The sequence below is a fragment of the Telmatherina bonti genome (assembly GCF_933228915.1).
Source record: "Telmatherina bonti genome assembly, chromosome: 20".
NCBI classification, from domain to species: Eukaryota; Metazoa; Chordata; class Actinopteri; order Atheriniformes; family Telmatherinidae; genus Telmatherina; species Telmatherina bonti.
In genome coordinates, this window is record NC_136618.1 from 26,138,325 (window position 1) to 26,245,139 (window position 106,815).

The following is a 106,815-nucleotide window of genomic DNA, read 5'->3' on the forward strand; positions in this document are numbered from 1 at the left end:
CATGCAAAATAAATAAAAAAAGACAGGATTATTTGGAAAAAGTCAGCTTCAGAGCAGGTTAAGACAAAAGATAGATTCAAATTAAAGCTCTGTAATGAGAGACGACAGCACATCTATCCTGTGATTAGCATGACAGCCTCTGTTGCTTCATTCTCCACATGGAAGAAGAAGAACAGCCTGGTCTTATGAAATGGTGTATTCAGAACACACTGGGTCTGCTTTGTGTCTGCTGAGCCAACAAATGAGGCCTTCTGTGTGCTGGAAATGTGATTACAGATATGAGTTTGGTTAGCAGGATAATGTGGCTTGTTTTTTTTAAAAATCAAATTAACTTGGTTCTAAATTTGTAATATTAAAAACTCTGCGCTAAAGATTAATGTTTTTTCTACAGCTATGCTCATGTGTTGCACTTGGGGTGGCATTGACGAAAAGAAAAAGCTGAGACCAAAGTCAACTCTACTGAGTAGAAGAGGTTCTCTCACCTTTCTATTTACCCTTCATCATTTTTCTACTTCTATCTCTGGAGTTCACGTGTATGAAAGTGATGCTCATCGTTGATGTCTTGATCAGATTTCCATCAGGTGATCTATACATATACAGAACCAAAGTCTGATTAAAAGTTGTCATGTTACCATTTTTCACTGTTAAGTGTGACATCATTACACTTTGGAATAATGTTCATCCAACATGTTTTCTAGTGAGACAGTACTGTGTCATGTTGCAGGCAAGTTGTCACAAGTGCAAACCCTGTCTTCAGCTTTTCACTCTGAGCTGAAATATTACATGAAGATGTGATGAATATATGAAGCAAAGACTGACTTCTTTCATTTGTGTGACATTAATGAGGTCGCATAAATGAAAATGCATTTTGTACTCAGTGGGAGGAAAAAAAGACATTCATTCACTGAGCCATCATCCAGCTTTTTATGCTGAATGAACAAAAGATGCAGCAACCAACCCAGTTAGTGATCCCTCCCGGTTATGCATGTACTCATCCAACTTTCAGTGCTCCTAGGTGGGAGGCAGATATCTTTTTCTAGCTATATGACCTCTGCAAAGAGTCTGAACAATACTCATATTCCCATCTTCCATTCATGAGAGTGTCAGAGAGCAGCATGGATAAAAAATACAGCTCATTATCACCCATAGACCCCCAACGACAAAGATTAATTCTGGAGTAGAAAGAAACAAAGCTATTTCTTACAGAGGGAGAATCTTGAGGAGAATCTTAAGAAATTCAGAAAAAACATAAGTTTCACTTACAGGAAGTACATGACAAAAGTATCATACATATATATATATATATATATATATATATATATATATATATATATATATATATATATATATATATATATATATATATATAGATAGATAGATAGATAGATAGATAGATAGATAGCACAAATGTCCACCAAGAAAAATGATTAAGAATCCTTAGCTTCACATTTCCAACAAATCCTGAAAAGCTCATGAAAATCCATCCATAACCTGTTACCTTGAACACAAACGAACAGATAAACGCCAGTAAAAAAAAAAAAAAAAAAAAAAAAAAAAAACCTCCTTAGCGGAGGGAATTGGTCATACAACCTCTTCCACTCGTGCGTCTGAAAAAAATCAGGCTAGTTCACTATTTTTGATAGCACTGTGGATATTAACCCAAGTTTTCCATCTGTTTTAAGACACCTTTTTATAAACTTTTTTAAAAAGCAACTAGAAAAGCAAATGAAGAGCGCAAACCTCCACCAGGGCCTTTAAAAATATCCTGGATCCAAGCTGTGATCCGGATCACCAACAAAATTAAATCAGATCTTCCTTTTCACATTTCCAACAACTCCTGAAAAGTTTATGAAATCCATCCATAACTTTTTGAGTTATCTTGAATGCAAACAAACAAACAGATAATCGCTGGTAAACACATAACCTCCTTGGCGGAGGTAATCAAGTCATTCTTATCATTTGTTCACAAGTTGTGCTGTCCATTCCAGACCCTGTAACGATGGGTAGATTGTATTTTAAATATAAACACTTGTTGGGTGCACCCAGGTCTTCCCAGTGTAGGTCAGTGCCAAGCTGAGCTGGATTTAATTTTTGTTAGCAGCACACAGTTAAACAGAGACAGCCTCCAGCTGTCACATAAGTGGGGATACTGGATCTTTGTTTTTTTTTATGAATTATTGCTCTCTGTTTAAATCCTTTGTTAGTTTTTACTCAGTAAATTTGTGTTAAAAGACAAAGAAAGCTATGCATACTCAAGCAGCCCCTGCAGGACCTTTGTTGAAACGTACACCTGGGTATTGTGTTCCTGGGCGCGCCAGCTTGAGCTGATAAATAACAGCATCTACTACACTCATTCGATTCAGGATTGAATACTAATGTGACACTTTTACAGGGTATTCAAGAGCCAGGTGTCTCATAAGTGCGATAGTTTCCAGGAGACAGCTCCCCAGTGACCCCAGCTTCCAGTACGCCTCTTTTCTAAGAATTCTTAATGATTAAAAGGGTGAAAAAAATTGTTTTATTTGTTTTATATAAATAAAATAAGGTGAATTTGATTAAAAATGAAAGCAAGAAAAGTAAACCATTGCACTGACGTATACCAAAGTAATTCCACTATGACGTATATTATGACCCAGTAGACCTGTGTAGTGCTGTATTTCTCGTCCCTTTTTTGTATGTACCTTGTTTTTTTTTTATTCTGATGTGCTAACACTGTTTTGGACTGCAACCATTTGGCAGTGTGAAAGTGTGAGGGCTTGAAAGACTGAAGGAACAGTCCAGATTATCATCTCTTTTCTTCTTCTTCTCTGTGCACTGCACACATTCAGCCTCCATCTGTAGGACCGCGCTTTAAATTCAAACTGAGAAAAAGACGTATGTAAAATGAATTTGTGCTGCACAAGAAAACAGCAGACCTGCAATGGACTGGTGCCCTGTCCAGGATTTACCCTGCCTCTGGTCTGCTAGCTGCTGGGATAGGCCCCAGCTTCCCAGTGACCCTGAATTAGATTAAGCTGTCTTCAGATGTCAGAAGAGAAGGTTTGCAAACTTGCATACAATGTTTAAGTTAACCATAACATCATTAAAAAAACATGTTTCTTTATTCTGATTTTATTTGTCCAGCATCAAAGTAGAAATACTCAAGTCAGACAGAAGATCGGCTCACGTCATTTCAGCTGAAACTGTGCAACTTGATATGGCAAACGGAGAGCAGTAGGTAAACAAAGTGATCTTAAGCAAGTTGTAGAAGTGGAACATGTGGTGTTTCCTCTGTGAGCTCATCCAGGCTGTTTAAAAAAAAAAAAAAAATCATTCACATGCTACAAAGCACTACCAACAAGCAGGTAACCATGGATACCCTGCATTGAAGACCTTTCTCTCTCTCTCCGTATTTCTTCCCTTGCTGTCTTTCACCTGTTTGAATCTGTTTTCTCATCTATCTTCCCTGTGTTACACATCCCATTTCTTCCAGTCTTTAAGTTTCAGCAATCTCCTTAGCAGAACACTCAACAGCTGATTGGACCATAGTCACCATAGCAACGCAAGGACAAAAAAGAAAACATCACATGCTCAAACTGTGGTGATCTGGTCGACCACCCTAGTGCTGTCATTCATTTCAACGCACTCCACCTCTTGTCTCTGGCCCTCTCCTCCGGGCCGGTGGCCCCGGCTTTTGGAAGGGGGCAGGAAGGTGAGGAGGGTGGGCAGGAAGGCAAGCGTGTGCAGGGCCGAGCATCCGGCTGTAAGGGTGAGGCAGCGAAACATTGTGCGAGTGAGGTTTGAGCGTACTGAGCCAACAGGCACCAAGGCAGCGCCATAGCAGATGAGCGTCTGTAGAGAGGGAACACCGTGTCTCTCCAGTGCCACTCTTACCCAACGAGTCCTGCTCTCACCCCGACCTGAGGCAAAGCCGCAGAGGAGGGGGCCACTGCAGTCCGCCGAATGTCCCAAAGCTGAGATCAGACACAACACAGACATACAGTCCAGCTCCACACCCCATAAAGTCATGAAGCCCAGCACTCCGAACTGGACAGAGAGCAGGGTGAGACCCAGCCATACAGAGACCAGCGGCTCAACGACAGCCAGAGAGGACAGACCCAACAGGAAAAGCACCGCCAGCAGTGAGTGCCTGAGGGGTGAGCTGACCGCTGCAGCGTAGCGGTCCAAGTAGATGAAGGAGGGGTTAAAAATCAGAAAGCGAACACGGGAGGTGAGTGACAGACGGCGCAGTGTGTCCAGCAGCACTGACATCTCCTCACGCTTGTTCTCTGTTGTCTTGGCAATCAAAAAGATACGTGAAGCCGCCACATCGGGCTCCTCGCCTTGGCCGCGCTCTGCAAATATAATGTCGTCGGCAAAGTGGGCAAACTGTGGCTTGCGAAGGAAGGAGTGGCGCAGCGTGTGGGTGAAGTTCTCCCGCGGCTGGCTGGTGGACTGGTTGCAGTCTGCCAAGTAGTTCAGGTAAGCTTCCAGCCAGCTGATTCGCTGGAAGCCTTTGGCATATTCCAGCAGGTCCTGCTGCACAGAGTCGTTCCAGTAGGGGGCACTTTCGTAGATGTAGAATCCAATCACAGGTGAGTATGAGCTAAAGTAACGCTGCTGTGCACGTGTATATAATACTGTTGCTGTATCCATGGCGACCAGCGTGCTGGGGTCAGAACCCTGGGTTACCTGTTAGCAACACAAACATGTTACACTGTAAACAAAGCTCATGTATCTTTTATAGTATGAATTCAAACAAATTATTTTGTAGGGGTGTGTCCCACCTGTAGGAAGCCCATCAATCCAAAAGAGATGTAAACCAGGTACAGCAGAACCACAAATGGTTTGACATAAGTGTTAGTGATCCAGTCTCCATAGCAACGCTGCATACATCCCAGCAAAAGGTGTGAGTCCTGTGGGTGTGAGTCCATACTTGTTGTAGAATGAGTGTGAGGGTGTGAGTGCACATGGGTGGAGTTAGCGATGTGTCCATGCACGCCAGGGTTGTTCAATGTGTGAGTGTGAGTTAAGTTAGGATTCTGTGTGTGAGCGTGTCCGACTACATGAGGCGGATTGGTCATTTGAGTCTCATCCTGGTAGCGAGTGTACATCAAACAGCGGTACCAAGCCGGTTTAGAGTCCAGCCGATCCTGTTTTGGAACTCGCCGGCAGAAGCAACCGTGTCTGTACCCGGTCTCCAGGTAACCTGTAAACACTAGGCAGGAACTGTAAAAAGACAACATGTAAATATAGCTGATGGTGACAGCGAGGGCAGCAGTTCGGCAGAAGAGTCGGACTGCCTCCATGTTGGTGAGCGGCGAGGCTGCCAGGCCTAGCGTCATCAGGTGAAGCATGGTGGAGCCGGAGAAACGTAGCATGACATCCTCGAACACACTGGCCACACGCTCCTTCACATGCTGGTCTTCACGGGTTCGCCTCCATGACGACAGTATCTCAAAGGAGCCGAAGAGTCCGTGACCTGAATTAAATATTACATATGACACAAAAGATAAAAACAAAAAGCAATGGCTTAGTTTGAGGGCATTTTATTCTAAAAGTGAGAGATTTCTGATATTATTGGCATATCGATATTATCGGTAAATCAATTTTATAAGTCGACATCGACAGTAATGCAATATCAGAAATTATTGGTATCAGTTTTTTACACAATATGCACATGTTATATATCAAACGCCTCAGCAAAGACTCTGCTAACTCAAAATGACAAAATATCATAGATGTCATGTGCAGTTTTTCAGATACTTTTGTTTGTTTGGGACAACTTGCTCCAAAGACATTGGTATCAGAAATTAAAAGCTGGACAAAATCGGTATATCTGTAATAAAGCCAGTATTGATCATCCCTACTTAGGATGCCTTTAAAAGAATAATAGTTGTTTTTTTCTTTTATATATGTCCAAGGAGGAGAGTGAAGCAATTATTATCTATAACGACACAGTTATTACATGAAATGTGATCATGTAGAACTACTAAAAATGCTGTAGCATATAGGCCAGGCCTGCAAATGGTACTGTAACATTGTCCAAACAAAAAACAACAAAAACAGAGAACTACCCCTCAGTTCCTTCAAAAGTGAAAGAGCCATGAGCGGTTGTGCCGCAAATGGTCTCAGCAACTCCAGTCAGTGGTACTGGTTGCACCTGAAACACTGCAGTGAGATTCTAAAAAATCCTTGAAGTGTTAACGCTCATGGCTGTTCAATTTTTTCTACTTGTTGCTAGGAACTCTTGTTAAGCTAGAGCAGAGCGGGTTCGTTCAAAAGCATAGTGGACTTGGTAAATTTTAGACATCACATTTTACTCTAAAACATCAACATTTCCTCATTAGCAAGATTAGCAAGAGCCTCACCTAATACTTCACACGTTAGACAATGGTACATTTAGCCTTTTGTATTGTTTTGTCAACACACACCCTATTAGTATAAAGAAATAAAGAGCAGGTACTTGAGACATGGGTTGGACTAGCCAAATAGCTTCTTTGCTGGTTTGTTGTTCACTTTAAAGATGCATTACGTAACTTTTTACCTTAAAACTCTGCGTCCCGTACTTGCTCAATGACTCAGTGACGTCTATCATGTGCATTTCTAGAGCCGCTGCTACCCAGCAGCGTCCGAAGGCTAAGAAACCAGAATCCAGAATGATGGACATGCCGCTTCTAAATGCTCGTGGCAGAATGAGGTACCAGGTGGAAAGCTCAGTGGAGCCACTCCACAGCTTTTCCATGAGCTTCCGAGGCATGCAGTGTTCCTACAGTGTATTGTACCTACCTTGCACTATTGCTTTACAATTCCACATATCCTATCCTCTTGCTAGGACATGTAATGACTACTAACATTTCTAAGGAGAATCCAGAAAATGAAGACCTCCTTCTGTCAATGTCTCCAGTTTGGTACATTTGAGCTTCCTGGTGAAATATGTAAAAGGACAAATACAAGTTGATAAGACTAAAACCATGAGTGGGTGAGATCTTGAAGGCTGAGGTGGGAATCAATCCAACTTTGGAGCTGAAGGAGAAGAACAAACAAGGCAGAAAAATGCATTTTATTTGATTCCTACCCACTTCTGAGGTGGAAAACCAATTAGACCAATAATATAATAGATTCAGTTTTACATCTAAAGAGTTTATGGTCTACATAAAGGTCTTCACAGATCTAATAGGGGAAGAATGACCAGATCAGTGGAACACGCTGAAACTTAAAATATACTGTTAGAAATGCTTAACAGCTGGTTGCTAGCTTATTTCATAGGTGGTTCAACCATTTGGTTAAGATAAAACAAATTTTGGATCATTTGTAGTACCAGCATGGATTTTTTTGGATTATTGTGTGAATTCATTCACACCTTGATGTGTAAACCAAACCAAGGTGGCTCATAAAGTGGGTGTTGATCCAGAATTAATCAAACTTGTCTCTGGTGTAAACTAACTTCAAACTCTTAGCAGGAGACATGATTTGAATCCCAAAAGCTAAACTACTGTCTTACTCATATGCCTGCCTATGGTCTGGACCAAACAGGTAATATTACAGGTATAAGTCATGAAGAGTCTTATTTCATACATCTGTTATCTTTCTGTGGCCATGAATTTGCCCAACTTATTTGATAGTGACCATTTCCTTTTCGTAAACCTTAACCATTTTAGTTAGTTTAACTTTTTAAATATGTTTGTTAACAGCACATTCACATCGACAAAAACTTGGGGAAATAAAATCCATTCCATGGATTTGTATAAAAAGAAAGTTTATTGTCCTCCCCCTATGAAATTAACCTCAGTTTGAAGCCTACAGCAGTTTAACAGGTTGATAAGGTCACGTTTGCTGCAACAAAATCAAGTTTTCACCATAAAGGCTATAAACACCAATTATTCATTGCTTGCTCAGCACCATGCAGCAGACAGAAATAACATTTTAGTGAATAGTTTATGAGCAAAGTAGAACCCTTAACTGCTGAAAAAGTCCAATCCAGTCTCAAATGGAAGCTAAATAAGCAACTATTTCTCAACAAATTTGCTGCATTCCAACTTTATGCCGGAAATGGCAGGAAAGTAAGGTAATGCATCAGTTACTACAATTAATAAGTCACATGACATAACCATGGCCCCTGTCACCTTCCAGCGGAGAATTTGGATTTCATTCGTGTTGCAACAAGTTATTGTTTTTGAGGAATGGCAATGCTGCACTATTGCGTGTGTAACATTAAACTTGAACTGAATCCTTCCGAATTATGTCCAACCTCAATCCATCGGAATCAGAGACACGTGAAAATTGACGTAATACACCATGAAATGAAATTTTTCTGACATTTTAAAAGCCAAATCTAATAAAGTGGAGCATGAGAAAACTGCCTTTGTCCAGTTTAATAGCAAAATTGTAAAGAAAAATTCCTTATGAATTCTTCAAAAAGAAAAAAATATAGAGTTCCAATAAATATTGACGGCTTAAAAATTGAATCAGAAATGCCATGCCAGGTATGAACTTTCAGTATGAAGTCAATTCATGCATGAACTCAAACATGTCCAGTCCCATGCGCATGCATGTACAGGTTTATATGTGTGCAGCAGATGGTTTTTAATGGTTTTCTCCCCATTTGCCGTTGCTATGGTGCCCGTGAGTCACCAGTGGCACTCATATACCCTCCCCCTCCGGTGACCTCAGCACGGCAAAACGCTTAACACCTCAGCTTAGGTTCATCGTGTGAAGATCTTATTGTGCTTATGTGTGAGAGCGACGTAGAACTAGGTAGAAGGTCGATGTTGAAGAGAAGATCAGCGCATGAGAGGAAGCTGAAGATGGCACTTGGAGAAGAATTTGATATCCAAATGTCTGATTGATGCACAAACAACAACTTAGGCACTGAAATGCAAGGAAACTAATGTGTAGCATGCTGAGGTTTCAATCGGTGGTTATGGATCTGTGATGCTGAGAGTGCTTGGTTTGGTTTGTGTATTGTAAACAAACAAACATGCAGATATCCAAACATTGCTTCTTCATACTGAAGAAAATAACACAATTTTGTGATCAGAAAACATTAACTTTATACCAATCTTTGTTTGATTTACAATTAACATGCATATGTGTGGAAATATAATGTGGCATTTGTAAATCCAGTTGAAATAAGCATTATATCACATTTTTCTAGCAAGACAACCACACTTCTAGGGCTGAAAATATACATACGTGAGCTTTAACTTGTTTTTTGTCTAGACAACTGGCTTCAATATGAGCGTAATTATACATATATACCTGCTTGCATGTGTACTACACTTATTACGAAGATTCTACCATGTGGTATATTGCAAAAATTCAGACTGGAGAAAGTTCCCAAATTTGATAGGGTGTAAACAAAAAAAAACAATAAACACTGCGACAATAAAAACTTATTATTTGATGCATTTAGCACTTTACACTGCAGAAAAAGCAACAACAGTGTTGTCATGGATACCATGCCATGTCTTCTCTTTGAAGGTTTTCCATAATTTTAGCAGCTTTATGCTAGGACTCGGCGATTAATTGGAATTTAATCTCAATTACGATCTGGGTTTTCAACAATCATAAAAATAAAAAGGTGTGAATATTTTTCTCTTTGCAGTTTCCTCTCCTGCTGTCTTCAGTTGCTAATCGAGCGTCTCTGGCATTGCAGCGCTGTGCTGTAAACTCCTCTGAATGAAATCGCTTTGGTTTCATTCAGACACTGTTGCCAACTTGGTGACTTTTTTTGTTGAAAGCACCTTGCGACAAATCTAGCAACTTTTACTGGAGTTATTAGAGACTTTTTTTTGGTGTTTTGGCGACTGACTTGAAGGTACATATTGTTCTGCAGTTACTGTAAGGAAGGAGCAGCGGGAGCCTCTCCCGTCCTAAAGCACTCCCAGGCGGCCAGTCTCAGTTGGCTCCGGCTGTAGGTCAATGTAGAATAACTGCAGCAGGTTGTGGAAGTTCACCTAAACATAGTTCATACCATTGTCAGTGAGAACTGGCTGCATTATTTTTGTATACATAGTTCGGCGAGTTAAACTCTGTGATATCGCTAACCCACTTCAATAAGACTGTTCCGTGCTTCTTCCTTGTGTCTTAGATAACACCACAAATGTTACCAATGTTATTAATCTCCTCTCAACCGTCGAGAACACCACAACGCGCAGCATTGTTTAAAAATACTGGATAATTGTGATAAATAATCAAGATCTCAGTTTCAGTCTCAATGATCGGGATGATAATTTTTGTCATAATCGAGCAGCCCTACTTTATGCTAAACTAAACTGCAGCTGGTTACTCATATATTGCAGCCATAAAGCCCCTATTAGAGTAATAATATATTGCCTCACTTCTTTAGTCAAATCAACATAAAATACGAATGACAAAAGTTTTATAGCACTCCCATAGTATTACTTTTTTGTTTTTTGTTTTTTGTTTTGGAAAATTAAAGCAATTGCCAAAGAGCTGCTAACTAAAACCTTTTTATGTGTCAGTTGACACATACTATTGATTTAAAGTATGTTATAGTATGTATAGTATCGTAGTTCTTTTGATTTATAGAATTTTTCTGTCATTGAACTTTTGTTACACACTGCACCTTTCAGAAAGGGAAACAGAGAACTGGATGACCTACGTCAAACAATACAAGAAAGGGACAGAAATCAGTGGCATCAGGTCTTACAGAGTAATGAATCCTCACCATGTTAAAGAGTAAAGGTGCATATGCCAATTCCTGACTTTAAGGTTAATTTGAAATTTTCCAAACTCTAATGTTCCTAGAACCAAACTTGGGCACCCATGTTGTGGACAAAAAACCACATAGCTCAAGACGTTAGCACTAATGTGTCTTTGAATCTAGCCAGTTACCCAAAATTCAAAGATGCATGTTGACTCTTAACCAAAAGGACAATCGAATAAACCAATTTAGCCTCATTAGTACACAATCACACCCGATGAGTAAATGGAACAGGCTAATTTGTGCCACCCTGTGCCTGTTGTGTGACTTTTGCAATTACAGCTCTGTTAGAATCAGCTTCTGTGTCTGATTTTGAGAGAGTTGTCACTAACTCATCTCTTCTCGTCATAATCCAGTATTTCTCAGCAGCAAATTCACATCCTTAAATTGTCTGACATTTCCTCTCATCTTTCTACATGCCCACTAACATCTTCCTCCTCCCTGCTGACCCACCTTCCTTCTAACTATACTTTAACTTTATTTTCTGCTGAGAGCATCTTTATCTCAGCCTACATTTGGAGTCATATTTCACAGAGACCCCCCACTCCAACCAACTCCATTCCCATGTTTCTGTTCACTCTACAGTTATTCTAAGCCTGACAACAGTTCCTCCTCCTCCACTTTTTCTGTATTCTCTTCTGTCGCTCTCTTAATCTTTTCTCTGTCCAAATAAATAAAACCAATTTACCAAGTTAATTTAGGGAAGGATGAAACCCAAATCAAAGCACGGTGACACAACTTCATTGTAGTTGTTACACTTGCTGTATAAGTAGGACGGCACAGGCAATCAAACCTAACAGCTTCAGCAGAGGAAGGTTTGTTGCTTTGCAGACAAATTTTTTTTTTTTTTTTTTACTTTGAGAAAAGCACAGGTAAAAAAAAACCTTAAAGAAAAAAAAGAAAGCCAATGTCGTAAAGCAGCTATCCACTAATGTGATGCTGAATTTTCACATCACTTTGAAAATACCAGCTAATTCCCCACAAAAGCAAATACAATACATACATAAATACATTTTCTCTTTCAGGTCTTCTTATGATGAAATTTGGTTTATATTCTTTATTTAACAAAGCATCATCAATAAAATGCTCTTTATTCTCAACAAAGGTATTCAACAAAAGATTGTGGAATTTCAATATTTGCCCTTAAAACTTATTAAACTTCAGTCGTGCAGCACTGCTACTCAACCACTACAAATTAGTATTTTTATCGAATTTGGATTTGTTGCAAGAAAGTCGCAAGAAAAAATGCTAATGTTTCTGTGCATTAAAAATCAGTGTTTTTTTGTTTTTTTTTAACAAATATTTCATAGTCACATGACAGTCATGAGTGAAATGGCCAAACTTAGAAACAGTAATGGGATCAAAAACACTTTGGCAAACCAAGCAGTTATGTTGTTTACGGCAGGATTACTTTTATTGATTCATTATTTCATTATCCTAACTGCTTGGTCAAATGAAGGGTTGCAGGGAAGCTGGAGCCTATCCCAGCAGTCTTCATGCAAAAGGCAGGGTACACCCTGGACAGCTCACCAGTCCATCGCAGGGCCACACAGAGACAAACAACCACTCACGCTCACAGGATTACTTATATCTTTAAATTAAATTAATTAAAGTTACTGAAAAAATGTTTCTATCAATGTGTGGAACAGGCTGTTAAAGCTTTAAGGAAACAAACTCTGAAAGTCTACAAATGAGCAGAATTTCAGACACATGGATTCACTGCTGGTGGACAATGTGAAGCAGACTAAGGCTCCACAGAGGGCTGTTATCTGAAATTTCAGCTAGTAAAACATCTGCACAAGACCTTTACATTTAAATTGTTATAATTCAGTCGTGTTTTTCCTCTGCTTGTGAAGTTTCATGGTGTCGTTGTAATTATATCTCTAAATGCTTGATGTGAATTGCTGACCAATGTCAGTCGTCCATGTGCAAAGCTAAACAATTTGGCACTTCAGTTCTGCCGTCTTATAAACTACTGGATCATTTTCTGTAGAAGCTTAAAGACCATCATCCCTGTGGAGGAATACTGGATGAACCAAATATAACCCTTCTCTTTATTCAATTTAATATCAGACATTTGGCACTAGTTCTGCTGCAACAATTCATATAAATAACTAAAACATAAACATATTCTTAAATGTAAACAAGCTAAAAGACAGTCAGTGCTTTTATATGGCTGTGATCTGTAGCACATATTGAACCTGATTCATTTCACACATATCTATAGCAACATGTTGTCATATCACTGAATCACTATGGTTTCTGCTCTAATTGTGTCCCAGACTCCAATGAAAAGGAGCTGCAACAAAAACTTTGTATTTCAGAAACTTTAGATTTTTGCCTGCAGTCAGAAAATGTGTCATTTCTGCCGTCATCCTCCCCCTCAGTAAGTTCATGCCCTAGTGCTTGTCAGTCATTTTGATGAACTGTCTATTTTGAAATGGCATTTAGCCTGAGGCATGCATCTTCAAAATCCGTCACAAGAATTGAAAAAGCAGATGCGATTAGAGGCAGAGTACGATGTAAAAGCAAAGGCAGTGTTGATCGTTGCTCCACCTCCCACGCATTAGCATCACTTTTCTTTGATTTCTCCTTGCTTTTATGTGCTGTTGTTGTTCCTAAGACTCTTCTGTGCTCGAAAAGGTGAATATCCATAAAAGGCCCTGAACATTTAGGTAAGGTGAGCTTCAGACAAGTAAATGAATGTTTTCAACATGAAAAATATCAACTTTGAACCTACCAAGCATGACAAAAGGGATGCCCAGGTATGTGGAGTTGTAGGTGGCTCCAGTGAGGTTAAGTATTCCAGCTGCGGTGAGGCCAGATAGTGTGACGGACAACAGAGCCAACAGCCCCAACCAGGGTTTGGATCTCACACAGTCCCTCATAGAGCAGCAGAGGACTGCCAGCACCCCACACACTCCCAAGCTAGCCAAGAGGGGGTGACGTGCCATTATAGAGGAGAATTGAAAGTCTGTCCTCAGAGAAGAAGAAGTGGAAGGGTAGAGCCCCAACTTTGGATGCAATGCTGCAAAATTCTGTAATTCAGTACAGAAGGATTTTTCCCACTGGCTGGCCACCCGGTCCATCAGGCCGCTTCTGGCTTGGAGGTAGTAGGTGAGCTGCAGCGCCCTGGCAGAACGGACACCCTCGCCCCTGGCTCCAGTCCCCTGAGCTCGTACTGCTCCACCAGGCCCCCAGCCCTGCACGCCGCCCAGCTGATGGCCAATGTATGCTTGCCGCCCATCCCCCAACTGCGTGATTGGGTACTGCAGGACCGGGATGGAGCGGTTGGAAGCTCGAGCAGACTGGATCTCCTCCATGGCACGGATGATGTCATCGATAATGCAGGCATTTTTGTCATCAGGCAGGCAGAGGTAGGAGAAGGAGTAGTTGAAGCTGTTGAACCCTGTGGCCGGGACCGTCACCTGCATCTGGTAGATTCGCCTGTGGAGCTACAACGGACACAAAAAGAGACAAAGAAGCATATTCACTAAGCTGCAAGGTGACTAAAAAGGTTAAAAGTTTCAAGTGTGACTAGCTCATTTGGTCCCTTTGTGTTTTACTTTAAGTTCATGGGAATAATAAAGAAGATGTGTGGGGGAGTGTGTGTGTCTTAGCAGGATAACAATAGTTGTCTCAGTGTCCTCCCCCATTTCCAAAGCATAAGGACAACAGTGCCAACATCCACTGGTTGTGGTTACTAAGCAACAGGCCTGATGCCAGTCTCTGCCACAGAGAACGTGGACAGATCTGACTCCCACCTCAGAGTGCTGCATTGACTTGAAAGAGGGAATGTGAGTCTGCAGAAAAGTCTTTTGAAAAAGCTCATGGTGTAACATTTAAAGACTCAATTTTGCTGTAAAACAGTACAGATATTCACCTCGAAATCTGTCATTAATCCTGTTTGCACTATTTAAAAATACACAACACAAGGGTCTCAGATAAAATAAATTTTGAAGCCCCAAATTAAAATATTTCATCGCAAGGCCAACTTGAACCATTTTGATGCCCTTGGTGAGAAATTGGTTTCTTCATATGGGTCATGTGGGTGCGGAAAACTCTGGTATTTAATAAAGGTTGAGAACTAGCTGCTACAAAGATCTGTAAGTAACAAACTCAACTTTCAGTGCAATATTTTGTGCCCCATGGGACCATATAAGGCAGGCATGCCACAAGGCGACTGTGTTTGTTCATATCACCTGAAAATGAGCTAGCATATGAAGCTAAATGTATATGTTATACCCTGTGCCGCTGTGTTAATATAATGAAACATCCATAAGTGTATTCCAAGTTTTCTTTCACAAAGGAAACACAAAAATAGCAGAAGTGAGCAACATGCTAAATGAACCATGCTAACACTTCGGTTGGGAGGTTTTTAAGCTGAACTTGTCATTTTGATTAGCTCTGTGTCTCTATTATTAAAGTCCTAAGTATTACCACAGTAATTTTGACAAGATAGCAGTGTCTTAATCATTTAAAACCCCGATTGTTGCAGTTCAATGTGCTTCTAAGAACTTATCGTGTCTCTGACTACACATTAATCTACAGACAAGAATGCAACTCCCAAAATCCACTGCTGTTATTGGAAGATTTTTATACTGGAGGTGTCAAAAGATGCTTATTCATCTCCAGAAGAGAGAATATTGCTTGGTAATTCCTCTGCTTCTGCTACATCACCATGTGTTGTCCATTAGGGCAGAGAAGTGTGCAAGGATTTATAACTATATACAGGGGGTACTCATTATGCGCTGCATGTCACCATTCCTGTCAGCATGAATGTGCTTATGCACTCAAAATATCAAGTGTAGAACAAAAGTGTTTGATTTGACACACAGCATAAGTTCAGCATTTTAACATACTGATGTAAAGCACTCCGATCATGAAAGTGGTGTTAGAGTGAAGACAAGAGCGTATTGTAAGAGATTTTCTCTAATTGTTGAACTTTGTGCAAACATGTGTGCCAATATATCTGACAGACATCAATATTCTTTACTGAGCACAAGAAAACTGAGCTAGTGATAGTATGTAAAGCAGCACACTCTCACACTTTTTACTTTTCATGTGATGGGTTTGCACTTTACTTTTTTTTATTGCTTGTACTTTGTTGTTATGTGTCCTATTGTGAACTGCCAACGGAGGATCAGATACAAATAAGCAGTTAGGCTAACTCTGTAGCACTTCAGCTGTCTCATCCAGTTAACTTGGAAGGCCATAGATCATTTGTCCCTGGATCTCATTTGAAGATACCAACTTGTTGTTTAGCAGTATCTTCCCCCCACTGAAATGGATTTTCCTTTAACCCAGGAGCGGGCAGCTCTGGTGCAACACACTCAAATCAATGGCTAATTAGCAGACTTGTACAGAGTTTGATGCCAAGCTCTGTACAAGTCTGCTAATTACATCTGATGTGTGTCAGGTGTGCAGCAGCAGGGAAACTCCCAACACTTGCAGTACTACGGCCCCTCAGGACCAGAGTTTCCAACCCCCAGCTTTAAATGATGCTTCACAGGGTCTCGGTGGCTAATTTCTGGGGGTAATGGTGACCAAACCACAAGTTTTTATCACTTTATACCCAAAGAGTCAATGGTGATATTTTGCAGCATGAGATATAGTGTACAACCGAAAGCACAGTTATCCTGGGCAGGAAATGCTCAGTTACAAAGTGCATATTTCTTGCAGAGATCATTTTGACATTCTCAGGCACTCTAAATAAACCTATTATCTATTCCCCTCATTATTACAGCCCCAAACACCACTCCACCGCCACCTTGCTGATGTTGCAATCTTGTTGGGACATGGTGGCGATCCACCAACTATCCAGACCTACATCTGTCCAAACCATCCAGTGTAGCACAGCAATTATAAATAATTAAAACTGTTTGCAAATGAGTCTTCATGTATTTTTATTCCCACTGCAAACACTTGTTGTTATGAGCAATGATAAAAGACACACTACAGAACTTTTGCCACTTTCCCCATCACACACCCCCTATCAACGGCTAATTCGGCATCCATCTTGCATCCTACCTGACCAGTTAGCTCTCTCCAGCCAGGAAAAGATGATCTTACAGTGACTCTTGTTTTGTCCCTTTCTCTCTTTTAATCTTCTTGCATTTCTTTGCTGAATAAGCAATGTTGCATGTTCAAAACAGCCAGTGCCTTTTCTAGCGTGAAGTGAAACTCGGCCACAACATCATGTAGCGTCCCGAATGTAAAAGTTGTATAGTGCGGATCCTCAGCCTCGGGACGCTGCTGGGTGGCAGCGGCTCCAGAAATACACATGATAGATGTCACTATGTCATCGAACAAATCTGGAACATTGAGTTTTATGGTCAGAATGTTACATAATGCGTCTTTAAGGGTGGCCAAGATAGAGGTTTTGTGTCCAACTGCAGCCTCTGGAATATCCTGTACGGAGTGGTTCTTGTAATTTACTACCTGCTCCAAATACCTGCTTGTTGCTTGTCAGTGACTTAATATGCTTATATCAGGACAAACCTACTTGTTTTCTAAATCACAGACTATTTATTATTATCTTGACTAAGTTTTCTTGAAACGTTCAATATTTCATTCCTTTCACGAGAAGTTGGCTAATTCCACAAAAAGTCCTTTTTTTCCACAGACCGCATGGAAGCTGTGATTGGCTTAATAATGTGGGACAGCCTACTTGTTTCCTTTTAATTAAGCTCACTCGGTAAATCAATTATCAAACCTCTCTGAGACTGCTAACAGTGATCTAAACAAGCAAGACAAACTACACAAACTAAATCTTCCAAAGACAAACTACAATCCAAATGTTTCATGAGCTAAAATCCAACATGCAGAAAAAGTTTTTTTTTCTTTTTTTCAAACCCGGAGGATCATAAACATGTTTTCTCAGATTTTTACATTCATCACACAGTTATTTCTGGACCACAATATTGACAAAAAAAACTTTGAAATCCACAAAAGAGCATCAATTTTTCATCTCATAGTGGATTTTTTTAAGCCTTTCTTCTGGATATGTGGATGCATCATCATCGCATCAGTACAGTAAAACCTCGGCTGTATTGCAGCTATGGTGGGGAGTCTTCCCAGCAGAAACACTAAAGTAAAGGTCAGATTGTTTTTACTAACTCTAAATCAAAGAACGAGAATTTATGTGGCTATTAACTGCTGACACCAGAGATTTTCTAACAAAGAAAGAGCTAAACTTCTAGGAACATCCAAGAATTTAATAGCCAGATACAATGGCTGTGACTCACAACTCTCGCTGTAAGTGGATATTCTGTTTAGTTCTTTTTATCCCTATCACTGACATCTCCCTCTCTGCTGACACAGATAACTGCATTCAACAAGTTCAAGCTTTGCTGGGCTGCATAAAGGCTTGTGGGGAAATGTGAAGTCAGTTAAGAGCAGGCACAGGCGCAAAAAAAGAGAACAATTACAGAATAGTCAACCTCAGACATTATCAGATTATGTAAGTGTGGATTCATTCTTTTATTGCACTCTCTTTTATACACTAACCAGCCTGTCTGCTGGCAATCCTCTACGTGCTCTCATCATGCTTTGTCTGGAGAATGTGCCAATGAAATATACGTTTAGAAAACTCCTTCCACACAAGAGAGCTTGTTGTCTGAAGATCATTAGTCAGCAAGTCATTGCTCCTGACATTGTGATTAAGATATCTTTCTCACTTAGGGAAAGAAAAAAGAAAATCTGCATTTGTGCATTGACTTCTGCTGTCCGCCGCCTCTTTGTGGGTTTATGAATCAAGGTTTGAACTAGTTGGCTGCACTGCATTGTTTTCTCATAGGCTGTGATTAAAAGGGCAAGAAGCTAAACTGACACATTATGACCCTGTCAGATTGTGTCTGTAGTTGGAATTTACTCTTTGGACCTAAACCAAGGTCTTATATATTATTGATTGCAAGTTTATGTGGCATATCTCAAAGTTTTCACACAAACTGACAGATCAGCTTTTTTAAAGGGACATTTTTCATCTACCTTCTTGAGATTAAACCCCTTTTATTGAGTCATTACTTTCAGAAGTTTAAATTAGTTTTATTTAGGGCTGTGTTGATATGCTTATGCTCCGATTCGATTCAAATCTGATTTTTTTGGGTGCCTATTTGATTCAAATTGCGATTCTCACAATTCTTTGATATTGCTATTTTTGTAGATTAAAACCAAAGAAAAATGTATAAAACTTTGCTTTTGCTTGTCATTATTTTTTTTCTATTTCAATAAGGAAAAACAACACGGCAGCCAGACCATAATTCTGCTGCTATAATTCCCAAGAAGAAAAGTAAAAAGATCCATTTAAAAACAATGAAAATGAAAGAAATGATAGTGTATAAGCAAGTATTTTTATTCATTTAAAAAAAGAACGATTTTTTAATTTCTAAAAAATCAGTTTTAAAATTGTGAAGTAAAAAATCTTGATATTCGATTTTTCAATTTGAATTTTCCACCCCTAGTTTTATCATATCTATTTGCTTATTTTTTGCAATAAATAAATAAATAAATCACTCAAATTTTCATGTGTTTTCATTAGCCTACATTTAGAAGATGTGGTGCATGCATGCATACCATGAGGATGGTGTCCAGGTGAACCGGGTCCAGCACGCTCCCTTTGCGGGTGGTGACTATCACGCGCCCAAAGCGGCCCGCAGTCTGCAGGTCGGAGTAGAGCGCGTGCCTGGAGCGGTTCACGGGGAACAGGCTGTCCACCAAGTTGCCCTCTATCTTGGCCAGGCTGTGCTTGGGCGCAAGCAGGCTCTCCACGTCCTCTTCCACGCGGTACCGGCTGAAGCTGGCCCCGAGCAGGATGGACAGCAGCACGGGCGCCGACGCAAAGAACACCGGGTGGCTGGCCACGAACCGACCAAGCGAGTGGAAAGAGGTCCTCAGGCCCGCGTGCAACACCTGGCGAAGCATCCTAGCGCGCGGGCGCGGTTCGAGCCTCTCCCACCGACCGGAAAGCCCCGGAGCAGCGCCGCGCATCAGGTGCTGCCGGACGCATCAGTTAACCCCGCTGCTCTCATCCTAGTGTCGGGGTGGTGACGCCGGGTGGAGGGGGGTGGGGGGGGGGGATTTATCCACCAGCCGGGGAGGTTTCAGCCCTCCTCACACAGAGGCACCCTGTCCTCTGGGGTCTTCTCATCCGCTACTGACTGAAAGCTCCTAGATGCTCCTGCGTGCATCTACCAGCTCTGCGGTTACAAAGAAAAACCTGACAGCTTAGTTTAGATTTCTCCAGCTATGTTTGGTGTCTTGTGCAAGCCGCGTGGCTCCGTGCGCAACAGAAAAACCGCACAGCAGAAGTATTCTCATGGTCGGACTCTCAAAAACTAACAATCCCAGTTAGTTGTTTTTTTTTTGTCCTGCGCTTGGTCAAAGGTGCAGGCTTCATTCCTGCGGCAGAGATCATCTAAAAGCATCTTCCAGAACAAGATGTTTGTCCTTCTCTGCATCACCAAGTCATCACACAGCATGGGTGGGCGAGGTGAGAAGAGGTTGCGTGGAGGGGAAGGTGGGAGTCACCGGATGAGTGACGCGGTGTGGACGCACTGGGGATGCCAGTGGAGCAGCTTGTGAAATCAGCCTGATCTGGGTTTCCTCTGCGGCAGAAAGCTTTCTGGCGTCCCCCCCCCTCCACCTCTCTCCTCCCCTCATCGCCCCGGTGGTTTGCATCTGCAAATAATTACCGGCTTTCAAACCGTTTCTCTCTGCCTCTCTTTCTGCTCCAGCCCCCCCACCACCCCTCCCCCTGCCCCGCCTATCGCTGCCCGATGCAGAGAAAAGCAACACTCAGAGCGAGTGTGTGCTGGACAAATCACCTCTCAGAAATATACGACTCAGAATATTAGATGACATTGATGTTCACTCATTTCTGTAAAATCTCTGGAAATTTGTGCGCTTTTTTTTCTCCCCCATTTGGCGCACAGAGTTATGTTTCAGTCTTTGCTGCAGATCCTTCTCTTGTGCTTGTGTCGGACGTTGCCAGGGATACCAGTCAAATTACTCCTTTTTTATTTTTTCTTCCTCTTCTTCTTCTTCTTCTTCTTTTTTTTTCTTAACAAGTCCTCGTTTCTATGGCAATGATGATGCCACACATCCTCCTAAAAACACAAAAGGGCACTCACAGAGCATACACACACACACACACACACACACACACACACACACACAAACACACCTGCTGACTCCCAATCTGCTTATGGTGTGGAGGTGCCTGATACCAGACATTTAAAAAAAAGAAAAGAGACAGAGACCAAAGAGAGGAGATGTGGAGACGATAATGAGTTTCTGACAAACTGAGATAACACTCCCTTTGTCTGTGTGATTGTTCGCCTGTCTGCGTTTGTGTTTATACCTCATGGGGCGCTGATGGTTCCCTCGTTGCTCAGATATCCTAAATCGAAGCTGTGTCAGATTAAAAACACATAAAAACTTCCAGAATTCTCTGCATATGACAAAAAAAAATAAAAAAAAATCGTAAAATAACATGTTTCAGAGGGGAGTGCAGTTCCGAGACCGTACAGAGCCGTATCGTGATTTTACATCCCATAATTTGGCCACTTTCACACCTCTTGAATCCAAATTATCCATTTTTATGACTGCTTTTCTAAGTCATACTCAATAAACGCACAGTGGAGAAAACTCACTTCAGCATCATGTGTCAGCAACAGTGTCACCAGAAAAACATAAGAATAGGTTTGTTCACATTTCCAGTGTTTTGCTGTTACTGGCCGTGGTGGTAAGTGGTGAGGTGGCAATGGCGGCTCTACCAGTAAAGGTATAAATGATGACACATGAATAGTAATTATGTAAACTGCAGACTTGTTCATTATATGAACGGCCAGCAGCCAGTTTATTAGGTACACAGGTTGTTTACACAAACAACTTATCTGTAAGTCACTTGGAAGCAAGTTAATAGATTTACACATGTAGACATAGTCTCAACAATATAATGAAGTTCAAATTGACCACCAGCATGAGGAAGAAAGGGGATTTCACTGACTTTGAGGATGCTTTTTGGAAGCAGACAAAGTGGCTTGAATATCACAGAAACCGATGATCTTCTGAGATTTTCACACACACACACACCATTTCTAGGGTTTACAGAGAACTTTTTTCTTTTTTTACTGAAGTGCCTCGATTATACCAGGAGAATAAGCATACTAGTTTAAATGTTAAAAAGGAAACCGGGACTTAAATAACCATTGGTTCCAATCAAGATATGCAGGATACCGTCTCTGAACACACCACACATGCAAACTGAAAGCCTCAAACAGCAGCAGAAGACCAAACAGGGTACAATCCTGTCAGCTAAGATCAGGAAAGGGAGTCAAACCTTTGCACAGGGTCAACTAAATCAGATGGTAGAAGATGGGAAAGTGTCTGATCTGATGCGTCTCCATTTCAGGTCCCACAAGAAGGTAGTGATGGGAACAACATGGATCTATCCTGTCCGTTCAGGCTGCAACCAAGTCACTCACCAGATGGTCAGAGTTAAACTGTAGTGTAATCCTCTGAATAGCATAGTGTAGATTGTTCCACAAAATTACAAACATACAGGCTAGCAATAACATGCAAGATGTTCGGACATCTGTTTAAACTCCTCATCCTTACTGTGTGAGAGCACATAGTGTTCATTTTCTCTGCTTCCCCTATTGCGGTCAGATAAACACTACTGAAGCTCAGAGACTCAGATGCATAGGAAGATGTATAATGAAGATGTCAATTAGCTGGAAAATCTGAACTTTGTATCAGTAATAGTACAATTTTTTAGCTTTGCCAACAATAACTTATTAATAATACAATTCCCAAAGTAGAATGCCGTTTATCTATATTGTCTTCATGTTGGATAACAATGTAACATAGTTTGCTATCTCATTTAAATGATCAATAAATTGTAAATATATTTGTAGAGTAGTGGAAAAAAAGCAGCATATCTGACAAATTATTGATTTCACATCAACGTTTGCAAAGGAGAAAGAGTTTGGTAGGAAATGGACTGAACTTTTACTATATATATATATATATATATATATATATATATATATATATATATATATATATATATATATATATATATATATATATATACATAATTTAAAAATATAATTATAATATATATGATTAAAATTTAAAAGGAAAAGTCTCTGTTTTGCGTTCCAGATTGCGGCGTGTACACTTTCAGAACTGAAGATATTTCAGCAATGACGAGGGGTTATGTTTTCACTCATGTATCTAAAAGTGCAACCCTCTTCTGTTCTGTCCTGTTTGACCAGGAAGCAGGGCATCCGGACCTTGCTAATTTCCTTGTCTAGCTTGGGCAGAAAATCTGGTTATCTGCCTGTCAGAACAGATGCATCTTTCAGATACACAGATAATCAGTTCTTGCATGGTTAATTGATTTATTCAAAATTATGTGATTAACCTGAGAAGTATCAGAAAGTAAACGTTCTGTCCTTCTACCAGCTCTGCAAAAAAGTTTTGGTTTCTGAATTATATGTTCATTTTGAGCTTTTTTTTTTTTCTTTAATGTTTTTGTTCATTTTTCTAATCCACCTGGAATGAAGTCAGCCCCAGAACATGAGGCCAGACCTCACTTCTGGTTACTGTCATCAGGTAAGAAGCAATATAACTAAAGTGTATCATGATACTGTTTGTGACTTTATAGAATAAAGACATGCATACACAACTTTATCCTTCCAATAGATGTTTTAAATAGATGTTTTAAACATATATTCAAAGAATGTTCATCAATTGTCATCAAAGTTGCATAAAACAAACAAAATAACAAAAAAATTACTCATAGGTTTGACCACGTTTGCATGCATCAGCAAGGAATCTAACATTTCCTAAAAGAAAAGTTCAATTAAAAACTGAAAAACACAGGAAAACAGCATCTGTGTGCATGTTTCTAATCCATTACTCAATTAAGCCTCAATTAGCCTTTAATCCCCATTAGCAGCCCAGCGAGACATAAGCAGTGAAGGAATGACTGAGTAAGTGTCTCCTGGGGAGGAAGGAAGAGCAGAGGAGAAAATGAAATACTGGAGACATGGAAAAAGGGCTAGGGGCAGTTTCTGATGACAAAAGTACTAATTAGCGTCACAAAAAATGATTCATAGAAATCCAAAAGGTGTGTGTGTGTGGCTGGAAAAAGGGAGGTGAAGAAAACCAATGCAGTGCTTTCAAATGGGGCCATTTTTTGTTTCCTTGCAGGCTATTTTAGGGAAGTAGGGAGAGTACTCCAGGGGTTGGACACTGCTACCAAATAAACACACTTAAAGTAACACACACACACACACACACAGAAGATGGACAGATAAGTACAGGGAGTAAAAACAAGAGCAGCTTTTAAGATTTTACTGTCGACAGGCTGTCATTCCATGTGCGTCCATATGTGGCTGGCAGATTTGTTTGACCTAATGTTTGTCCATTATTAAAGCGAGCTATATGGACAAGAGCAGATATCTATGAGGCTTCTCCGAACCATCCCATCTTCCTTCTCTTCCCCCTCTCCCATCCCCCAACCCATCTGTTTTGGTTGAGCCATCCATTAATAAAGAGCCAGTCTTTTCATTTTCTATTTCCCCCTTCTGTATTATTTATTTACCCATCTATCACCATGTTGGAGGCAAGACGGGGATAAAGTAGATCCACCTACTACTGATAACTGAGAAAAACTTTTTTTTTTTTTTTTTTTATGAGGAACTTACTTTGAACTTACACTTTTACAGCAGGAAAGAGAAATGTAATTTGGTACAGCTTATAACTGAATATATCCAATCTTTTTTAACTGCCACAATAACATAAATTATCTTAATTTGCTGATAGTGGTTTTAGGCAAATTTAGGGGCATGTCCTTTTGATTGACATATATCCAACCTCCCGCTTCAAGTAAGAAGAACGTAGAACAACCACGGTTTTTAGCCGGTTAACAACATGACTTAGCTTTAGCCCACTTACCTCCGTTAGCTGGTTAGTTCCTGCTATCTCCGGGTTAGCTCGGTTAGCTCTTAGCTACAGAAAGCTCGGAGTTTGCTCGATGTCAATCATCCACCATGACGCTCACAGCCCCCCTCTCAGCTCCACCTCTTTGCCCAAATATGTATTTTTCCGGGTGAAACGACACGCTGCCAAGGTGGCGATGAAAGGAACCGCCCACCGAGCTTCAATTCAGCTCTTCAGAAACCTACGGCTGATGTCACAGAGGCTACGTCCATCTCTTTATATACAATCTATGAGCATACCAAACATAGTCTGTTCTAGTAAGCTGGATGGCAACGGTGGAAAGAATTAAGTGACGTTCACCAAACTTTACTGCAGCTTTGTTGTTGGAAATAAAATCCAATGTTTCCTCTACTAAGGGAGCATATTCCATTTCATCTTCCATTTCATTTTTATTTATTTCATTCAAAACAACATAAAGATAAATGATAAAGATAAAAGATAAGACTGCCATATAATTTCTCTTCTGCTCTCTGGGTGAAATGGAATGAGTCAAATGAAAAGTACTTTACTTAACACACAATGAAATGTAAGTATTTTTTCAGTAAACAATAATAATAACTTGAACTTCCAGAGAACGATTGCTGCTGGCACGAATAATCTCCCGTACCTTTATGTCTTGCATTGGACTTTACAAAGCCTCGAACTGAACACACGCTGTTGTTTCTTTACTGTGTTGTGTAGAGTAGAGGTTCCCGACATATTTTCTTTGAGGACCCCTTCTTACAAGCATTTTAAAAAAATCATAGAGTCCCTGCTACATCCTGTGCGAAAAACCATGTTTTATTTCATTAATGAGATTCTCCCAATCTGACTGACCTGTGATAAAGCCAAAATTAAACTAATAACATATAGGCTCACTTTTTTTTCTGCTGTGTGGTGTTTCTCAGACACATTTTATTTAACAAATGTTGCAGGAAAAATTCAGGATTCCAATAAAGATGAGGATCTCCACTGGAGCTCCACCTGTTCACTGATGTCCTTAAACCCCAGTAGCCCAAATGGTATTGGATGTACAAGCCTGATAAGTCCTTTTACTTTTTTATGGTGACTAAGAATATATTCATATATATATATATATATATAACTTAGAACAAAGTTATCCAGTCATGTAATTATGTCATTAATCTTGATGGCATTAATCTGGCCTCCAGTACCACTGTGAGAAGTCTTGGAGTCATTTTTGACCAGGACTTGTCTTTTAGCTCACATTTAAAACAGGTTTTTAGAACCGCCTTCTTCCACCTGCGTCATATTGCAAAAATTAGGAGCATCTTGTCTAAGAAGGATGCAGAGAAATTATTCCATGCCTTTATTACTTCCAGACTGGATTATTGCAATTCCTTATTAATGGGTTGTCCCAAATATGCCCTGAAAAGTCTCCAGCTGATCCAAAATGCTTCAGCGAGGGTTCTGATGAGGACTAGCAGGAGAGATCATATTTCACCAGTTTTAGCCTCTCTACACTGGTTCCCTGTTAAATCCAGGATAAATTTTAAAATTCTTCTCCTCACATATAAAGCTCTGCATGACCAAGCTCCATTGCACATAAATGATCTTATAGTTCCATATATTGCAAATAGAGCACTGCGTCCTCAGACTGCAGGTTTACTGGTGGTTCCCAGAGTCTCAAAGAGTACCATGGGAGGAAGAGCCTTTAGCTATCAGGCTCCTCTCTTATGGAACCAGCTCCCACCATGGGTTCAGGAGGCAGACTCCCTCCACACCTTTAAGCAGAAAACCGTCCTTTTTTCCATGATTCTTATAGTTAGAATATGAGCATTTCCTGAATTGGAGCCTGCATATACTGGACCCAACTGTCCAGGTTATACTCTTTGCTCTTATAGTTATGGGTAGTCTAGCCAACCTTTACTTATGTAGCAATGGGGATGTTACCTGATGCACTGAGAAGTACCTCGCTCTATTACTCTAATATATTAATGTATAAATATATGCCAATATTGCCGTCTCTAACTTATTTCTCTTTGTTTACGCAGGTCTTCCTGATCAAGTCCAGTTGTACATGTTGATCTGTCTTTTCTGTCCTCTCCACCCCAACCAGTCGAGGCAGATGGCTGCCCTCCCTGAGCCGCGTTCTGGTGGAGGTTAAAGGGGAGTTTTTTCCTTCCCACTGTCGCCGCATGCATGCTCAAGATGGGGGATTGGATCGAAGTCATGACTCGATGCAATTAGTTGGTTTCAATTACAGGCTATGTATGAATTGGATTGAAATGATGTGTATGTTGATTCGTGTATGTAAAGTGCCCTGTGACAACATTGTTGTGAAGTGGCGCTATACAAGTAAAGTTGAACTGAATTGAATTGAATGTATTCAGTCAAAGCATTATCTACTTAATCAGCATTTATATTTTTTTATATTTTAGCTTATAGGGCAGACAAGATGCTGTGATCAAGCATGATGGAAGATGGAGGTCATCGGGGGGCCTGCAAATAGAAATATTGTATTGTCATCTTCAAGGCCTTTCAGAGACTGTATGATTCAATTACAGTAACAGACCAGAAACAGGGAAGACAGATGCAGACGGATGTAGATAAAAAGCTGCTCGACCCAGCTTGCCTTTACAATATCAATGGAAGGAGCCAGAAACAGATCAAACTGCGGCAGCTGGGTGACACAAGTCTGATAAAAAATACAGGGAGAGGCCCGGTGACTTCAGCAGTGCCTTGGGGGAAACCTGATTAGCTGAAAGGTCAGGGAATGATATCTGAGGAGAGCTATTTTCACCTCTCAGAAAGCTAAATTTAACCTAGACAGCACCTCAACAAAGAGCCTTAGGAATACCTCATTCATCATTTTGTTCATACAAAAACAGGAACTGAATCAGTTGAAATATCCCCGCTTTACACAGCACGGTAAACACTAGTTGGTATTTATCCGATTTTATTTGTACATCTTCCATTACCTGCTCGTAAGAGTTTGGAGCACACCAGTCGAGTCTTTTCTTTTCTTGTCAAACCAAACCATAATTATTCATTTGGCATTGCAGTGACAGTTTGCAAAGCTTGTGGTTAAAACTGCTGGTAAAAGGTTTTGTTCAGTGTTTTAACCTGCCAAAAAGAAATCAAACCAACGTCTCACAGAATATATATTTATATATATATATATATATATATATATATATATATATATATATATATGTATATATATATGTATATGTATACATACACACACACACACACACATATAAATGTTTATCATTCTTTTGGCTTTAAAAGCACACACATTTCCTCTCGGTTTTATTTTTCGTCAATTCTTGGACTTCGTGACCTGATTTACTCAAGCTGTGTTTTCTTTTTTTTTGTATAAGTTACGGATTCAAGCAGCAAATCAGCAGTTTAATCACCTTACAGGTCATTTTTACAGCGGCCATTAAAGTAGATTTACCACAATTCAATGACGTAATGGCACAAAGTCAGGCACTAGCACTTTATTCATGGTCTTGCAAGCACAGCTCACTGACAGATTTTCACAGTAATATAAGACTAGTGGGATGTCTCCATAGTCATTGGTTTACATTTTCTATCATTATAGGCTTATTGACGTAATGTAATCAATCTTATGTCCTTTACTGCACTTTCAATGAAAAAGAAGCTTTTACTATTTTCAAAACTGGTAATATTTTTTATTTTTAATTTTTAATTTTCAATATTTTTAACTTCTTCATCCACCCTATTATGTACTATGAAAAATAGTTATGTTATATAAGACAACAGGCAACATTACTTCTATCAGTAAATCTGTTGCTGTTTTGTTGCCCCCTTATGTTTATATTTAATTTGCCAGGGACCACGCTTAAGGAAACATTTATCTCAGAGGAGAAAACGTGTTTTGTACCAGATTTATCCACCAACTAATTTCTATTTGTGGTCTTAAGGCAGGTAAATACATGAAGTTAAATTACACTAGTACAAATACAGTTAAACAAGCAACATTGTAAACTTTACAACACTTTGAACACAGCAAGAAGCAATTGTTGGCTGTAACACAGCAGAGCTAAAACAGTTGTTTCCAGCTGTCACTGAGCGCTGCTCAGTCCAAAACTCGTTGCTTCAACTCTTAGACATGAGGTACATCCTTCATGTTTGCATTGGTACATGATGCACCAGCTGCATCAAATGGCAAAAGAGAAACAGAATTTCTAAGTGAACAACTTTCGAGTCCAATCTCAACATTATTTGTGTTCACTTCCTCTTCTTTTTTGTCTTTATTGTGACAGCCTTCATTATACAAAAAACAAATGAAAAAAGACCTGATTTGCATGTATTTCTTAGAGTTAGGGTTAGGGTTACCTCCACTGAAAGATATTAAGATTAAATCAGAGAAGTTAAGAACTTAAAATAATATTTTTCTGACAGCAGTCTCTGTTATGCACATTCCTACACTCTACACTTCCCTGGAATACAAAGATTCCACATTTCACAGCTTTGGTTTCCAACCCAGCATGACAACGCTATGCTTTATGGTAGGTTTCACATCATATATGTAACAAAGCAGCTGCCCTTTACCTAAAATGTTTTAAAGTAATAAAGGAAAAAGTTATACAAACAGTAAACAATTGTATGGAACATTTGGGCTTTTTCTGTTTCAGCACATTTGCAGTGCTATTTACGTTTTGTACAATAAATATTTCCAGAATCACATCAATGTTTGTTGGCATTTACTGATATACCTGACTTCTGTCTCTCAGATACCTGTGAAAGAAAAGGATTGATGATGTTTAAATGGCAGATATTATGTGTAAAGTTGCAGAATGTGGTTAATGGTATTTAACTCACCTGGGTGTTCAGGCAAATGTTTCTCCAGGGGTCTGAACACCCTATGAAGGTAGGAGATGCCGTAGGACAGATGGGTAGGGTTTAGGGTCATGGCACTTGGGTTTTAGGTTGGAGAAATGGTTTTAGGTTCAGTTGTGTGTATTTGTATTATCTTTGGGTGGGTAGTTTTTATATTTCTAAAATCTATTTAGGTAGGGTTTTTTTTTTCTTTTTTTTTTTTTAGAATGTATTAGAAAGTAGTGTCTTTATGTTATGGGAAACATTTCTGTTAGGTGGAAAATGGTTTCGCCCAGTCAGCAGCAGAGTACATAAAATGGGGCCAGTTGGCTCATTAGGAGTAGCTGCTGGTGGAGGCAAAGCTCTCCACAACAGGCTGGGGTTATCCCCCTAGTCTGTTACTTACCCCTGAACAAATAAAGACTTTTCTATTGGAAACTTTTGAGTGGGTGCACTGTTTCCAGACACTCACACGGGCTAGCATTCTTCACAATACAGCAGTTCAATAACAAACCTAGACATTCATTATAAATAAAGAAAAGAAGAAAAAAAGTTTCCATTACAAACTATGTTTTATGTTTCTGTGCATATGTGTGTGTGTGTGTATATGCAAGCGAACACAGGGCAACAATAAAGAGACTGGATTTTAGTGATGAACACTTAAAGAAATACAGGATGACAGACAGATTCAAAGGATTATAATGGTCAGAACAATATGATTTGAGTCATTTCTACTGCAGCTCTACATATGTTGTAAATTATGGTGGAGCGAAGATGGGGCTGATTCCTAAACTTACTTGTGTTGATGTTCCAGACATTTACTATAGTTACTATACTATCCCAATCTAACAGGGATAATGTTACAGTTGATTAGAGGTTAAAGCCCCAGTGTGTGACAGTTATTCCCACATAGTAGTTCGCTAGTAGAAAGCAAACAACTGAGTAGTGGTCTCTGGCACCATTTAAGCTCATTATTACCACTACCGGAGCTGCGAAGAGTCACAAATGTGAAAATGTCAACATCTTGCACAAATTTGAAATTCCTGTCTGGTGATGAGGTACAGATACATAAACCAACATACCCTTCATGACTTTGGTACCACGCTACAGCTAATAGCTAAGGTCATCATGTTAAATCAACCAAAGACACCAACCACCGCTTCCCTTAACAAATTAGCTAAAATGAAAATAAACATGAAGAAAAAGTCTTGGAACATATGTCTGAAAGAAGCACATGGTCGCCTGCTAGTGTGACATTTGGTGAAGAGTAACAGCAACTGAAAACTGTTGACTAACTGACAAATTAGCCAACTCTGCCTTTTTATATAGCAAGTAACAGTAACTTAGCAGACCTAAACGTGAGGCTAAGGTAGTTGCTGGACTGCCCTGTTTCTAACATAACACTAACATAAACTTCACTGTTAGATTGAATTAACTTATCTGTAGCAGAAAGCTGCAACCTCCGTATCAGTTTTACAGTCCATCATAAATTGTCTAGATTCTTGTTTTCTTGTGGTTATTGTTTCTTTTTCTTGTCTCAGCTATTTTTTCCTCCTTCTCACGTGGTGAAGAGTATGGATGGTCCTCTATTTCAGTGGAAAATGGCAAGTTAAATGAGCCATGGTCCTCTTTGCTTGTTTCTCCTCCTCCCCCAACGACACACTGGGATATGCTGCTAAAGTGAGGCTAGCAAGTTTATTTGCTTTCAGCAAATGTATTCAAAGATGATAATGCGACATGGCAGTCTTCAGCTTTGTGCACTGGAACCTATGTATTTATTAATAACTCATTCTAAGCTACCAGGATGCTTTTATTTGGATATAATTGTGATTAGACTTTGGTAAAATATGTATTTATGAAGGCAATTCTTGACTAGCCAAATAAGCTAAAGATTGTACCTTTAGGGTTTAGCATTAAGATTATTTGGTTAAGGTTAGATACTAAATATACTTCAGTAAGATTATGAAGCACTATGGTCAAACAAAAAATAAGCTTACAAGACTGTACATTTAATAATGGAAAATTTCCAAAACATTTTCAGCAGTGCTATGGCAACACTTCCCATGACAAGCAAATTACGAGCTCAGTAAGCCTGACAAGTCATAAATGACACTTTGGGGGTACCCGTGAGCTGAAAACTGTAGCAGACTCTGGACCAAGCACCAGCAGGAAATGACATTCATATTTCTAATGGTTCTCCCAGCTCGTGTTTTACCTGACCCAAGTCCTTTGATGCTTGGCAGGTTCACTTTATGTAAGGACCTGCGTGCAACCAGACGGTCCACTAACACCTTCCTATGACGTCCTCTACTGTTTGATTTTGTGTTTGTGTTGTTCTCACTCATATGTAAGTTGCTTTGCATAAAAGCATCTGCTAAATGAATGTAGAATAGAATACAAAAATTTTAGAGCAGTATTCTGCCATGTGCACGTGCATTCAAGCCTCCTTCTCTGTCAAAACCCATGTAGATCGCAGTTTCTTCCTGCAGCATCCACTTGGCTTCTCTTCTTCAAAGCCACGACTGAGTAGTTGTTTTTTTTTGTCCTGTATGTTGGGTTTATTTACCAAGTTGCTATTAATATCCAATTTGTCAAACAAACAATACTAGAAATCATTTCATCCATCATATAATTGCAAGCTGCAGTTTGTGGTGGAGAGATTAGGGTGTCGAGTGACACGAGGAAAAAAAAAAACTGAGCAACAGTTGTTCATCCATTTTGTTATCAGCAATCGAAACTGCCACTGTTGATTAATGTAAAAGCCTATGAATGGTTGCCACAGGCCTGATGCTGCTCACATATCAAGTAAATCGCATCTCTTCTCATTATCATCCATCTCCTTCCCTCCACCTCTTAATCAACCCCACATCCCACCAATGCACAATTGCACCATCATAACAGTACAGGCATGGGACTGTTTTTCTAATTGGTATAAATTGATGAGACTGCCGCTGGTGTTGCCACAGATACAAGTCATTAATGTTACCCCCTGCTGGATACTGTACGACCAACTGAGAGCCACACATACAGTATAAACATGCACGCACACACAACATCCAGTTCAAGAGGCTCCTATAACAGAGAGTGTTGCCATGGGAACTGCTGATATAAATGAATGAGATGTGATGTGTGGTGCTGTCTGAGTGTAATAGCAGGTCCAGAGGAAAATCGATAAATGGACATGCCGGCGTTGGCCATCCATCAGCTATCTCTATACACCATCTGCCACTTTGATCTGCCTCGCACACACTTTTCAGCTCATCGTATCAACGACAGGAAACTTAGCAGATATGCAGAATGTCTTAGAGTTTTAATAAAACACTGATAAGAGAGAACCGTGATCATGCATACAAATGTACATCACTGAAAAGCAAAACTCTTCAGCATATTACAAAACTATTATTTTTTAAAGAAGGTAGATATGAAAGGCTTTAAACAAGCACAATAGAGCTGCTGATGTTAAAATTCAGAAACGGACTAATTTTATATGGTTTTGATTTTTTTGCCAAACAATAATGCAATGAAGCAGTTAAAAAAAACAACTAAACTTTTAACAAAACCTCAAGCGCATCTTGGCTTCTGGAAGACCTTCCATGATGCATTAAGCCCCTCTGTCTGGCCTGCTCTCGTTACTCTCCATGCCTGTACAGTACATGCCATAGTTGTTGTCACTAATTATATATTTTGCTTTAACTCCTTTTGTACAGCAGTTACCCACAGCCCAGTTGTGTTTGTTTTTTTTGTTTTTTTTCTTTGTCCTGTCTTCTCATCCTCGGTCTTTGACGAAGGATGGACATCCTTCCTGAGTTTGGTTTTGTTGTTGGTGAATTCTGACCTGTTCCGTCACCCTCCACCTCATGAACACTCAGGGAGGATTGAATTGATGGAAAACTTTGACATAACTCATTCTTTAGCTCACCAAATTGCAATGAATTTGGTTTGATATGAACTGGATCACACATGATTAGATCAAACTTTATTTCTTACAAGATAGTCACAGCTTTAAAGTTCCAGAGTGTAACATTTAGCATAATCCGCTGGCACAAATGCAAAACACTGCACTAATAAAAGTGTCTGAATGGTATGGATCACTTGCTTTGCCCTGATGCATTGACTTGCGTATACAGTATCTCAGCAGGTAAAAGGAAAATACGGGATATGCAGCAATGAACATGTTTTTTTGTTTTTTTTCTCACAATGAACATTTTAAAGTAGATTGAGAGCATTCAGCCAGTTGCAATGTGTGCTGATAAATATGCCAATATACTACACAATGGACTTTAATCTGCTCCAAAAATAACACTTCATAAATGTAAATAGATTGATGATATTAGTTAACGACATAGTTTAGAAGGTTATTGCTAGTCAATGACTTGGACTTAATCTATTACAACAAAGGAAGCTGCTTGAGCACTAATTTACCTGATGAAAGTCATTCTTTTGGGACAGACATTTCTGCTCAAAGGTAAAGGAGATGTATCAGGTATACACATTTCTGTGTTATAAAATCGATTGAATCAAGTCTTACATGAAGACAAATAAGTTATAGTCAGTTTAATGCAAAGTAAAAATATGATAAATGGGTTTGTATATGGAATGTAAAGGAATAAAAAGCTATCTGATGACATCGATTAATATCAGTATGTACTTTATGGGCTTTGGTGGGCAAGTTCTTGGATTCAACAAGTTTAATCTGATGTTTAATGAAGTTTTTATTTCCAACATGTTCAAAAGGTGTCTCAGAATTTCCCTGCTACAGAATAAAAATCAAATATTACCTTAGAACAGAAATAAAGTCAGAGCTGTGATCCTTTGAAGGAGATTTTGAGCCCAAAATAAATAAAATGATGAACATCATCTGGAAAATTAGCATCTGTATATAAATCCAGCATGTGGTGAAGTTATATGATACTTAGAAAAAACTTCTAGATGTTAGTTTGCTGTTTCAGTTTTGTTTTTAAGAATCACTAAAGAGATACTAAAAAGATCAAATATAGGTTTATACTCAAACATTAACTGATTGATGGTTTATGAATAAAGCTTTATCTGATATATCTTCTTAAACCAATAACTCATTACTCTTCTGGGCTAATTGATAAAACACATCTGGAACTTTAATGAGTAGAAATCTATAGATTTAAATATTTACAGTGATGTATAAAGTCTAATAAAAAAACTCAAATCTTTAACTGATGAATACCTGACCTTGTTTTAAACTATGGTCTTTCCCCATGTATTCAGGTATAATTTATGCACTAACTGCAGAAAATGAAGTAAAAACAGGCCTATACATGGTTTTAAATAGCTGGAATTTTTTTTAGCCAATAAAAAATGGCTTCAGTCTGAAAACACTCCTTTCCATTCAATCCTCAAGCATGTTGAATCTAAAGATGTGTTTGAGTATTTTACAAGAGGAACAATTCAGTTTAGCATCGCTCCCTCATCATGTAAACTGTGTTGGCAACGTCCAGCATTATCAGGCTTTTCAGCAGACGCCCTGCTGACGGCACATCCAGTTCAGTGTAAAGTGACGATCACCACACCCGGCAGGACCGCGCTCCTCGGTTCATAACTGACGAATCAGGACAGTTGAACGCTTTCTGGAACTCCTCGTAGTTACTCATCGCTCCGATAACTCTGCAGGGATACAGCCAAGATAAAGGTCAGCTTGGAAATGTGGGGCGTGTATGTGCGCCTTTGTGTGTGTCCTCACCTGTACTTTGGTGGACTGTGGGCGCCATTCTGGATCTGCTCCCTGGCTGCTTCTGGTCTGTATGAGTTACATCGCACCTTCACGGAACAAACATGTAGTATTTAATACTTTGCTTGAAAATAAATTACTATGAATACCCCCGAACTGATAGTATACCGTTGCAAAGGACATCCATCGTTTTAAATACCAAAGTATTAGGTTTTAAAGCATTTAAAGTCTTTCAGCAGCAGTTTTCTACTTTCTTTGTTTCCTTGCACAGCTATGGACTCAAAGCAAAATTCATGAACTTAAAAGGTTTTTGTTACAGAATATGCTACCAACCTGGAGATTTTCCATTAACATTGTTCTACTGAGCATGATAGTTTATAACGGGGTTAGGCAACCCCGGTCCTCGAGTGTTACAGTCCTGCAAACACACCTGGCACACATCAGACCTATTTAGCAGGCTTGTGCAGAGCATGACATCAAAATCTGCACTTCTCTGCTAAAGAGCCATTGATTTGAATCAGGTGTGTTGCAATAGGGAGACATTTGCAGGATTGTGGCACTCGTGGACCAGAGTTGCCTGCCCCTGGTTTATAACATTCAGGTATCAAAAATAAAAGAATATGAATGTCATTCTTGTTCTTGAAAAAGTAAAATAAAACTTTAACCAGTTGCTCCGAGTACACAAAAACTATACTTAAACATCCCTGAAAAAGAAGGGAGTCCTACAAATCATCACCCTCCAAAATAATGGCCAAAGTGCATTTTTAAAAGTTTAAAATAAACACACACACACACACACACACACACACACACACACACACACACACACACACACACACACACACACACACACACACAAAAGAAGTGTGTAATCAGAAAAAAAAACTCTTCTACAGTTTTTTTTTTCTGATTTTAGAAAACGAAAAAAATTCTTTGTGCCATTATTGTAAGAGGGTGATGAAATGATACTTGTATTCGGAAAATTCTTTCAGCAATATATCTGCAATGTCCAATGAATTTTTCCACCCTGTTCAGCACTTTTATTATGCCTAACAATTCTGTGTCAAGTCTTCCATGCAGCTATCAACATAACTACTATATGCAATATATCTGACCTGTGCAATATATTATTGTCTATGCGATACTTGTCACTTTTAACCTGTGCAACATTTGTTTACTTATCCATTAGTCTTCTTATCTTTATTGTATATACAGGGTAAACTTACAGTGTCCCAAATTGTTTCCCATGTATTTTTTATCTTGTATATACTTGTACTTATTTATATTTTATGAGTGATAACTACCCATTTTGGTCTGGACGGGAGATTTTCTCCAAAAACAAATTTGAGTTGCCCTACATCATTGTTTAAAATGAATGATCAGAACATATTATTTTCCAGCAATGTGCAAAGAGCTAAAGGATATTAGCCCCGTAGAATTTTAATGGTATTAGTAATGTGTACCTGCAGGCAGAACAAATCACCCTGCATTATGTCATTTAGGCATATGAGTCCATTTACACCAGCCTGTTGCATGTATAAAGATGCTATTCTGCTGAGTGTCTCCATTATACCATACTATTATCTATGACAGTTAAAGATGGCACCACAGGCCTGCAATGCCTCACATGCATGAAGCAGAAACCCCACCAGTGTCCAAGTTTCATTAAGACCTACTAAATAAGTTAAGATAAAAGTCGGCACGATCAGTTGCACCACTGTGACATAATTCTCAGTCTTCAGTATACAATATATATTTACCTGAATTGTTCTAAGCTTCTAATGAACCTTTTGCATTTGCAGCTTACAACAGACTGTATACAACTTTTACCAAAAATAACCTCAGCTCAGCTCAGCAGCAAATAGCTACACAGCTAAAAATGCCAGTGTCCTCGGGAATACTCATCTAGGTACAAGAATACTAATGACAGCATCTTGGAACAAAACAAACAAAAACAGTAGTATGTGTATGTGCATGCTCACATGTGCATAGCTCAGGAAGAAGAGTTGATTGTTGTTTAGTTCAACTCCTGGCAACAGAGGCTCCTCCACACCTCCTCTGCTCTCATCCACCCACCGCCTGTACGCCTACGTGCAAACAGAAAAAAGAAACATTTTTCCTTGCTTGCCTTCTTAATGGCATTAGCTAAGATTCATTGAAATGAGTTTTTGCAAACATGCGAGATTAAAATGTCTTCCCTCTAAAATTTATTTATGTTTATAAATATATAAATATATAAATATATATATATATATATATATATATATATATATATATATATATATATATATATATATATATATAATATAATGTAGAGTTACTAGGTAGATTGTTTACAAGTGGTGCATTAAAAATACTTGTTTTTCCAGAAACAATGAATAATCATGATTAATAATCATGATTACAATATTGCTCAAAATAATTGTGATTATTATTTTGGTCATAATCATGCAGTTTGACAGTAATTTTTCTCGAAGCACAAATCCTACCCTGAATGCTTCTCGTATACCCCCGTTGTCGGCAATGTTTTCCGCCAGAGTCCTCTTACCGCGCACCTACAGAACAATACACACACACACACACATCATACATCCTCACTTCATTTCTCCACCATTACAAAAGACAAGAGCCAGTTTCTGCTGGAAGCCAGTCACAGGTTTCCAATTATTTGTGACACTATAATTTTTTATACAGTCATTATGCTATGTTAAAAACTTTTTTAAACTGACCAACACCATAAAGAGTTTTCTTACATTAAGGCCTGCCTCGTCCCAGTGGTAGTCATTATACTGGTCAATCATACACTGAGTCTTGTCATTGAAGGCATTTACAGACGAGTTGCTCCACCACTGGTCCAGATTTCCATTCTTGTCATATTTGCGACCTATTTAAGAAAAGAAAAGAAAGCACCCCCATTGCCCCAACAAACACAGTCAAAGAACAGACAAAGAAAACAAAAAACAAAAAGTCAAAAGTGTGTTGTTATTTTTTGACCAGTAAACATTGTTTTTGCATTGAAGTCCTTATTGTATATCTGTTTTTACCGTTATTGTCAAAGCCGTGTGTTAATTCATGTCCAACTATCACGCCAATGGCACCGTAGCTTAAAGATCTGAAAACCAAAAGGATGAAAAAGGTTAACCACAGTTAAGTCACCAGGATCCTGTGGGTGTAATTTGTGCACAAAGTCCTGCATCAGGTCTCATCAGGATTTTTCCAATAGATGCCACTTTTAGATGCTGTTCATTTGCTACTTGTCCAGTTTCCTCCAGTGAGCTTTTAAAGATTCGCAGTATGCTCATGTTGGACTGGTGACCTGTCCACTGTGTGCTGTGCCTCTCACCCCATGACTGCTGGGATAGGTTCCAGTTTCCCTGTGATTCTTAACTGGACAAAGTGGAATTAAACGAATAAATGCCCAAATTTTTTTCCCAATGACTTGTAGCTTCAATACCCCCAACTTTGAAAGACCAACACTCCTTAAACCTGGAGAAATTTACTTGAGACCACTTCAAAAGAGTATTTGGCTCCTTTAAAGCAAATTACAAAGAACTTAAGAGTGACAGGACTTTTTCACAGTATGTATTAATGTGTTGATTTTCATAAAATATTGATTTAAATATACTTTATACATTTCAAAAGGAGCATAATCCTAAAAAGTTGAAAAAAAAAAAAAGTTGGTAAAAAGAATGCAGTGGTGGAAACTTGACTCATCTGTTGCCGGTACACTTTAAATTTTTCTCACATATTTTGCTTTCAGGTTCTGCGGAGCACAAAGCATGAAATTCTGCTCCCTGGACAAGTCGTGTTTTTCTATTAGAAGGCTCATGCCAGAAAAATCCTGCAATTACTGCCACTGAATAAAGCAAGAAGAGGCAGTTCTTTGGTCCGCTGGCCGAGCATGTCAAATTAATTTAACCTCACCTTGGATACTCTTTTCCCCAGAAGAAAGGTTTTTGAAGCTCCCCTGCAGGGAATCCTGCAAACAAAATGGCAATTTTATTAACATTTAGGTGTCTGTTGATCTATGTAAATAAAATAATCACTGCGAAAAGTCAAAATAGATTTGAAAAGCATTAAATATAAACAAGGTTGCAGGTTGCTTTGGCTATTTACAAGGCTCTTTAACTTTCTCAATTATTCCAAAAAATAATGTCATTATTTTCAATAGTAATATTAAAATATTCTTAATATTAATAATACATCTGCAGTAATGACCATGTATCTCAGAGAATAATCCTGAATCTTACTGATTTGGTTTGTTGATGAACTGTAAAATGCATTCACAGTTGTGGGATTTGTAAACCACCTTGGAAAAAAAACACACAAACATGTAAGCATGTCAGCAAGGATGTAAAACACAATAAATGAACACAGCTAGAAAACACTCACTCTGTGCGAGGGACGCTCTTCCGAAGCCAAGCGATATCCGACTGGGCAATGAACGTCAGTGTCTGCATCACATTACCATAGTAATCCTTCTCATTGAACTGCAACTAAAACAGGCACAAATGCAAAGAAAAATGTTTCATTTTCTGAAAAGGTATATATTTAATAAGGGTGGGAAAATCGAATAGAAAAATCTGAAATCGGGATTTTTTTTCTTCACAATTTTCAAATCAATTTTTTTAACAAAAAAATCTTTTTTTTTCCAAATAAATAAAATGAATGCACTATAAAAATTTTTGTCATTTTTATTGTTTTTAATTGATCTTTATACTTGTCTTCTTAGGCATTATAGCAGCAGAATGATGATTTGGCGACTATGTTGTTTTTTTCCTCATTGAAATGAAGAAAAATGTGGAGCAAAAAAAGTTTAATACATTTTTTTTTTGTTTTTATTCTACAAAAATCAGCAATATCAGAGAACAGTGAGAATCGCAATTTAAATCGAATCGGCACCCAAAAAATCGGAATAGAATCGAATCGTGACAAAAACATATTGTCACACCCCTAATATTTAATAACACCCATCTTGAAAGAAATTAAACTCCCTATTTAAAGTATTACCTTAAGGATCCATGAGGTTGTTGTGACAGCAGCTTACTCGCAGTTATAAGGTGGAACTGTATCTGAAATCTTCTGGCTCATAGGAGTCAAACCCCGGCCCGTGGGCCAATTTTGACCCGCAGTGTGATTAAAATTGGCCATATTTGCACATATGCAGTTAGTATAACAAACCACAGAATGCTCAAATGGTGGGTTAGTGCAACAATCAGGACAGGACCTTCTCCTCAGTTGACAGTAACCATGGCAACTTGAAGCTACGGCAGCAGAGATGGCACAAAGAGTCCAGCCGTTTAACGAGGAAGTGTTTGTGAAAAAGTTCATGATGAAAGTGTGTGAGCTTGTGTGCCCAGAGAAAAAAAACATCTTTAAATGAATGCCTGAACAGAAACACAGTATAGCTGAACCCTAATGTAATTTTCCCACCAATCTATGAGGTTCGTTGTCATATCTGGAAGATGTGTTTCAATAAATATCAATTTTGATCTGCAAGTTTGTCCATTTTTTAATTTTGGCCTACTCTATATTCTTTTCATTTCAACATTTTTTATTCTCTTTTCTTTTCCATGATATATTGGCAAATCCAAGAAACAACAGAAAATATATGCCAGAGTTACAACTACTACACAACCATTGTAGTACATTTCATGTAAAAAAAAAAAAAAGAAAGAAATTGGAGTAGGAAGAAGAATTGTTCTTATAAACCCTACACCATCGTCATTTCAAAGTAAACCAACACACATAGAGGTACCAGCTTGAACCTAAAAAGGTACAAATGCTTGTCGCTGGGGGTGTACTCTTTTGAGAGACATTTCTGTACCCTTCAGTTCTGGTCTATTTTTGTACCTTATCAAGTTCAACCTCACCTTATCAAGTTTTGTTTTTTATGTTTTTCACAGCATTAGGCCTGGTCCATGCCACTTAGCAATATTATCTTAGCTTTAATCTAGAAAAAATCTTCAAAAACTCAAAATACTGACATTGTGGGCTACAGCATGTGTTGTGCGTCTAAACCGGTCTTAACAATACAGTTCTTTTGAGGCGACTTTTTAAAATTTTTTAAAAATAAAATCATCAAATATCAGTTGTAATATGTGGTGAAGTCGTAGGGGGGGGTATACTGATTGCTGAAGAAAAGCTGGTAAAAGTCCCAGTATGCACTATACGCTGTAAAAAAAAAAAGTCCTGGTACACAAAAGGGTAGAATTTAAAAGTGCCGGTACTGCGTACTGTTGCTAACAATAGTTTTTTTCACGACAAACATTTTTCAATGCCTTATGGTTAAAATGGTACAAATTTGTACTTTATGTCACTTTGAACCCTTTTTCGTACTCTGAAGGTGTACTTCTGGTCTCTTAAAGACCAGTATTTTACTTTTGAGAGAACATTTCTTTAAAATGTACCTATAGGTACAGAATCTTGTACCTCTATTTTTGAGAGTGAATAGGATGGCCTCATCTATGGCAAATAGTAAGAACGAAACACAGATATGAAATACTTTTTTTTTAACAATTATGTTCATACATTTTTAGTATATACTCTATATTTAAATTGAAATTGAAAAGGATTTGAACAACTTTTAAAATCGCTTTTATGTGCGTTCCATTGTTTGACACCAACCACTGAAACAATCATTTGTTTGAGTTTGACACCCCTGTTCTAGCTCATAACAAAATGTACAAGCCAGGTTAGCAAATAAAGAGACATATTGGAAATAATAATTAATAATAATAATTACCACTAATGAACTATGTTTGGTTAATTCTGTACAAACCTGTTGTAAATCTTCATTAAGGTAGGTGTCATTCAAAATGAACTCAGGGTACCCAACCTTAGCCCGGACTGCATGAGCCTTCAAAGAGACACAAAGGTTTAAATATATCTGCATAATCACAACAAAATGCATCAGACCGAGTGGCTGAGTGAGAATAATGACTGAATTTTACAAGCAATCGGGAAAGGAGGGGAATCATGAAGAGCAGCTTGAGAACTTTTTCTATCTAGGAAACTATTTCAATATAAGATCCTTCAGGCTGTATATCTGAGTGGAAAGCATGTGTCTCAGCAGTCAGGATGAGGGAATGGATGTGTTGCAGCATTCTGTTTTCACCTTTTCAATGGCTCTTTTCTTAGTTGGTTGATCCATCCAGTCATTCTCATTCTCCAGCATGTCGATGAACGCCCATCGAATGCCCTTTATCAACTCCTCCATCTATGTACGGCACGACAAGATTATTTAAAAAAAATGCCCACAGTGTATCTCCATGCAGTCTCTGAGTGACAGACACTTGTTCTACATTTACACATAAATTAACAGCTGAATAAGGATTGGGGACACAGTGCCATATTAGCAACACACACACACACACACCATGTGTTTCTTGTCCTCCTGGAAGTGTGTGTCGACAAAGAGGCGCCCTGTGGCATAAACAAGGGAGTTCTCAACGTAGTTGACGCATTTATCCCAGCGTGGGGTCAGAGAAGTGGTTCCTGTGGTTACCTGGTTTGGATGCAAGAATCAGAGAAATAAGATGATATTTGTCCAGACCGTCCAAAAAAAAAATCCCCAAATCCCTCCTGCATTATCTTATTAGTGTTCACTTGTTATGAAATCCAAGCGCTGCCAGGTGTGAGCCAGTGACATATGTATGGCAGGTACCTGACTGATGGACAGGATGAGAATGTGGAGTGAGAATTGATCCCATATTTCCAGAATCTGTCACTTAACTTCATCCTCCCACAAATCCATGACTTTTCCACAACATTCATCTAACTTATTCCATAAGTTGCTTTTATCCAAAGCGACTTACATGTGAGAAGCGATCAATTAACCAAACACTTAATGCTGACGTGCATGTCTTGTGGGTGGGAGGAAGTCAGAGTAAAACCCAGGCATACACAGGAGAACACAAACTCCACACAGAACAGCTACTTCACCCCCCCGGGTGAAGTAGCTAATCACCCCCCCGGTGGCGTAGTGGTAACCACTACGCCACCGTGCAGCCCATCATGATCTGAACCCAAGCTGGATTTCGAGCATCCAAAGTCGAAAAAAAGGAACATAAAAAGCCATATAAGCTTTATTAGCTTTATCATTGTCAGGTAATGTGATACCTAAATGTTTTCCTTTGCCAGGGAAAAACAACTGAGGAAAATATTGATTTTTTTTTTTTTATTTATTTGTTCATTTAAACTAAATCATTTTAATGTAATTAGCCAAAATACTCCTTCTTATAATTACTTCATAGACTGAAATGTAGATGGAAATGCATGCACATTGCTAGACCAAAAGTACAACACATCGCATTACTGAATATTGTGTATTTAGCAGTTTTGGGAAACCACTTATGTGTACATGATCTGTTAAATAGAGCCATCTGTTGGTGTTGTCTATAGATGCATTTAGAAAACTGATGAAGATTTAGTCATATTTTGGTTTATAACATTCTAAAAAAAATATTATGGAACAAATCTGGAACAAAAAAAGAAATGGATGTAAAACAAAACAAAACTTTAAAAAAAAAAAAAAGCTTAATTTATTAGGTCTAAATGAAGCTTTGAGTATTCAATCTAAATTTGTTCTTCATAACACAGTTCCTACCTGCACCGAACGATCAAATACCAGTGTTAGCTGCTGTCTTTAACTGGTTTGCTGAAATTATTGGGGAGAGCTGAATCTGTCTTGTGGTTGTGAACTGACCACATATCTCCACGGGGAAGTGCCATGCCTACCCGAGCATAGTCGAGATATCTGTAGAGGAAACGGCGGCTCAGAGTGGTGATCCTGGAAAAGACAGTTCTCCACTGGACGTAGTTAGCGACCGTCCTGGAGAAAGAAAGAGACATTAATTAAAATGTGATTTCGTCATACATGGTAAAATACATGTAATGAGAAAGCAGAGCCCTCCAGCTTAATGTAGACTGCAGTGTGTGTGTGTGTGTGTGTGTGGGGAAGGGGGGGGGGGGACTTGCACAATCGCTGTTGTCAGGATCAGTTCTAAAGATTTTTTTATTTTTTTCTTTTTTTTTTTTTTAAACAAGACCTTGCTTAATACCACACAAACTAATAGATAATGATTATTTTTTAAACATGAAGGTTATAATCTGAAACTAGAGGTTTTGGAGTGTTTCTACAACACAGAATATTTAAAGGTCAAGTCACAAACCATTTCACTGATGGGATTCACATGGGCCTTTTTTTTTAAGGTTACTGTCCTTCATAGCGACCATCAACATCTCTGGAGCCTGCGAGTCCTGAAACAGCTCAATTAACCCAAAGCAGAGAGGATGGTTTAAAACTGCATTTATAAACATAAAACTTTCTATTTTTTGTAAATGTCCACTAAAATCTTTGTTCTCTGAGGAATCTGAGGAAAACTGTGTTTAAAATGTACTTTAAAAAAAATGATTATTAAAGATGATCATTTGAATAATGTGGCTGGAGAATAGGCTGCATCGGGTTTGGACCACCTAAAGACATCAGTGTCATTACCTCGGATCTGTGGAGCTGATGAGTTTCATGAGGTCTCTGAAGTACTGCGGCGCTCTGACGATGACAGGCTCGGATGAGGAGATGAGGCGAGACGGATCGTCTTTTGTCTCAACAACGGCTTTTACGAAATCAAGCCAGTTAAACTGCAAACACACACACACACACACTAACAGGCTAAATATAACACCATGAAATAGACTAAAGTATTTTCATTTCAATTTTTTTTATTTGTTGCTTTTATGGTTTGCACTGACTGTAAATTGCTGAATTTGCTCAATGTGGTCATTTTAATTAAAAAGCTAAAAGAAGTGCACACACTGAGTCTTTTGGGGATTTTATTTTATTCCCACTTCATTGGATTTTATTCTTAGTCGGTCACTAAAAATAGAGGCAGTGAGGAAACGGTGATGAATGGAAATGACTTCCAGGCTGTTAACTCCTGGTGCTGAGTCTTGAGAATTTGTTTCCACTTGGTAAATTAATCTTATAAAAATCTATCTTATCAACACAAATTTCCATATTCACTGGTTACTTATGAATGTTTGGCTGAGTAAAGTAAATTAATGTTTAATGATAAAACACATTTCAAGATGTGAATCACAAAAAATCACAAAATTCTCCACAATGCAAAACAAAACAACACGGAGAACATAAAAACACATCAAATTAAGCAAAAGCAAGTAGTAAAAAAATGTGTTTTTTAGCTTTTTTTTTTTGGAAGTAATGACTGAGTCTGCAGATCTCAGGCTGAGAAGAAGTGAGTTAAAGAGAGATGGAGCTCCTGCTGCAGAACCCAGCAGACATGGCCACGTGATGTTCGAGACCTGCTGGGAAAATAGGGCTGCAGAAGGTCACTAATATGGTAAAACCAGGATTTTTAAATGCACTCTGATACTATGTACCCAGTGCAGCTGGACCAGTTTCGGAGTGACATGAGATCATATGGAGGATTTTGTTTTCGGCCTTGCAGCAGCGTTCTGAACAACCTGGAACCATTACTGGAAACGTGTGAAAAGAAAATGACTAAAATCAAGTATTTGAAGGCATGAACCATCATCTCCATCTCAAATGGTGACACTGGTGATGAGATGATAAAAATAAGAGCAAACTAGCTCTTTTACATGAGCGTCCAAAGGGTTCAGAAGTACCCCAAGATTCCTAACCGAGCGCGTAATGAATGATGCAAATGGGCCAAGACTCGTAAACTATCTCAGGATAAAATCTTTCGGGGAAACAAGGACTTCAGGTTTCGATCATTCAGTTGGAGAAAGTTGTCATTTATCCAACTCCTGACAGCATCCAAGTCAGATCTGAGTCGTCAAAACATCCTGAGGTTTTAAAAAAAAAACAACATATGGCTGAATATCATCAGCATAACAATGATAAGAAATGTCTTTAAAGAGCCTATAATGTGCTGCAAATGCAGCAGATAGAAAATAAACAACAGAAAAGGTCCCTGTGGAACACCATCAGCAAGAGATAAAGAAGACGACTCAAAGTTGGCAGCAGCCACAGAAAATGGTCTTCCAGATAGATATGAGCAGATTCTGATACTCCAGCCAGTCTTTCAGCCTGTCAGTCATGCTGTGATGATCGACAGTGTCAAATGCAGCAACAGTAACACAGAGCGATGACCTGCATGGCTCTGCTTCGGGATCTCGGAGACCTTGAGGAGGGCGGTTTCAGTGGAGTCCTGCGAAAGCCAGACTAAAAAACATCCAGTGTAATGTGTGTGTCCACATCAGCTGTAAGCTGCTTAGCAACTATTGTTTTTCTCTAATCTTAGAGAGTAGCTTCTCCTCCTCGGCCAGATGTCCAACGCTGACCACAGGAAGAGTAAGCAGCTGTGCAGAGGTTCATGACAAAGGAGTATTCCACGGTACGCTGCGAGGTTTTAAATAAACAGGAAATCAAGGAGTTTAGAAATGAACAAAGAATAAACAATTAAGTTGTCTTAGATGCAGATCGAGCATTAAAGAGTGCCGTGCTCAGAGGTGCAGAGGTCTGAATTCTACCAGAGACGGGCAAGTCTAGGGCTGCAAAGCTGAGGAAATGGAGACCGAGCAAGCAAAGAGTTTAGATGATCCACTAGAAAGGTAAGATGGCTTCAAGAATCCAGATCCTGCACATCCAGACAGTTGTGGGAAAGAAGCGCTTCCACCCATGGGACCACGCTTCCAGAGCAGCCTGATCATCACCTCCACACCGGCTCTGTTCCTTCTCCTCCTCAATGTCTACAGTTGTGCTTATATGTATTCATCCCCTTTCATTAAAAAAAAGGCTGAATTTACAACAGTCACTCAAATAACTGGAGAATTAAAAAAGGAACAATAACTAAAAATTTGCAAAAATATGATTTAGTAATATAAGACACTGTTTTTTCATTTAATTGAGTTGAAGAAAGAGAGAAAAAAAACCAAATGGACAAATTAGAGCAGTTTTCTGTTGAACAGTGGGACAAAATACCTGTCAACAGGTGCAGAAGTCTGACTGAGAGGAACAGAAAACACCTGACTGGAGCGGAAACATTTAAGGATTGTTCAACTAAATATTAATTTATTACATATTACATCACTCATAAACTATCTTATTTGTTTCCTTTTTAAAAAAAAATATTTCTATTGAACCAGAATTAGAAAAATAATGTAATGATTTTTATAAAAATTTTTATTATTACTTTAGTCAATTTCAGCTTATTTACAGGCAGCTGGGTTTTTTTTTTTTCTTCTTTAACAAAAGGGTATGAATAAATATGAGCACAACTGTATGTGGCCCAAAAGGGCAATGCTTGAGACACCAGAGATGACACACCAGCTTGCGGGGAATGAGAATGGAGAACGCCAGCAAAGAGAGATGAGGTATCTTTTTCGAAGATCCAACAGACAAGACGGTCAGGTGGACAGAAGCAGTAGCAGCAAAAACATCACTGGAACCAAGCAGAAACAGTAAGACAAAGAAAAGTAGCAGATTTACAGGACAGACTGCAGCTGTCAGCGGCAGAGCCAGACTCTAACCCCACCATCAAACCGATTCCAGTGCTTTGTAAGAGAGGAAGTTACTAGTTTTTGTTGTCTAAATTTGAGGTAATGTAAACAAAAAATAGTCAATTTCAATACAGTCGTCATCCCCTTCATGGTTCCACTTGGTTTGTCCTCCCTCTCCAGCCACAGCTGAATCAAAACGCTTGTCCACAATCACCACCACCTCCCCTTATAACCAGCTCATTTCTCCACAGCAGGCACCAGTTTCCCGTTCCTATTGTTTGTTAGATAAACCTTTGGATATAATTCTTTCTTCAGCGTGAAGAAAAAACTTTCACTTGGGAGAAAAAAGACAAAATGGTTGCATCTGTCTACTCCCAAAAAGAAAAAAGCCAACATGTTAAAACAGAAAATGAAAAAAAAAATTGAAAGTTAAACGTGAAAGGGAATATTTTATATTTCATATTTATTTTATTTTACCAAACATTTAAGGAGCAGATGGAAACTGATAAAACATCATGGCTTAGTGACTGTAAGAAATGAGGAGAACGGTCTAATTTACTATTTCTAAATTTAACAGATTTGATTTCTAATACTTTGTCTGTGTATCTGTATGTATTTTTTTTTTTTATCATTTATTTATAATTAATTAAAGACAAATAAAATGATCTAAATAGAAAAGTGCATGAAGAGAAAGAAAAAATTAAAAATACAGCAGTAAAGCATAAGACACAACCTTTCTTTCTTGCGTATTAAATAATGACAATAAGAAGAAATGTGCCTGTATATAAAGTACCTGTGGTATGGAGCGCTGCAGACGAGAAAGTGTGTATTTGTTATACATGTTCTCACTGGTGCGGTTTTCGTAGGGAATCAGGATCTGCAAACACAAACAGCAGCGTGTCAGCGAGTCATTTTCCTCCACGCTGCTGGCAGAAGGCACGACTCATCATATTTCACTGCTAGTACGGCCATTTTAATTAGCTCAAGAGCCTCAGAAAGCCAGTCAATCATTTTCTATACATTAACAGGGATTATATTGATCCTAACTGATGTTCTTACATGAGCGACTTTGGTCTCGAAGGCCAACACTTTTTCCATCTGGGCCTGAGCTGCTTTCTGTGGGGCACCCAGCATGACGGCAACGTCCACCATCAGACTGAGCAAAGCTGCGCGGTACTGGACAGTCATACAGAGAGGAACGATTAGGTAATACAAAAGACAAAAAGACATCTATTCTTACAACCTGTAGGCCCATAGACATCAATCAGGTCAGATAAACTCATGCAGCTGCACTGCGGTGCAGTAAAAAGAATCAGTTTAGCAGCATTTAAATTAATTTCTTCCCTTTTTTTTTTTTTTTTATAAAAGAAGTGATTAATACAAATCCTAAACCACACATAATGTTGACAGGAAAAGACTTTTTCTTTACTTTAGTATTTTTGAACACACTAAGTTTGATTATAACCCCCCCCCCCCCCAGATCTTAACTGGTAATATGTCCTGTGACAAAGGAAGGATGCAACTGCTGCAGGGGGAGAGATGTGATATCTCATGTAAGATGAGTGAACGACAAGCCAGAAACTCACCGCCTGAGCAGAGGAGGTGTTGGTTGTGTAGTCCTCCCTGGAGGGTAGAGACAACGAGGCCTGATCGAGCTACACAAAGACAGATGGCACAATTAAGTGTCTTCTGCTTTTACACATCACTATATTGCCACTTTAACTACAGCAATAAACATTTGCAAAGCTGTAAACGTGTCTTAATATGTCAGTGTTTGTTTCTTTTCAGCAAAATGTAACGCAGGGTGCATGTAGAGAAGCATTTTCTCACTTTCCAGGTTGATTCTGTTCCTGCTAATCTAAGACATGTTTATGGTTTAAGTGAAATGAAATGTAAAACGACCTCTTTCAGAATTTTAGCGTTAGCGTTTGACCTTGATGATGTAGTGTGAGGAGTTTTTGTCGTCAGGGGAGACATAGAGGCGGATCAGGACACTCTTGCTGTGCTGGTTCCTCATCTCAGCCAGCGTCTTCAGGAGATTCCACTGACTCTGAGACCACTGATAATCTCCACCAAGCCCATCCCCCACTACAGGCCACCGAAACTCCGGCTGTTTGAGGGTTTTCAGCATCGGTTTGGCGTCTGCTTCCTCCAATGCAGCTTAAACACACACAGACGTAGTGATTTTTCAGAAATCTCATTTTGCTGTTGCCAGCTTTTATAATGAGCGCTACTTAGCTTTCTAACACCTCGTGCATCCTGTTGCCTCTGCCAAATGGATCAATAGCTAATCCTAACTTTTTTCACAGTATCTTTATGTTGGATTATTTTGTAAATAGATGATATAACCAGTCGACTGAACAAAGCTGTTGACAGTACTTACATTCGTTCAGACAGGAGCGGTAGAGGATCTTAGCTTTGGTTACAGCCTGCAGTTCATCAGCACTGGAAGGAGCCTCGAGTAACTCTGACAAAGAAAAAGAAACAAAACATTTGTCTATGATTACAATCACCAACAGCGAACAGATCATGAGTTTGTTCCTGTGTAGGGTAAAAAAAATTATGCTTGATTATGATGCTACAAACTTTTTTTTTCACACTTTGGATTCACCTGCATTGATTAAAAACCTTTTTTCTAAACTTGTGCTGTGCAGAATTAATAGACTTTAGTCTTTAACTCCAGATATTTAATAGAAGAGAATGTCAGGACGGGAAAGTACTGTACACACCTTTAAGTCTGATGTCAACATGTTGTCTCAACCAAGGGTAGATGCCGTATGAGGAGGAATCCTCAGGAATCGGGTTCTCCTTTAACCAACCTCCACAGGAGTAAGTGTAGAAGTCCTGACAAGGGTTTACAGACTGATCCAGTTTACTGAGAATAGACCCTGCTGCAGAGATGAGAGAAGAGTTTCAACAAACTTTCATAACCCATTATTGAACCAAGCAAAGTTTATTCATTCAGTCCTTCTTACCTGCTTCGATGCATTCGGGGGTCAGGCAGAACTGCCCCTGACTGGATTTTTGAGAGACTGAAACAGAAGAAAGCAAATGGTGATGAGGTTTAAACAAAACACTTCCACAGTTTCAATCTGTTGTCAACAAACCAACTGCATTACTGGAGAAGTGGATAAAGGTGTTTATGAACATAATAGCGCTCATGAAAACCCAACAAACTCAGCTTATGAAGATTTAAAGATGATGTTACCTAACTTGGCTTTTTTTAAATGCTCAATATATTCAAAATAATATAATGATATAGTAAAATAATATTATAATAAAATAAATAAACATATAATATAATATAATATAATATAATATAATATAATATAATATAATATAATATAATATAATATAATATAATATAATATAAGTCTTTAAATTAAAGCAGTATGAAAAGTGCTTGTCATTTTTTTATTTATAACGGTGATAAAGGATGACAAAATCATAAGATGTGATCAGAAATTCAGAGTCACATTAGAGGTTTGAAGGACTTTACATCACAGGAAAACCACCTCTGCTGACTCTGATCATATCTTTTTTCAGAAGGTTTTTTTTTTCCGCAGTGTAATGAAGTAAATCTAGAAGATCATCGTAAGTCGAGCATATGCTCTGAGTCTCAGAGTGTCTGTATAAACACACAGACTGCCAACAAGTTCAATAAGGCGTCTGACATGCATGATGTAAATATTTTCAACAAACTACAGAAACACAGTCCAGAACAGCTGATTACTGCACAAACAGACATTGTGTCATGATTCTGCTCTGTCTGCAACCTTTATTGCATGTATTAAAAATAAATAGTTTAATCTACTGAAACTGTAACAGATGCACTTCACCTTCTAAAACCTGAGTCCCCTCAAGTGGGGAAGAGTGGGAACAAATGGTGCCAACTTGGGCCAAAATGGTCGTTTTTGAGGCCTAACCTTGGCTGTCTGAACAAACACTTCAAATTTGTTCAGCTTGACTTTGTCAGAGGTGCACTTTGTAGAAATATGGTCCATATATGCTCCATTGCATACATAACTGATACGTCCATTTCATTGTTGTGACGCAGCGCCGCTCTTCATACTTCCATGCATCTTTTTTGTTACCATGGAAATTAAGCCAAATAATCCACTAATGAGCAGTGATGAGTTAATATTTTACTCCACGTTCTGACGTCAGTTCTGCCACCGCCAGTTTCAGTGGCAGTAATGCGCCACTATGAAGTTGTTCACAATTGCACAACACACTCAGACATTATTCAAAAGCTCTCACATTCTCTACACTTGCTGTACTCGTCATCCTCTTCTTCTTCCTCTTGATTTAAGAGTTTCTCTTCTTCTCTGGTTTTTTCCTAATTCTGGTGCCGGGTTCCAGTAGTATTGCTCTGTTGGCTGTCTCAGCAACAAGCAACAGATCTGCAATGCCTTTAAAAAACGCACAAATTGCACGTATAAACGACACAGGAGATGGAGTAAAGTGTCCTTCTATCTTCATTTCCGTCTACTGCGTTGAGAATAAATGGACCTTTAATGTTCACATGTTGTACCATGATCTCATAGATGTTCAGAGCCACAGCTGCGTCACTCTAAAGAGATATTCAGTCATCCTGAAACTCTTTTTCAAGTCCAAAACATTTTTATTTGTGCTCTGTGCCATCTTCATTCGTTCTTCACCAGCTACCATATTTGATATCGACACATCAGAGCACAGGACTTTATTTTACTACGACTCCCGACCCCACGCACAGACACAAACTTTCACAGTGAAAACAATACCAGCAGCACAATCACTGCTTTTTTTTTTTTTTTTAATGTCTTTGCGCAGAAAAATACATGTATCCAGATAAATATATGACATCCACACACCAGAAAAATCTGAATTAAGAAATTATATGAGGAAAAAAACTCCCCAGTTACTTAGTATTTAAATGAAAATGACTCCTACGCCGCATGCATGAAAAGGTTGCGACACGGGCAATTTGCCATCCATTTTTAACCACAGTAATGGAAAGGTAAGTGTGCTGTGACAACTCTTGCTTTGCTTCCTGATACGTAGGTGATACGTAGGTGTAATGGAAGAGTTTTTGCTTCTTTTCCTTTAGTCCATGAAAATGTCAGCGACAAGGCTGTGGCACAGTTGGTAAGAAGTGTTTTTCCTTATCTAATTGCACCAAGAAACCAGTCATTCAGCCAAAGTATACACTTCCTCTCTCATCTGGGTTCAGCCTTGGCTTTTTCCCTTTGTGTTTATTTTTGTGTTCTGACCAACACGCTGGAACAACAGTCACATACCAGAATATGTAACAACTACATTGATCCACAGTGCAAAATATAGCAATTTGACAGCTAAAGCTTAAAAATAGTTCTGACTAAACTGTCATACCCTTATGTTTTCCATGATTTTCACAGAGTCCAATTAGACTCAGGGGTGAAACTACAGTAAAACCTCTACTGCAAGCAGAGGCGGTCGTAGCTTGTTTACATGCTGAGTGAACACCCTGGTTTCTCTGATGTAATCCGTGAGCATCTAACGCTTTTGCAATAATATGCTTTATGTTTTACATGTTGCAAAGACAAAAACCTGAAGAGTCCAATGAGTTTATTTAAAAATAAGAGCAGCCTAAGTATAGGTATATAAAACCAAAACTGTATTGAAATACTGTTTATTAGGCAGCTCTCCACCTCGTGCTTTATTCAGCTGCTGATGAGGGTGAAGCAACTTACTCACCAGCGACAGTTGAGATGTGTCCCACCACAGAAAAGGGGGTGCAAATCCCCATAATTTGACATGGAAATAGGTGGAAATAAACATTTTCTGCATACACACTGCTGCCCCTCAGCAATTGCAACCCTGGGCAGCTGCCCATGTTGCCCATACCATGTCGCTCAGGTCACATCTCACCTGCAGTGGTGGAAAGATGACATGGCTACGCTTGGATGTAAGTAAAGATAAAAATGTATTTCTGTTTTTGGACAAATACACTATAAATAGAAACAGATGACAGTTTTCCAGGCTCTGGTGCAAACAGACGTTAAGTTCCTAACAGTTGAAAAAATATATTTTTAACATAAGTTGATTAGCACTAGTTTATAATTTTTTACAGCGTGTAAAGTTTATTAGCACTAGTTTATCATTTTTTTACAGTGTGTAAAGTGGATTAGCACTAGTTTATCATTTTTACAGTGTATAAAGTTCATTGGCACTAGTTTATCATTTTTTACAGAGCGTAAAGTTGATTAGCACTAGTTTATAATTTTTTAGTGGGTAAAGTGGATTAGAACTACTTTATAATATTTTACTGTGTGTAAAGTGGATTAGCACTAGTTTATCATTTTTTTACAGTGTGTAAAGTGGATTAGCACTAGTTTATCATTTTTTACAGTGTGTAAAGTGGATTAGCACTAGTTTATCATTTTTTACAGTGTGTAAAGTGGATTAGCACTACTTTATCATTTTTTTTACAGTGCGTAAAAATAATTAGCACTAGTTTATCATTTTTTAGTGCGTAAAAATGATTAGCACTAGTTTATCATTTTTTTACAGTGTGTAAAGTGGATTAGCACTAGTTTATCATTTTTTTACAGTGTGTAAAGTGGATTAGCACTAGTTTATCATTTTTTACAGTGTGTAAAGTGGATTAGCACTAGTTTATCATTTTTTTACAGTGTGTAAAGTGGATTAGCACTAGTTTATCATTTTTTACAGTGTGTAAAGTGGATTAGCACTACTTTATCATTTTTTTTACAGTGCGTAAAAATAATTAGCACTAGTTTATCATTTTTTAGTGCGTAAAAATGATTAGCACTAGTTTATCATTTTTTTACAGTGTGTAAAGTGGATTAGCACTAGTTTATCATTTTTTTACAGTGTGTAAAGTGGATTAGCACTAGTTTATCATTTTTTACAGTGTGTAAAGTGGATTAGCACTAGTTTATCATTTTTTACAGTGTGTAAAGTGGATTAGCACTAGTTTATCATTTTTTACAGTGTGTAAAGTGGATTAGCACTACTTTATCATTTTTTTACAGTGCGTAACAATGATTAGCACTAGTTTATCATTTTTTAGTGCGTAAAAATGATTAGCACTAGTTTATCATTGTTTTTACAGTGTGTAAAGTGGATTAGCACTAGTTTATCATTTTTTTACAGTGTGTAAAGTGGATTAGCACTAGTTTATCATTTTTACAGTGTATAAAGTTTATTGGCACTAGTTTATCATTTTTTACAGAGCGTAAAGTTGATTAGCACTAGTTTATCATTTTTTAGTGTGTAAAGTGGATTAGCACTACTTTATCATTTTTTACAGTGCGTAAAAATGATTAGCACTACTTTATCATTTTTTACAGTGTGTAAAGTGTCAGCGCTTTCAAGGAACCTCTCTCCTTTTCTCCCTGAACTGGGCTGCAAGCAGAGCACAGAAAAACAATGAACCACCCATTGTTTACATAATTTGAAACACAACCACAGGTTTATCTGTTGATTTCCCTTCCTAGAAGGTAAGCCTGTCCAACCCCGCGTCAGAAACCACTTCTGTGTGATGTGGCTCTGTGCCAGACAGAGACTGCACCAAGCCATGAAGTGAGTGGACAGATTTAGAAAACCAAATCCCATTGAGAACGGATGAGTGGAGCGTTACCGAGCTGCGCCGTGATGTCTGACCTCTGAGGTCTGCTGCTCTTGTTGCCTGACTGAAGCTGCCTGTGAGAGTTGCTGGATGTTGTGGTCACTTTAAGTACAAATGTGCAAGCTCATAACTTTAACCCTGTGTGACCTACGTGACCCGGAAGAAACTTATTCTCCCTCTGTCATGTGTTACTCCATCTCATCCGATCCCCATATACACACAAATGTCTGCTGATTCAGCGTCAATGCTAAAGTTCATAACTAAGCAAGCAAAAGCAAAGCAAAGCAAAGCAAGCTGCTAACACAAACATGGAAGCAGACACATTAAAGAGTTGCACTTTGATCATTAGGAAAAGAAAACATATCAAAGCTTCCACTTCTCATTCCTGTGTCTGGTCTATTGCATGACCGGAAACTTGAGGAGGGTTTCTATTAGAGTGGGTGTGTGGGGCTGCATCCACAGCCGCATAGCATAATTACACTTCAGTGCCACCACAAGAATGCTGACTTCCCTCAATAACAAAAAAAAACCAAAAAAAAAACAATACTTCCCCCACCCCAGACCAGCACATGAGCCCCTCCCAGCTACAACCATTCTGACAACCACACCATCAGAACTAAATTGTTTCCATGAACTCTAAAAGAAACAGTTTAACATATTGAGAAATGCAACTACAACCAATAAGAAGAGATAATTTAGTTCAGCCTCAAGACTTAAAAAGGAAGAAACAGCTGTCCTAACTCTTTCTAAAGAGCTCTAAAAAAAAAACTAAAAAAAAACAACTCCCTTTTATATGTTTCTGACATTTAATGAAAGTGGAAAGAAAATCAACCTTCTAATTCATGAGGTTTGTAGAGGTCGCTGACACTTAGTCACAATCAGAAACACTAATGCTCAAATTTTCCATATTCAGCTTCGCTGTCTCATGACTGTCGACTCATGTTTAATGTTTACCGTCGCAGGACACATATGACTGCACACTTTTAATTTCCCCTGCTTATCTGAGACTTCTTTGAAATGATCATATCAAAACCTAAACACAGGTTGGAAAAGAAATTAAAAAGATTTTGTTCTTGTGTCAGATGTCAGATAACAGCATGCTGGTTTTAACACGCACATCTGTATCTACACACTATGTATTTCTCAGCTCAGACTCCAAATTGCAACCACCGCTTTTGGCGACCAACTGATTACCCTCCACCTACCTCCATACTTAATCTCACAGAATTTCCTTTAACTATCACAACATGCAATCATTGTTTTGGTTGCTGGGACAAGATAGTCCTTCCCTTTTGCACCCCCATTCTGCAAAACAGAGCCATGTTTGCCTGACTTTTACTCTGCACTTTTTATTTTTTTTAGCAGTTTTGGTGTTCAAGGCTCTTCCTCTTATCACAGGGTTATTACTTTTGATCTCCAGATGATGTCCAGATGATAGGATGGTAAATTCACCTTGGCCCTGTGATCACCAGGAACACTTCACTGTGTTACAACATGCATCCTCTTTAGGATGTGAAAAAGTCAGCTTTTCTTCTCATAAATGTGAATAGTGGGCCTTTTTCTCAGGCCCTGACTAGTCTTGTTTACCACAGATAGGAGTGTATCATAACCAGGCTTATCTGAAATGGTTAGAGTCAGTCAGATTTGAACACCGATGTACAATTTCTTGTAAGATCCTATGTGGTCCATGTTTCCTGGGTTGCTAGTTTACTTTCATTTCCTTTACCGGCTGCTACACGTGGACCAGTTGCTGTGATAAAGCTAAAGCGGTGCTTACAGATGATGATAGCCACTGTATTATTGCAGGGTTTAAAGCTAAATCAATTATTCTTTTTTGGTTGTGTCTTTCCCCAATGCCATATTATTCTCTGCATTAATCATAGTTTAACCCAACTGCATATTACATGCTTATTACATACCACTATCATGAGTGACAGAACAAGTTAGCAAATGAAGAGAAGGATCAGAATAGAGAGCATGTTGAGTCACTAAAAGAACTGTTTTAAAGTATTATATGAGTATGTGCAGCATGATGCAGGAAAATTTAATGAATCATCTTAACAATATAAAACAATGTATAATGTTTGACACATACAGTTCCTGAGAAATTTCCCATCACTTTATGACAGGAACTTTGCTGAAAACCCTGTATAATACTGGTCTCATGCCCCTGGCGAATACCAGAGAGCAGAAGATAAAAATTTTTAACATGTATGTGTATATATATATATTTATTTGATTAGTGTACTAAAGAAAAAAAAAAAAAAATATATATATATATATATATATATATATATATATATATATATATATATATATATATATATATATTTATTTATTTATTTATTTTTTTTTTTTGGGTTTTTTTTTTTTTTGTTTTGTTTTGGTTTTTTTTAGTATACTAATTGTATAAATAGTATGCCAGCTGTTCTTGGATCACTTTAAAGGGATAACAGATCCAATGAATGTGTAAATCGAGATGACTTTTCTTTATTATTACTTATTGCGCCGCCCTACTGGATGTGATATGTGTTACTGACAGTTAGGGGGGCAAGGCACTAACAGACCAACAGTGAAGGCATTGTTGAAACAAAGAGAAGCTGTGATGAAGAAACAATCTGACTCAACTGAATCAGAAAATAAACCACTGATCTAGAACATTATGGCTGAAATGCGCTGACTTGTCATAATGAAACATCTGGAAAATACACATACTGTCGTATTTTTGTGAAATGTGAAAGGCTGCGTTATATTTGTAATTTTTTAGGTGGAAAGAACTCTTTGTTTTATGTTATCTACAATATGTGCTTAAAGAGCCACCACTAATCAAAACTCATTGCTTCCTGTGAATACACAAACACCCGGCACAGCACTCTGCCACACTGATCCCTGCTGATAAGTTGATATAATGCAGTAAAAACATTAAAACACACACATTTATTCACCTTTTCCAGAGAACAGTTTGACTCCTGCTGTGCCTAACAGACAGCATGTCCTTCTGCATCTGAATGGGGGCGTGTATGAAACCTTATGTGCCCCAAAAATAGTTTGACACATGTTCCCCGCGAGCCCTCCACCAGGCTCCCACCAGTGTGCAGTGTTATGACAGTCTGCATGTGCTATAATCTGAGGACACAAAGTGTACTGTACCATATGCTGAATTCCTTACAAATTATAATGTAGGATAAAGGGGAAATGTGTATTTGTGTAAGCGTGTGTGTATTTGTGGACTTACCCACTATGAGAGCAAGCAGCAGAGCAAAGCAGAGACACACACACATGGCCAGAGCTATCTTGTAGCAGCGACGGATGCCCTTCTCATGTTTGTCCGCACCAGCTAGATGCTCCCGCTCCATGGTTTACTGTGTCACACTCTCACACACACACACACACAATATAAAAAAAATAAAATAAAATAAAATACAAAACTATAAACCAGTCAAGTGAGAATGCAAGGAGCAAATAAACACACAAAAAGAAAAAAAACAAAGAAAAAATTAGACTAATTATAAACAAAATTAAATCCCAAAAAAAATTTGATAAAAATCTTTAAGGCTAAAAAAACTTTTTTTTTTTTCCTCTTTTGGCTCAGTTTTTTTTTTTTTGTTTTTTTTTTTGTTTTAAATCTGACTTGCTCTGTGAGCTGTGAGCAGCTCCTCTAACTTCACCCCTGGCTCTTCAAACTGTTCCTCCCATCTATACCCAAACACTCCTCCTCTCCCCCAGCACGCCTCCCTCCCTCCTTATGTGCCTTCAGGAAACAAGTAACAGTCCTCCCAATGAGAAAAGCAAGAGGCCAATTATTAAATGTCATAGCTACAACCAGAAGCCTTGTCTGCTTGTTTATCTGTGGACGGTTAGCAGCTGCAGCTCCTGGAAATGGCTGAAACATGGATGCAAAATGTGTCTAATGTGCTGCACAAATGCTTGAAACGTTCATCAGATCAGACAGTCACTGGACTGGAACAAATTTAGATTCACGCACCAGACACTGATTACAATAGATTAATCTGATGATGATGATGCCTGTAAAAACACATCAGTGGTCTTTCTTTGAATGCCCAGAGGTGGTGATGGTGGTGACATCACTGCCTCTGATTGGCCTTGAACCACCTCATTCACCGCAGAAACAGTTCTCTCTGCACGTGCTGATTAGGGTTTGGGGTGTTGGCCACAAAGTCCATATATGGTCAGACTTCCTGTGCTGCTTTTAAAAAAAAAAACAAAAAAACACAACACCCATTTATCAAGTAAAAACACAGACCACAATGCTATTGTTCACCACTGTGACTCAAAGTCATTTGTGTCCCGTTTATAGCTTAGTGTGTTAAATCTCAGGAGTTTTGATTGTCTCTGCTCAGCTTTTAGGCTGTAAATCTTGACTGCATCAACTTTCCAGAATCTATTGTATGCATATGCATGGACTATACTCGGTTTCAGAATAAATAACCAAAATGTAAAAGTTTTCATTTAAATTTCTTGTCAAGTTCTGTCTGATATCTGTTGAAGGCTAGAACAGGTCATTTACTCTGAAAGCTGATGCTCTCTCTTCGCTGAATCAGCACCAGGTAGGAGGAAGGTTGATGGCTGACCACATGGCTCCTTGAAGCCTCTTTTTCTCTGGTTTGTCAAGCAAAGCAATTTCCGTTCACTTGAAACGTTCTATATTGCCACCATTTTATTTACTTTCTTAATTCTTTTTTCAAGATTTCCAATAAAAGAAAAATATAAAATTTCAGTATCATTGTTTTATCTAATTCATCATCATGGGGATGACATTTATGCTCTATAATGATGACAAAAGGCCAAATTAAGGCTCATTTTTACGCCTGAGAGGTTTTTGTTTTATTTTCTTTTAATGGACAGATTATTATAAAAGTTGCTACAGTCATTTGTGATACTTTCAGCTGGCACCTGTTAAATTCCCCAAACTAAAATAAATAAATAAATAAAATTTAAAAAAAAATAAAACACTGTTTGGTATGCAACACATTTTGTTAGATATTCATCATTTGTGACTTTAGCTAAAGCTGGAACAGTCGTTCACAGTTCACTGTGGATGAAGCTGAAAGATTTCTCCAAACTACATTGGTTTAATTTGTATTTATTCTAAATTATAACAGGAACTAATGAACTGATTCTTGTTGAATTTGGTACGGTTGTGATCCTAAATGAATAAAGGATGCTGAGTTTGATTTTCATACTAATTTTATTGTAAATATATCTATATTATATATATATATATATATATATATATATATATATATATATATATATATATATATATATATATATATATATATATATATAATGACATTCCAAACAATCATTACATGCAGGCACATGTATTTAATGCTTAACTAACATTGGTTGTCACGACAACAGAGAAGATTATTAAATCTGGAACGTATTGTAAAATCAGACAATACTTTGCAGAGGTGAATCTGGGGTCTATTTCTCAACATGAATCTGTCAGCCAGAGCATGCTTTTTTTTCCTTTTTTTTTTTAACCTCTCCCTCCTCTTCATCATTCTCCGTGTCTGTTTTATTTAAACATCCCTCCAGGCTGTCATTAGCACAAGATAAGCAACTGGAACACACATATGAGGACACATGAACAATCTGTTTGCACAGACTAGACAAAAAGAAGCATATCTTAATACAAGCACACTTCCAGAAGACACCCAGTCACGCACGCTGCATGTCTCAGTCTTCTCACACTCTGAACTCATTATTGTACAATGATTAAGCTTTGCAACCACAGAACCTGCTGACAGAAGTGTCTGCGCTTCTCTAAACACACCTCAGCTACTGAGCAGAAGGCTCAGTATTTACGTCTTTGGGAAACACCCTTCAAAATTACAATGTGTCTTCTTTCTCGCTCACTCCTACTTAAGAAGCGTAAACACTTCTTGACTCCTTCATAATACCAGAACAACTCTGCGGTTTCGAGTGTTACCAGTGGAGCACGTGTCCTTTGTTGCACTGTGAGGAAGACAATGTGCTGGAGGTGTGTGTGGGGGGTATAAAATTAGAAAGTTGCTTGAGAAACTCCTGAGCGAAGCATCAGGCTCCCTGCATGTAACTAGTTTTAACAAACACTATCCTGACAAACCGCAGCAGCAACACATACAGAGTCCCGAATTATTCTGCAAAACACTTTCAAAACTGTGTGAAGGTTGCAAAGAACTTAAAAGAGGTACATGTTTAGTATCTATTGCACTTTTTGGATTACAGAGACAATGTTTCTATGAGCAAAAACCATGTTTTTTTGTCCAGATCCATGGTAACAGCCCTTCTTAGATTGTGTCTTAACTCTCCCATTCATTGAACTTGGATGTCCACAGAAAAAGCGGTTCTGAAAGTTGCTGTTTGAATCCTAATAGGTGTTCCTTTTACAGATACACCATAGGTACAATAAATATCGTTGTGGTCAGGGATGATGGTGACCTCAAGCTAAAGGTTTGATGGTATTTTTGTAGCATGGGAGTGTGTTGTCTGTACTACAGAAGGTGGGAAAAAGGAATCAAAAGATCAAAAATCGGGATTATTCTGCTTCACAATTTTAAAAGCTTTTTTTTTTTTTTAAATCTTTTTTTTTTCAAACAAATAAAATAATCCAATAGAAAAATTTTGTCATTTTAATTGTTTTTTTTTTTTTAAATCTTTTTACTTTTCTTGGGCATTATAGCAGCAGAATGATAATCTGGCTACTGTGTTGTTTTTTTCCTAATTGAAATTAGGAAAAAAAATGATGAGCTAAAAAAAAAAAAAAGTTTTATACATTTATTTTGTTTTTAATCTACAAAAATCAGCAATATCGAAGAATTGTGAGAATCGCAATATAAATCGAATAGACACCCAAAAAACTTAGAATCGAATCGGGACAAACGCATATCATCACACCCTTAACAGAAGGCACCTTTTTTTTTTTTTTTTTTATGTCATGACAGAAGACAGTGTGTTAGAAAGTACATACGTTTTGTAGATGTTATTTTGATGCAATGCAGGTTGTCTGAAGGTGTGTACCATTATTCCAGCCAGAAATCTGACTCCACCATACCCTTGCTGATGGAACAGCCTTGTTGGGACATGGTGGTCTCCACCAGCCATCCAAACTCCATCAGGACCATCCAGTGTAGAACGGCATTCATCTGTGAATGAAACTGTTTGAAAATGAGTCTTTTTGTATGTCTAAGCTTAACGCAGATATTTTTCTCTGCAAGCATTGATTAAGGGTGACTGAAACGCAGCTTTATGTACAACTGCAGCCTCTGGAGTATACATGAGGAGGTTTTTGGGATTCCTGACACACCAGCAGCTTCAAATACCAGTTTGCTGGTCATTAGTTAAAACATTTTTCTCTTTTAATACAATGAATTTCCCTGATGGAGACTCTCCTTAGTGTGTTTTTATCTGAACCAAGCCATTTGCTGAACAGTGCGATGATCTCTGCTACATTTTAATGCCTGTCAGAAGACATTGAACTATTTCAGCCTTTTCATCCGCAGACAAATCCTACATTCAGAATACTTTGAACACAGTTTAGTGCTTCAACATTTATTATCGCAGTACTTCTCCCATGAATTCCACATGATCTGTCCGTGTTTCTCTCCTGGATATGTGCATGTTGTGCAGTTAGTACTGATACAAGCAAACATGCCACAAATATAAAATGTACTTAACTTTCAAGAAAAAAATATAAGAAGTAGCATTTGTATTTTTATTGTAGCTTGGAAGCACGTTGTAAACATAGTCTATGGTTCACAGATGTTTTACTGTTAATAATTTTATATTTTCTCTTCTTTTGAACCTTCTTCTTCTTTCACCGTGTCTTTCAAGTGTACAGTAATAAAGTAGAAATACGTTAAAACAACGGGACCAGCCCGCCAGTCATACAAAGATGGACACACCTCTCATTAACAGGATAACAGGAAAAGAAGAGTAAACTGCCAGCTTCAGAGTTCTTAAATAAAAAACAGTCCTTTATTTCACAATTATGACAAATCAGCTTTTACAACCAGATATAGAATTAATAAAATCCTGGTTTGATTTAAATCTGCAGATTTTACACCTATAAACATGTTGAGATGAACAGAGATCCCTTCACTAAATACATCATGATGAACATCAGGTAGTGCAGTTTTCCAAACAGTGACATGGTGTTGAATAATAAGACAATGCCATGCATTCAGGGATAAAAACAAAGGCTTTTTTTTTTTTTTTTTTTTAAAGTTCTTTTCCCAAACACGTACATGAAATTCATTTTATTTAAAGAAACCCCTCCATCGCGGCAGCAGCACAACTTTTTTTTTGGAATCAAACTCATAAAAAGGTTTTCAGTCAAACTTTAAGCCCAGATTTGAAAGGATTTCATAGCTTTTATTTTGTAAACAGCCACATGGGACAGTGCTTCACAGAAAGGGCATCATGTACTTTTCATATGTGCTTTTTTTATTCTATATGATGGCAGCAAGGTGACAGAAAGTTGTTCTGCAGCGCGGTTCAGTGATGGCTTAAAGGCAGAGCAACATTCTGCTCAACAGTCTGAAGAGAGAAGCAGCACTGCTGGCTGATGCAACCTGTCCTCTCCGTTCACAGTTTAATGGTCCCAACGTCTCAAGCGCGCCCTCATATGTCAAACTTTTCTTTTTTTTTTATTTTTACTACCATCATGTCGGAGCAGCCAACTGCCGCCGCCGCTACCGTGCTGTGACCATCCACAGGCCCAACGCCACGTTGGCTGCCAGCAGGGCGCTTCCTGCCAGCAACAGGAAGAAACCAATTAGCTCCCGTTTCTGACGGTCCGTTACCACAGTAACCAGTGTGGCCTCCAGCAGGGCGTTCAGCATCCACTGACCGTCCAGAGCGAAGCAGGGCACGGAGTTTACTACTGCTAGTGCGCCGGAGAGGGACACCACATATCTGAGATGCGGGGCAGCTCAGGAAAATGCAACAACTGCAGAAATACTTCCTCCCTCTGACTGAGACAGCAGCTCGATGTTTTCTGATGGCATCTGAGGAGGGAACGTTGCTGCTGGGTGAAGCTCCCAGCTTTTTCCAAAACAATGAAAAAATAAAACATATTGCTGCTGCATAGCTGCCTCCTCCGATCCTCATTTAGGTACTCTAGCGGACTCTTCCATTGCATCATTTTAATCGTGCATGTTGCTTTGTTTCACTAACAAAGCCTGAAAGTAGACTGAAACCCAGAAGGTGTCAAAAAACATGTTAATTGATTAAATCAATAATGCATGAAAATAAATGAGTATGACTTGAGCCCACATAGGCAGCAGAAAACGGATAAATACACTAAGAAAATTCAACAGAGTGATAAAGTACTTTAAATGTTTGACTAATAGGACAACTCGCTGTTTTAAATACAAAGTCCTCCCAGAACACGGAGTTCTACTTAAAGCCACATTACTTCTATGTTAAGGAGACAGAAACAATCTAGATGTGATTAAAACTGCACCTAAACGGATTTCAAAGTGCTGACTCATTATGAAAAGTTAAAGTCAGCTTTAGCGCAGAGCCTTAAAACTGCCAGAAATGGAGCTGTTATCCAGAAAGAGCTGACATTTAGCGAAAGCATTCAGTTCAATCCAACCAGGACCAAACATGGACAACTGTTGTTCATGCTTCAAAGTACAAGTCAGCTGAGGATTTATTTCACCCTTCACTGCATTTAGACAGCCACACAGAAGCAGCGTTCTGCTCTTTGAAAGCCACTTTTTGCCACATTTATCACCTTGTAAAAACTGCAGGCCAGATATAAAAGGATACTTGCAAAAGGTCTCCAAGAACACAGGCAGGTCCAGGTGGAGGAAGCCGAAGCGGGGGATGAAGTTGGTCAAACTTACTGGTAAAGACAAAACAGGAAACACAGAGGTGATCATTTCCTGAATCAAATGTAAATATGCTCACACAAGACATCAAGTCTCTTCCTGCTCATTAGAGATCCAGCTCAACACCTACAGCATCCAGTCAACAGTAATTTTGTGGATATTACTGTTTACAGTTGCTGTGGGTGGTGCAAGCTTCCTGAAAGAGAAAAACTTTGAAAATAATCTCAGAAGAAAGATTTTACACAAAAAAAATTAGGAAAATTTAGGTGAGAAAAATCTGCGTTTCACTTATGAAATGCATGGACAAGATGCAACGAGGACAGTGAAGCCGGTACGTACCAGAGTACTGCAGGTGAGGCGGGTAACCTACAAACAGCATGTGTGTGTTGGGAGGGTGTGTGACACGGATGAAACGAGTCTGGTTCTCCAGGGAGGGAGTGACGCAGACGCTGGCGGTGTGGGAGTGTGTGGTGCAGTCGTCGTCGGTCCGACACACCCGCGTCCCCGTCACCATCTTACGTACCGGCATGCAGGCGTACTGCAGCAACAAAAACAGAAATAAACCAGAAATTTAAATTCTCCACATGACGGTTATCGTTTGTGTCCATTTTATTTGTACACTAGAATCCCCCCACACCCCCACCCCCCACCCCCCAAAGTGAACTTTTTTAACTCCTTGCTGATTGTTTTATGTCATCCTTGACAACAGATTGCTGATATTCACACGGAGAATCTTCCAAACCACTTCTCCCTATTAATGATACTCAGGAAGAGTGCTACGTTTTTGTTTTTTCAGCATATTAGATAATTTAACCAACTCGTCAAAATTTTCTGAGCTTAGAGAAGCATTCACATCACAGACAAAAACTCCTTTCAGAGCCCTGTTTCAGTCCTATTTTGTTTACCTTTCTCATTTAGAGATGGGTTAAAGCTACACACACATTGAACAATCAAATCAAACAGCAAAGTACAAAGAAAGGCTTTTCATAAGCGCGCAGCAGTTTAACATTTGGTTCAAGGTTATTGTTAAAGCAACAGGTTGGCTGAGAGGCTGAAAACTGCCTCGCAGGAAATCTCACATTACTGATGCAGAGATGTGGGCAGACGACGCATCTGAAGGTTATAAGACGTGAGGACAAAAGGCTTTGCTGCGGCTCTCCGACCTGCACCTGTCGTTACATCATGAGGAGGTGATGCTGAATGATGACGACAGGTTCAGAGAGGAGAGTCGTTAAAAAAAGTAGAAGATTTTGATTTGGTTGTCCTGACAACAATCAAACATTCATGTACAAGTTTATTCACACTCCTGTGAGAATAAAAATCGAATCCAAGTCCCGTCAGATTTGGACCTTTTAATGAAGCCTTAATAAAAATGAGACCTGCAGGTGATATTATGGAGTCAGTCTGGGATTAAATGAAGGGGGAAAAAAACAAGGAACACACTTACAGATAAAATGCAAAGCAGAACTGAAGCAACTGGAGCTACAAACTCAACTTATCCACAAAAAAAAAAAAAAAAAAACAGGCATTAAAGTGAACTGAATCAAGGAAGTAATATAAATATGCAGCTCACATGATGAACCTGCCACAAAGAGCCTGGTCATGTGTGTGTGTGTGTGTGTCACCTCTTTCTCCCTGCTGTTCTTGCCCTGTGGTTTCGTGTAGGAGAAGCAGAGGTCCGTCAGGCTGTTGTTGCTGCAGCAGTCCATCGTTCCATCCAGACGCTTGTAAGCTACCAGAGAGAGAGGAAAAATAAAAAGCAGCACAATGAAAACATAACATTACTTTCAGCTGGAACAAAAAAGACTAGAGATTAATCTCTAGTTTATTGTTACTGTTGTAAAATATAGATTTATGTAGTGTGCAACAGAGAGAATGCACTGCAGAGACCAATACAAAATAACTGAGGCACCTGAAATCATCATGTGATTCTAATAATATCATTAGGGAGGCGCCGATAGCGATATCAGTATCGGTATCAGCTCAATACCGTGTGTGTGTAGACCGTATATCAACAATGGACGGAGCCTCTGGTGGTTAAAAGTGAAGCCTATGTGGAAGTGCATAAAACTGCAAAACAGAGCCAATCCCCATAGACTCCCATGTTAAAAAAAAAAAACAACTTCACGGCAGAAATAAACATGTTTACATGCCTGGTTCAAAGATCCATTTTCGGTTTATAGGTCAGGTTTACCTTCATGACAACTGTGGGGGGAGAACATTTTTTTCTAACTCGCCCATTTAAGAGTAATTTGATCTCGAAATTCAGCATATTTAGGGGCGTGTCCTTTTGACTGACAGCTACCCAATCTCCGGCTTCAAGTCAGAAGAACGTAGAACAACCGCTGTTTACAACATGACTTAGCTTTAGCCCGCTTAGCTCCGTTAACTGGTTAGCTCCTGTTATCTCCAGGTTAGCTTGGTTATATTTTAGCTACAGGCATCTTGGAGTTCGCTCTATGTTAATCATCCACCATGATGCTCACAGCCCCCCTCTCAGCTCCATCTCTTTGCCCATATTTGTATTTTCCTGGTGAGACGACGCGCATGCCTCTGCCAACATGGCGATGGTAGGAACAGCCCACCGAGCTTCAATTTAGCTCTTTAGAAACCTACGGGTGACGTCACGGAGGCTCCGTCCATCTTTCTATATTCAGTCTATGATTTTAATAGAAGTGTAACGATACCACAACCGATACCCGATACCAAACTCTTCAAGTCAGCACTGATGTGTTTGATGACATGTTTTAAAAGAAATAAATGCTAAATGTTACACTAAAAGCGAGATCTTTGTTTCAAAATCACACCTATATCATATTTAGGTAAAATGTGCCAAATCAAAATAAAACTTATTAAAATTGTTAGATCTATAATGTTATTATATTTGTATTGATGAGGTAACTTCAGAAAGGATGGGTCATTTATTACAACCTAATGCAATCTTACACAGTTATAACAGCAATAATAAGCATAGTCACATTAATGTTCACATAAACATAATCGGCGAATATCGGTATCTGCAGATATTCAAATTTCAGAGATTGGATCGGTGCATCCCTAAATATTATTATAGGCAGTCTAGATAAAACCAGATTGTTGTGAATATCAAGGCAATTTTTGGGCAACATGAAGATGCAGCAGACAGTTATTTTAATTAACCATGAATCTGGTGTATGAACATAAAAAAAAACGTCCTCCATTAAAGAGGAAATAGCAGATCCACATTTGAAACTGAAAGCTGAGAAGAAAAATGGCTGAAACTATTGATTATAATGAATGCTATTTATATTTAGTGCATGAAATGATCTGTTTTCAACAAAGAAAATTAATTTTTTAGCATCTGTTGCCAAATGATGGGAGCAGCTTAAGTAATTATAGACCACAGGCATGCAGCAGAAGCTCTGATTGGCCAGTTGTTGAGTCCTTATCTCACATGAGTTGATCCCTGGCCAATCAGAGCTCCTTTTGTTGCTCCGTTGGTCTGACCTAATTTCATCTTTGAGTAGCACATTGCACTGACATAAAATCTTAAAGGCCATCACAACCTTTGCTTAAAACAGTTTTTCTTTTGATTTGGCAAACTGTCTTTCACCCACCACGTCCATGAGCCCAGCTGGGCTGCAGGCTGGCAACTGGGACGCAGTATCCTGTTTGTGGTGTGTGCGAGAGGTGAGACAGGCAGCTGGTCCAGTCCTCAACCCCCCTGACAGGACAGTCCTCCAACCCTGTCACAATGTCCCCGACTGAAAGCCCCCTGGGCCCATCAGCTGCAGAGCCCTGGACCACAGACACACACAGGAACGAGGCTTGGTTCAAATGAGAAAAGGGTCAAAGAAGAGATGTTTCCCTCCTGCAAGTTTCAGCCGTTGCACAACTCTGGGAGGGAACGTGGACTGACAAACTATTTCAGCTGTCTGCTGCTGTTTATTACTTCCTGAACAACAAACGCTAGCAGCAACTGGTTGAGCTGTAGTTTACAACCAGAAGAGCAAAACTCAGTCCCTTATCCTCCTAACGCTGACGTGGAAGTTAAGTTTTAGTTACCAATGTGCTTCATGCATAAGAAAATCAACAACTGAAGGACCTAAACAGGTAGAAGCTGAAAGCTTGGAACCCAAATAGTTCTGATTTAAGAACTGTGATGGACAGACTGGTAATTTATCTCATTATGTTTACTTATCTGTTCATGTAGGAAGGAGAGAAACTTGTGAAAATTGTCATAACATCTCCTCAAGGTGTTATCTTGCAAATAAAGATTGCTTTAGGTTGAAAAGCCTGCAGCTCTGACCTGCACCACCTCCGTGACCAGTGCTCCGGCTCCAGTGGAATACATGGGAAACAGGAAGACAGGCAACAGGAAGAGGAAGATCAGCGCCATCACGCACAGAACAAAGTTGTGCCACACGCCTGAATACAGAAACAGAGAGAAAATAAAACAGAAAACATCTTTTTAATTCAAGCTTGTTTTAATGAGATTTTATGTCTTTTTAAAAGTTATATGAGTGTGTTACAGGACAAATTGTTTAGAGAATATAATCATCAGTGTCTTTTAACACAAAGCTGCATTTATCTGAGTATTGTGATATCCAAGTGCTGAGCTGCAGCAGAAGCAATAAAAAAACAAGCTCCATAGTGTAAACAGCAAGAGTAACAGCAAGGATAAGCAGCTTTATTTCAGCACCTAACTGTTTAGTGCTAAAGTCATTATCAATTTTTTTAACTCTTTTCGTGACAGTCTCAGTTGGCAGGTTATGAGGCCTAAATGATGTAAAATGAATTACATAGCACCCTAAGGGCCAACCAAAATTGAAATACAAATCACTTACTATTTACCCAGTATCTCACAATAACAACTCAACTTGTTTTTGGTGCCTATGAAAACCCGTCTTCTTGACTTTGTTCGCTTCAGGCAGATCTAACTTTCATATTACTTGTTGATCTTTGGATGCTTCTGATTAGACATTACCATAAATTTACCGTAAGCTGTCTGATTGGTGGAGAGTTTGACAGGAAGTAGCTACCTTATAATTTCCTGGAACAAAATAGAGGTCTCCTAGCAACATAGTAGAGATATTGATCTGTTATTTGATTATGAAAACGTGATAATTATGTTATCATGGAGCACTCATTGTGGGTACACCAATGTAAAATCCTCTTTGTGGCCTCCTGGAGGGGATAAAGATCCCTGGAAGATCTCCATAGATCACCTAAAGGGTAAGCTATAGATCATCTGACTGTGTTACACACTATCCTTCCTGGGAAATTGTTGTATATAAGTAACAAGGCCTATTCAGTCTTCACACCACGACACAAACAATTCAAGTTTATTAGTGCTTTAAAAAGTCCAGGAGGAAGTCGGTTACTGAGGTGTGTACTGAAGCATAACTTCAAATTCACATCAACTTCGTGTGGTAAAGTTCAAATCCAGCAGTACCAGTCTGCTTGCTCCATACATGATCTTATTGTAGGATGTTGTGGCAAAACTGTAATCACAGCTCACTAAAAATAGAGACAGCTATACTATCTTAATTATGCTAGCAGAACCACAGAAGCAAAAACTCATCGTCTGATGAGGTCAGGACAGCATTTCAGTCTCTGGTCATGGTCAAAATTAAAAGTCAAAGATGCCAAGAATTTTTCCGACAAGTCTTGGGAACCTTTTTTTTTTGTCTTGATTAAAGTAAGATGAAATTGCCTAAAGGCACAAAAAACTTCTCATCCGTTTTTTATTCCGATTTATGTGGTGAAAGAACAACTAAAGACGGATCGGCTTTCTTGACAAGAATAAATAGTAAACATGTTATGTTGCACAACTCCCCTCTCTGCTCAGAGAGTAACTGCTGTGGACATACAGAGAAATAAACAAACACCACATGCAGTTATGTCACAGCTCGCCTGATGGGAGAAGCATCCTCCTCGCTCTGGCTTGTCACGTGACTCAAAGGGACGTCTAACGTTCGTCTCTGGAGTCACAACTCTGTTATAATCATGTCAGAAATGCCGGGAAGAATTTTGTACTAAAGCAGGACTATTTAACTCGCTCCCAGGAGGTTTTCAACAGCTGTTGGATCTATTTAGTTTGGGTCAGGTGTGTTTAGGCAGAGACACTTGACATATCTGTAGGGCTGCTGCCATCGTCAGAGCAAGTGGAACAACCCTGCACTAAAGGGTCACAGATACCTCACAGCAGCTCTTTACTGCCCTCTGAAGGCTGCAGACGGGGAAACGCAGGGATGTGGCACCTCGACAGCTACATGATCATCTGTAGTGAGCTCATTTGCTTTTATTTCCCCGTGGTGGACAAAAGCACACACACACACACACACACAAACACACACACACACACACACACACACACAAGACAAAAATACTGCAGAATTTTAATGAACCACTGACAAAGCTCTAATTTATGATGTCTAAAATCAAACACTGCATGTTGTTACCACATGTAATACTACTTTAATGCGAAACAATCTTCCTTTCAAAGTTATTTAGGCCATATTTAAATTTGACAATGCAAAATGTTTTATTCGTTTTAAGATTCCCAACACACCAAACCGTCTCAGTCTGTTTGAAGCTACAAATAAACTGCCTGGCAGAATAAAAACCACCTCCAGCACAAAATAACCACTTGCACATTTAAACAACATGGGAGTATAAATAAGATGCATCAGACGTTTGTTTTGTAATCCCTTCTTTGTACTGTCAGTCTGTCTATCTGAGCCTCTTTCTGCATTACCTTCTAAATTTGAAATTTTAACCCATGGATCTGGTCAGGTGGACTCTAAATGCAACTTGATCAAATCTTTCCTGCCCAGTAGACAGAGGGAAGCCTGCATGTCCTGAAAGAACGCATGTAGTTAGATACATGATGGATTGTTGGGACATTCCTTATGTTGTGACTGTCTGAGGATGTGGTCATTTCAGCTGAGGTGTTTTTTGTTCAGATCCCTGGACTGCCCTTGAAGCGACGGTGCAGAGACCCTTCTTTTTTCCCCTCAATCCCCCATTTAGGTGTGTTGAGTGTTATGATCCTAAAAACATATCGTCCAACCGTATCCATATACAATACTGAGATACCATGTGCAGTATTGAGAAACATCTGTGGTGCAACTCACTGAAGTCACTTTACTGACATTTATCTGTCTAATGCTACACTGTACATAGTCATATTACTGTATATAACACTAAAATATACTGAAGTCACTTTACCCAGACTTATTTTTGCTGTTTATAATCTGCACACATTTTATGTACGTAATAGTTATCTTATATATTGCATGTTTTTATTCTCCTGCTGTTTTTTAACTATGTGTCACAACACCGGAAATTCCAGACTGTGGGACAAATAAAGGATTATTTTATCTAATCTAAGCTCATATTTCCTCCCAATCTGCAGAAAAAGCGTGCTTAGTCTAACTATGCTGCAGCTTTGCCTTATCTTGTGTGTGTTTGTTTAATTATGTCTGCTTACTCTGGTCAGGTTGTACAGCAAGTAAATTTCTCCACTGTGAGATTAAATAAAGTTCAATTCAATCCAGCAGATGGTGCAAATATCTCAGTAAAACAAGCCAGTGCTGCTGGTGTTATGTTGGTTTGGTTGCTATGGCAATGGAGAAAGTTAGCAAGCACAAACTTGTCCTTTAGTGGGGGGAGTAATAAGTAAGACATGAATGATATTTGTTGACTTTGTACAAAACAGCTGTTTAAACAGCAACAACTAAACATTTCTCTTAAAAAAATCTGTCTGGGTATATATTTACAGGCAAAACGTGACTTCTGTGTTAAATCATGACAGGATTATTTTAACCCGTCCTAAATCCACATCCTGACAAGCACAAATCACAAACTGTTGCAGGAAGTTGAATGGACATGAACATCTGGAATCGCTCTATAAAAACAAGCCAGTGCAATCTCTAATTTATTTGAGCAATAAATATCTATGTTGTCTGCTTCTTTGTTTAAATCATCAGAAATTCTGACTTAAAATAGGGAATAATATTCAGCTAATAGTTGTGCTTTCACTCCTACTTATGTTATTAAACACAACTGGTGGTTAATTATAACAAAAGTTTAAAAAAAAAAAAAAAAAAAACAGAGCATAAAAAAATAAATAAAATAAAAAAAATACCCCCCCCCATCCAGTGGGTACTTACATCATATGACAATTGCCAAACCATGAAACTTATTTTATTATTTATTTGTTAAGGGGAACCCTGCGATGGACTGGCGACCTGTCCAGTGTGTACCCTGCCTCACACCCAGTGATTGCTGGGAGAACAGTAACCCTAACCTGGACTAAGGGGTCAGAAAAATGGTCACCTGGCTGGTTAAAAAAGCAGAATATGCTCCTAGAGTTGTGCTCTGGAACATGGGATGGGGGGGGGGGGGGGGGGGGGTCTGTATGTGTGTGCAATTGATCAGGTGTGCATATATTTGTTTCCTTTGTCATTTCTAATATATATAAAGCACTTTAAAATTTGATTTGACATGGAGTTATACATGGGACATCACACACTACCACCAGAAACTGGAATGTCAAGCTGTGAGATGCAAAATAAGCAGAGAGCAACAATAATAACAATAATAATAATAATAATAATAATAATAATAATAATAAAAACTGTTTATACCATTCATAAGTTTTACTTCTGAAACAGTGAAGTCCTGACCTGAACGCAACAGAAACGCTGTGAAAGGACGTGAAGCGAGCAGCTCATGCGAGGAAACACACCAACACCTCGGAGTTGAAACAGTTCTGAGCAGAGGAACCGACTAAACTCCCTCCAGGCTAACAGGGGAACCATTAAGCTGCTGTTACTGCTGCACCAGACTGCCACATCTGACACTAAAAGCTAACCTGCTTCTAAACCCAGATGTATAAAACATCATTTTTCTCCATAAATAAATGCTCAGGTTTACCGTTTGTGTTTTATTTTATGAGTGAAAATCAGACGACGTTTTAGATTTTTTTTTTATGTATGAAGAGGGATTTTATTGCAGTAAACTTACTCTGAAGCACCACTGCTGGGATTATCATAAAACAAACGTAACATAAATCAGTACAAGCTGATTCATTTGGGTTTTTTTTCCCATCACTATGTCTGCTTTTTGGTCTTCACAAAGAAATTTTCTCCAATCCGCCAACAGCACCAAGGCCTGAGACACAAAATCAGATCAACAAAGCAATTAGCCAAAATATAACCACAAGGCTAATGAACGCTGGACTGTCACACTCCCCCCATCAAAACTGGGTGCCCACAGGAACCTGACAGATGAAAACAAATCCACATGCCAACAACAAGCCAAAGACATTCAGCACAACTTTACTATTCATACCCCAATAGGCCCAGTTTCCATCCCAGTAACTGGAATCCGAAAGCCATTAAAGAGGAAGAGGATTTACTTGGTAAGGAAGAAAAATAAGCGCTCGCACTGCCCTGGACAATGCATCTGCCGGGACATTGTCCTGCCCCTTAATGTGGCAAATATCAAGACAGATGGACTGCTAAAAGAGAGACCACCTGATAAGACGATGATCAGGGCACTGCTAGAAGGTTATGGTCATGGAAATGTACTAAAAACCAAACCAGGCCTCTTTCTCTATAACAGGATAATTCAGCTGGTGGTTGGTGAACTTCTATACAAGAAACTAACAGGTCTATCGATTCCAAATTCATCCTCTTGCAAAAGCACTCCTCCTACTCCTACATGACAGCCATCACTCCTGTGATGAGAGCCATCTGGAGCTGATTGTCCAAAGAAGAATGCTGCACAAGCTGATGAAGATGATGGAGGATTCTTCACACCCTCTCCACAACACAGTGAAGAAACAACAAAGTGTGTTCAGTGAGAGGCTTCTTCAGGTCCGATGCAAGACTGAAAGATACAGAAGACCATTCCTGCCAGCAGCCATCAGCCTCTGGAACAAGACCTCCTCTAATTAATTATTATATACTACAATACTGAATTTCCCTTTGGGGATTAATAAAGTATTTTTAATCTTTTCATCTTTCATCAGCATGAAGTGTAAATGGCTTGATCGTGTTCTGGGCCACGAACATGGCAGACTAGCACAATACCGTTGAGAAGGACACACATGCTTGACTTTAGCCTTCAAAACATCCAAGGTGCAACAATAGAGGAGAAATTAAAGAAAACAACAAATCCCCAGTTTGACGTCACCACATGGAGAGCCCCAGATTAACTACTTTATTCTCCCACTGGCAAGAAGGAAAGCACAAAGGCGCCACAAAGCACACACAACAAAGGCTCACTGTCAAGGACAAGTCGCCAATTTTTATTTTAGCTGGCTAAGAAAACAGGTGTCACCCTGATAAAAAAAAAAAAAAAAAGGTTTTGAATCTTATATTATAACGTGACAAGTCTTATTGCAAAAGCGTTAAACTTATTACATTATAATGTGATGCATTTTGCAGTGAAAATGTGGAGTATTAACAGTGTTCATCATTGGATGAGGAAACTGCCTGCAGTAGATGATAGAAACATCCAAATGGGATTAAATTGTACTTCATACAACTGTAATGGTGAACCGCAGATTTAACCCCGCCTGGACTGATAAGTATTTGTTTATTTTTCCGTCACATTCGAGGACCAAACCGATGTGTTTAATATGCAATGAGTGTTTAAAGATTATAATGTGAAGTGGCACCACATCGAGAAGTTTAGTTTGATACTTTTTATGTTAAAAGTTAGGAGAAAAATAGGCTCTGACTGGAATTTTTATTATTTTATTTTGCACATTTTGACTTGTTATGTGGGACTGAATTTAAAATAGAAAAATTAATAAACTACTTATTTTTCAAAATGTAAATGTATCTTTTTATTTATTTTTACTGATTTGTTTTCCCTTACTTTATACACTGGCTCTGATCATTTTATTTATTTGAAAATCTGGCCCATCTGACTATCTAACTGAGAAGCCCTGGTATATGAAGACCCTGGCCAGCTGTCTCCAATCTGCATCAGCATCAAGCCCAACGACACAAAATCAAATCAATCAACAAAGCATTTATCAAAAATAAAACAGCAACGCCCACAAAGGCTGGACCATCACAACATTTATAAGATGTATTTCTACTTTTTCTCACAAATGCTGTAATTAATAAATTATAAATAAAAAAAAAAGCATTTCTGGCTGCTAATCAATTAAAATTGGAACCAATTTTTCCACACAAGGACACCCATGCCTTTTAGCGGCTGCCCTCTAACGGCAGACATCAGTCATATTCACGCATGAATACCTGCCAACTCCGATCAATTCATCAAGCTTCAATTTTCTTAATGGCAAGTGAAATGATTTGATGAGTTGTGACAGTCTGCTGCTTAGCAATAAATTCCTCTGTGTGACCTTTATCGCCAAAACAACATGCTCTTAATAATTGTGATTAATAGCTGTGATCATATTAGCTGCAACGTAGACAGGCTGCTGGAGACAGCGATCAGCATATTGCTGGGTAAAATGGTTTTACCTGCACAGAAGATACGAAGCTGCTGAGTAGGCGAGATGAGGTTCAGGTGTGTGGTGAAGAGGTCCACAAAGGCACCAGGATAAACCACGAACACAAACATCCCAAAACCATTAACCCTCACCTGTTCCCTGCAAAGAGAGAAAAACATTTTACAGATGTTTTGCAAAGGAAAGCAGGGGCACGTATTCAGACCTCTGTATCAATTATCTTCTTCGAAGTGATTGATTCAAATGGAAAAATCCTGAACTGAAATGGAGCCTTCAGCGTCAAAGACTCATGATGTTTCCGAAAACATGCTATGTCAACCTGTAGACATGAAATATGTAACATCATGTGTTCTGAACTGTCTGGAAAATCGAAGTCATTTATAACAAAGTGCCTTTTAGATATTTTCAGACCAATAAGGCTGCGGGCTTTCAAACTATGCCTAAAAAATAACTTAATAATAATTAAACCATTAAAACACCAAGCTATTTATTGCTGTTTTTGTCTGCCTGACCTCTCTGTCTATTAATGCATACATAATCTCAACCCTTTCATGCATAAGTCAAGAACATCTTTCTTTTAAGGACAACGTGGACAATAATCATATGGACAATAATCACATGAGTAATAATCAAATGTATTCTAAAATGATGCCACATGAACAAATAAATAGTTATATGAATATTAAAACCAAAGAAAAAAACAAAATGGAAATTGAATGTCACAGAATTTAATTATAAAAAGACAGATCAACAATGTAGAAGCTTTTTCATTTTCAGATATGTTTCTCTCAGGTCTTGGCTATCGGGAGAAAAAGATCCTAACATTCATCAAACAGCTCACACTCCCAGAGGGTGGACAGTTGGACCTGCCTGTTTTTTGTATTCATTTTTTTTTTGTTACTTTATTTTGTTTTTGATACTGTAAGATAACCATTTCATCTCACGCTGATTTTCAGCAGCTCCGATTGGATGTCACCGTCGTAAAAACAAAGGAATAAGAAATCAGAGTTTCATATTGGCCGAGAGACCGACAGGAAGTCAGCACTGTTTACATTGAGCTTCAATATGGAGGTCCGCTAGAATATTTAAATGTTTTAATCACAAAATGTAATAAATCATGAACGTATAACGGTGAAATTCACGTGCAAAGTCCCTGGAAAAAACGCTGATCTTAACAGCTGGATTGAAAACCTTCTTGAAAGGCTAGAATTGTCTCCAGTTCACCATAGATCACCCAAATAGTGTGCTTGTAACAGCCATTTTCCCCATTAAGTTTTGTTGTGTGGTTCCTGAGATATTCTGCAAAGTATCAATGTTGTCGCGGGACGCCGAGTGTTAAAGACACATTGTGTGCAAGTCGAGAATGCAGCAAGATGAACAAAATATTGACCTTCAGAGCATAAGCATCACCAGAGATGCAATTATATTCACACACATCCCTAAATATAAGTACAAATAAATCCCACACTGTTTTGTGTATGATATGCATGTAAAAATGTATTTGTTTATAACCATGTGCATCTAACTAGTGTATGACACAGCTTAGCATCTGCAGGCAAACTGCTGCATCTATAATGATCCGCGTTAGAAAGTCATTGATGAATAAAGATTTGCCACAAATTCATGAGGATTTGAATTTACAACAAACACATCGGATAAGACACCCGTTATTCCTTGATCATGAAGAAAGCGCACCCGAGTTATAAATGGATTTACTGCCGAGGTGACTCTGCTGCCACGGAAAGCGTGACTGCTTCCAGTGTTCAACCTGCATTTGTTTACGAGGAAAAAACAAGCATGAATATGAGATGCAAACTCAGATTAAAATGGTCCCACACCCTTTCACTTCCTTATGGAGAAAAAAAAAAAAAAAAAGTCCTGTGAGTGCCCTGCAGGTTGTCATGGTAACATCCTAAAGGATGAGCGTGTATTACCTCAATGCTGCCACGGCGTGGCCCAGCTCGTGTATGACTCCGCTGAGGAGCAGAGCGATGAAGAAGTAGGCCAGCTGACTGGTGGGCAGATTGACGCCTGGGACCTAAAACACACGAGAGGCCGGAAAAAGCAACTGAGTGAAACAGAAACACAACATGAGAACATAATCAGGCTGAAAATCATCTTGTTTCACAGACCAGTATCTACATTTTTACCATCTAAATAAAAAGAGGCAAACATTTATCTGCACATTTTGTGATTAAACTACACCAACTGTTTACGTAGAGACAGTAAAATATGGAGTAAATGGGTGTATAGGTGGTCTTTCTGGCTGTCTCCTTTATTACTGCCAATTTTTGCTGAAACTGTGTTTTTCTGAGTGGTCTGCGACTTATTCTCCTCCTTGCTGGGCTAGGCATTTTTTGCCGCTCCAGGCTAAATCCTCTGATATAAATGGCTGGTTAATAGCTTCCCATGAATCATCGGCAGGGTCTGCTGGGATTAGCGCTCACATTAATTCACAGCCATTTGACACTACAATGAAAACGTGAACAGGAAAAGTGCTCTGTATAATTGATGGCTCATTTCTGTATGGCTAAAATCAAGATGTGGCACTATTAACTGAGGTGGAGAGGCACACAGATGTGACTCAGAAACTCTCAAAGAAGCATCTTATGTCTATTTATATGTATTAAAATGGGCATTTACATGATGCAAGTTCCTGATAAATGTACATTAATGCACATACCACCACCTGCAGGGCCTGCTGGCCTCCGATCCGAGGGTTGTCTGTGGTCATCTGTGCATATGTCTGCTGCAGTGTTTTTATCAGCAGCACCACTGATCCCACCATGGCAGCGATACCAAACACCAGACCACTGTTGAACCTGCAAAATGTAAAAGAATTACGGTGAAATTTCTTCTTTTATAAAGCTCTGATTGCATATACTTGACATTTTTTGTCATTTTAGTACAGGATGTGTTGTATCACTACAACTGATCAGCTAAGAAGCAGAAGCCTGAAAGTGTAGGTATCTCAAGCTCAGGTTAGATTTCATGCATGGTAAGTTCTTACCACAGGTAGAGAGCTCGGGGGTTGATGCGAGCGCAGTACGCAAACAGCCGGTTGAACATGGTGGTCTGCCATCTCACATGGAAAGGAGACAACATCAGACCCCGACTGGCGAGCCATGACTCATAGCTGATCCGGTGTGTGACAGACGACTGCAGGGAGAGAGAAATCCAATTCACGATCCAAATAAAAACAAGCAAACAAAGCAGGAAAGTTGAGTTTTCTTTCATTATAGTTGAGTCAGTGTGACTCTCAAACTTTGACATAACACCTAAAAAAAAAACAAAAAAAAAAAAACAACTACCCAGGCAGCTTTTGACAACCTTACAATCAGTCGATTAAGTCTGAACAGCAAATCTATCAAAGAAGCTGGAGAGCTTTTCTTGTCCATATAATGAAATGTTAAGTGAATGCAACTGTAATGTTGAGCCGTTAGCCCAGTGGTTCCCATACTTTTGTTGCTGGGCCCCCCTTTGGTTTATAAGAGATGTTCTGCCAACAGAAAATCCTGTCTCACACAGGTAGGATGTGGCAAAAGGGAGAAGTATGTCCAGGGCTCTCTTACCCAGCAATAGGTAATCTTTCTCCACTCTAATCCAAAATGCTGACAACGTCTTTGACTTAAACTGCAGCCTCGATGTTGAATCAGAAGTGGCATCAATGAACTGCTCCTCTTCTGATGAAGTAGGTAGGTGGTGTTGCACTGAAGGGGTCACGGATCCAGTCCAAAAATATTTCTGGAAATGTTTCTGAAGGGCAGAGATGTGTGCTTTCATGCATGAAATCAGTGTGTTCGGCAGCCTGTTATCTTCAGTGAACGACTTCAGGGTCTCAGATGAGTCAACATTTCCATCTTTTGCTCGCTGCTGCCACATATCAAGGTTTCTGATGAATGATGTGACTTTCTCTGCCAGATGTGGGAGGTGTGTGTTTGTGCCCTGCATCGTCTTCTTTTATAGGAGCTAATAGAGCACGAGCAAGGGTGGTTGTGGGTGGGTGTAAGGGGACTATGGATGTATGTGGGTGTGTGTGTGTGTGTGTGTGTTTTATCTATCTTGATGATAAAGTTTTGATTTGATTTGATCTGCAAATTTAGTTCATTGAGTTTCAGAAACATGTCACTGAGGTATGCAGGTTTCATGAGGGACTTGTTACAGTAAAACTTGTGGGCAAGATCGCTTCCTTCTTCGTTCAGAAAGATGTGGATCTCATCTCGCAGTTCAAAGACCCTGGACAGCACCTTCCCAAGTGACAGCCATCGGGACTCGCTGTGAAACAGATCAGCTGTGTGGTCAGAGCCCATTTCCTTGCATAGTGCTGAAAAAATCCAGGCTTCAACAGGTCGTGTTTTAATGTAATTGACTGTGGCAATGACATCAGACATTACATCATTCAGCTCAGGACTGAGCTGTTTAGATGCCAGAGCTTTGCGGTGTATCGTGCAGTGCGTCCACTGCACATTGGGGGACACGCGCTTGATAAGCACTTGCTCGTTTTTCAGCCATAGCTTGCTGTGGATCTGTGCAGATCCCCGTGCAGTTCTCCCATTTCAGATTGGCATCTTTCAGATAAGAGTCAATGATTTTAAACAGTTCTTCTGCAGCGGCTCTGCCAGGAACTTGTTTGCAGAAAAGCAACTCCTCCCTCTTCTCTTCTCCATCTACAAATCTAACATAAGTGATCAATAAGCAATCCTTGTTACTGTCCGTAGCTTCATCCATCTGCAAAGAAAAGCGGCTGTCACGCACTTTATCATAAAGCTGCTCCTCTATGTCCATTGACATGTCATATATGCGCCTACCGATGGTGTTATTGGACAGAGGAATTGTCCGTAGTTTGCTGGCTACCGTATCATCAATCATGGTCGAAACCATGTCCAGAGCACAAGGAGGTATTAATTCCTTCGCAATAACGTGCCCACTCGGTAGGCAACTTTGTAGGAGGCAAGTTGAGCATTTGCTGGCAGCTTTAGTAAAGAGACATTGTTGAGCACGGCAGTTTAAGAGTTTTTTTCTGAAAAGGTCCACTTGCTTTTCTTTGTGCTCTGGATGTTGGGTCTTCAAGTAGCGTCTTAGCTTGTTAGGCTTCAAACTGTCACAAGCTAGCACTTTCAGACAGACAACACACTGCGGTCTCTCCTCGTTACCAACCTTTGTGCAGGTTGCCGAGATATGTATCGTCATATTTTCTAGTCTTTGGCTTGGAAGTAAGATGATTTGGAAGCATATCTGACGATGCTTCATCTTCTGCTTTGCGTTTACGCGGGAGCCCCGTCAAAAACCGGTCCATTATGCTAGCAGTATAAAAGCATTAACTTTTTCATTCATCCCGTGCCCCCCGGGGGGCGGCCCCCCACTTTGGAAAATACTACATTAGCCCAACTCGAGTTGTAAAAAATGTTAAAGTTAAGTCAAAATTTGCATAATTTCACCCTGTTAGTGTCTATTTACAAAGCCAGGTGGTTATCCTGCAGTTGGTAAAACATAATCCTCAAACTTTTTTATTTAAGTCATACCTCAAAGGCTGACAAGCAATCCTCCACAAAGACACCTATAGATTCAAAATCTTATCAGCATTGGCAGATGTTGGCTTTAAAACTATTGGACGTCAGCTAATAGTTCATTTATATAAATAACCAATAAAATAACAGGAACTGTTTTGCAATGACACCATGGAAACATCGCATAGTGGGCGCATCAGCTGCAACTACCTGGCGTCTGACCTGCACCAGGCAAGCAGCAGAACTCAAAACGTCAACAACATGGATGTAATTTAACATTAAAAGCCCAAGACTTAAAAATTTTTTGTAAGGCTGAGGTCTCTTCCCCTCTTGTATCATCCCATAATTCTGGAATAACAGAGGAATAACAATAACAGAGGAAGAAACACAGTAGCCAGACCATCATTCTGCTGCTATGATGCACAAGAAGACAAGTAAAAAGATCAATAAAAACAATAAAGATGACACAAAATTTCTAATGGATTATTTTTTATTTGTTTGGAAAAAAATCAATTTAAAAAATGTGAAGCAAAAAAATCCAGATTTTTCAATTCGATTTTCCCACCCCTACCAAGAATAATGTCCAGTCTGAAGCATAAATTGGTCCATTCCTGTACTAGCTAGGTGGCCCTCATACAGTGGCTCGTGAGTTTATATGATCATGCTCACTGTACTGTGTATTCTCCTTTGTGAAACATAATATATTTTCCATGTTTTTGTTTGTTTTTTTATTGTTTTAATTGGAAGTTTAATTCTTCCCTTGGAAACTTCAGCTTATACACTGAGCAACCAATACTAGGTACTGATGTGACCAAGGACGGATTATCCGGTGGGCATTATGGGTACAAGCCCAGGGATCCATGCCCACTTGGGGCCCATTTGGGGCCCACAGGGAAAACACCAGCAGTTTGGACAACAACATGTACATAAAAGCCAGATAGTTTCACCACAGTTTCCAGTGTGTTGCTACTGGTACCACTGGCTGAGAGATGTTCAAAATGTTGTTTCATGGTGTATTGTTCAGAATTTTCAAAATGTTGTGGTGGGGAAGGGGGCCCCTGGAACACGCTGGGCCCGGGGGCCTGTGCACTTTTAATACGGCCCTGGATGTGATAACGCATGGATCTGAGGTACAAACTGAAGCTACTTTTACACTGGATGGTCAAATTTACACTTTGTCTACCTCCATATGATGAATTCATCTGCTAATTTTAGTCAACAGACGGTTAAAGAGTAAAATCGTAAAATATTTACCCTGAGGAGTGTGTCGGCGAGATAGACAGCACACCAACCTGCCATCACACACACTAGCAGGGGCACTGGTATCATGGTGCAGCTGTCAGAAGCCTCTCCGCGGAACCCAGGCGCTGAACCGCACCGACTCCATCAGTCCCTTCGTCCGCTGTTAGCAGCACTACTACCCGAGGCTAAAGATGTGACACAATGTTCATATGTTGTGTTAAACTTAGAGTTGGGACTCGTCTTTGCTTTCAGCGACAGGGAGTGGAAAGAGGCGTCAGCACTGTGCGACAAGAAAACGAAAGACTTCTTCTTCCTCGTCGTATATTTAGGTTTCTTTGGTAACCAGAAAGCTCACTACCGCCACCGCAAGTTCAAATCTTTGTTTACAGTGTATTTCTTGTACATTCATATCCAGTCATGATTTCAAGATTATCCTGAGAATGCAGTGAAGGAGGAATGTCAATGATTTTCTTAAAAAGTTATCTTTATTTTTTTGTATTTAATTCTGCATATAACTCTGTGTTTGTTTTATATTTGTTTCATATAGTTTTAACTCTTTATAGCTGCTACCTTTGTCCCTTGTAAAAAGAGATTTCTGATCTCAATGGGACTTCCTGGTTAAATAAAGGTAAATAAATAAATAAATACTTTGGAATATAAATAGATAACAAAAATTATTATTGGGGGGAAAACATGTCATAAAAACTAAACTTTAATATAAACACATTGAGAATTAAGGAAATAATGACAATGAAAGCTGTTTTATAATCAAATTTGTAACTGATCTGTTGTTTCTATGACTTTGTTTTCTTTCTTTATTCATTCATTTTTTAACTTGTTTTACTGAACACATTTTCAAAGGAGCGCTTTATTTAGAACAAGGTGCCTCAATGTTGCACCTGACAACAGAAAACAATGAAAGAGAGGAGTGTCAGGGCAAGTTTCGTTTAGTTTAGTGTATTCATTGTTAAGATGAAATAGCCGACACAAACAAAAGAGTATCACTAACAAACTGAGAAGGAACAAAATGAAGAAAACCTGTATATAAATCCATAGTTATGAAATCCTTTCTTCAAAAAACATAAACAAAAAAAGAGTGTGAAGAGAAAAAAGGGATAAAAAAAAAAAGACCATAGTGACTACTTTACTACCTAAACAGAAGGGGAAAAAAACTTAACTACTTTTGAAGAAAAAAAAAGAAGAAAAAAAAAAAAACTAAGCAGACAATCATCAGAGGCACCTGGAAGAAGATAGTTTAAGAAAAACATATATAACAATAAAAACAAGACAAATAACAACATGATCCACAAGACTCCAAAAAACATGAGTTTAGATATTAGTATGATACTCACCCAACAACACAGGAAATGTACAGGTATGTGCATAAACGTTTTCGAGTGCGAAGAATTCAGAGAATGAGAGGTGTTCGGTGATGAACACGATCAAGCATATTTATTCCAATGATCAGAAACCAACAAAGAGGCACCACTTGTCCTCACTTTTCTCACACATATAGCCAATAGCTGCCTTTGATAGAAGGGAGTTATCTTAGTTATTCTGTCACTTTATCTGAGTTGTTGATATACACATTTCTTTCTTGTAAGAAAGAGAGCACCTGTATGCAACAATACCCCCCAAAATAGAGCAAACATGTTAACCAGTCTATCTGTGACGTCGAGAACATGAAAATATGGGTTTGAATATTGGATTTCCTCTCTTTGAGAGGCAGGAAAGATGATTTAGACACAACAAGGAAGACAGGTTATAGCTTGACTTATTAATCTGTAAATGTGACCACTGGAGCATAAAAATGAAGTAGATAAAAGCCACTAACCACATAAGTACACACAGCGACTCGACAACAGGACCATGCCAGGACAAATGCTTTATTCAGAGTAAGTGGTGTATCTTAACTCAGTGATCAACTGGACCATAAAAGCCTGGACCTTGTTCACTTCTGACTGAGTACTGAAAGGAAAATGAATTGGTCAAACATAAGGACCTCTGCCTTAAATCACGTCATAACAGGGTTAGGGTAGGTCTATTAAAGAACACAAACAAAAAGCCAGAAAATGAAGAGGCATCGTCAAAGGTCATCCAGTGGAAAGAAATATAGCAGAGGACTGCAACCACAGGGAGATGTGCAAACAAGGCACATCAAGCAGAGCCAAACCAGAGAATACATAGTCACTTCTGAGCTCTTAAACTAGCATTTTAAAGAGTCCCGCAATAAACCTTAATGAACTAGTTCTTAGAACTGTGAATGTTTAGACCCTTAAATAGCATTATTAGGCTGATCACAGTCATCTGTAAGCTGACAACTATCTTTCTGAGGACAGTTCCATGTGATGTAGCAATCATAAACTTCTCTTCAGCAAACTAGAGGTTTATATTTGCATTTGCATTACTAAAACCCTCATCAGCATCTTTAGGCTGTCAGTAATTGGCTGGTTCTTACACATAGGCTACCTTAGCATCTCCAGGATAGTCCTTATGATGCATTTTATTTGAACATAGAAATCCGAAGTCTGGAGTTTCCATCCGGTAGAAACAGTTAAATACCCTTTAAAGTGAAAAGGTGATAGTACTTTTTAAAATAAAACTATATCAACAAATAATCTAAACTGTCTGAAGTGGATCCCAAAGAAACACTACAGAGGTTTGGCAGATATCTTACACTTTGGTTCCCCTCTAACAATATCTAAATCAGCATCTGTCATTCATCCGATCTCCTCTCTCAGCTCTGTTCAAGTGAAAGCCAGTCCGATGTTCCTCTTGTCTTATGTCCTCTTGCATTTTGTTTAATCATCCATGGTGCACACCCCTGTGTTGCTATCCAGTCACTACCATGTCACACATTGCTGCAAAGCAAAACGGAGCTGATGCATGATGTCTCAGTCTGGAAAGAAAAGTTGTGGAGTACAGTTCCCAACCTCAGGAAACCACTGCAGGACAACGATGGCTCCAGGAATGTGCATCGAATGTCAGTGTGCCATTAAAACAAGCCAGGGGCTCAGAGTTTTGAGATCAGAAACATGCGCCATGTTGCGTAATTTGTAGTCTGATGCTACCTTTTATGATGGAATAATTTCACTTTTCTATGTGTCTGCTGAGAGAAATCACAATAACAAAAAAAAACAAAAACACACACACTTTGTGTATGTTGTTATTGATGAGTTGCTACATACTCAAACAATATGAGCAGAATGCTTTGGGCCCCAGGAATAATCCTGCCTTTGCCACAGAGTGTCATCATTAAGTACATTAAATGCATTTAGTGGTGAGAGTGTTTATCTGTAATATCTGGAGTCTCCTTGCCAACAGGTGAGCCGAGTGTGTAGGCCGTATTTGCATATTCTGAAGTATACAACAAGCCCTCAGTCAGAGGTCCGTCATTTTACTATCTGGGCACACGGCAGATCGTTCTCACAGGCAAGCCTGACAAGCACCACTGCGGTCAGATGAAGTGAATATGCACAGCTTCACTTCAGGCAGATTGTGGTAAATCCCAAAGACAGAGGTAGGTGGAATCCCACACCTTCAACTATAAAGAAACACACGCATTCGTGGAGAGGCTGAACACTCATTTAACTTCTCTGATGCTGGGTCGGGTTCCACTCGGGGAGGAGTTTCCTGTCTCTCCAAGCCAATCGGAGCGTGCGGAAACAGGTCAGGTAGCTGAAGGGGACCTCAGAGGGAGCGCAAGGCAGGGCAGAGCAGCCACGCATACTGGGAGGTAAGAGAGTACACACATACTTTCACTCACAAACACACACACACCTTTAACTCAGTCAGATCACCGTTCGGTTTGCAGTTTGTGTGTGTTATACAATGTTGATTGCCAGCCCGACTGCTTCTGTCTTAGTGCGTCACGGCAGAAATAGGCCATCACCATTTCAGTCTGTGAGATTACGAGGAGTATTTTAAGGAATCAAGTGTCACAGTTTGATGAAGATGCTTTTAAAACTTCTCACACACATTAAAGCTGCTTGGTATTATAACCCGGTATATCAGCAGACAATGTTGATTATGAGCTATTTCATTCCTAAAATAAGTTTCGTCTTACATTTTTCATTCAATATAATAAAACAAAAAAAGTTTTAAGAGGAATTAAATGATAGAACCATCCATATCATGATATATATGTCAGTTTTTACCATAAACGTGGTTCAAAAAAACCTTTGAAAGTTATTCAAGTGAGTTTCAAGTGCTGAGTGCAGCTGTTTAACTGTGTTTTGACCAGTTTCTATGCGTGTCCATGGAAGTGTGTGAGTGTGGATAGAAAGCAGGTCCCCTCAGTGGATCACTCATCTATTTATAGTGAGAACAAATCCCAGATATGAGAGGAATCTTTTTGCAACTTAGGAGGCAGCGACAGCGAAAGAGAGAGGGCGGAGAGAAGAAGGAAAGAGAAAAGGGAAAGAAAGAGATGGAGAGCAAAGAGGCAAAAAGTATATGAGGGACAGAATCTGGATGGAGTCGGTATAAAACCAGGAATTAGAAGAGTGTCATCCACTGGTAGGTTAGAGCTGCTTTCTGTTTTTTTTTTATTATCATCTGCTGTGTTTTGATTGAAAGGCAGGTCGTAGTGGTCATCTTCTTTCAGGAATCTACAGCCTTTCGGATCAATTTTAGTGTCATTAAGAGAAGTAGTCATAGAGATGTGAAGGTTTAGTCATCGTTTATCTTTAGCTGTAGTTTTCTTTACTTATGGTTTCACAATTATTCCAATAAAAACATCCCAAATATCTCGAGGTAGGTTGGAAAAGTTTGTTTCTTAACTGTGTTGATAAAATGATAATGTTTGTAATAATCATGCATAAAAAAAAAGTAAAAGTTACCATAGACATACCAACAGGATAGTAATGTTGGTATTTAAATCGACACTTCTTATATGCTGTAGAACCAACAGCGAGGATATGATGGTAATCATGATCTTCAAGCAAAGACTTCCTGTTCTACTCGGCTCTTACTCTTAAGGCCAAATGTTATAAGATTGATGAATAAACAAATTAAAAAATATAAAATAGTCACCTAATTCAAATCAGTGTCACAAGAGGGGGCTGGATCTTGTAGCTGCCATTCAATGGAAAAACGTGTTTGCCAGTTTATCAGAAAATGAAAGTGCATGCTTTCAGTGTTAAAGTTTAATATGAGATCATCACAGATACATATATGAGATGAATTTTAAAAAAAAAAAAAGTTGAAAGTTGAATATATTACGCTGTCATTACTTATGTTCCAAAGTCTCAGATACAGGACAACAGCTTGTAAAAATACAATTCCTCGGTAGCTTGTTGCACCTTTAGCAACAAAAGCTTTCAGTAATAGATTTTTAGATGATAATATCACCTCTGACATCCATGTGGATGAATTTAGGCCGAGCGAGGTTTGCAGAGATTCATGCAGAGCTTTCTTCAGGTCTACCCGCTGCATTTCAGTCATTCTGTTGTACGTTTGCTGCTGTGTTTGGGATCATTGTCCTGTTGCAGGACTCAGTGTCAATGTCCGTAAAGTTTTATCTGTCTGAAAGTTGGCCTCGTATTTGGATCTAAAATACTTTGAGTTCAAGTCCTGCAGTTCAGAATCCAAATTATCACCCCACCACGACTGTGCACAACACTTGGTATGAGGTGGGATTGTTTTTGCCATCCGTGGCTGCTAATTTTCCCCAGATGTGGTTATGTGCATAATCAGTATTTTGTCAAACTTCTTAACTTTGTTCTGGTCTTAACCCAGGACATTGTTCCAGAAGTCGTGTTGGTTTTTTCAGATGGCACTTTGCATATATAAGCCACGCTGTTCTTTTGCTTGTCTTTTTTTTAAAGAAAGAAAAGTCTTTTTCTTGGCAACTATTCCAAACTAGAAAAGCACTAAGGGAGCACAAACCTCCACCAAGCACAATGTTAAAAAATCCTTTAAAAAAAACTCCTGAATCCAAATGGGGATCCGGATCACCACCAAAATTAAATCAGTTCTTCCTTTTCACATTTCCAACAACTCCCCGAACATCCGTCCATAACTTTTGGAGTTATCTTGAACACAAACAAACAGATAAACGCCGGTGAAGACAAAACCTCCTTGCCGGAGGTAACAAGTATTTGTTCAGCCAGACTCTGATTTTGCCATCATGGTCTTAAACGTTTATCATGCTCACTGATGTGTGACATACAGCCACTTTTTTGTTCTCAGTAGTTTTTCTAAATTCAGTTTCATTCATTCATTTTCTGAACAGTTTAGTCCAATAACTCAGTCATTGGGTGAGAGGCAGGGTACATGTCAGGACAGATCACCAGTCCTTTGCATGAATTTGTCATTGTGGTATGTTTTATATTTAAGAATAATCTTTCTTGCAGATGATGACCATAGGGTGTACTTTTTTTTTTTTTTACTTAGTTGTATAGCTGTAACCTGAATACTGGATTTCAAATAGTTTGGTAATGGTTTCATAACATAGTGGTTCTCTATGATTCTGATGTCTTTCCTCCTTGACATTGTGTTAACTCACACCTAAATGCTACAGACCAGCAAGCTATCAAAAGGTCTGCTTATAAAGGGTTGCTAAAACCTGTTGATGCTCAATTAATCAAGTGCCATCAATCTTCAACACCTGCAATACTCTCTTTACTGATACGGAAACAGTAAAGGTGGACAGTTTTTGACACACTTTTACATTTTGGCTTGGTAAAAAAAATAAATAAATGAAAAAAAAATGTTTTTATTTTAGTTTTAGTTAAAAGTGCATAGATGACATATTCTGGAAGACAGATAAATTAAAATGTCATGGCTTGGTGGTGACCTGTCCAGGGTGTACCCTGCCTTTTGCCCAAAGACTGCTGGGATAGGCTCCAGCTTCCCTGTGACCCTTAATCGGACTAAGCGGTTAGGATAATGTCTTGGTGGTGATTTTGGAAGCAAAGTTTAAACACAAAAAGACACGCAGACACAAGTTCAGGCACAAAAATAAAATAGTTATTTCTACACTTGCAGGTGTGTGTCATATCTCTTTGTTAGTGTTGTTGAACTACAATTATAACAAGCCTTAAGGACAGATTTCTTAACTTTGACTGATACACATCAAAGATTATTTTACTTATGTATCCAGTTACAGAAAGAGAAAGTTGAAAAAACATTTCCACCTGTTTCACAAAACAATGACTTACTAAGCTGCAGCTGCTACATGTCCAAGATAAATACCAGCGTGTGTGTGACCCATATTGTAGGGGTGTCCTTTTTTGTCAAGGACGACAAAGCTTTTTTTTTTTTTTATGTTGTGGCATAAATGGAAACCAGTGGTGATGTGCTTGTTTGGCTGTGTGAGCTGCTGGCAGATTAGATAAGTAGACTATGGAAACTTCTGCCACTTAGGCTGCTGCCGATCTGTGAAGTACCACATAGTAAGAGGAAGTAGAGAGTAACTGAGGAGAAGATGAGGAGTTTCTCTTATGAAGGCACTCTTCCTCATGAAGTGTGCCACTGTGTTGCTATTACATACACGCACGCACACACACACACACACACACACACACACACACACACACATATATATATATATATATATATATATATATATATATATATATATATATATATATATAAAATAACTTATTAAGTGATGTGCTGCGATGTAACATCTGCAATATATTCTAACACTATCCACAAAACTATACCTGAGCTGGATACAAATACACAAAACTCCTGCTGCATCACCATTATGAGTGACACACATGATCATCAAATCATTGACTTGCAGGACTCAGTTACATTGTAAACATCTTGGTTAAAGTTAGAAAAACATGATGGTTTATGTTACAATATACACTTTAATGATGTATTAAACATATTACTATATAATATTTCAGGTTTTATGGCCGTATCATGCAGATGGAAGAGCCATAAAACACACAATTTATAAAAGTTGGAGAACAATTGTTCACCTGAGTGAGATTGCCAACTGTAATCCTTTTTATGGTGGGGGCAAAATAAACTGCATAGCTTAAAGGAGCAATAATGTTTGAATACTAGCATAATTTCATTGTTTCTTCAGATTTAAGTTATGACTGGCTGATAAAAGTATAACAGATAACTGCCTATCCTGCCAGACATGGCGCTTCTACAGTGATGCAAAGATCTATCTAAAGGTGAAACTGAGGTGCTTTTGCTTTGACAGCGTGTCTGTCTCCCTCTCATGAAAGATTCAGAGAACAGTTCCTCTACTTGCTTTTCTCTGTAAGAGTCGCTAAGCAACTGAAATGCTATCCCGGCCCACGAAAACCACAGTCTCTGTACCCCCCAACAGGCACACACTCTTAAACACACACCAGCACACACAGCTGAATGTTTGTGATCTATGCTTCCTGCAGGTCAGTGGACTCATCAGGGGGATTATGTCCAAGCCTTCGTCCAACGTAAAGGCCCTGCAGGTAAAAGAGATCGACCTGTGTGAAGCCAAACCTGTCTCTGAAACTTGAATGTGTGGCTTCCTGCATGATTGTAAGTGGAAGGATGAGGATTTCAAACAACTGCTTACACACTGAAGTTTTATTGGTGAAGGCAGAAACAAGATTAAGACTGTGCATATGCAGTATCAAGGCTTTATTAGTCTTTTAGCGAGGCAAACATATGCAGAGCTTTCTGTTGGGGTGATGGCTTTGTGTGAATGTCAGAGAGGCTTTCATTAATCATCTCCCTCCTCATTGTGCTCATTTTCACGTCTAACCATGGGATAGGCTTCAATACAGAGGGTTTTTATATGCCCGTACGTTACAAACATGAGGACAGTCTCCAACAAAAAGGAAAAAAGAAAAAACAATAAAGCTTCACATTATAAATATCTGTGTCATACAAATGTTCTTTAAACTCTTGTCACCAGCTGTCCACATTATATATCATCTATTTTAAATACAAAGTTGTTCTCAGCTTTAAATATTTTTAAAAGCAACACAAAACACATTATATTTACAAAATAGTAATTTTCTTTGCATCGTCACCGCACAATAAAAAGCCTTTATTATCTAAATGAATGCATTGGATTGTTAAAAAAAAACATCAAATGTAATGTTTATTTTAATTTAATTCAGGTAGAAAAATGAAAACAACAATGAAACAGCTTTAGTTTGTGACACATTTCCACTGTCCGTTTTCTAAGCAGAAATTGACCACTTTTGCACATCCAAGTAGATCAATTAGTGTTGTGGACTATGTGAACTCATTTCATGGCTGCCAAGCAAAGTCCTCTCAGAGAAGTCAGAAATTAGCAAATGACAATGATTTTGGTTTTTTAGCGTTAATCTACAGAAGCCTACAAATATTACAGATAATTTGATAAGATTAAAGTTATGCTAATGTTATTAAGTGTTATAAAAACAGAGTGAAATGATAAACTTTGGCTGGTAATGCAGACATAGGGATTTAATAAGAAGGATTCTGTAATCGAGGCAGGACCATCTACTGTTAATCTGACAGTTTTGTAAAGAAGCTTCAATAAATACTCATGTAAAAAAAAACACCAACAAAAGCAGGTTTTCAATTTGATTTTTCTTCACAGCTACCTTGAAATGAGGCAAGAACAGATCCAGAAAGATCTGTTTACTGAATGCATATGAACCAAAGACTGGGAGTTATGGAAATGAAGTCAAAGCTTTTCGTGAAAAGGACTAAACTTGCACAAATACCAATTTTAGAACAAAATCCTAACTCGTAAAAAAATGGAATTGAATTCTGTGTGAGATTACGTTTCCATACAATGACCTCAGCAGTTGCAGGTGCATGGAAAAAGTAATCACACCCCCATGATTATCACACATCCAAATCACAAATACTCTGGATGCCACTGATTAGAGTCTAATTATGAACTTCGTCTTATCAAAACCTCTGATACCTCGGCTGCTCACTCTGCTGTTTAGTCTGTTAAAATATCAGGTCAAGGTTTAATAAGCTCTCTAATTGTCAAGATACTTTTTAATTTTGTCAAGGACTTCAACAAAAGATCTGTAAATAAATAAGTTGATCCCAAATCATTTATAAGACGACAGAAAAAAGGGTAAGACTCCAACAGAACAACATTGGAGACTTTCTGGGAAATATTTTTTGCAGTTCAAAATGATATCAGCAGAAATGTATAGTTTGTGTTAACTGTTTAAATTATTTAAAATAAATTACTTCAGCATTACTTTAATAATGAGGTATATATGGAACATTATGTAACTTCTGCCCCTATTTTAAACTCACTTAAACTATAATAATTCTTCGGAAATATATAATTTTCTTTTTGTGATATGTGATTATAAGGTTATATCTAGATCAGTGAAAAAATCTAAACTCCCTTTAGCTGGTTGATAAAACCAAAATAAATGAAAAAGAAAATATATATAATAAACTGTGACATAAACTCTTTCTATTTATCAATAATGAATGTCCAAATAGATAAAGTTAGGAAATGACAGATGGGTGGCAAAATCTATATATTCTTATTTTCTATTCTCTATTTTGCTGCTTCTTTAAAAAATATGTTTAATTTACTGCAATACAAACACAGAAATGCTTATCAGTGGGTTTTACTGCCATTGCCACTTACTTTTATGTCTATTAAAAAAAAAAAAAAAAGTTTTGTACAATATAATTGATATAATTTAAGAAACAGGATATGTTTGTTTTACATAAATAAATTCGCTTCCAATTTGTGCAACATAAATCCCAATAAACTCCAATATGAAAGAGGCTGAGAAATGTTTTTAACATGATGGCGAGCTTTAATCTGGGATAAAATATTCCTTCAGTCTTTGGTAATATTGGTGAACCTTTAGGAGATGATTGCTGATAGCACTGTAAGCATAAACACAGCAAACGACTCCAGCCAAAGCAGTTTTACAGTAATACAAACCTCAGCAAACATGCTGCACATGAGGTGATTTGTCTTCTAGAATCTCTTTCCCACCTCAAAACCTTAATGTCAGTAAAATATATAATCTCATAGAATGACATCCACTGACAGCAGTAACAAACACCACACTCCCACTCTGTACAGCTGTACAACATGAGCTTATTTACAATACAGTACAAAACAAAACACATCAAAATCCAAATGACGGGACATCAGAGCAGGCATGTTGGCAAGCAAATTGTTTAGTGTGGATGTGTCTGAGTGTGTGTCCCAATTTTCATAAACACACAAAGGACTGATGATGACCAGGAAGTAGTGGTCATAATCAAAACACGGGGTTTTTAGGAAAGAATGCAGCCACACACACACACACACACACACACACACACACACGCACGCACACACGCACACACACACGCACACACACACACACATTCATACAGAAATGTTAAACTTTTTCCATTTAGGTTTTGAAAGGCTCTCATTGGCTGTTCTCACTGTCTGTCAGGCTAATTTGAACATCCCGATGGGAGCTCTGCGTCCAGGGGCAGGGCTTCCTGTCAAAAGGAGAGAGGAGACAGCAGAACCAGAAGAGGTGAGACAACACTTTTAACAAGTAGCATCAACAAGTAATGAGTATTTGGATAGTAAAATCGAATCTGGGCTTTGATGTGGACTGCCGAGTCCACAATTTGATTCCATCTCATGCAAACTAAACTGCATAAAAATCAAAGTTAGATGACCCTTCGACTTTTGCACTGGAAAGACCAAAAAGCAAGTCTGAATGTTCCCATACATGTTCTGACCAATCAGATCCCATTCTGCTCTACATAAATTTACAATTTGTATTTCCATTAAACAAATTAGTTTAGTTTACATACAAACTGTAAGTTGGTACCTTCAGTCAATGTAGTCTTTATACCCACACTAGAAACTGAAAGTATGTGTTACTTTGTAGATATTTGAGACATTTTTCCTACCTTAAAGCAACTTTCATTTGATCTGGGGAATTCTATAAAATAGCTCTTTATGATTTACATGTTTAAAAAAAATCTATATTCATATTGACCCCTTCTCTGCTGAATGTGTTTAGCTTGTTTATACACAATGCTAGAGTTCATTACAAGGCATTTTAAGATATTGTCCAGTTACATCCAGTTATAACTCAGTTCCATCCAGTTTATTCTAATACAATCATATTCTAATTAAATTCAATTCAATTGTGTTCAACAATACAATTCATTCAAGATGTCTGAATATGTTTAAAGTACAGATGTTTGATTGGGTGAGCTGTACATGGTGTACCCGATCGCCTCTGGCCCGCTAATTGTCAGGATAGGCTCCAGACCCCTGAATTTGATCAAGTGGTATAGAAAATAGGTGAATTAATTCATGATGTTTCATTGTTAGGAAATATTCAATGAAAGACTATAACTTGCAATGACAAATCAAAAATCTGTACATACTTAGTTAAGCCACATATGAGCGAACCAAAATTTAATATTAGCATGTGGCTAATACTCATAGCAGTTACCAGAAAAAAAAACTGACTTTCTGAGTTACACTAAAATCATATCTCTCTTTACAATGTTCTTTGATTTTTTTCCCCTCATATCAGGAGATTCACTGTTTTACTGTGGTTGTCTGTTAAATTATTACCCAGTTCTTGAATTTTAGCCAGGCCAATTTAGCGTATGCTACTATTTTGCTTTTCATGTTGTTTTTTTTTTTTCTTATCTAAATTAATAATAATATTTTTGTCAACTTCTTATTTGCTGTAATTACCTCTAATAAAATTATCACTACTAATGTTGAATGGTCAAAATGTTTCTCACAAAAGTTTGGGAAGAAAAAAGGTTGGCTAATTTAGCTTTAGCTCCTGCTAGCTGTTTTTCTTTTACACACAACTTTAGGAGCACATATGTTTAGTAGCATAGTAGTGTTAGCAGTTTCAAAACCATAATTTTGTAGTATATATACAAAGATGTATATCTGTCATAAACTATGGAATAATTAGCTCTTTCTTACATTTCAATTCTAGTTATTGAATTTTGTTTTCGTACAGTGGGCAATGCTAGCACTGACAGTTAGCAAGGCAGAATTGTTTTTGATTAAAAGACGGTATATTATTATATTAAGTCAGTAACAGATGAAAGTTCATGAACTTGGTGAATAAGACAAATATGATTTCCTAAAATCTAAAGCTTAACTTGATGTAAGTTTAATCAAATATTTGAAGAAAGTGCTGCAGTCATCACACTGCCTTTTTGGTTATTGAGGTCAACACAGTCTTTGTTCAAGTAGAAGTTAGTCTCTGTTTCACGTGAAATTTATTCAGTGAAGCTGCTCAATGCTTAATAGACACATAAAATGTGATCATAACACACCAGTTGTAGCCTGTTGGCGCTGGTTCCAATAAAATGGATTCAGACAGTTTTCAAGGATGTTTTTTTAGGTGTTAAAACTTCATTGTATATTTTTAAGTGTCAAAATACAATACATAATTGTATACAATTATCTTTTAGACCATTTAACTCTACCCACTCATTCCAGAGCTCTGAGATCTGCTCGTCTGATTGTCCCAAGGTCCATATTTATTTTGATATTTAAAAAAAAAAAAAAAAAAAAAGATGACAGTTTTTTCTTCCAATAGAAAGCATTTTTTATTCCATTACTTTTAATTATGATTGAGCTATTGACAATTTAAGATTTTATATTGTTTTCTTGTGTTTATTTGATGTTATTCTTGTTTTGAAGTTGTACAGCACTTTGGTAAATGTCTGTTTTTTTAATTATTATTTTAAACGGGCTTATAAATAATTTATTTTCATCAAGGCTCCTTCACCAGACCCAACTTGCCAACCTGCAGCCCAGACGCCAGAGGAGAAAAAAGCGTTGCCAGGTGCAGTGAAGCTACCGGGGCCTGCAGTTAATCTAACAGAGCTGCAAAACGTCAAGAGTGAATTACGATGGGTTACCAAGGATTAACATGTAGGTTTCCAATTATTAATATTTGTGTTTTATTCTGAAAAAATAAAATCTATTTCAAAATATATGGCCTGTATCTATTAATGATTTATGTATTAAAATGACATGAAGTGGACCATTTTTAATAGGCCTATTCAAAGTAAAGTCAATATGTTCAATTAGAAAATAAATAACCAATCGCATTAGAGTATATCATCAAAAATGTTTGATGATGATACTTTACACAAACATCTCTAAATGTTTGATGGAAATAAAAAATATTCCAGAGTGAGCTTTTAAAAGTAACAGGATTTGGCACTGGTTTAAATTCCAGTCTAGCTTTTAGTGTTGGACAAGGCAGAAAGGCTGGGTTTAAAGTGTAAAAGAAAAAAAAAAAAAAAAAAAATGCAAATAATAACCAAACTAGAGAAAGGAAACACAATGATGAAGTTATAAACTGAGCTACCACTTCACTGTGAGGGATGCAAATCCATTTGATGTGAAAGTGGAAAAAATAATCATTTCCAACTGAAACAGAGGTGTCTAAAGTTAGCTCTAAATACTGATAAATATCAGCAAGGTAAAGGCTCTGCAACAGGAACAACATGATCTAACACTATCAGTCTGTCATTATTGTGTCCAAGATAAAATCTACAAAAGAAGAAAAACTAATTTATCATCAATTAAAACTTCACAGTTTTAAACATAAAATGTGTCATGTCTTTGGCTTGTTGCAGTTATGATATAGTGTCATTTCCTTATTATTATCATTTTCATATTATTAGTTTCTTATTAGTCATTGAAAAAAGAAAGAAAAAACCTTTTACGGTGTACATTTTAACTGGACCATTTTTTTTTATTTTTTTTATGCTACTTGTTAATTCATGATTTATAATGAGATAAATAAGGGTCTTTTTTTCCCCCAAATTATTTACTTGAGAATAAGCTAATGTTTTAATTATGTCTCTGAAGCATAACAAAGGTAAAAGTACAGCTCCTTCTGGAGTCAGCGTGACTTTGACCACAATGATGGCTTGCAGTGCACACAGCTCGCCACAGAGAGGCACCGTTGCCTAATCAGGCTTTGTTGTTGGTCAGCCTGTATGTTGATGTCTGTGTGTGTGGGCTGGAAGGGTTGAGTCAGGCGCTATATTTATGCTTTATAGAAATATGTGTGTGAGTTTTGGAAGTGTGAGCAATGAGGGGCAGTCTGTGCTGTGACTTTTCAAGAGGACGCAGAAACCACAATATCCAAACACAGCAGCCGCTCCACCCTGCTCAAACTGTGTGGGTGTGCCGTGTGGGAGATAATGAGAGAGAGAAATGCAGGAGTTGGTTAAAGTTTAAGATGTGAACACTTTACACCAATCATTTATTCTAAAATGTCAGAATAAAACCCAAATAGGCCTACATCCATTTTGCTTTGCACATATATGAGTAGCAACCATCAAAGCCATTTCATGGTTTCCTCTTGTGGCTGCATTGACCAAATTGGAATTAAATTTCCGTCAGCAGACATGCATACCATGCCATTTATGTAAAAGTTTAGGCACAAACGTTACAATGTTTTTTTACATTTTTGAAATCTCCGAAGGGATTTCAGCTGACTAGCTTGATGTTCACATCCACACCAAACAGGGTTAACAGGCAGTGAAGATTTAGCTCCATGAAAGTGAAATATTTCTTCATAGACCAGGCTTTGTGCATCGAGGTTCCATGATGTCAAAATGAGCAGAGACTTTCCTCAAACACTTCCCTCAAAGTTGGAATAAAGGAATAACCCAGTAATGTTTCACTTAAATCTTCTGTCTAGCAGACCCAAACTTAATTCTGAACAGTCAAAAGCAGGCATGACTGAGTTATAGAGATTAAAAACAAATGTAGCTACACTACAGAACAGAGAAACCGAGCTTAATCCTTTTAATCTAGACTGTCACGGTTCTGCTGTCGCTCAAGCATTAGCCGACAGCTACAAAAGAAAATCCCTCACAGGGTTTTTATCTGTCTTTTGTCCTTCAGGATCTTCCTGCCAGGCTGAAAGGATGGACGATAATCTTCATAGACACAGACTTGCCCACTGCCGCTTAAGAAGAGCAAAATCTACTAACTCAACATGTTTGGAAACACTGACAGTTCCTCTGAAGCTCAGTCTCTGTAAACTCTCCAATCAGTAATACAGTTTTATAAGATTGTCTATCACTGGTAGGGTTGATGATGTTTTGTCACTAAACGCAGAACTGAATTTTATTTTGTACAGAACGTTTCTGCTGCAGATAAGCCTTCATTTTACTTGGACTTGGAAGATGGGATGTCTTTACCTGAAGACACGGTCAAGGTTATTTTTATTTAGATCGTTTAGAAGGAAATAAATAAAAAGATTTTACCCAACTTCCTAAAATAAACTTTTATAAATTCAGTGTTGAAGAACTTGTAGACACAGTGGTTTCTCTTTGAGTTTTGTTCATACAGCTTTGACTGTTTTGGGTTTAAAACTGATGTTTATTCTTTCAAGGTGGAAAACAAGTTGTTTGTTTCATGTGGTGTTGACTCCCATAAAATGAAAATATTGCAATAAATCCAATAATGTCCAAACGTATTTAGTCAATTCCTGTTACAGACAATGGTGTTTGGAACTGAATATTATTAATTTTGGTGTTTTCCTTTCAATATAGCGGCTGCCGGTGGACATTCTTTCATGTAGTTTTGGGGTAATGTGGTATTTAAAGTCTGACCATAAAGTTAAGGCACAGTTGACAGTTATGGTCCAATAAAGACTATATTTATTACCATCTAAGACCCTTAAACTTTTTAAAGCATCAATATAATATTCAAATTTTAGGATTTTGGTTAAAGGTTTTGGATAACTCGTTGATATATTGTCATGAAACAAGATGCTAAAATTCAAATTTCATGAAGAACCATGAATGTGGTCTAACAACGTTTTATATTTTTTGTCATTTAAACTCCATCACTGCTGTTTTTTCTCTCTCCTCGCTAAAATGAAACAGATTTGTGTGGCGCTAATATGAACAAGCCGTTAACCTTTTAACTAGTGGGGGGATGCCCCCAAGTCATTGCAAAGATGGTGACACAGTCTTATGCAAGGACAGGTTTTTTTTTTTTGTTTGTTTTTTTGTTGTTTGTTTGTTTATGTGTTTTAAGGTCCCAGAAGAGCGGTCTCTCACCGCCTTGGTGGATATTAAACAGATATAAAATAGTTCATATAAACTACTATTTTATTAAAAAAAAAAAAACATTGATACCTTCATTAATACTATAGCAATGCACTGATACCATATTTCAATGTTCAATGCTACTGACAGATTGGCAGGAAGTATGGAAATATAAAAATGTCTAAAAGACTGTAAAAAATTTTATGTAAAAAAAAATTCATGAAAATTCATGAGCTCGGAGCCCCAATGGTTACAGGGGTTAAGAAGATCCAGTATTTGAATCAAGTGTGTTCCTGAGCAGTGAAACATGTCAAACCTGCACAGCAGTAGCCCATGATGGCCAGAGAACCAAAAACAAAACTTGTTGTTGTCTTCCAGTGATCCCAGTAGGGAATTATCATCATGGGAAATTTTGAGAAAAATGTTGGACAATAACAAATAATTATAAAGAAAAGGGACTGTTCAGAAATATTTTCCCTTTTCTCACCTTTTTGTTTTCCAAGTTCAGTTACTGGACTTTCAACACCAGAAGGTCAAAGTTTTAACTATCTTCAAGAAAAACCTGAACATGAGTTCAGAGGCCAATGTAATTTTATCATCTCATTACATTTTGGTGGAGCTATTCATTTCTCCCCTAGTAACACTAATGCTCGTAAATTTTTTGTTTCATGCTAAATAGCAAATATTAGCATGCTGAAACATAACTGAATGCACATGGTGAGCAGTTCACCTGTTACATCTGCATGTTAGCTTTGCCAATAACTTGTTCTTTTTCTTTGCTTGCTTGGTTTATTTTTGGACAAGTGGATCGGTGAAAAAAAATGACAGCAACAATTTGAAGATAAGTTCAAAACATCTTTCAGTGTGGGTGCTTCGACATAGCAGGGAGAAAAAGTCAATCAACATTAAATTTAGATAATTAGAACAGTGAGTTATTCCAAGTCTTATGTGCCCACAGCCATTAGGTTTTATAACAGTACACTCCAAACACATGTAGCATCATGAGGGACTCCTTAGCCCACATATGTGTAGGTTTTGCTGCACATATTTGTACCTGTGACTGTTCGTGGGTTTCCACTAAAGATCACACAATACTGCTTTCTATAGTCCACTTGGTCTTTTTTTTTTATCTTATATGTTTTGATAGTTTGAGTTTGTGTTGTTTTTCCTCTTGTCTTGGAACGACAACATGAGTTTATCCTAGTGGGATAATAAAGTTTGAATTTCTGGCACAATTTTTTACCTTGATCTGAGCATCTGAAGAGATGAACAATTTGTCTTTATGACTCCAGCTGTAATTGCTCCAGTATTTTGGGTTTATGTTATGGGTCATGATTTTATCTCGTACAAAAAGATGCTATTTACTCCCGTTAATCATATCCACAATTCAAAATCCATCTGTTTCACACAGGAATGCTCCATAAACAGACATGCATGACCCCCAATTACAGCGCAAATCCATCATCACATCACATGTTCTGTTGCACTTACATAAACCCCCCTGTCCCCACCACACACCCACACACACACACACACACACACACACACACACACACACACACACACACACACACACACACACAGCAGCTGTAGCTAACTTTAGCCTCCATCAGGTCACAAAGGAGTATTCAGCCAGGAGAGAAATACTGTCGGTGTAAAGGATCAGGGGAATCTATCATTGAGTGGGAAAGATTAAAAACACTCCCAGATTCAAAGTCTGTAAGTCTGTTTTTTTTCGCTCTGCAAGTAGCCTCCGTTCTGATTTTTGAACCAGCGTAACCTCTCTGTAAAACAAAAACACCCACACAAACACACTCATCTGACTGTGAGCCAGCATCTGTTTAGAGATGGCGATCATAACTCAGAGCAAAATGTCCCCTGCAAGAACTTGTAAGTGTGCAATAAAAAGATGTTGTTTGCATACTGATATAGCTCTACATTAATTACGCCCAAGCATAAACACTCCTCTCTCTCGCACACTGTCCACTTCTCTTGCCACATAAAAATAATAGCATGACCATCTGCGTGACTCTCAAGTGCTGCAGGTCAGAATAAGGTTAAATGCCTCCCCAAAGGGCAGAGCTCACTCTAACAAGCTACGAGTTACTTTTGACACTTGTAAAATCTTTTATAACTTGGCAAAACGTCTGCGGGTTTGATATGCATCTCGCACCAAATCCACAGAGCCATGTTTCTATTATTGTCACCATGGCGATGAGGACATAGATAGGTGTCATAGCAATCGTGCCCTGGAATCCTGGTTGCAGACTGTGGCAGCTGTATTTACCGATGAGTTCATCCATGGGGATAGACACTAAAACCTTGCTTGGCTCAGAGTCGGTTCAACTTATCTGTGCATCTGCTGGCTTGTTGGTTGGGTACGTGCACTGGCTGAAACTCCCTCATGGACGAAGAGAAAATGGCAATAGACAAACATAAAGCCTGCAAAGCCTGCAAAGCTGGTATCATAGAGAGAGACAAGAGGGCTTCGGGACAGTTCGGGTTTTAGGGCATACAGGGGGCGGGACAAAGGATTGTGTTCATGTGCAGTTATTTACCTCCTTATCACGGTGTCACATACCAGCTGTTTTAGACGGAGGAGGATAAAAACACTGATGGACAGAGCTCAACTGAGGAGACACGTTGCTTTCTTTTTCTCCTCATGTTCTGCTTCCCTCTTAATTCTAATTCTTTTTTTTTCACGAATCTATCTTTATTTTTATTTTTTTTACTGCCTACTTGCTCAATCCTTAAAGTGATATTTTAACTTTTTTGTTTTCCTGTTTGGTCTCTTTGAAACTTGGCCTTTCTGTCCTTTTTTTTTTTTTTTTTTTACCATCTCTTCAGGCTTTCAATCTTTTGGATGGATAGCTACTCTCTCCTCTACAGTTCTTCCTACAGAACTGGACTTCTCTCTGGCTTCCAGCGCCTGCGCTCTCAGAAGAAGATGTGTGATATCATACTGCAGGCTGGTGGCGTCTCTTTCCTGTGTCATCGTGCCCTTTTAGCCAGCTCCAGCGACTATTTCTGGGCCCTATTTGGGGAGACTACTGTAGAGAGATTAGCTAGCACTATTAGTCTCCCAGCGCTGACACCTGAAGGATTAGAAGCCATTCTGGACTTTTTGTATTCCGGCTGGCTTAGCATATCACCATCCACCCTGCCTGCTATTCTCCAAGCAGCCAGGTACCTACAGGTGGAGACTGCTTTGTCAATATGTGAACAATTCATGACTGATCATTTAAATGCCGAGAACTGCTGCTGCTATGCCAACCTAGCTGACCGCTATTTCCTCTCGAATGCATTTGAAACTGCTAATCAAACCATTGCCAAGGAGATGAAGGGCTTGATACAGAAAAGCAAGGCTGACCTTTTAGGGTTGAATATCGAGTCGCTGATGGCAGTACTTGATGCAGATGAAATACCTGGCATCAAGGAGGTGGAGCTCGTAACACTGACTCTGGAATGGTTGGATGAGAATGGGCCCCTCTCGCTCCTCAAATCAAATCTTCTGCTGAGTCATTTGCGCTTCGGATTGGTCCCCGCTTCCGACCTCCTTACCCTTTGCAACGCCCATAGAGCCATGAGCACACCTTTGATTAGAAGTCAGCTGACTCGAGCAATGGAGTACCACAGACTGGGTTCAGCTCAGCCAATCACACAGAGCAGGCAGTCAACTCTCCGAGCGTCCCCCAACTGTGTGCTTCTTGTGGGTGGTGGAGCCAGTGCTGACTGGCCAGAGCAGGAAGTGTTGGCCTTTGATCCAAGAAGCAAGAAGTTTTCAAGTCCAAGTTGTGTTATACCTCAACAAATGAGGAATTCCTGTGTGTGCTCAGTGGGAGGTTTTCTATTTGTGATTGGGGGAGAAATAAAACAAGGAGACGAGGATGAAAAAAAGTCTGTCACTATGGCAACATCCAACCAAGTTTGGAGGTATGATCCTCGGTTTAGTTGCTGGGAACAAATGGAGTTCATGTTGGAGAGACGGGCAAAGTTCACCTGCTGTGTCGTGGAAGATGCTATTTATGCCATCGGAGGGCAACACTTACAACCCAACTCCAACACACAAATGTCTCTTGCTTCTGTTGAGTTTTATGACATGGTTACAGGGGCATGGAGGAGAGCAGCAACGATGCCTCGCCCACTTCACGGTCATGCTTCTGCCGTGCTTGACAACAACATCTATGTGTCAGGTGGTCTCCCTGGCACCCAAGGCAACATTCATGGCAGTAACCATGGTGAAAGCACCGATGAAAACAGGGTAGTAAGTAGAGACTTCATGTTCTGGGATCTCAATGGCAGAGTTTGGGAAAAGAGGGCCTCCATGTCCATCTGCAGGTTCAGTCATCGACTGGCAACTGCTCATGGCTACATCTATGCCCTACTGGGAATGTATGAACCTTTCTGTGACATTGAAAGGTATGATCCACAGTCAGACCACTGGACACGCCTCAAACCCCTTCTCACTGGTTCCTCCAACTATGGAATGGTTTCCTTGGCTTCTGGAAATCTGCTGGTATTCGGAGGGAGAAAATGGAGTGATGGACAGGAAGTGACAGTGAAGAGCGTACTGGAGTACGAGACAAAAAAAGATTGCTGGAGAGAAATTTGCAAGCTTCCTAGACCTCTTACTGGGATTGAGTGCACATTGCTGCCTCTGCCAGACTAAAAGTAAGAACCAGTGATGACAACCTACAACCTTAAAGACAGCTTCATTTCAGTGAAACTAACAAAACTCAAAATAAATAGGGCAGACTTTAAAAAAAGAAAAGAAAAATGGCACAAAATTGTTAGGCTGCTCGTCATTTTAGCAGTAAGTTATTGAAAATATAGAGAAGAAAACAATCACTTTTTAGCTTAATAATTTGCTGTATTTTATGGACATTGGGGTTTCGGGGATTAAATTTTAATCTCAACATTGAAAACCATGACTTGTCATCTCAAAATATAATTCAGTTTTCTCAACTCCTGTTTCATTGGCAACTGCACAATATTCTAAGATATTGGAGAAATATACTGTTTATTTATAAGGCCAAATGAAAAAGACTTTTACAATATAAGAGCAAACTTTATATAAAGCACAACCCTGTAAATTCTAAAGTTATTTTTAATGGAACTTTTAGGAGTGTTAAGGTTTATACTAAGCATGCCGCATTACCACATTCTTTAAAAAGCTTTAAATATAAAAGTTTTTAATGGTAAAAATGGCTTCTGTAAGTTAATAGTAAGGCTCAAACAGGTCGTAATACTAACTTTCCTATTTGTTTTAATTCCAAACAAGAAACCTTCCAAGTTAACTATAAAAAAGAATAAAAGAAACAAAGGAAAAAGAAATGTGTGTATCGTCTGCTATTAAGTTGAGGTAGAAAAAACAAAGCTTTGTCAATGCATTTCAAATTTATGAAAACACGTAATGATGGCATATCCTGGATTTGCTTGACACAAAAGGCTTTTTCTTTTATATAATTAATAGTACAAAACACCTGTTTCTGACTTAACAAAAACATTGCTGTGTTTTTATTATATATTTTGTGCAACCTGTCTCATAGATTGTACTGAACCTTGAATAATGCTACTAATGGGCTAGCTCAGATCTTTTTAAACATAATTTTTAGTTTAGAGATTGTATTCAAACAAATTTAATTTATTCTGTCTAAATTTAATCATTTTATTCTACAAATGCTGAGAAGCAGAGCTGATTGTCTTGTAAAAACACAGCAGTATTATTTCCTTTATAGTTATACTTGTTAATTAACTATATTCTTCCAAGTAAGTGCAATGTTTGCAATGACATCCTATATATTATGCCTTTTTTGTATTTACGTTTTTTTTATGCTAAACATTCATGTAAAGATAAAAACACGACAAAAATACGACATTAAGATATTTTTTTGGTTTGCTGTTTTTATGTTTTTAGAAATTATACTGTTGTTTAGTTATTTATTCATCTTTTTTTATAACCAATGGTCAGTATAAATGTCTGTCCTTTTTCTTATCTTTATTCTAAGTGGTAGCCTTTACTTCTATATTTGTATATTAAAATAGTTTGGGAAGAGCATAATTTATGCCTTTATGAGCTAGATGTGATATCTAAGCTAGAATATTAGTTTAACAAAACATTTTGTTCTGTGAACTCAAAAAAAGTTTCTATTTTTAAACACAGAGTGTTGTGATTAAATTATTCTCTGCTAAGAGCTATGCTTGCTAATCACCAGTTTTCTTTTTTTATGCTCGGCTAAGCTAATATCACCTTTACTCTTGCTAACCAAAAGTTAGGTAAAGCTTTTCTTATCTAACTCTCAGGCAGAAAGGAAACTATCTGAAGGGATTAAGCAACTAAGCTAATTTGAAAGGGTATTTTGATATTTTTATTTGCTCTGTATCCATTTCAGATAGTTGAGGAATTGAT

At 38.5% G+C, this 106,815-nt stretch overlaps 5 protein-coding genes across 6 annotated transcripts; 2 read left to right on the plus strand and 3 right to left on the minus strand.

Moving 5' to 3' along the window:
* Positions 1-3,570: 3,570 nt before the first annotated feature.
* On the minus strand, positions 3,571-19,715 carry ptchd1 (patched domain containing 1; the record flags this gene model as incomplete). The annotated part of the gene is made up of 4 exons (XM_079260064.1): positions 19,283-19,715; positions 13,449-14,163; positions 4,767-5,461; positions 3,571-4,671 (listed from the first exon to the last, which is right to left on the minus strand). Exons 1-4 carry the CDS (start codon positions 19,694-19,696, stop codon positions 3,571-3,573), a joined length of 2,925 nt encoding a protein of 974 aa, XP_079116190.1. The 5' UTR covers positions 19,697-19,715.
* A 13,214-nt stretch (positions 19,716-32,929) lies between these two features.
* phex (phosphate regulating endopeptidase homolog, X-linked) lies at positions 32,930-58,680 on the minus strand. The gene is made up of 22 exons (XM_079260140.1): positions 58,544-58,680; positions 50,672-50,728; positions 50,426-50,587; positions 50,080-50,163; positions 49,630-49,856; positions 49,283-49,351; positions 48,756-48,872; positions 48,490-48,573; positions 44,713-44,855; positions 43,953-44,046; positions 42,592-42,720; positions 42,331-42,432; positions 41,995-42,072; positions 39,606-39,709; positions 39,464-39,522; positions 39,138-39,192; positions 38,258-38,325; positions 37,967-38,097; positions 37,703-37,768; positions 37,196-37,300; positions 35,226-35,302; positions 32,930-35,149 (listed from the first exon to the last, which is right to left on the minus strand). The coding sequence occupies exons 1-22, from the start codon at positions 58,662-58,664 to the stop codon at positions 35,047-35,049; spliced, it is 2,235 nt and encodes a 744-aa protein (XP_079116266.1). The 5' UTR covers positions 58,665-58,680; the 3' UTR covers positions 32,930-35,046.
* Positions 58,681-63,314: 4,634 nt separating this feature from the next.
* On the minus strand, positions 63,315-83,632 carry mbtps2 (membrane-bound transcription factor peptidase, site 2). Its single transcript, XM_079259863.1, has 11 exons — positions 83,397-83,632; positions 79,646-79,794; positions 79,319-79,457; positions 78,570-78,673; positions 76,649-76,776; positions 69,445-69,563; positions 68,753-68,933; positions 66,782-66,888; positions 65,496-65,694; positions 65,095-65,170; positions 63,315-64,233 (listed from the first exon to the last, which is right to left on the minus strand). The coding sequence occupies exons 1-11, from the start codon at positions 83,469-83,471 to the stop codon at positions 64,011-64,013; spliced, it is 1,500 nt and encodes a 499-aa protein (XP_079115989.1). The 5' UTR covers positions 83,472-83,632; the 3' UTR covers positions 63,315-64,010.
* Positions 83,633-87,024: 3,392 nt separating this feature from the next.
* On the plus strand, positions 87,025-99,829 carry smpx (small muscle protein X-linked). 2 transcript variants are annotated; one of them, XM_079260219.1, is made up of 5 exons: positions 87,025-87,120; positions 91,748-91,807; positions 94,775-94,861; positions 97,102-97,257; positions 99,253-99,829. In XM_079260219.1, exons 2-4 carry the CDS (start codon positions 91,772-91,774, stop codon positions 97,252-97,254), a joined length of 276 nt encoding a protein of 91 aa, XP_079116345.1. In that variant the 5' UTR covers positions 87,025-87,120; positions 91,748-91,771; the 3' UTR covers positions 97,255-97,257; positions 99,253-99,829. The 2 variants fall into 2 exon arrangements, with proteins under 2 accessions (XP_079116345.1, XP_079116346.1); XM_079260220.1 differs by lacking the exon at positions 87,025-87,120 and adding an exon at positions 87,760-87,902.
* Positions 99,830-103,269: 3,440 nt separating this feature from the next.
* On the plus strand, positions 103,270-105,369 carry klhl34 (kelch-like family member 34; the record flags this gene model as incomplete). The annotated part of the gene is made up of 1 exon (XM_079260076.1): positions 103,270-105,369. The coding sequence occupies one exon, from the start codon at positions 103,270-103,272 to the stop codon at positions 105,073-105,075; it is 1,806 nt and encodes a 601-aa protein (XP_079116202.1). The 3' UTR covers positions 105,076-105,369.
* Positions 105,370-106,815: the final 1,446 nt, after the last annotated feature.

Excerpts from the sequence above, each read along its gene's own strand:
- smpx (XM_079260219.1), top strand. The coding sequence starts at position 91,772 with ATGTCCAAGCCTTCGTCCAACGTAAAGGCCCTGCAG. Across the intron at positions 91,808-94,774 it reads CCAACGTAAAGGCCCTGCAG|GCTAATTTGAACATCCCGAT; the intron begins GTAAAAGAGATC and ends ACTGTCTGTCAG. Across the intron at positions 94,862-97,101 it reads AGACAGCAGAACCAGAAGAG|GCTCCTTCACCAGACCCAAC; the intron begins GTGAGACAACAC and ends ATTTTCATCAAG.
- mbtps2 (XM_079259863.1), bottom strand. The coding sequence starts at position 83,471 with ATGATACCAGTGCCCCTGCTAGTGTGTGTGATGGCAGGTTGGTGTGCT. Across the intron at positions 78,674-79,318 it reads AGCAGGCCCTGCAGGTGGTG|GTCCCAGGCGTCAATCTGCC; the intron begins GTATGTGCATTA and ends CGTGTGTTTTAG. Across the intron at positions 65,695-66,781 it reads AGAACAGCAGGGAGAAAGAG|TACGCCTGCATGCCGGTACG; the intron begins GTGACACACACA and ends TTGTTGCTGCAG.
- phex (XM_079260140.1), bottom strand. The coding sequence starts at position 58,664 with ATGGAGCGGGAGCATCTAGCTGGTGCGGACAAACATGAGAAGGGCATC. Across the intron at positions 48,574-48,755 it reads TCGAGACCAAAGTCGCTCAT|ATCCTGATTCCCTACGAAAA; the intron begins GTAAGAACATCA and ends TTGTGTTTGCAG. Across the intron at positions 42,721-43,952 it reads GATATCTCGACTATGCTCGG|GTAACCACAGGAACCACTTC; the intron begins GTAGGCATGGCA and ends CATCCAAACCAG.